The 109,274-nt window shown below is 49.2% G+C and overlaps 2 protein-coding genes across 3 annotated transcripts; one reads left to right on the forward strand and one right to left on the reverse strand.

Annotated features, from left to right (window-relative positions):
- Nucleotides 1-2,467: 2,467 nt before the first annotated feature.
- Nucleotides 2,468-63,000, forward strand: PDE6B (phosphodiesterase 6B). 2 transcript variants are annotated; one of them, XM_077137099.1, is made up of 22 exons: nucleotides 2,468-2,929; nucleotides 7,465-7,617; nucleotides 7,886-7,975; nucleotides 46,267-46,407; nucleotides 46,514-46,588; nucleotides 47,654-47,718; nucleotides 48,777-48,843; nucleotides 49,057-49,104; nucleotides 50,101-50,250; nucleotides 50,571-50,714; nucleotides 51,525-51,590; nucleotides 53,157-53,303; nucleotides 55,576-55,683; nucleotides 55,905-56,014; nucleotides 56,165-56,252; nucleotides 56,835-56,935; nucleotides 57,043-57,150; nucleotides 58,232-58,295; nucleotides 58,609-58,683; nucleotides 59,914-59,997; nucleotides 62,018-62,185; nucleotides 62,950-63,000. In XM_077137099.1, the coding sequence occupies exons 1-22, from the start codon at nucleotides 2,468-2,470 to the stop codon at nucleotides 62,998-63,000; spliced, it is 2,565 nt and encodes an 854-aa protein (XP_076993214.1). The 2 variants fall into 2 exon arrangements, with proteins under 2 accessions (XP_076993214.1, XP_076993216.1); XM_077137101.1 differs by having other exon boundaries at nucleotides 62,018-62,171; nucleotides 62,939-63,000.
- Nucleotides 63,001-65,618: 2,618 nt separating this feature from the next.
- On the reverse strand, nucleotides 65,619-67,239 carry ATP5ME (ATP synthase membrane subunit e). Its single transcript, XM_077137102.1, has 4 exons — nucleotides 67,132-67,239; nucleotides 66,909-66,963; nucleotides 66,214-66,312; nucleotides 65,619-65,711 (listed from the first exon to the last, which is right to left on the reverse strand). Exons 1-4 carry the CDS (start codon nucleotides 67,165-67,167, stop codon nucleotides 65,686-65,688), a joined length of 216 nt encoding a protein of 71 aa, XP_076993217.1. The 5' UTR covers nucleotides 67,168-67,239; the 3' UTR covers nucleotides 65,619-65,685.
- Nucleotides 67,240-109,274: the final 42,035 nt, after the last annotated feature.

Genomic DNA, 109,274 nt, shown 5'->3' on the forward strand with positions numbered 1-109,274 from the left:
TCTGGAAGCCATTTGGGGACTGAATGCAAAGCAACGTGACCTGCAGCTCTGTCCCCAAATCCACACAACTGTCCCCGCACCTGCACCTCCGCACCCCCGCCTCCCTCAGTCCCAAGTCAGAACTCCCTATTTTTAGGAAAAGGGGGTGATCTCAGAGCAGAGCCCTGAAAGGGACGTTGCTGCAGTAACGAAGCAGAGGCAGGGACAGCACAGCACAGGAGCTCGTGCCCTGCGCCAGCCAGCTGGGCCCATTGTGGGCAGCGGCAGCTGCTCTCCTCAGATCAGCGCCAGGCCTCGTCAGCCACGTGGACATCCCTGGAACACAGACTTGTGCTGACAAAACTTTTCTAAGTCACAAGAGGCTCACCCTGGCCCTGCACTCGGTGCACGTGCACTCTCTCACCCTCATGCACCTCAAGCACACTCACATGCACTCTTGCACACACGTACAAATGCATATTTGCACAATGTGCACAGTTTCACATGTGCATGTATGCTCACATGTGCACACTGCATGCATACATACACATGTATACATGATGCAGTCTTGCATGAGCCACACAGATGCATGTGCACACTCCTGTTACTGGAATATGCATACACACACACTTACATACATGCACACACACACAGACACATTTGCACACATACCTCAGTGCATGCACGTGCAAACATTCGTATGCATGCACACAAATTTTTACTGGTTTAATTTTTAAAGAACCAGGCACAACCTCTGTATCCTGGTTAAAACATAATGACAATAATTTTCTTGGTTGTTTTTATTTAATAAATTCTTTTGGTTTCTTGTACCATGAAGACACTGGGATAACAAGATGTAAAGACATCGCTAGGTCATTTCCCTCCATGGAGGTCCCTAGTTTTCGGTTCCTGGTGTTTGACAAGAAAGGTACCCAGAAGTCTTTCCACTCTCACCTCCTAGGACAGGGGCTATCTGCCTTGCTCCTGGGTGGGTTTTCAGAGGCAGTGCCCAGGGTGGCAGATGGGCACTGGGTCTCTGGTACAGGCATGCCCCAGTCCTCTGGGCAGGCATACACCGTGGACATAACTGCTACCCCTACCTTCCAGCAGAATGTGAGCTTGCACACTTGCACACACCCGCATGCACACACATGACACACACATGCATGCACACACACAAATGAACACATGCATGCACACACATGTTGGTGCAGCCTTGCACACACACATCAGTGCACATGTGCATGCGTGCTCACACATATCTGTACACTCCTTTTTGGGTTAAGTGCAAAAGTCCCACTGGCAGGAGTTGGATAGACTAAGGTTGAGTCCTTCAGTTTTAATTTAACACTTTTTGTCTCCTGTGACTCACAAAGAAACTGGCACTCTTACGGCCCCGAGGCCAGATGGGCTGTCGGCTGGGGACACAGGCCAGGGCACTGCTGCCAGGACGCTGCTAACCCGGTCAGCATCTCACTCAGCATCGCCTGTAGAACACGAAAAGTCCGCAGCACCATTGTGGATTTAATGCGAGAAGAGAGACGACGTCATAAATGAAGATGCTTGGTGGGGGGAATCAGCGTCTCTGCGTTTAAGGAAATCCTGCCTGCCTGCGAGCTGGCACAGTGGGAATGGAGGGCACGGAGTGGATGCAGGCAAGGGCACAAACCCCCTTCCAGCCGCCCCGGGGTCTGTGCACACTGTGGGCTTTCTGCCTGGAGGCCGGTGGACCCTGGGGCAGTGAGGGGCAGTTGGCCCTGGCTGCTTCACCAGGTCCTTGATCACGAGACTGCAGCTGCCTCCGTGCAGGGCGTCCTGAGCAAGCTGGGGCAGGCTCTCCCCGTGGCCAGGAGGAAAGGACCTCGGAGCAGAGCACTCTGCGATTTGCTGAATCTCCTCCCTCGAGCATCGGCGGCAAATCGCAGCGCTCTGCTCAGGCAGCTCCCACCGCCTGCCGGCACCTCGGCGTCTTCCCAGCCCCAGTCCCCAGGCGTCCCCCACGAGCCCAAGGAGGGGGGCTGAAGCGGTGGCAGGCACGGCCTGGAGTCTCCCGTTTGCAGCCAAGACAAGTGACCCAGAGCCTTCCCAGACGGAGGGAGCGCGGGCGGAGGGGAGGGAGGCGGGGCGCGGTCCTGACGGCGAGCAAGGTCGCGCGCCCTCCGTCCTTCCCAGCCAGGGCCAAGAAGCGTCACGCGGCCGGGGTCAGTGCGCGATCTGGGTCATTCGAAGTCGGGTGCCCCCTCCAGCTACCCCGACATTGTGAGTGGCCAGAGCCCCGGAGCCCGGAGACCCACTCCAGCGGGCCCGGGGGTGTCAGTGCGTAAGGGAGAGGGAGGGAGCGCCGGGGTAGCTGGTCAGCGCCCGCCCCGCAGGCGCCGGGTAATCGCGGCTAAGAAAGCCCTTGCTGAGGACAGCGTCTTCTCCCGCTCGGACGCAGCTCCACGTGCTCCGGGGACGGCGGCCTTTGCGGGACAGCAGCAGAGACAGCATGAGCCTCAGCGAGGAACGTGTGCAGCACTTCCTCGACGAGAACCCCGGCTTCGCTGACCAGTACTTTGGGAAGGAGCTGTGTCCCGAGCTCGCGGAGGCGGCGGGCGGGGGCCAGGCGGGCGGCACCAGCTTCCGGGAGCTGTGCCAGCTGGAGGAGAGCGCGGCGCTCTTCGAGCTGGTGCAGGACATGCAGGAGCACATCAGCATGGAGTGTGTAGTGTTCAAGACGCTGCGGCGCCTGTGCGCCCTGCTGCACGCCGACCGCTGCAGCCTCTTCATGGGCCGGCAGCGCAACGGGGCCGCCGAGCTGGCCACGCGGCTGTTCAGCGTGCAGCCGGACAGCACGCTGGAGGACTGCCTGGTGCCGCCGGACTCCGAGATCGTCTTCCCACTGGACATCGGCGTCGTCGGGCAGGTGGCGCAAACCAAGAAGATGGTGAACGTCGAGGACGTTGCCGAGGTGAGTGCCAGGACATGGGGGCAGCAGCCCTTGGCCAGTGTGACCTGCGACTCAAGGAGGGCCCTGGACATGCGTATGGTTTCTCTAGCTGGTCACAGGTGCTCAGAGGCCACGTGGGCTCAGCCAGTCCACAGCCGCCCTCTTCACCAGACTTGGCTGCCCCTGGTGCCCCACTTGGCGAGGCCTCCACACCTGTGCCCCACCACATGGAGCCCCCATACCTTTGCCTCATCTGATGGACCCCCCCCACAGTGCCCTAGTGCTCCCACACCTGTTCCTCACCTGATGGGACCGACACACCTGTGCCCCACCAGACAGAGCCCCCACACCTGTGCCTCTTCTGATGGACCCCCCCCCCACACACCTGTGCCTCACCTGATGGGACCGACACACCTGTGCCCCACCAGACAGAGCCCCCACACCTGTGCCTCTTCTGATGGACCCCCACACACACACCTGTGCCTCACCTGATGGGACCCCCCCACACACCTGTGCCCCACCAGACAGAGCCCCCACACCTGTGCCTCTTCTGATGGACCCCCACATACACACCTGTGCCTCACCTGATGGGACCCCCACACACACCTGTGCCCCACCAGACAGAGCCACCACACCTGTGACTCAACTGAAGGGGAGGGCCACACCTATACCCTGGTGCTCCCACACCTGTACCCCACCTGCTCATACCCAGCCACTCACCTGCCCTTCCCAGGTGGACGTGGAAGTCCCCACCTTAGGACCATTTTCACTTTTGATAGAAATGAGGTTGCTGGGGAAGAACCTGCCGCCCACATCGCCCACCCCTGCTGAGGTCCCAGCTAGCCACCCAATTATCACACACACATCTTTGCTCGCGCTGAAGTCCAGCAGCTAATTAGTGTGATGAGGCCCAAGGCCAGCGCCCATGCAGGGACCTGGCCGGAACTGGCAGGAAGGAAGCCCTGCCCCACGGTGACCTGAGGAGGTGGCCTGGGCAGTCCCCGATCAGCTCCTTGACCAAAACTCCCTGAAGTCAAGGGATGTGGGGAGAAGGGGCCAGAGCAGGTGTCAGAGGAAGGGGCAGTCGTGGGTTCAGGAGAGGTGGGGGGAGGCAAAGGCAGCCAAGAGTGTCTGGGGGGATCACACAGACATGGTGAGGGGTCTGTGCCTGCGCCGAGGGGACGCCGTGGTCAGCAGAAGGCCGCTGGGGGCTGGGTGATGGGCAGAGGCCACTGAGGAAGGGCCCAGGGGCTGGTTCAGGGCAGGTAGGAAGGACGGAGAGAACTGTGTGGGTTCAGGGAGGTCAAGGAGCCGACGGGTGGTAAGAGGAGGGAGGCATGGGTACGGGGTACTGGCCGGTAGGTGACGGCCACCAGATGCAGGACAGGGTGTGGTGGCCGGGACTGGGGGGCAGCGTGATGTTGGATCAGGCCATGTTGGACTTCAGGAGCCTGTTGGACATTGGGGATGGAAGCAGCAGCCCAGGAGACTCTGAGATAGGCTGGGGGAGTGGGCCAGGTCCTGGGAGGGCTGGGAGAAGAGGCTTCTCGTGCTGGCAGGTGAACCAGACTCCCCCCCACCGGCGGTGCTCCCCATGGGGCCGACTGCCCTCCTTCCTGGAGACACTCTGGCCATGAGCATCCTGTTCCCGGCAGCAGTGCAATCCTCTTACACTTCACTGCTGAAAGCAGCAGTGGCCCCAATGACCTCAAAATAATCTCCAGGATTAGCCTTGCCCTCACTTCCCCGGTTCCATCCACTGCTGAGACCTTTCTAAGGCTCTGGCAGGGCCCACGGCCTGGAGCTGCAGCGAGGCCCTTGCAGGGGCCCCAGGGGGCAGGCAGAGCCAGGGGCCATGGGGAAGAGGTCGACAGTGTCACCGCTGTGGCTGCAGCCAAGCCAGGAGGCGCAGGGCTGCAAGGAGTGGGCAGGACCCGGGGGTTCTAGCTTGAAAGAGCTGCCGGAATGTGATATACCAGAAACAGGACGGCTTTTCAAAAGGGGAACTTAGTAAGTTGCTAGTTTACAGTTCTAAAGCTGGGAAAATGTCCAAATTAAGGCAAGATTATAGAAATGTCCAATCTAAGGCATCCAGGGAAAGATACCTTGGTTCAAGAAGGCCGATGAAGTTCCGAGTTTCATTCTCAGCTGAGAGGGCACATGGCGAACATCTGCACACTTTCTCTCCAGGCTTCTTGTTTCATGAAGCTCCCCCAGGGCCATTTTCCTTCTTTATCTCCAAGGTCTCTGGCTGTGTGAGCTCTGGTGGCTTTGAAGCTTTTTCCAAAATGGTTCACTCTTAAAGAGTTCCAGTAAGCAACCCCACCTTGAGTGGGTGGAGACACATCTCCATGGAAATCCCCTAATCAAATGTTACCACAATTGGGCGGGTCACATCTCCATGGGTTGTCAAAGAGCTCCCATCAGTAATACTGAATAAGGATAAAAGAACTTGGCTTTTCTGGGATCCATAATATCTTCAAACCAGCACACTGAGGCAGGAGGCATGAGAGCAGCAGGGCACACGACTCTCCAGAGGGGTTTGTCTGCCAAGAGAAATGGGACAGAAGCAGGGAGCACATGAGGGGGTTATTTATTTATTTATTTTTACACTGGCAGGCACCGGGAAACAAACCCAGATCTCCAGCATGGCAGGCAAGAACTCTGCTTGCTGAGCCACCATGGCCCATCACACAAGGGTTTTAAACCAAGATCTTGGGCATTTAGAAACGCAGGGGAGAGGGGCGGGTGTGGGCACAGGAGCCCTGCAGTCTGCCGTCTCCTCCATGAGTGGGGGCTGCAAGGCTGGCGGAGGCCAGGCCGGGTGACAGGCCCAAGGTCGGTGAGCGGCCAAGAGGAGCAAGGTGGGTTGTCAGCCAGCAGCAGGTCTGGGGGCCACCTGTCTCCAGAAATGCTTGGCTTCCCAGTGGAGGTGCCATGAGGAATCCCACCATGAGAATCCAGGGGAAGGGGCATGAGAGGCAGACAGAGAAGGGCTGAAGTGGTCAAAAGGGATGGAGGCAGGAATGGGGGAGAAGCTGGAATAGCCAGATGGGGAGGAAGGTGGGGAGGGGACCTGGGACAGCCAGGTGGGGAGGGAGGGAGGTGGGGGGACCTGGGACAGCCAAGTGGAAAGGGAGGGAGGTGGGGAGGGGACTTAGGACAGCCAGGTGGGGAGGGAGGTGGGGAGGGGACTTGCAACAGCCAAGTGAGGAGGGAGGGAGGTGGGGAGGGGGCCTGGGACAGCCAGGTGGGGAGGGAGGTGGGGAGGGGACTTGGGACAGTCAGGTGGGGAGGGAGGGAGGTGGGGGGACCTGGGACAGCCAAGTGGAAAGGGAGGGAGGTGGGGAGGGGACCTGGGACAACCAGGGGGGGAGGGAGGGAGGTGGGGGGACCTGGGACAGCCAAGTGGAAAGGGAGGGAGGTGGGGAGGGGACCTGGGACAACCAGGTGGGGAGGGAGGGAGGTGGGGGGACCTGGGACAGCCAAGTGGAAAGGGAGGGAGGTGGGGAGGGGACCTGGGACAACCAGGTGGGGAGGGAGGGAGGTGGGGGGACCTGGGACAGCCAAGTGGAAAGGGAGGGAGGTGGGGAGGGGACCTGGGACAGCCAGGCCTTGGGCATGATGCCTGGCTTGGGACAGGTGGTGGGTGTGCAGCACTGCTGAGGGGGTTCTTGGGTGCCCCCAAGCTTTGCCTGCCCACCCTGCCCCCACCTCCACCGTCTGCGGGTGCCACGTGGGAGGGTGGGGGCAGGGGACTCCCCAGGTGCCCATTAAGAAGACATCAGAACTGTCCCAAGGCGCAAAGCTGCCTGCACCCCAGGAGCACGTGGGCAGTGGCCAACAGCACCCCTGAGCTGTGGTGAGCTGCAGCTGCCTGACAGGAGGCCCACAGGGGGCGGCCATGGCACGTGGCCTGGCGGGGAGGGCATGGGGCCGCCTCAGCTGCTGAAGGACTGCGGCCCACACCATCCATCTGGGTCACTGAGCTGGTCATTTCCACCCCAGAAGGGGTGAGTGTCCCCTGTGGGCTTCCTCTACACTCAGCACCCACACCTGTGAGCTGAGCTCAAGCCCCGTAGCAGAACGGAGGTGCCCCAAGAAGCATGTCAGGGTGGGGGGTCAGTGAACAAGCTGGCAGCAGAGGTGGGGGGCACCCTGAGCTGGGGCACTCATCCTGGCTAACGCACCCCACAAATGAGTCCCACTCAGGCCCACGCTGGGCTTTCCCTTGGCTGTGGTCAGCTTTGGGAAGTGACCTAAAGCTGGGGAGAGGAGTGCTGCCACCAGCATGGCTGGTGGCAGGAGGGGAGGAGGGCATTGGGGGGGACAGGGGCAGATTCAGCCCCCGGTGGGGGTGAGGGGAGCAGGCAGGGTGGGAGCCTGCAGGGCTGGGCCATCCTCAGGCCCTAGGACTTGGGGGTCAGGAGTCGCGGGCTTGGGGGTCACCGGCTTCAGGAGGGGTACTGGGGAGGGTGGGCTGCAATTCGGGCTGCCCAGCAGGGGCTGGGCCCCCGCGGCCGCCCGCGCCTCACACAGCGCACCCCCTCCCCCAGTGCCCCCACTTCAGCTCCTTTGCGGACGAGCTGACCGGGTTCCGGACCAGGAACATCCTAGCGGTGCCCGTGGTGGTGGGCACGGACGTGGTGGCCGTGATCATGGCTCTGAACAAGCTCCACGGCCCGCACTTCACGCGCCAAGACGAGGAGGTGAGTACAGGAGCCCACGAGCCCTCCGCGCCAAGCTGTGCTCTCTGTCCGCGTGCCCACTCGCGCATGTGTCTGAGCGTGCACATCTCGCCTTGGCGCTGTGGGCTCACCTGGGCCTTCTCCCTGACTGTCTTGGCATGCGAGTCGTCACCCGTGTGTGCAAGCCCCGCGCCTGCTTGTGTTCAGCCGCGTTTTCTGGCGGGTCTCTGCACACACCCCATTGGAAATCTGGAAAATTTTAATCTTACTTTTAAAATTCCTGTTTCAGGTTTTCTTGAAGTACCTAAATTTTGCAACCTTAAACCTGAAGATTTATCACCTGAGCTACCTCCACAACTGTGAGACACGTCGAGGCCAGGTACCTGCGGGAGCTGCCCAGCTACCTGCTCCCCACCCCCCGCCCCCAGCCAGCCTTTCTACCCTGGCTGCCCTGCCCCGGCCCTCCGTCCCCCTCCCCCCTCCCTGCCCCCCAGCTCCCTCCTTTCCCCCTCCCCCCTCCCTGCCCCCCAGCTCCCTCCTTTTCCCCCTCCCCCCTCCCTGCCCCCCAGCTCCCAGCTTTCCTCACTCCCCGTCCTTCCTGCCCCCCGAGCCGGCCCGTACCGTGTCCAGATCCCAGCCCAGTGGCTCTGTGCGGACAGGGGTTCCCCAGCGCGGGCGGCTCCCGGGCCGGGGTCTGGCGGGGTGTGCGGTGAGCGAGCCGAGGCTGCGCGTGCAGAGCGGCGGGGCTGCCGCCGTGGGACCCGGGCCCCCTCCCCAGCCGCGCCCCCCACCTCTCTCGGGACCCCGCGGGGAGAAGTCGCGGATGGGGAGGGGGCTGACGGGCAGCCGCGCCGGGGCGGGGCGTGGGCAGGGCGGGGTGGCCGGCCGGGGCCTGGCGGAGACCCCAGGCGGCCCTGAGGCGCTCCTGGCAGCCGCCCAGGGCTGGCCCCGTGGACGGACGACCAGGGAAGGACGCCGGGGAGCAGGGGGAGGCCCGCGCGGGGACAGGGCCGCGGGGGAGCGGGCGGTGGGCAACCAGGGCAGGACTGCAGAGTGCGGAGCTGGGCGTGGCGCGGGGTGCAGGGCCACGTCAGGGCCTGGGGGCGGCTGAAGGCCAGGGAGGTGGGAGTGACCGACGCCCTTCAACCGCGCGCAGGGCGGGCCCGAGTCCCTTGAGAGGCAGGTTCGCGAGCGCGGCCAGGGAAGGTTGGTGGGGCAAGAGGCGTCCCTAGGACAAAACGTGGGCCCGCCACGGGCAGGCACGTCCAGTGTCCCCCGTCACAGGGCACTAGGGGCACGCTAACAAACTACACCCTAGGAACACACCAAAAGCCCCACACAACTAGACACACTCAACACACACCAAATGCACAGCAGAGACACACACCACACACACTAGAGATACACACCATGCACACCACACACAGTACACTCACACACCACTCACAGACACACCACACACAGTACACACACCACACAGTACACACACACCACACAGTCACACATCACACAGTACACACACCACACAGTCACACATCACACAGTACACACCACACAGTACACTCACACACCACTCACAGACACACACCACTCAGTACACACACCACACAGTACACACACACCACACAGTACACACACCACACAGTACACACATCACACAGTACACACTCACACCACACAGTCACACACCACACAGTCACACATCACACAGTCACACACCACACAGTACACACACACCACACAGTACACACCACACAGTACACACACACCACACAGTACACACTCACACCACACAGTACACACACCACACAGTACACACACCACACAGTACACACCACACAGTACACACACACCACGCAGTCACGCACCACACAGTACACACACACCACACAGTACACACATCACACAGTACACACACCACACAGTACACACATCACACAGTACACACTCACACCACACAGTCACACACCACACAGTCACACATCACACAGTCACACACCACACAGTACACGCATCACACAGTACACACCACACAGTACACACACACCACACAGTACACACTCACACCACACAGTACACACACCACACAGTACACACACCACACAGTACACACCACACAGTACACACACACCACGCAGTCACGCACCACACAGTACACACACACCACACAGTACACACATCACACAGTACACACATCACACAGTACACACTCACACCACACAGTACACACACCACACAGTACACACACCACACAGTACACGCATCACACAGTACACACACCACACAGTACACACATACACAGTACACACACCACACAGTACACACACACCACGCAGTCACGCACCACACAGTACACACACCACACAGTACACACACACACAGTACACACACCACACAGTACACACACACACAGTACACACATCACACAGTACACACACCACACAGTACACACATACACCACACAGTCACACATCACACAGTACACACACCACACAGTACACACACCACACAGTACACACATACACAGTACACACACCACACAGTACACACACACCACGCAGTCACGCACCACACAGTACACACACCACACAGTACACACACACACAGTACACACACCACACAGTACACACACACACAGTACACACACCACACAGTCACACACCACACAGTCACACACCACACAGTCACACACACCACACAGTCACACACACCACACAGTCACACACCACACAGTACACACACACCACACAGTCACACACCACACAGTACACACATCACACAGTACACACACCACACAGTACACACACCACACAGTACACACATACACAGTACACACACCACACAGTCACACACCACACAGTCACACACCACACAGTACACACACCACACAGTACACACACCACACAGTACACACACCACACAGTACACACATCACACAGTACACACACCACACAGTACACACATCACACAGTACACACACCACACAGTCACACACCACACAGTACACACACACCACACAGTCACACACCACACAGTACACACATCACACAGTACACACACCACACAGTACACACACCACACAGTACACACATACACAGTACACACACCACACAGTCACACACCACACAGTACACACACACCACACAGTCACACACCACACAGTACACACACCACACAGTACACACACCACACAGTCACACACCACACAGTCACACACACCACACAGTACACACACCACACAGTCACACATCACACAGTACACACACCACACAGTACACACCACACACAGTACACACCACACAGTACACACATCACACAGTACACACACCACACAGTACACACATACACCACACAGTACACACATACACCACACAGTCACACACCACACAGTCACACACCACACAGTCACACACACCACACAGTCACACACACCACACAGTACACACACCACACAGTACACACACCACACAGTCACACACCACACAGTACACACACACCACACAGTCACACACCACACAGTACACACATCACACAGTACACACACCACACAGTACACACACCACACAGTACACACACACCACACAGTCACACATCACACAGTACACGCATCACACAGTACACGCTCACACCACACAGTCACACACACCACACAGTCACACACCACACAGTCACACACACCACACAGTCACACACCACACAGTCACACACACCACACAGTCACACACACCACACAGTCCACACACCACACAGTACACACACCACACAGTCACACACCACACAGTCACACACACCACACAGTCACACACACCACACAGTACACACACCACACAGTACACACACCACACAGTCACACACCACACAGTACACACACACCACACAGTCACACACCACACAGTACACACATCACACAGTACACACACCACACAGTACACACACCACACAGTACACACACACCACACAGTCACACATCACACAGTACACGCTCACACCACACAGTCACACACCACACAGTCACACACCACACAGTCACACACACCACACAGTCACACATCACACAGTCACACACACCACACAGTCACACACCACACAGTCACACACACCACACAGTCACACACACCACACAGTATACACACACCACACAGTCACACACCACACAGTACACACACACCACACAGTCACACACCACACAGTCACACATCACACAGTCACACATCACACAGTACACACACACCACACAGTACACACATCACACAGTACACACATCACACAGTACACACTCACACCACACAGTACACACACCACACAGTCACACACCACACAGTACACACATCACACAGTACACGCTCACACCACACAGTCACACACCACACAGTACACACACCACACAGTACACACACACCACACAGTACACACACCACACAGTACACACATCACACAGTACACACACCACACAGTACACACATCACACAGTACACACACACCACACAGTACACGCATCACACAGTACACACCACACAGTACACGCATCACACAGTACACGCACCACACAGTCACACACCACACAGTCACACACACCACACAGTCACACACACCACACAGTACACACACCACACAGTACACACACCACACAGTCACACACCACACAGTACACACACACCACACAGTCACACACCACACAGTACACACATCACACAGTACACACACCACACAGTACACACACCACACAGTACACACACACCACACAGTCACACATCACACAGTACACGCATCACACAGTACACGCTCACACCACACAGTCACACACCACACAGTACACACACCACACAGTCACACACCACACAGTCACACACACCACACAGTCACACACACCACACAGTACACACACCACACAGTACACACACCACACAGTCACACACCACACAGTCACACACACCACACAGTCACACACACCACACAGTACACACACCACACAGTACACACACCACACAGTCACACACCACACAGTACACACACACCACACAGTCACACACCACACAGTACACACACCACACAGTACACACACCACACAGTACACACACCACACAGTACACACACACCACACAGTCACACATCACACAGTACACGCATCACACAGTACACGCTCACACCACACAGTCACACACCACACAGTACACACACCACACAGTCACACACCACACAGTCACACACACCACACAGTCACACATCACACAGTCACACACACCACACAGTCACACACCACACAGTCACACACATCACACAGTCACACACACCACACAGTCACACACCACACAGTACACACACACCACACAGTCACACACCACACAGTACACACACACCACACAGTCACACACCACACAGTCACACATCACACAGTCACACATCACACAGTACACACACACCACACAGTACACACATCACACAGTACACACATCACACAGTACACACTCACACCACACAGTACACACACCACACAGTACACACACCACACAGTACACGCATCACACAGTACACACACCACACAGTACACACATCACACAGTACACGCTCACACCACACAGTCACACACCACACAGTACACACACCACACAGTACACACACACCACGCAGTCACGCACCACACAGTACACACACCACACAGTACACACACACACAGTACACACATCACACAGTACACACACCACACAGTACACACATACACAGTACACACACCACACAGTACACACACACCACGCAGTCACGCACCACACAGTACACACACCACACAGTACACACACCACACAGTACACACACACACAGTACACACACACCACACAGTCACACATCACACAGTACACACACCACACAGTCACACATCACACAGTCACACACACCACACAGTCACACATCACACAGTCACACACACCACACAGTCACACACCACACAGTACACACACACCACACAGTCACACACCACACAGTACACACACACCACACAGTCACACACCACACAGTCACACATCACACAGTCACACATCACACAGTACACACACACCACACAGTACACACATCACACAGTACACACATCACACAGTACACACTCACACCACACAGTACACACACCACACAGTCACACACCACACAGTACACGCATCACACAGTACACGCTCACACCACACAGTACACACACCACACAGTCACACACCACACAGTACACACACCACACACACATCACACAGTCACACACACCACACAGTCACACATCACACAGTCACACACACCACACAGTCACACACCACACAGTACACACACACCACACAGTCACACACCACACAGTACACACACACCACACAGTCACACACCACACAGTCACACATCACACAGTCACACATCACACAGTACACACACACCACACAGTACACACATCACACAGTACACACTCACACCACACAGTACACACACCACACAGTCACACACCACACAGTACACGCATCACACAGTACACGCTCACACCACACAGTACACACATCACACAGTACACACACACCACACAGTACACACATCACACAGTACACGCTCACACCACACAGTCACACACCACACAGTACACACACCACACAGTACACACACACCACACAGTACACACACCACACAGTACACACATCACACAGTACACACTCACACCACACAGTACACACACCACACAGTACACACACACCACACAGTCACACACCACACAGTACACACATCACACAGTACACACTCACACCACACAGTACACACATCACACAGTACACGCTCACACCACACAGTCACATACCACACAGTACACACACCACACAGTACACACACACCACACAGTACACACACCACACAGTACACACATCACACAGTACACACTCACACCACACAGTACACACACCACACAGTACACACACACCACACAGTCACACACCACACAGTACACACACCACACAGTCACACACCACACAGTACACGCTCACACCACACAGTCACACACCACACAGTACACACACCACACAGTCACACACCACACAGTACACACACACCACACAGTCACACATCACACAGTACACACATCACACAGTACACACACACCACACAGTACACACACACCACACAGTACACGCTCACACCACACAGTCACACACACACACACGCCACATGCCACACTCCCTCTCGGGTGTGTCCTTAGCTCACCCTCCCCGGGGACACGGCTCTGTCCTGCCTCTCCCAGCCCCACCTGCCCTCGGACTCCTCACTTGTCACTCTGGGCTGCACCTGTTTATAACCAGACCCCAGGAGATGTCGCCAGGTGGGTGCCGCTGTCCCCTCACCCCATGTCGCAGCTGGGACAGCTCTGTCCCCCACCACAAGCTCTGCCCTCCTTGCTGGACCTTGCAGACCCCTAGGAGTCCAGGGCCCCTCCGGCCTCGGGTCTGAGGCACGGCCGCCCCTCCAGGCTCCCCACCACTCAGGCCCCGCCTGCCCCGCCCTGCACAGGTCCAGCTGTCCTGTCTGCCAGTTTCCTGAGCCTGTCTTCTGCCTGTGAGAACTTGCTATCGACTGCTTCTAGCACAATTTTTCTTTTTTCTTTTATTTATTTATTTGTAATTTAGAGAATTTGTAGCTTTACAGAAAAATCGCAAAACACAGCATCCTGTTGCTGACATTTAGAATTAGCGTGTACCTTTGATACGATTGTTGAGAGAATATTAAAGCGGTGCTGTTAACTCTACTCCATAGTTTACATTAGCTGTGTTTTCTCCACATCCCGCTCTATTATGAACACCTTGTATTAGTGGGGTGCGTTTGTTACAGTTCGTGAAAGAACATTCTCGTACTTGCCTGTCATTTAATGTGTTGTACAGTCCTGTTTCATCTTTTTACTTTTATTCTAGTAACATTTATATGATCTAAAACTTCCCCTTCTAACCACACTCACATACAAAGTTCAGTGCTGTGAATTGCACTCGCAGTGCTGTGCTGCCATCACCACCACCCAGTGCCACGACTCTACAATCTACCCGAACAGAAATTCTGGACAAATTAAACCCTAGCTCCTGTTCCCTACCCCTACCCCATTGCCTGGTAATCAGTATTTTAGAATCTCACTCTGTGATTTGCTTGTTCTAGCTATTTCAAATCACTGATATCATACAATATTTGCCCTTTTGTGTTTGGCTTACTTCACTCAATGCAATGTCTTCAAGCTTCTTTCATGTTGTCACTTGTAAGAGGACTTCATTCCTTTCTCAGGTCAGATAATATTCCATGGTGTGTGTATATGTCACAACTTGTCATTCACCAGTGGGCAGACACTTGGGTTGCTTCCATCTTTTGGCAGCTGTGAACAATCCTGCTTTGGTCAGTACTGTGCAAATATCTGTTTGAGTCCCTGCTTTCAATTTTGGGGGATATATACAAGGTGAGGGATTTCCGCATCGCATAGTAATTCTATACTTAGTGCTCTGAGGAACCGCCAAACTGTTTTCCACAGCATCTGTGCCGTCCCGCATTCCCACCAGCAGTGAATGGCTGTGCCTGTTTCTTCACATCCTCTCCGACACTTGAATTTTACTTTGTTTTTGTTTTTTGTTTTTAATAATAGCCTTTCTAGTGGGTGTGGGACAGTATTATGTTGTGGCTTGGGTTTGCATTTCCCTGATGACAAGTGATATTGAGCATCTTTTCACGTGATTTTTAACAATTTATATATCCTCTTCAAAAAAAATGTCATTCAAGTTTTTTGCCCATTTTTTATATTAGATTGTTTATCTTTTTGTTGTTGAGTTGTAGGATTTCTTTATATATTCTGGATATTAAACCCTTTTCAAATTTTCTCCCATTTAGTAGGTTGTCTTTTTACTTTTGTAATAAAGTCCTCTGATGCGCAAAAGTTTTTAATTTTGAGGAAGAATCAATTATTTTTCTTTTGTAGTTTCTGCTTTGGGTGTAGAGTCTAGGAAAACCTTGCCTAAACACAAGATGCTGAAGATGCGGGTGTCTGTGTGACACCTGAGACTCAGAGCTAGAGTTCTGCAGCTGTGAAAGTCAACAGTACCCCAAACAGCGACTGTTTTTTTAAAAAGCTGACGAAGAGATCAGATTTCAATTAGAGAAATGAATGAAGCTGATCTGGTTAAGACTAAGGCAAATCAGACTAAAGGGTAAAGGATGAAATTGACTGTATTTTAAAACTTCAACTTCTGTGTGACACCAGAGATGTGCCCAAATGTTAATTTGGCACAAGATTTGTATTTTCTGTAGCACGCAATCTAATTTAACTTTTATGGTCAGCTCAGTTGAACACCATAAGTACACGGATCCTTGAATAGAGAGTGAGAACTTGTTGGTTGTACAGGTTAGTGTGATGCTCTGACACATCCCAGAGTAATCTGGGCAGAAAGAAAAATATTTGCAAAGTCCCCTGAGGTACTGGGAGAAAATGTGAAAATACTAAACTCCCCAACCTGGGGAAGACCTGATATTCTTACTAGCAGTGCAGACAACCAAATTAATAGACTGAGCCCTCGATCATGGGGCTTGTCCTTATGAAACTTATTCCTGCAAAGGATAGGCTGAGATTACTGATAATTAGGCCTAAGAGGCAGCCCCGGAGAACCTCTTTTGTTGCTCAGATGTGCTTCTCTCTCTCAGCCAATTCAACAGGTGAGCTTACTGCCCTCTGCCTTACGTGGGACCTGACTCTTAGGATGACCCTTGGCCCTGGCATCATGAGATTGAGAAAACCTTCCTGACTAAATGGGGAAGAGAGAAATGAGACAAAATAAAGTCTCAGTGGCTGAGAGATTTCAAACAGAGTCAAGAGGTTATCCTGGAGATTATTCTTGCTCATTATATAGATATCCCCTTTTTAGTTTATGGTGTATTGGCATAACTGGAGGGAAGCAGCTGAAACTGTTGAGCTGTGTTCCAGTAGCTTTGATTCTTGAAGATAATTGTATAACTATACAGCTTTTATGGTGTGACTGTGTGATTGTGAAAATCTTGCAACTGACACTCCTTTATCCAGGGTATGGACAGAAGAGTAAGAAAATAAAGACAAAAAGTAAATAAATAATAGGGTGGCTAGAGGGTATAGGAAGTTTTGGATGTTCTTTTTTTACTTTTATTTGTAGTCTTATTATTTTTTGGAGTAATGAAATGTTCAAAAATCGATTGTGATGATGAATTCATGACTATATGATGACACCATAAATCACTGTGTACTTTGGATGATTATATAGTATGTAAATATAGCTCCATAAAATTGTATTTTTTAAAAGAAGATACTGAAGATGCTTCCTTATGTTTTCTTCTGGATGATTTATAGTCCTGGTAAGAGCTTAGGTCTTTGATCTATTCTGAGTTAATTTGTGTGTGTGGTGTGAGGCAGGGCCCTCCTTCATCCTGGTGCGTGTGGCTATCCAGGTCTCCCAGCACCATCTGTTGAAGAGACTATTCTTTCCCATTTCAGTGGACTTAGCAGCCTTGTCAAACTCAACTGGCTGTAGATGCCAGGGTCTATTTCTGAACTCTCAATTTGATTCCATTGGTCTATTTATCTATTCTTTTGCTAGTGCCATGCTGCTTTGACCACTGTAGCTTTGCAATAAGCTTTACAGTCAAGAAGCATGAGTCCTCCAAGTCAGTTCTCTTTCACGTGTTTTTAACTATTCACGGCCCCTTACCCTTCCACATAAGTTTGATAATTAGCTTTTCCATTTCTGCAAAGTAGGCTGTTGAATTTTTATTGAGATTGCATTGAATCTGTAAATCATTTGAGGTAAAATTGATAACTTAGTGATATTTAGAGTTCCAATCCATGAGCATGGACTGTTCTTCCCATTTATTTAGGTTGTCTTTGATTTCTTTTAGCAATGTTTTGTAGCTTTCTATGTACAAGTCCTTTGTATCCTTGATAAATTTGTACCTCAATCTTTGATTCTTTTAGTTGTTATTGTAAATGGATTTTTTTCTTGAGTTCCTCCTCAGATTGTTTATTACTAGCATTTGAAACACTATTGATTTTTACACATCGATCTTTTACCTTGTTGAATTTTTTAGTTACCTCTAGTAGCTTTGTTGTAGATTTTTAGGAACTTTCTGTATGTAGAATCATGTCATGTGCAAATAGTGACAGTTTTACATCTGCCTTTCCAATTTGGGTAACTTTTATTTGTTTTTCTTGCCTAACTGTTCTGGGCACAACGTCCACTACAATGTTGGATAAAGCAGTGATGACGGGGTCCTTTATGGCTACAGATCTTAGAGGGAAAGCTTTCAGTCCTTCACCATTCAATCTGATGTTAGCGGTGGCTTTTTCATGTATACTCTTTATCATGTTGAGGAAGTTTCCTTCTGTTCTAGTTTGCTAGCTGCTGGAATGTGGGAACAGAATGGAACAGCTTTTAAAAGGGAGAATTTATTAAGTAGCAATTTACAATTCCAAGGCCATGAGAATGTACAAATTAAAGCAAGTCTAAAAAAATGTCCAAATAAAGGCACCAACAAGATGTTACCTTCACTCGAGAAAGGCTGATGAAGTTCAGAGTTTACCTCTTAACTGGAAGGGCATATGGCAAAAATGGCAATGTCTGTTAGCTTTCTCTCCAGACTTCTTGTTTCATGAAGGTCCCCTGGAGACGTTTTCCTTCTTCATCTCCAAAGGTCTCTGGCTGCGTGGATTCTCGTGGTTCTCCTGGCTCTGCTGCTCTCATCATTCTGAAGCTTTCTCCAAAATGCTTCCTCTTTTAAAGGATTCCAGTAAACTAATCAAGACCCAGCTGGAAGGGGTAGAGTCACAGCTCCCTCTAATCCAAGGTTAATACCCACAATCGAGTGAGTCACATCTCCGTGGAGATAATCTAATCAAGTTTCCACCCTACAACACTGATTAGAGATTAAAAGAGACGGCTGCTTCTGCAAGATGGATCAGGGTTAAAACAGGGCTTCTCTAGGGTATATAATTCTTTCAAATCAGCACACTATCTAGCTTTATTTTTCTAAGGGTTTTTACAATAAATAATGCTGAATTTTGTCAAGTATCTTTTCTACATCAACTGAGATGATCATGTGGTTTTTCCCCCTCATTTTGTTCATATTATGCATTACAATAATTTATTTTCTTATGTTGAACCATCCTTACATACCTGGGATAAAACCCGCTTGATCATGGTGCATAATTATTTTAATGTGCCACTGAAATTGATTTGTTAATATTTTGTTCAGGATTTTTGCATCTATATTCATAAGAGAAATTGCTTTGTAATTTTTTTTCTTTATCAGGCTTTGGTATAAAGTTGATGTTGGCCTCCTAGAATGAGTTAAGGAATCTTATCATCTCTTCAATTGTTTTGGAAGAGTTTGAGCAGGATTGGTATTACTTCTGTGATGCCATCTGGTCCTGGGCTTTTCCTTGTTGGGAGATTTTTGATGACTGATTTGATCTCTTATAATTGGTCTGATAAGAGATGTTGTTTTTTCTAGCGTCAGCGTAGGCTGTTTTTGTGTTTCTAGGAATTTGTCCATTTTACCTAGGTTGTCTAATGTCTAGGCATGTAGTTGTTCACAGTATCCTCTTACATCCCTTTTTATTTCTGTGGAGTACATTAATGTCCCCCCCCCCAAGTTATGATTTTATTTATTTGTTTCTTCTCTCTTTTTTCCTTTGTCAGTCCAACTCAGGGTTTGTCAAGTTTATTGATCTATTCAAAGAACGAAATTTTGGTTAATACTTAATTGTTTTTTTTCTTAATTTCATTTATTTCTGCTCTAATCTTTGTTATTTCTTTCCTTCTATTTGCTCTGGGTTTAGTTTGCTGTTCTTTGTCTCGTTCCTCCAGATGTGCAGTTAGGTCTTTAAGTTTAGCTCTTTCTTCCTCTTCTTCTTCTTTTTTTGTGTGCTGTATGGCAGGGTCACATTTCACTCTTTTTCCATGTGAGTATCCCGTTATTGCAACACCATTTTGTTGAAGTTTTTGCTTGTTTGTTTTTTGTTTGTTTGCTTGCTTGTTTGTTTTTTGGGGAAGCGTATGGGCCGGGGATCGAACGCAGGTCTCCCACATGGCAGGCGAGAATTCTACCACTGAACTATCTTTGTACCCCCTGTTTCTTCTTTTTTAATGTAAGCATTTATGGCTATAAATTTTTCTCTCAGCACTACCTTCACCGCATATCATAAGTTTTGATATGTTGTGTTCTCATTTTCATTCATCTCAAGTTATTTACTGATTCTCCTTAAAATTTCTTTTTTGACCCACTGATTGTTTAAGAGTGTTAGTTTCCATGTACTTGTGGATTTTCCAGATTTCTGCCTGTTATTGATTCCCAGATTCATCCCGTTATGGTCAGAGGAGATTCTTTCTGTAATTTCAGTCCTTTAAAGGCGGGCAACGGTGGCTCAGCAGGCAGAGTTCTTGCCTGCCATGCCAGAGACCTGGGTTTGATTCCTGGTGCCTGCCCATGCAAAAAATAAATTAATTAATAAAATATATTGAGACTGGTTTTGTGACCCAAAGTATGGTCGATCCTGGAGAAAGATCTATGGGCACTTGAGAAGAATGTATGTCCTGCTGTTTGGGCATGAAATGTTCAGTATACATCTGTTATGTCTAGCTCATTTATTATATTACTCCGGTTCTCTGTTTCCTTATTGATCTTCTGTCTCAATATTCTGTCTATTGAGGAGAATGGTGAAGTCTCCAATTATCATTGTGGAAATGTCTTCCAGGTGGTTTTTTTGTTTTTGTTTTTTTTACTTTTTTAAGAAAATTTATTTTTTATTATCAAACCAAAACAACATATAACATGAACATTCTTAACGTGCAAACATTCCATTCATGGTGTGCAATCTGTGGCTCACAATATCAGCACATAGTTGTATATTCATCACCATGATCATTTTTTAGAAGATTTGCATCACTCCAGAAAAGGAAATAAAAAGAAAAATTCATACACATTATATGCCTTACTCCTCCCTCTGTTTGACCACTAGTATTTCTATCTACTCAATATATTTTAAACTTTGTTCCCCCTATTATTTTTCTATACACCTTACTACTGCCTTTCATTGTTCACTAGTATTTCAATCTACTCTATTTATTTTAACATTTGTTCCCCCTATTATTTATTTATTTTAAATTTGTATTTGTTTACTCATTGGTCAATATCATAGATAAAAGGAGCATCAGACACAAGGTTTTCACAGTCACATAGTCACATTGCAAAAGCTTTATCATTATACAATCATCTTCAAGAAACATGGCAACTGGAACACAGCTCTACAGTTTCAGGCACTTCTCTCTAGCCTCTGTAAAATACCTTAGATTAAAAAAGGAATATCTGTATAATGTATAAAAATAACCTCCAGGATAACCTCTAAACTCTGTTTGGAATCTGTCATTGACACTTTATTTTGTCTCATTTCTCTCTTCCCCCTTTTGGTTGAGAAGATTTTCTCAATACCTTGATGCTGAGTCCCAGCTCATTCTAGGATTTCTGTCCCACATTGCCTGGGAGGTTTATACCCCTGGGAGTCATGTCCTACATAGAGAGGGGGAGGACAGTGAGTTTGCTTACCATGTTGGCTGACAGAGAGAGGCCACATCTGAGCAACAAAAGAGGCTCTCTGGGAGTGACTCTAAGGTCTAAGTTTAAGTAGGCTTAGCCTATCCTTTGTGGGGATAAGTTTCATATGAACAAACCCCAAGATTAAGGGCTCAGCCTGTTCATTTGGTGTCCTCACTGCTTGCAAGAATGTCAAGAATTCTGCCAATGGGGAAGTTGAATTTTCACCCTTTCTTGCCGTTCCCCCAAAGGGATTTTGCAAATACTTTTTTATTTACCATTCAAATCAATCGTGTATCTTTCCTTCTGGCTTCATTTGTGCCCCAGCCCTCCTCCCTCTGTCATTCCTACATTCATTGAGTGTACTACCATTATTGTGCTGCAATTAAGTAGTATCTTGGTATCCATTTCTGAATTTTTACAATCAGTACTGTTGCACAATGTGTATCCCTTCAGCTCCAATTACCCATTATCTTACCCTGTTTCTAACTCCTGCTGGTCTCTGTTACCAATGACATATTCCAAGTTTATTCTCGAATGTCGGTTCACATCAGTGGGACCATACAGTATTTGTCCTTTAGTTTTTGGCTAGACTCACTCAGCATAATGTTCTCTAGGTCCATCCATGTTATTATATGCTTCATAAGTTTATTCTGTCTTAAAGCTGCATAATATTCCATCGTATGTATATACCACAGTTTGTTTAGACACTCGTCTGTTGATGGACATTTTGGCTGTTTCCATCTCTTTGCAATTGTAAATAACGCTGCTATAAACATTGGTGTGCAAATGTCTGTTTGTGTCTTTGCCCTTAAGTTCTTTGAGTAGATACCCAGCAATGGTATTGCTGGGTTGTATGGCAATTCTATATTCAGCTTTTTGAGGAACTGCCAAACTGCCTTCCACAGTGGTTGCACCATTTGACATTCCCACCAACAGTGGATAAGTGTGCCTCTTTCACCGCATCCTCTCCAGCACTTGTCATTTTCTGTTTTGTTGATAATGGCCATTCTGGTGGGTGTGAGATGATATCTCATTGCGGTTTTGATTTGCATTTCTCTAATGGCCAGGGACATTGAGCATCTCTTCATGTGCCTCTTGGCCATCCGTATTTCTTCTTCTGGTGGGTGTCTGTTCAAGTCTTTTTCCCATTTTGTAATTGGGTTGGCTGTCTTTTTGTTGTTGAGTTGAACAATCTCTTTATAAATTCTGGATACTAGACCTTTATCTGATATGTCGTTTCCAAATATTGTCTCCCATTGTGTAGGCTGTCTGTCTACTTTCTTGATGAAGTTCTTTGATGCACAAAAGTGTTTAATTTTGAGGAGTTCCCATTTATTTATTTATTTCTTCAGTGTTCTTGCTTTAGGTGTAAGATGTATAAAACCGCTTCCAATTATAAATTTATAAGAAATTTCCCTACATTTTTCTCTTATTGTTTTATGGTCTTAGACCTGATGTTTAGATCTTTGATTGATTTTGAGTTAACTTTTGTATAGGGTGTGAGATACGGGTCCTCTTTCATTCGTTTGCATATGGATATCCAGTTCTCTAGGCACCATTTATTGAAGAGACTGTTCTGTCCCAGGTGAGTTGGCTTGACTGCCTTATCAAAGATCAAATGTCCATAGATGAGAGGGTCTATATCTGAGCACTCTATTCGATTCCATTGGTCGATATATCTATCTTTATGCCAATACCATGCTGTTTTGACCACTGTGGCTTCATAATATGCCTTAAAATCCGGCAGCGTGAGACCTCCAGCTTCGTTTTTTTTCCTCAAGATACTTTTAGCAATTCGGGGCACCCTGCCCTTCCAGATAAATTTGCTTATTGGTTTTTCTATTTCTGAAAAATAAGTTGTTGGGATTTTGATTGGTATTGCATTGAATCTGTAAATCAATTTAGGTAGAATTGACATCTTAACTATATTTAGTCTTCCAATCCATGAACACGGTATGCCCTTCCATCTATTTAGGTCTTCTGTGATTTCTTTTAACAGTTTTTTGTAGTTTTCTTTGTATAGGTTTTTTGTCTCTTTAGTTAAATTTATTCCTAGGTATTTTATTCTTTTAGTTGCAATTGTAAATGGGATTCATTTCTTGATTTCCCCCTCAGCTTGTTCATTACTAGTGTATAGAAATGCTACAGATTTTTGAATGTTGATCTTGTAACCTGCCACTTTGCTGTACTCATTTATTAGCTCTAGTAGTTTTGTTGTGGATTTTTCCGGGTTTTCGACGTATAGTATCATATCGTCTGCAAACAGTGATAGTTTTACTTCTTCCTTTCCAATTTTGATGCCTTGTATTTCTTTTTCTTGTCTAATTGCTCTGGCTAGAACCTCCAACACAATGTTGAATAATAGTGGTGATAATGGACATCTTTGTCTTGTTCCTGATCTTAGGGGAAAAGTTTTCAATTTTTCCCTATTGAGGATGATATTAGCTGTGGGTTTTTCATATATTCCCTCTATCATTTTAAGGAAGTTCCCTTGTATTCCTATCTTCTGAAGTGTTTTAAACAGGAAAGGATGTTGAATCTTGTCAAATGCCTTCTCTGCATCAATTGAGATGATCATGTGATTTTTCTGCTTTGATTTGTTGATATGGTGTATTACATTAATTGATTTTCTTATGTTGAACCATCCTTGCATACCTGGGATGAATCCTACTTGGTCATGATGTATAATTCTTTTAATGTGTTGTTGGATTTGATTTGCTAGAATTTTGTTGAGGATTTTTGCATCTATATTCATTAGAGAGATTGGTCTGTAGTTTTCTTTTTTTGTAATATCTTTGCCTGGTTTTGGTATGAGGGTGATGTTGGCTTCATAGAATGAGTTAGGTAGCTTTCCCTCCACTTCGATTTTTTGGAAGAGTTTGAGGAGAGTTGGTACTAATTCTTTCTGAAATGTTTGATAGAATTCACATGTGAAGCCGTCTGGTCCTGGACTTTTCTTTTTAGGGAGCTTTTGAATGACTGATTCAATTTCTTTACTTGTGATTGGTTTGTTGAGGTCATCTATTTCTTCTTGAGCCAAAGTTGGTTGTTCATGTCTTTCCAGGAACCCGTCCATTTCATCTAAATTGTTGTATTTATTAGCATAAAGTTGTTCATAGTATCCTGTTATTACCTCCTTTATTTCTGTGAGGCCAGTGGTTATGTCTCCTCTTCCATTTCTGATCTTATTTATTTGCATCCTCTCTCTTCTTCTTTTTGTCAATCTTGCTAAGGGCCCATCAATCTTATTGATTTTCTCATAGAACCAACTTCTGGTCTTATTGATTTTCTCTATTGTTTTCATGTTTTCAATTTCATTTATTTCTGCTCTAATCTTTGTTATTTCTTTCCTTTTGCTTGCTTTGGGATTAGTTTGCTGTTCTTTCTCCAGTTCTTCCAAGTGTACAGTTAATTCCTGAATTTTTGCCTTTTCTTCTTTTCTGATATAGGCATTTATTGCAATAAATTTCCCTCTTAGCACTGCCTTTGCTGCATCCCATAGGTTTTGATATGTTGTGTTTTCATTTTCATTCGCCTTGAGGTATTTACTAATTTCTCTTGCAATTTCTTCTTTGACCCACTCGTTGTTTAAGAGTGTGTTGTTGAGCCTCCACGTATTTGTGAATTTTCTGGCACTCCGTCTATTATTGATTTCCAACTTCATTCCTTTATGGTCCGAGAAAGTGTTGTGTATTATTTCAATCTTTTTAAATTTGTTAAGACTTGCTTTGTGACCCAGCATATGGTCTATCTTTGAGAATGATCCATGAGCACTTGAGAAAAATGTATCCTGCTGTTGTGGGATGTAATGTCCTATAAATGTCTGTTAAGTCTAGCTCATTTATAGTAATATTCAGATTCTCTATTTCTTTATTGATCCTCTGTCTAGATGTTCTGTTCATTGATGAGAGTGGTGAATTGAAGTCTCCAACTATTATGGTATATGAGTCTATTTCCCTTTTCAGTGTTTGCAGTGTATTCCTCCCGTATTTTGGGGCATTCTGATTCAGTGCATAAATATTTATGATTGTTATGTCTTCTTGTTTAATTGTTCCTTTTATTAGTAGATAGTGTCCTTCATTGTCTCTTTTAACTGTTTTACATTTGAAGTCTAATTTGTTGGATATTAGTATAGCTACTCCTGCTCTTTTCTGGTTGTTATTTGCATGAAATATCTTTTCCCAACCTTTCACTTTCAACCTATGTTTATCTTTGGGTCTAAGATGTGTTTCCTGTAGACAGCATATAGAAGGACCCTGTTTTTTAATCCATTCTGCCAATCTATGTCTTTTGATTGGGGAATTCAGTCCATTAACATTTAGTGTTATTACTGTTTGGATAATATTTTCCTCTACCATTTTGGCTTTTGTATTATATATATCATATCTGATTTTCTTTCTTTCTACACTCTTCTCCATACCTGTCTCTTCTGTCTTTTCGTATCTGACTCTAGTGCTCCCTTTAGTATTTCTTGCAGAGCTGGTCTCTTGGTCACAAATTCTCTCAGTGACTTTTTGTCTGAGAATGTTTTAATTTCTCCCTCATTTTTGAAGGACAATTTTGCTGGATATAGAAGTCTTGGTTGGCAGTTTTTCTCTTTTAGTAATTTAAATATATCATCCCACTGTCTTCTAGCTTCCGTGGTTTCTGCTGAGAAATCTACACATAGTCTTATTGGGTTTCCCTTGTATGTGATGGATTGCTTCTCTCTCGCTTCTTTCAAGATCCTCTCTTTCTCTTTGACCTCTGACATTCTAACTAGTAAGTGTCTTGGAGAACGCCTATTTGGGTCTATTCTCTTTGGGGTGTGCTGCACTTCTTGGATCTGTAATTTTAGGTCTTTCATAAGAGTTGGGAAATTTTCAGTGATAATTTCTTCCATTAGTTTTTCTCCCCCTTTTCCTTTCTCTTCTCCTTCTGGGACACCCACAACACATATATTTGTGCGCTTCATATTGTCATTCAGTTCCCTGATCCCCTGTTCAAATTTTTCCATTCTTTTCCCTATAGTTTCTTTTTCTTTTTGGAATTCAGATGTTCCATCCTCCAATTCACTAATTCTAGCTTCTGTCTCTTTAAATCTACCATTGTATGTATCCATTGTTTTTTCCAGCTTTTCTACTTTGTCCTTCACTCCCATAAGTTCTGTGATTTGTTTTTTCAGTTTTTCTATTTCTTCTTTTTGTTCAGCCCATGTCTTCTTCATGTCCTCCCTCAATTTATCGATTTGGTTTTTGAAGAGGTTTTCCATTTCTGTTCGTATATTCAGCATTAGTTGTCTCAGCTCCTGTATCTCATTTGAACTATTGGTTTGTTCCTTTGACTGGGCCATATTTTCAATTTTCTGAGCATGATCCGTTATCTTCTGCTGGCGTCTGGGCATTTAATCAGATTTCCCTGGGTGTGAGACTCAGCAGGTTGAAAGATTTTTCTGTGAAATCTCTGGGCTCTGTTTTTCTTATCCTGCCCAGTAGGTGGCGCTCATGGTGCTCATCTGTCTGCGGGTCCCACCAGTAAAAGATGCTGTGGCTCTTTTAACTTTGGAAAACTCTCGCTGTAGGAGGGGGGGTCGCCAGCCGAAGCAGCTTGGGGGAGTGCCAATCTGAATCTCCCAGCCGGCCCGGGGATCCGCGCATGGGGAGGGTCGCCGGCCTCCACGGCTTGGGGGAGCGCCTGTCCAAATTTCCCAGCCGGCCCGGGGCACCAAGCGTGGCGGGGCAGCACCAGCCACCGTGACTTGGGGGAGTGCCTATCCACCGTTCCCAGCCGAACCGGGAAGCCACGTGTTTGGAAGGGACCCCAGTCGCTGTTCTCTGCAGCTTGGGGATCTCCAATCCAATTCTCCCAGCTGGTCCAGGGGGCCGTGCGTGGGGGGGGGGGGGTGCCAGCCGCCGCAGCTTGAGGGGACCGCCTGTCCAATTCTCCCAGCCGGCCCGGGAAGGAGGGAGGGAGGGACTCCGGCCACCTGCCGCCCCGGCCCAGGGAAGCCTGCGTCCCTTGGCGATCTCACCGGAGCAGGTTCTCCCAGCCAGTCAGCCGTTCCAGAATGGGGTACGCTGTCTTCTTGGTCTCTGTCGTGGCTCCAGGAGCTGTTCTGTATCGTTTCTACTTCTCTAGTAGCTGTTCTGGAGGAGGAACTAAGATCCGCGCGTCTTACTAAGCCGCCATCTTCTCTGGAAGTCCTCTTTTTACTTTCTTGACAAAGTTCTTTGATGCACAAAACTGTTTAATTTTGAGGAGTTCCCATTTATCTATTTCTGTCTTCAATTCTTGTTCTTTGGGTGTAAGATCTAGGAAACTGCCTCCTATTATGTTTTATAAGATATTTCCCTACATTTTCTTCTAAAAGTTTTATGGTCTTAGATCTGATGCTTAGGTCTTTGATCCATTTTGAGTTAGTTTTTGTATAGGGTGTGAGATATGGATCCTCTTTCATTCTTTTTTGCATATGGCTATCCAGTTCTCTAGGCACCATTTATTGAAGAGACTGTTCTGTCCCAGGTGAGTTGGCTTGACTGCCTTATCAAAGATCAATTATCCATAGATGAGAGGGTCAATATTTGAACACTCTATTCTATTCCATTGGTCAGTATATCTATCTTTATGCCAGTACCATGCTGCTTTGACCACTGTAGCTTCGTGGTACACCTTAAATCAGGTAGTGTGAGACTTTCTACTTCATTTTTCTTTCTCAGCATATTTTTAGCTATTCGGGGCACCCTGCCCTTCCAGATAAAATTGATTATTGTTTTTTCTGTTTCTGAAAAGTAAGTTTTTGGGATTCTAGTTGGTATTGCATTGAATCGATAAATCAATTTAGGTAGACTTGACATCTTAACTATATTTAGTCTTCCAATCCATGAACACAGTATGCCCTTCCATCTATTTAGGTCTTCTGTGATTTCTTTTAACAGTTTTTTGTAGTTTTCTTTGTATAGGTCTTTTGTATCCTTAGTTAAATTTATTCCTAAATATTTTATTCTTTTGGTTGCAATTGTAAATGGAATTTTTTTCTTGATTGCTCATTACTAGTGTATAGAAACACTACAGACTTTTGAGCGTTGATCTTGTAACCTGTCAGGTTGTGATACTCACTTATTAGCTCTAGTAGTTTTGCTAATTCTAGTAGTTTTGTGGATTTTTGGGGGGTTTTGACATATAGTATCATATCATCTGCAAACAGTGAGAGTTTTACTTCTTCCTTTCCAATTTGGATGCCTTGTATTTCTTTTTCTTGTCTAATTGCTCTGGCTAGGACCTCCAACACATGTTGAATAACAGTGTGGATAGTGGGCATCTTTGTCTTGTTCCTGATCTTAGAGGGAAAGTTTTCAGTTTTTCCCCATTGAGGATGATGCTAGCTGAGGGTTTTTCATATGCTCCCTTTATGAGGAAGTTCCCTTCTATTCCTATCCTTTCAATTGTTTTCAATAAGAAAGGATGTTGAATTTTGTCAAATGTCTTTTCTGCATCAATCAAAATGATCATGTGATTTTTCTGCTTTGATTTATTGATATGGTATATTACAGTAATTGATTTTCTTATGTTGAAACATCTTTGCATACCTGGGATAAATCCTACTTGGTCGTGGTGTATAATTCTTCTAATGTGAAGCTGGATTCAATTTGCAAGAATTTTGTTGAAGATTTTTGCATCTATATTCATTAGAGAGATTGGTCTGTAGTTTTCTTTTCTTGTAGTATCTTTGTCTGGCTTTGGTATGAGGGGGATATTGGCTTCATAGGATGATTAAGTAGCTTTTCCACCTCATCAATATTTGTGAGGAGTTTGAGTGGGATTGGTACAAATTATTTCTTGAATGTTTGGTAGAATTCACATGTGAAGCCATCTGGTCCTGGACTTTTCTTTTTTGGGAGCTTCTTAATGACTAATTCAATGTCTTTACTTGTGATTGGTTTGTTGAGGTCGTCTATTTCTTCTCAAGTCAATGTTGGTTGTTCATGCCTTTCTAGGAAGTTGCCATTTCATCTACATTGTCTCGTTTATTAGCATACAGTTGTTCATAGTATCATCTCATGACCTCCTTTATTTTTGCGGGGTCAGTGGTTATGTCTCCCCTTCCATTTCTGATTTTACTTATTTACATCCTTTCCTTCTTTTTGTCAACGTTGCTAAGGGTCCATCAATTTTATTGATTTTCTCATAGAACCAACTTCTGGTTTTGTTGATTTTCTCTATTGTTTTCATGTTCTCAATTTCATTTATTTCTGCTCTGATCTTCGTTATTTCTTTCCTTTTGCTTGCTTTGGGGTTAGTTTGCTGTTCTTTCTCTAGTTCTTCCAAATGGACAATTAATTCCTTGATTTTTGCTCTTTCTTCTTTTTTGATATAGGCTTTTTGGGCAATAAATTTCTTCCTTGGCAATGTCTTTGCTGCATCCCGTAAATTTTGATATGTTGTGTTTTCATTTTCATTTTCCTCGAGATATTTACTGATTTCTCCTGTAATTTCTTCCTTGAGCCACTGGTTGTTTAAGAGTGTATAGTTGACCGTCCATATATTTGTGAATTTTCTGGCCCTCTACCAGTTATTGATTTCCAACTTCATTCCTTTATGATCTGAGAAAGTGTTTTGTATGGTTTCAATCTTTTTAAATTTATTGAGACTTGTTTTGTAACACAGCATGTGGTCTATCTTTGAGAATGATCCATGAGCACTTGAGAAAAAGATGTATCCTGCTGTTGTGGGTTGCAACAACAGGGTTGCAATGTTCTATAAATGTCTGTTAAGTCTAGTTCATTTATTGTATTATTCAAATTCTCTGGTTTTTTAATTGATCCTCTGTCCTGATGTTCTGTCCATTGATGGGAGTGGGGAATTGAAGACTCCAACTATTATGGTAGATGTGTCTATTTCTCTTTTCAGTGTTTGCCTCATGTATTTTGGATCATTCTGGCTCAGTGCATAAATATCTATGATTGTTATGTCTTCTGGTTAAATTGTTCCTTTTATTAATACATAATGTCCTTCTCTGACTCTTTTAATTATTTTAATTTGAAGTCTAATTTATTGGATATTAGTATAGCTATCCCTTCTCTTTTCTGATTGTTGTTTGCATGAAAATATCTTTTCCCAACCTTTCACTTTCAAACTATGTTTATCCTTGGGTCTAAAATGTGTCTCCTATAGACAGCGTATAGATGGGTCCTGTTTTTTAATCCATTCTGCCAATCTATGTTTTTTGATTGGAAAATTTAAAAATCCATTAACGTTTAGTGTTATTTACTGTAAGGGCAGTACTTTGTTCTACCATTTTGCCTTTTGGATTTTATATGTCATATCTAATTTTCTTCTTTTTACCTTTACTCATAGTCTTTGCTGATAGTCTGTCTCTAGTGCTCCCTTTAGTATTTCTTGCAGAGTCGGTCTCTTGGTCACAAATTCTCTCAGTGATTTTTTTGTCTAAAAATGTTTCAATTTCCCCCTCATTTTTGAAGGACAATTTTGCTGGATCTAGAATTATTGGTTGGCAGTTTTTTTCTTTCAGTCTCTTAAATATATCATACTGCTGTCTTATTGCCTCCATGGTTTCTGCTGAGAAATCTACACATAGTCTTATTGTGATTGTATGTGATGGATTGCTTTTCTCTTGCTGCTTTCAAGATTCTCTCTTTCTCTTTGACATTTGACATTTTGAAAGTGTCTTGGAGTATGTCTATTTGGATCTATTCTGTTTGGGGTACGCTGCACTTCTTGGATCTGTTATTTTAAGTCTTTCATAAGAGTTGCAAAATTTTCGGTGATAATTTCTTCCATCAGTTTTTCTCTTCCTTTTCCCTTCTCTTCTCCTTCTGGGACACACACAACACATATATTTGTGTGTTTCATGTTGTCATTCAGTTCCCTGAGTCCCTGCTCATATTTTTCCATTCTTTACCTTATATTTTCTTTCGCTTGTTGGGTTTCCGTGTCCCATCCTCCAGTTCACTAATCTGTCTTCTGTCTCTTGAAATCGAGCATTGTATTGTTTTTTTCACCTCTTCTGCTGCATCTTTCATTCCCATAAGTACTGTGATTTGTTTTTTCAGATTTTTGATTTCTTCTTTTTGTTCACCCTTTGCCTTCTTTATAATCTCCCTCAACTTAATGATTTGATTATTGATGAGATTTTCCACATCTGTTCAAACATCCTGAATTAATTGTTTCAACTCCTGTATGTCATTTGAATTGTTGATTTGTTCCTTTGACTGGGCCATATCTTCAATTTTCCAAGTATGATTCATTGTTTTTTGCTGGCATCTAGACATTTAATTTCCTTAGTTAGTTTATCTGGAAATTGTTTTCACTTCTTTACCTAGAATTTTCTTGCTAGATAACTTTGTTGTCTATCTGTTCTTTGACATTCAGTTCAGCTTATTCTAGACCTCTAGATTAGGTTTTGTTTAACAGAGATGAATTTTTCAGTTCTTGCTTCTTGCCCTGTCTGGATGGTGCCTTTTCCCCCTCCTTAGGAGGGTCTACTTTGGTATCATGGACTCCAGTCAGATTTTCCCAGACCAGACTGGCCTCCTCTCAGGAGGAAAGAGTCATCTGTGTCAGGTTTCCCTGAAGGTGAGACCCAGCAGGTTGATAGAATTTCCTATGAAGTCTCTAGACTCTGTGTTTTTCCTGTCCTGCCCAGTATGTGGTGCTTGTCTGCCTGTGGGTCCCACCAGCATAAGGTGATGTGGTACCTTTAACTTTAGCAGACTCTCCCTGCTGGGGGCATTGTGGAGACAGAGGAGAGTTTGTAGGCTGGCTTTAATTGCTTCAGTTTTCCAGTCCCTGGAGTCTGAATTCCTTGAGTGAGGGATTCCACCTGAGCTGAGCCCCACCCCACTCCTGGGAAAGGCACAACCTGCAGGGAATTACCTCCTTTCACCTGACCAGCTTCTTTGCCTCTCAGACAAGGTTAATTCCACCTTTACCTGGGGCAGTTGGAGCCTGAGAAGCCCTGGAGTTGTATCTAAAGAGCAGTCAAGCTGTAGAAACACAGACAAAAATAAATAAGAAAAAGTAGTCTTTTTAAAAGTTCCTTGGGTTTGCCAATCAAGAGCTTAAGTTGGTATATTGCTCTGTGTATCTCCAGGTTCTATGTGCGTCCTCTTTTCCTTCAGGGCCCAGAAGCATTTTCTGCTGTCCATTAAAAAAACACCTGTTTGTTTTTTTTCTTTCTCCATCAGCCCTGCCCCCTCTGCACCAGGACAAAACCCAGCCGCCTCAGCTTTTATTCCAGGTTCAGCTGAGCTGGGGGTCTCGTTTTAGTAGTCAGAATTTGTTAATTCCACAATTGGAGCTTGGTTGCGCTAAGCCCCTGCTGCTAGTAAAGTCCCTTGCCTTTCCCCTCTGGGAAGCAGCCTGTTGGGGAGGGGTGCCAGACTCTGGGCTTGGGGGACTCAGGGTTCTGGGGGCTCACAGTGGTCCAGCTTGTCCAGACTGGGGTCCTCTGTGTGTCCGGTCACTGATGTGGCCCCAGCAGTTATTCTGTCCTGTTCCTGGCTATTTACTAGCTGCTCTGGAGAACAAACTAAAGCCCACACCTCACTAAGCCACCATCTTGGACCTTCCTTTCTTAACTTTTGAAAAGGGGAATTTATTAAGTTGCAAGTTCATAGTTCTAAGGCCATGAAAATGTCCAAACTAAGGCATCCAGGAAAAGATACCTTGATTCAAGAAAGGCCGATAGGTCCAGAACCCCTCAGTCAGCTGGGAAGGCACATGGCGATGTTTGTTAACTTTCTTTCCTGGCTTCTCATTCCATAAGGTTTCCCTGGAGGTGTTTTACTCCTGATCTCCAAAGGTCTCCCGCTGTGTGGGCTCTGGTGGCTCTAAAGCTTTTTCCACAATGGTTCCCTCTTAAAAGTCTCCAGTAGGCAACCCCACCTTGAATGGGTGGAGACACATCTACATGGAAACCATCTAATCAAAGGTTACACCCACAAATTAGTGGGTCACATCTACATTCTCCCTTCACTTTTGCCAGTGTTTACCTCATGTATTTTGGAGCATCTGGTTAGGTGCATAAATGTTTACGATTCTTATTTCTTCTTAGTGCATTGACCTTTTTACTAATACATGGTGTCCTTCTTTGTCTCTTGTAACGGTTTTGCATTTAAAGTCTATTTTTTCCAATATTAGTATAGTTACCTCAGCTCTTTTTTGCTACTATTTGCAGGGTATATCTTTTTCCATCCTTTCACTTTCAACCTATTTGTGTCTTTGGGTCTAAGGTGAGTCTCTTGTAAACAACATATAGTTGGATCATGCTGTTTTCTTTTAATTCAATTCTGCCAACCTACATATTGTTTTTGTTTTTGTTTTTAACATGGTCAGGCACCGGGAAGTGAGCCTGGGTCCTCGGGCATGGCAGGCAAGCACTCTTACCTGCTGAGCCACCGTGGCCCACCCCAACCTACATCTTTTTATTAAGGAGTCTAATTCATTAGCATTCAGAGTTATTACTGTAAATGGAGTACTTACTTCCGCCATTTTGTCCTTTGGTTTTTATGCGTCATATCTTTTTGTCCCTCTTTTCCTTTAATGCAACCTCCTTTTCTGTACAGTTGCTCTCTTTTTGATGCATTTCTCAGATCATTTTTAATTTTTCTTTGTGTATGTTTTTTAAATATGTTCTTTGTGATTACTCTGGGATTTATATTACACAACTTACATCTATAACCTACTGATTTGAAAAGATATCATATTAACATCAATCACATACGCGTTTCCTGCTTCCATATCTCTCTGTTTCTCCTCTTTATGTTTTTTTTTTAATTCTCATGCTGCCCCCTTAGTGTTTTGTGTGTCCACCATCAGGAAATATGATTTTTTCCTGTTCAATTGTATTCAGACTCTTACAGGAGTTAAAAGGTAGAGCTGTGTAGTGAGGAAACAGGACTCTTGGCTTCACTGATGACCTTCATTTTGCCGCCATCTCATCCCCTCATTGCCTTTTCCTTTCAACCCGCAGAGCTCACCTCAGGGTTTATTGTACAGCAAGTCTTTCATTGATAAACTCTCTCAGTTTCTGCTTATCTGTGAAAACTTAAATTCTCTCTCATTTTTGAAGGGCGGTTTTGCTGGATAAGGAATTTTTGGATCTCAGTTTTTCTCTTTCAGTGCCTCAGATATATCTTACCACGGCCTTCTCGCCTCTGCGGTTTCTGACGAGAAATCAGCACTTGGTCTTGCTGAGCTTCCCTTGGATGCAACGAGCTGCTTTTCTCTTGCTTTCAGAATTCTCTGTCTTTGGCGTTTGGCATTCCGACTTGCATGTGTCTCGGAGTCGTTCTATTATGGTTTGTTCTGTTTGGAGGCTGTTCTTCTTGAACTTGTGTATTTATGTCTTCCATAAGAGTTGGGAAAATTTCAGCCATTATTTCCTCAAATATTTCCCCCTTTCCCCTCCTGTCTCCCTCTGGGGCACCCCTGGCATGCGTCTCTTCGTGGTCCGTGCTGTCACTCAAATCCCCGAGACACTGCTCGGTTTTTTCTATTATTTTCTTTATCTGTTCTTCTGCCCATATGATTTCAGATGTCTTGCTTCTAGGTAGCCAGTTCCATCTTCTGTCTGTTTAGATCTGCTGTTGTGTGTCTCTAGTGTATTTTTAATCCCCTTTATTGCACCTTTCATCCCCATAATTTCTGCCATGTTTCTTTTTATACTTTCAAATTCTACTTTATGATCATGCATTGTCTTAATATCCTTTAGCTCTTTACTCATTTTTCCTTCATCTCCTTGAATTGATTTAGATTTGTTTGAACTTCTTTGATTAGTTGTTCCTAATTCTATCTCCTATGAACTTTTAATTTGTTTCCTTGACTGAGTCATGTCTTCCTGTTTCTTAGTGTGGCTTGTAACTTTTTGCTAATTCTGGGCATCTGATTATCATGATGAGTTAACTCTAAAAGTCAGTTTCCTCCTCTTGTCTGGGGTTTTATTTATTGTTGGTTTTGTGTCAGGCTCTTCTTTGAAGCTTGATCCAACTTATTCTAGACATTTAGAGCAGTTTGTGTTCAACCATTCAGATTTTCTCAGGCCTTCATCTGATTTGTGGTACAATTTTTAAGATTGCAAATTCTCCTCCAGGAGAAGCTTCCTTTTCTCTATCCTTTCCCCAGGAATCTTCACCTGTTCTCTTTGCTTTTGTGCAAAATTTTATTCCCAGCTCCAACGATTTGTTTAAATTCTCCCCCATATACAGCATCCCCTTTTCCTAATACTTTTCAGTCCTGGGACTGTCTGTCTCACAGCAATCCAGTTTAACCCTTTTTTTCTGTGAGGCTTTCCTGCCTCCTTTCCTCCCTTGTTAGGGCACCGCCCCAGGGAGTCGTGGGGCCACTCTGGGAGGGCGGGCCACTTGGGAAAATCCATGGCGCCGGTTGTCCAGCCGGCAGAAATGGGATGAGCAAGCACAGCTCTGGCCCACAGCTCCACACAGTCTCTCTCGCTTTCTCTTTTTCCCCAGAGCCCTTTGTACTCAGCAGACTTACTGGCTGGGGGTGCCCTGGGTCTCTGGGGCTGGGGTCTCTGTGCCTGGACGGAGGGCTTCCCACTCACTGCCGTGGAGCTCTGAGGCCGGTGGCCGCTGCACTAAGCAGCTCTGGACTGGGTGGGACGAGGGGTGTGGGCCACGGACCCTGGACCGAAATTTCCTGCCTGCTTTGGTAGCTTATTTTTCTTTTCTCCGATTCTGTGTTTGTGACGTCCTTCTCCAATCTCTATCGTCCTCCAAGGTTCTAAGCAAACGGGATTTGTCCTTTTATTAGCTGTTGGGGAACAAAGACTGCTCCAGGGGATGTCTCCCATCACCATGCTGATGACGTCCTTTAGTATACTTTTTTAAATTTAGTTTTTTATTTTTTGCATGGGCAGGCTCTGGGAATCGAACCTGGGTCTCCAGCACAGCAAGCGATAATTCTGCCACTGAGCCACCGTGACCTGCCCTTAGCAAACTTTTAATCTCTTTTCTTGTGTTTTGCATCTGCAAAATTTCTGTTTGGCTCTTTATTAAAATCCCTAAACTGCCTTTTGCTGATGAATCATCTCTTGCTTCCCGATCTCCGTACCCCGGTCTCCCTTTATCTCAGCGAACATGTTAGGAGGGTTGAGTGTGACTGCTTGTTACTGTCTGTACTTCCTCTGGTTTGTTACTTTGATGGGAAACCACTTGTATCTCCTGTATGGCTTAGGATCATTTGTTGAAATCTGGGAATCAGATTCTCCCTGTACCTAAGGCTGCAGTGTAGACAGGCCGGGTGCAGTGCTAAGACCCCTCTTCAGTGCTTGTCCTGTCCGTATTGACCTCCTAGCATGGCGTGTGGTTTCCTTTCTCCTCCTGGGTCCTGCCCTGAGACGTGCTGACTTCCTGCCTCCCAGCAATCTGGGGCTCTGCCCCTGCAGGGACTTGCTCGCCCTGCCTCTGCTCCTGGGAGTCTGGCCTATGCTTTTTGTCTGCATTTTGGGTTTCCCTCCCTGGCAGCTTTGGTCAGCTCAGGTCCCCCTGCCCTGGGCCCCTCTCCCGGTGTGGTGCCCTGGCACCGCCGCCCCTGCTGACTTTGGGGTTAGGGGCCACGGGTTCCAGGTCCATCTTCCCTGGGCCGGGTAGGGCTGGGACTGACCCTGCAGTGCTGTCTGGGGGCTCCGGCCCGGGACTGGCCGTGCTGGGCTGCTGGCTGCCGGACCTCCAGCGCTGGCCAGTACCTTCGCCCAATCGCTCCTCTCATTTTTAGGTGGTTTTTGTTTTTGTTTTTTTCCCAGTTCAGCGTTTGTGGTGTCGTGCCCTAGACTAAATCCTCTCCCGCCGTGCTGAGAAGGCAGCGTGTGCCCTTTGGGGAGCCGTTTCCCAGGGCCGCGTTCCGCAAGGCATCGGCCTCAGGTGGGGGATCCGGTCCTCGGGAGATGGGCTGCGGGACACCAGACAGATGGGCGATGGGCAGTGATATGCCAGTGCGTGACTGGGCATGACTGGGCGACGGCCTGGGCTTGGGGTGGGCATGACTGGTTGTGGATGTGGATGTGGGGCTGGGCGTGGGTTGTGGAGAAAGAGGGAGAGACAGAGGCAAGCAGGCAGCGCTTGCGCACCGGGGCGAGAAGAGGTTGGGGAGCCCTGCCCGGTCTCCCTGAACCTCCCAGACCAAGCCCTAGTGTTGGGTCGAGTCCAGTACCAGTGGCTGATGAGTGGAAGGTCCAGGGGGTGGGGGTTGTGGCTTTTCTGTTTTCCTTTTTCTTTTCTACAGTGATGCAAGTATTCTAAGAACGGTCATGGTGATGAATACACAACTATGTGATGATAGTATGAGCCAGTGATTGCACACCATGTATGGACTGTTCGTATGTGAAGCTTTGTGAATAAAACTATTTTCTAAAAAAAAGGAAAAGCCAAAATAAAAGTATTTCCTGAAACTAATCATGAAAACATTTGGGCCAGCCCAGCTGAGGAACATACTCTAGTTGGCCTGACTTTTCAAAACTGTCCGTAATGTGAGCAAAAGGCTGAAGAACAGTTCCAGGTTGAAGGAGTCTAAGATGCGACCTCTGAACGCATCGCCTGTACTGGATTCTAGGTAGAAAATTGTTTTTCACGAATGGGATTGTGGGGACAACAGAAGAAATGTTTGTATGCACCACAGAGGCCTGCATCAATGTTATGTTTCCTGAATTTTATCATAATACTGGGGCTGTGTAATTCAGTGTCATTGTTTTTATAAGAAGCATGCTAAATTGTGTGCAATTTACTCTGTACTTCATCAAAAATAATAATAAAATTATTATAAGAATATAAAAAAATAATTGGCGTGCATACAGTTCACCCATTTAAAATGCACACGCCACGGTCTTGGACACACCCACCACAGCCACCTTCAGAACGTTTCAGTGCCCCCCGCCCCAAGTCCCAAGCCCACTGGCAGGACTTCCTGCAGCCCTGGGAAAATACATTCTATTTTCTGTCTTTTTAGATTTGCCTATTCTGGACATATGAATTTTCCATGTAACTTTTTAAAAATAGGCCTTTTTCCTGGTGCCTGCCCATGCAAAAAAAAAAAAAAAAAGACTTTTATTTTCAGAACAGTTTAGATTTACAGAAGAATTGAGAAGATAGTGTAGAGATTTCTCATATACTCCCCCAACCCTAACCCTACATGCAATTTCCCGTTATTAACATTTACATGAGTACATTTGCTACAATTAATGATCTAATATTGATACATTATTATATATTTTTAACTTTTTTATTGTATAATATAACATATATACAAAGCAATGAAAGAAGAAAGCAATACTTTCCAAAGCACTCTTTAACAAGAAGTTACAGATCTCAGAGTTTGTCATGGGCTACCATACGATCCTCTCATATTTTCCCTTCTAGCTGCTCCAGAATCTAGGAAGCTAGAAGAAATTAGTATTTTTTATCATCACAATCGACTTTTTTTTCTTTTTTTTTGTGAAAACTAATATATATACAAAAAAGCAATAAGTTTCAAAACACAGCGTAACAATTAGTTGTAGAACAGATTTCAGAGTTTGGTATGGTTAAAATTCCACAATTTTAGGTTTTTACTTCTAGCTGCTCTAGGATACTGGAGACTAAAAGAGTTATCAATTTAATGATTCAGCATTCATATTCGTATGCTACTTCCTCTGTATAACTCCACCATCACCTTTGATCTTTCTCCCACTCTTTAGGGGTTTTGAGCAATGCCCATTCTAACTTTTTCATGTTGGAAGGAACTGTGGATAATATGGGGTAGGGAGACGGAACTAGCTGATGTTCTGGAGAGGCTAGGCCCTCTAGGTTTTAGGACTTAAGTGGTACAGGGACCCATCTGGAGGTCACAGGTGTTTGGAAAATTACTCTAGTGTATAAAACCTTTGTAGAATCTTATATATTGCCCTAAGCATTCTTTTTTTTTCCTCCTTCTACATACATAATCAGTAATTCACAATATCATCACATAGTTGCATATTCATCATCATGATCATTTCCCAGAACATTTGCATCAATTCAGAAAAAGAGATAAAAAGATAACAGAAAAAGAAATAAAATGAAAACAGAGAAAAAAAATTATACATACCATACCCCTCCCCCCTCCCCCCACCAACCACAGCATTTCAAACTAAATTTATTTTAACATTTGTTCCCCCTATTATCCATCTCTACTCCATATGTTCCACTCGTCTGTTGACAAGGTAGATAAAAGGAGCATCAAACACAAGGTTTTCACAATCACACAGTCACACTGTGAAAGCTACACCACTATACAATCAACAAGAAACACAGCCACCGGAACACGACTCCACATTTTCAGGCAGTTCCCTCCCGCCTCTCCGTTACATCTTGACTAACAAGGTGATATCTACTTAATGCGAAGGAATAACCTCCAGGATAACCTCTCGACTCTGGAATCTCTCAACCACTGACACTTTATTTTGTCTCATTTCACTCTTTCCCCTTTCGGTCGAGAAGGTTTTCTCAATCCCCTGATGCTGAGTCTCAGCTCATTCTAGGATTTTTGTCCCACGTTGCCAAGAAGGTCCACACCCTTGGTTGGGCGTTCTTTAGGATTGGCTGGAATGGTTTTGGATGGGGTTTGGCAAGTTATGATAGGTGGCAATGTCCATCTGAAGCTTGCCTAAGAATGACCCCCCGAGTAGCCTCTCGACTCTATCTGAACTCTCTCAGCACTGATACCTTATTTGTTACACTTCTTTTACTCCTTTTGGTCAGGATGGAATTGTTGATCCCATGGTGCCAGGGCTGGACTCTTCCTTGAGAGTCACCTCCCACGCCGCCAGGGAGACTTTCATGCCTGGATGTCATGTCCCATATAGGGGGGAGGGCAATGATTTCATTTTTAGAGTTGAGCTTAGAGAGAGAGAAGCCACAAAAAGGTTGTCCAGAAGTCACTCTTAGGCAAACCTATAGGTAAGCTAAGCATCCGTGCTACCTACATAAGCTTCACAAGAGTAAGCCTCAAGATCAAGGGCTTGGCCTATTGATTTGGGTGTCCCTAATGTTTGACACAGTATCAGCAGATTCCCTGATCATAAAGTTTAATAGTCCCATATTTTTTCTCCCATCCCTCAAGGGACTTTGCCAATACTTTTCAATTATCTGCTTACTGTATTCTAGGATGTATCCAGGCATTACATTAAACTACACAGGATTAAAATCCTCATTCTTATCCTGGCTCTCTGTGTTTCATTTGTTCAAATTAACTATATAGACAGGTTGAGTTAGATTATGTGCTACCGAAAATTTAGGTTCTGGACAAAATAAAACTTTCTTCCTTTGGTCTCAAAAAGTAGGTGCGATTCTAAAATACAGGCAATGTCTTCCTCACCCCTGTGTTCTGAATTACCTTAATCCCGACCTGATCGCCTTCATTCTTATCTCTAAGTACCAGGTTATAGATATATAAAACGGCCTTTCCAAGTCCAGAAATAATAATTACCACTCCAGACTAAATGTGTCTGCCGTAAGAGCTTACAGTCTAGGCCCCTGTTTTCTTATAAGCATTTTCTAGAGGAGACCGTACAATGAGTGTTCTTTTGTTTCTGGCTTATTTTGCCTCTCCAGGTGTTCCATCGGTTCATTCACGTTGTTGGATGCCTCATGACTTCGTTCTTTTTTTGTAGCAGCACAATATTCGATCATATGTATACATCATCGTTCACCAATCTACTTCTCAGTCAGTGAGTCCTTCAGCCACGTGCATTCATCAGGCATCATGTGCAGTATCCAAAGTCCACAGTTCACCAATACTCTGTTTTAGATAATTTCATTGTTTCCAAGAGAAAGATAACCAATAAACACACCCTCACCAAATAGAAAAACCAAACCTCCTTTTAACACTTGTCCCTCCCCCTATTATTTACCTCTGTTGTTGCTGTGGTGGTGCTGATATTTTCCCGTTAAACACACCCCATAGCATGCAATAGCAGTTTTCCCCTGTACCCTGGACTTAAACACTCTTTGTACATGAGTCATATCTTTGAAGTAGTTCTTGCAGGAACTTATTTATATTTCTAGTGTTAATCAGTGGGACATGTAGGTTTTTTCAACCCCTTTTAATCACGTTCACCTTCAAGATGGTAATGTTACTTATAGACACACGAGAGAACTGCCTTCGCTCCTATCTCTTCCCTTACATTGGAGTTCAACCCCATTAGTTAATGGTTCACCCATCTCCAGCTTCTATGTATCTCTAAGTCTCCTATATTCTGTATTATAAACCTCTGATTTTACCTTTACTATGGGCATAAAACTGTATCTATCCTTTTGTGTCTGGCTAACTTCACTCAGCATTATGTCCTCAAGGCTCATCCATCTTGTCATGTGCTTCAGGATGTCATTTTATCTTACTGCTGCATAATAGTCCATCGTATGTATATACCACATTTTGTTGATCCACTCATCTGTTGAGGGGCATTTGGATTGTTTCTGTCTTCTGGTGATTGTGAATAAAGTTGCCATGAACATCAGTGTGCAAATATCTGTTTATGTCACTGCTTTTAGCTATTCTGGATATATACCAAGTAGCGCTATCACTGGGTGAGAGGGCAACTCAATATTTAGTTTTCTGAGGAACCGCCAGTCTACCATAGTGGCTGCACCATTATACATCTCCACCAGCAGTGCATAAGTGTCCCAGTTTCTCCACATCGTCTCCAACATTTATAGTTTCCTGTTTGTTTAATATCAGCCATTCTTATAGGTGTGAGGTGATATCTCATTGTAGTCTTGATCTGTAATTCCCTGATAGCCAATGAAAATGAGCATCTCTTCGTGTGCTTTTGAGCCATCTGTATTTGCTCTTCAGAAAAATGCTTATTCATATCTTTAGCTCATTTTATAATTGGGTTGTTTGTTCTTTTGTTGTTGAGTTGTATGATTTATTTGTATATACGGGATATCAAGCCTTTGTCTGATGTGTGATTTCCAAATTTTTCTCCCATTGAGTTGGCTGCCTCTTCACCTTTTTGACAAAGTCTTTTGAGGTACAGAAGCATTTGATTTTGAGGAGTTTCCATTTATCTGTTTTTTTCTTTTGTTGCTTGTGCTATGGGTGTAAAGTTTAGGAAGCTACCTCCTATTACAAAGTCTTGAAGATGTTTCCCTACATTTTCTTCTAGATGCTTTATGGTGCTAGTTCTTTTATTTAGGTGTTTGATCCACTTTGAGTTAATTTTTGTATGAGGTGTAAGGTAAGGGTCCTCTTTCCTTCTTCAGGCTATTGGTATCCAATTCTCCCATGCCTTTTTTGTTGAAAAGACTATTTTATCCCAGTTCAGTGGATTTGGGGACCTTGCCAAAAATCAGTTGACCATAGATTTGGTGGTCTGTTTCTGCACTCTCGAGTCAGTTCCACTGGTCAATGTTTCTATCCTTGTGCCAGTGCCATGATGTTTTGACCATCATGGCAGCTTTTTAAGAAGTTTTAAAGTCAGGAAGTGTTAATCCCTCACTTTGTTCTGTGCACAAGTCCTTTACATCCCTAGTTAAGTTCATCCCTAGGTACTTGATTTTTTTTTTTTAACATGGGCAAGTGCTGGGAATCGAACCAGGTCTCTGGCATGGCAGGGAAGAATTCTACCACTGAGCCACTGTCGCACCCCCTGCTTGATTTTTTTAGTTGCTGTTTTGAATGGAATTTTTTACTTAACTGACGCCTCAGTTAGGTTATTGCTTATGTGTAGAAATGACACTGATTTGTTTGTTTCTTTTTTCTTTGTTTAAGAAAGCAAACAATACACTTAGAACCACCAACAATGGATATCTTAGTTAACTTAACCATAGGCATACTAAATAAAGTATCCATATAATCATTGAGAAATATTGCTGAGTTTTGCACATTAACTTTATATCCTGCCATCTTGCCGAATTTGTTTATTAGCTCGAGTAACTTTGTTATAGATTCTCAGGATTTTCCAAGTACAGGATCATGTCATCTGCAAATAATGAGAGTTTTACTTCTTCTTTTCCTATTTAGATGCCCTTAGTTCTTGGTCCTGCCTGATTGCTCTAGCTAGAACTTCTAGCACAACGTTGAATAATAGGGTGACTGTGGGCATCCTTGTCTCATTTCCGACCTTAGGGGGAAAGCTTTCAGTCTCGCTCCATTGAGTAAGATGCTGGCTGTTGGTTTTTCATATATGCCCTTTATGATATTGAGGAAGTTACATTTGATTTCTATCTTTTGAAGTGTTTTTATAAGAAAAGGATGTTGAATTTTGTCGAATGCTTTTTCAGCATCCATCAAGATGCTCATGTGATTTTTTCCTTTTGATTTGTTAATGTGCTGTATTACATTAATCGATTTTCCCTTGTTGAACCAACTTTGCGTTCCTGGTATGAACCCAATTTGGTCATGGTGTGTAATTCTTTTTATGTGTTGCTGGATTCGATTTGCTAGTATTTTGTTGAGAATTTCTACATCTCTGTTCATTAAAGATATTGGCCTGTAGTTTTCCTTTCTTGTAGCATCTTTTCCTGGTTTGGGTATAAAGTGATGTTAGCGTTGTGAAATGAGTTAGGTAGTTGTTCTAGTTTGCTGTCTCCGGGACGATGGCAGGGCTGGGAATGGAGAAGAATCTGAAAGCCAAGGCCATGTGCACTCGCTGGGGTTGGTGATGGGTGCAGCGCAGACCAGAGCCCTGCCAGGAAGCCCAAGGCGCATGAGGGAGAAACCACGGTCTGCGGTTGAGTCTAGCACTGAGACAATTCCCCCAGTGCATGGGGAGCATGGGAAATGAGTAGCCTCCTGGTGAGGGCCCCATAGGGGGGGTTTTAGGGTCAACCAGGCTTGTGACAGCAAGAGGGGGTGGCAGAGAGCCCCGAGAGGGGTACCGGCAACCAGGAACCAAGCAAGAAAGAATCTCAATGGAGGAAGGGGCCTCGGTGCCCAGGCACTACTCAGTTAAAGCCAGAGGATCACAAAGGCATGAGGGGACAGAGGCCACGTGAGAGAGGGTGGGGGGTGCTTGCGTTTGGGCAGGGACCAAGGAAGCAGAGAGACAGGGTTCCAGCCTGTGTGGGTGGAGCTGATGGGAGGGTGTAGCCTGGCTGGAGCACGTCAGCAAATCGCCACTCTCAGAGTGCCTTTGGTAAGACCACACAGGCCAGGCACCCCAACCAGCAAATCCACAGCTGCAGGCCGCAGCGTCTCACAGGCTGCTGATATGGGCGGTCGGTTGAGGGGCCCACTGGTCAGACTGCACTTAAGCACAGGACAGTTGATTTAGACTTCATTCATTTGTTCATTGATTTGCTCAGTCCCCTGAAAGCACTCGGCAGGAGCAGAAGGCACGTGGCATATGCCCAGTGGCCCTCTGGTCCCTTACGTTCGCAGGCCCCTGTGGGTCAGGGAACAGGCAGATGTGTGTGTGTGTATGAAACCTCGGGTGTGTAGCTCTGCCCAAGTCACTGCAGGGGAGGTGGGGTCAGCAACGTCCCCTCCAGGGCATCTATGGCAAGGTAAGCGTGTGGACCCCTCAGGCGCTGCAGTCAGGCATGTGCGCAGGTACCAGTGTGACAACTTCCCCCAGGTGCTGCTGTGGTATTCAGGTGTGTGTGCATGAGGTGTGTGAGTGGGGTGCGTGCATGTGTGCATGGGGTGTGTGTGTGTGCGCGTGCCTGTGTTGTGTGCACAAGATGTGTGCATAGGGTGTGTGTGTGGGTGTGAGTGTGTGTGCGTGGGGTGTGTGCGAATGGTGTGTACATGTGTGCATGGAGTGTGTGCATAGGGTGTGAGTGTGGGGTGTGTGGACAGGGTGTGTGCATGGTGTGTGGATGCGTGGGGTGTGTGAATGGGGTGCGTGTGTGGGGTATGTGCAGGATGTGTGCATGGGGTGTGTGCATGTGGTGTGCTGGGGTATGTGTGTGGGGTGTGTGCATGGGGTGTGTGCACTGGATGCGTGGGGGGTATGTGTAGCGGGGTGTGTGCATGGGGTTTGCGCACGTGTGCATGGGGTGCATGTGTGGGATATGTGTGCAAGGTGCGTGCGTGGGGTGTATGCATGAGTTGGGTGTGTGCGTGGGGTGTGTGTGTGGCCACAAGGGCCCTGCCTCCCCCCAGGTGCTGCTGTGGTCAGCCAACAAGGTGTTCGAGGAGCTGACCGACATTGAGAGGCAGTTCCACAAAGCCTTCTACACAGTGCGTGCCTATCTGAATTGCGACCGGTACTCGGTGGGCCTCCTGGACATGACCAAGGAGAAGGTGAGGTTTCTTGGGAAGACGGGCAGAGACTGTGTCTCCCCCTGCCCCAGCGAGCCCAGCCCTGGGGCCAGTACTGACCACCCTGCCCCTGGCCTTCTCTGCCTAGGAGTTCTTTGATGTGTGGCCGGTGCTGATGGGGGAGGCTCAGCCGTACTCAGGTCCACGCACGCCTGATGGCCGGGTGAGTCCTGGGGTGGGACCCGAAGGGATGGCCAGCCCAGGGCTCAGGCTTTCAGGCTTCAGCTGAAGAGGTGTCTGTTCCTTCCCAACCTCAGCTGGGGAGGGGTGGGCTGGGAGAATGGTGTCAGGAGGCAGGTATAATGGCCAAAGCCAGGACAGCTGTGTCCACCCCGGTGGGCAGCCCCTGGGTGCTTGTCTGCATAGCCCCTGACTCTGGCCCAGCCCTGCTCCTGGAACAGGGCAGCCAGGCTGGTCCCTGGGGCCCCTGCCACCCTCATCCTCAAATCATTGCAATATCTTCCCCAAGTAGGACCACGCGCATGTGAGTGTGTGCATCTGTGTGCGAATGTGTGCAAGTGAGTGCATATATACACCAGTGTGTGTGATTGTGTGCACATCTGGACATGCCCAAAGAGGCAGAACCTGCTGGCTCCGGTACAGATGTGAGTGGAAGTTGGGCAGTGCTTGTGGGCATGCCCTGGCTGTGAGTGTGCAGAAGTGTGCGTGCTCCAGGGTGGGGCTAGGTGGGCTGCGGCATGAAGTAGCACCCAGCTGGTGTGTGGGGTTGAATGGGACTGACGGTGGGAAGACAGATTGATGTGAGTGTGTGCATCGTGTGCATGAGCTCCAGTGGCAGTCTGCACACGTGTGTACAGAAATATGTACGTGTATGATGTGTACATATGTGTGTATGTACCTGTATGTGGAACAGGAGTGCATGGCGGGCATGTCTGTTGGTGTGTGTGTGTATAAGTGGCATATGGTAGGCGGCCTGTGGGATGTGTGTGCGTGCAAACTGCATGTGCCTGGTGCACATGTGGTGTATGTGCACATACATTTGTATATGTAAATACCTCTGTGAGCGTGCATGTGCATGTGAGTTTCACCTGTGTGTGTGTACGCGAAGGAGTGTATTGGGAGATGGCCTGTGAGTGGCTGTGTGTAATAGTGTGTGTGTGTGTCTGGGGGTGGGGGGCACCCAGACATCTTTTCACACCACTAGGGGAAGGGCCCCTTGGGGACAGAGCCCGGGAGCCCCTGCTGACGGGTGTGGGTCGTTTCTCAGGAAATCCTCTTCTACAAAGTCATCGACTACATCCTCCACGGCAAGGAAGAAATCAAAGTCATTCCGTAAGTCCTGGGGATCAGGGGGAGTGTCCCACGCCCTTGGCCCAGGCTCAGCCTCTGGGGAGTCCAGCTCTGGGACTTCCCAGCAGCGGGTCGTAGGGCTGCCATGGGATGGGTGGGGAAGGGGAGGTGACCTGCTGTTCTGTTGGGGATGGGGGAGGTGGAGGGAAGAAGCAAGCTGACCACTGAGGTGGTCACCCAGGAGGAAGTCTGGATGGATGTTTGGTGGCCATCTGGGAAGATGTTGGGATGGACTCTGGGTAGCCACCTGGACCTCTGGGGCGAGTTTCTTGGGTGGCATCTGGGTGGACATTTGGGGTGGATTCTGGGGTTGGACTTATGGGGTGGTGTCCAGAGGGATTCGGTGAGCCTCCAAGCCAGGGACAGGCTGCCCTCTCTGCAGCTGACCTGGGGCCTCATATTGGCTTGGCTAGCCTGGCCCAGGCAGGTGGAGATGCCCGGGGCTGTCAGGAGGGGAGAATGGACGTTGGCTCTCCCATGGGGCTTGGAGAGGTGGGGAGGTCCAGTTTAGAGGGCAGCACAGCTGGGTGGAGGTCAGTGCAGAACTCCAGCCTAGAGGTACTGTTGGATGGGGTTCAGCCATCCCCCACCTCACACCACATGGCCATGCAACCCCGTGACCCCATAAGCCTGTCAGGATCTCCATTACAGGCCTCAAGGTCAGGGCCCGGCCCACAGGGGAGGTGCCCGGTGCTGAGCCCGAGAAGGTAGAATGGAGCCTGTGGCCCTCAGGATGAGGCAGAGGCCCCTGCAGAGAAAGGGGCCCCAGCATGGGCAGAGAATGGAAGGAGGAACGAGCCAGTGCACCGCACCCCAAATCTCGTCTTTTGGTTCCTCTCATCCTTCTAGAATCCTCACCAACTTCCCACAGCCCAACAGCTTTTTCTGGACTTGTCCTCACAATTCATAGTTCCTGCTCCAACCTAGAGCTGAGATGGGGACAGCAGTTAACACACACACCACAGCGTCAAAAATCTATGGATTCTCATCTAGCAACGCAGTGTCTGGTCCACCTGACCATCTGTTTCTCTCTCCCCTAGCACACCCCCAGCTGACCACTGGGCCCTGGCCAGCGGCCTTCCAACCTATGTGGCAGAAAGCGGTTTTGTGAGTCCGGTACCAGGCCCTTCCCTGGTGCCATGGTGCCTGCATCCCAGTCCTTCCTTTACATCCCGGCACTTCCTGTCAGCACTCTCAGCTGCTCTGCTTTGCTCAGCTAGAAGCTCACCCCTTCCAAGCGGGCTGGGTTAGATAGTCCTTTTTAGAATCATGTTGTCCATGTGGCTGCTTCAGGTAAAACTGGTTTTTGATCCTTTCCAGATCTGCAACATTATGAATGCCCCTGCTGATGAAATGTTTAAATTTCAGGTATCTGTGTATTCTTTGGTGAATATTATATTTTACTTAGAAAAGATGTTTGGGTTTAGAAGCAATGGACCAAATTAGTTTATGCTATTTAAGAAACAACCTCAAAATCTCTGTTCTGTCAACACGCATATGCTTTGTACTCACAGGTCTGCAAGTCTGCTTGGGCTCAGCTGACCTCGGCTGATCTCGGCTGATCGGGCTGATCTCAGCTGATTTGGGTTAGCACAGCTGATCTTTGCCGGGCTCTGCTGGGCTCGGCTGATCTTGGCTCAGACTCAGCTGGGATTGACTGATGTTGGCTGATCCCCACTGATCTTAGCTTATGTTCCTGGGCTTAGCTGGACTTGGCTGATCATGGCTGGGCTCAGCTGGGCTTGGCTGGGCCAGGCTGAGCTTGGCTGATCTTGCTGGCTCAGCTGAGCTTGGCTGATACAGGCTGATCTTGCTGGGCTTTGCTGGGCTAGTCTGGACCCCACAGGTTTCAAGTCTTCTCCATGTGACTTCACCTTAGGTGGGATGCATAACCATGTGACCAGTGCAAGCTCTTTTCTGGGGAGGAAAAGTGTCGAGTGGGATGTGGAAATGCTCCCTTCTTCTAAGCACCTCCTCTAGGAACTGGACCACCATCCATTTTCAGTAGCTAGGTCCAGCATCCATGAGGTGGGACCGAGACTGGATATATAACTTGCAGGACCTAGTGCAAAATGAAAACGTGAGGTGCTTTGTTCAGTTAGAACTGCACCAGTAAAGCATTCAACCAGTGTGAAACCCTTCTCAAAGTCGAGCCCTATGTGACTGTGCAGCTCCCAGCTGTATGAACATCCCAGCATGGGTGTAAAGTTCAACAGGAAGGAGGGAATGAAAGAATCAGAAACAATAATCCAATCACTGTAGTTTGAGGACAGAGTGAACGGGGCTGACATCCCTGGGAAGCAGCCCTGGACAGGGACAGGCCCTGAGCGTGGGGCTGCCTCTGAACACCTCCCTGCCCTCCAGGAGGGCCCCCTTGATGACTCAGGATGGATCATCAAGAATGTCCTCTCCATGCCCATCGTCAACAAAAAGGAGGAGATTGTAGGGGTTGCAACGTTTTACAACAGGAAAGATGGGAAGCCTTTTGATGAGCACGATGAAGTCCTCATGGAGGTAAAGACCTGTGGCTTTGGAGCGGACCCCTGTGTGATGGCAGGGAACACAGGCTGGACAAAGTTCCTCCCCACTGCTCGCTTTAGGTCCCCTGCCCCCGCATCAGATGTCCTTCAGAAAGGATGAAGACAAAGGAGAGTCCACGAGGCCTGATCCTGGGAACCAGGGAATCTTAGGGGGCATGCTGGGGACCCCCCATGAGTAGCACTGGCTGCATCTGAGGGACACCCGTGGGAGCCCTGTTCTGAGCCAGCACATCTCCTGGCACACAGTTGGTTTCTTGTGAGGGTGCTGGGCAGTGACCCTGCTCTGTCCCCCAGTCCCTGACGCAGTTCCTGGGCTGGTCAGTGCTGAACACTGACACCTACGACAGAATGAACAAGCTGGAGAACCGCAAGGACATCGCCCAGGACATGGTGCTGTACCACGTGCAGTGCGATAAGGATGAGATCCAGGCCATCTTGGTACCGCGCCTGCCTCTCCTGGCCCCACCCTGGCCTGGGGGGAGGCAGGGCCCAGGGTTGGGGCTGGATGGCCGGGATCATTCCCAGGGTCCACAACACTGGATAACCCCATGTGAGTGTTTTGTCTGTGCCTCAGTTTCCACATCTGTGAAATGGGGGTAAGAATAGTGTTTGCTGGGAAGGTTGAGTGAGGATCTGTTACCTTGTGAAGGGAGGCAGGGACTCACAGGAGAGTTTAGCCACCACCCGCTGGGCTCTTGCTTGTCTCTGAACTTAGAGGTCCAGCCGGGCCGTCCCAAGGGATTGTTGTCCTGTTGTGTCCCGGGTGTTTTCGCCCACCTCCCCTGGTGGGGTCAGAGCTGCTACCCTCCAGATGACTTTGCCAAGGGAGCCCCTTCCAGGAGACAGCGGAAGCAGCGGAGAAGCAGCCCCCATGCGAGGTGCTGTGAATGCCACCGCTGATTCCAAGCAGAGCTGCAGCAGCCTCCATAGAGGGCCCCGGGGACAAGAGTGGGGGACAGAGGGGACTCACCAGGGGTGATGGAGCCCAGAGGGGGTGGCAGGGGTCCATGGGGGTCACGTGCAAGTCCTTCGCGTGGTGACAGTACAGGGCAGAGTGGAAGCTGCCGTGCAGGGGTGGATGCTAAAACCCAGCAGGGATGGATGCTAAAACCCAGCCCTGCAAAGATGTGTCGGCCCAGTGGCCGCTGCTGAGGTGGTCCCGCTGGCCGTGGATTGCAGACCCCTGCCGGGCTGCAGGGCCGCAGAGCCTTCCTCGGCCTCGCCACACACCCGCTATTCTCCCGCCAGCCGACGAGAGCGCGCCTCGGCAAGGAGCCTGTGGACTGCGCAGAGGATGAGCTGGGGAGGCTGTTGGTGAGGACCCAGGGGGCACCTTCCCGGGAGCCTGGCGGTGCTGCGCGGTGCCCACCCCGGCCGCCATGTGTGCATGTGTGCTCCCGCGTGGGGCTGGGCCTGCTGGCACATGCAATCTTCCTGACCCGGGTCTGGAGTTTTGGCACATTGTGTGTCTCCGAGTGTGTGCATCCCGACAGTTCACACAAGAGCGGCTGTGTCTGAGCGTCTGCGTTTCAAAAACCATCCAGTACTTTGGTCCCTGTGCGCGTGTGAGTGACTAAGTGTCTGTCTCTGCTCGCCTGGCTGTAGAAGCTACAGAGGCTCACAGCACCCAGTGAATGCGTGCAACACGCAGTCCCACGGGAAACTGTAATCTTGTCCATCTGTCTAACCTGGCCAGGACCCCGTGTGCCCGCAAGCCTCAGTGAGCGGGGCTTTCCCAGAGCAGCAAACGCGTCTGCACACTCAGAAAGTTCACGAGCCTCTCTTTGACCCAAAGTTTCTGTATGTCCAGGCTGAGTGAGTCAGAATGGAGTGTGCCAGCACATACATGTGCATGAAAACACATACAAGTGTGTGACAGTGTGCACTGGGAGTGCACACATGCCCTTCTGTCAATTTTTGCTCCATGTGTGTTTGTGCACCCATGTCTGTGTACAATGTGTGCATCTACGTCCATGCAGGTGTCTGTGACCGTGTCTGTGTCCATGTGTTCCTGTGTCCGTGTGTCCCTGTGTCCATGTCTATGTCTGTGTTTCCCTGTGTCCATGTGCTTGTGTCTGTGTGTGTCTGTGTCCATGTTTCCCTGTGTTCATGTGTGCCTATGTCCGTGTGTCCCTGTGTCCGTGCCTGTACCTTTGTACACACCTTTGATCCATTTGTGTGGCATCTCTCCGCATGTGTTCTGAGTCCATCTGTGTTTCTTTTATTGTTGTGTGTCCGTGTCTGAGGTTCTTTACGTACATGGCTTTGTGTTTGTGCGTGCTCTATGTGTCTGCACAGATGGAAAAGTGCCTGTTCCTGGGTCACTGGGTGGGAAGGGGGAGGAGGAATTGGGCTGAGCAGCAGCTGGTGGAAAAGTCCCAGTTGGAGGCCAGAGGGTCTGGAGGTGCAGGTGTCACCTGGGTGCAGGTGAACACCTGTGTGTTCACAGGAACACACAGACACAGGCACACATGGACACAGGGACACATGGACACAGGGACACGGACACATGGACACAGAGACACAAAGACACAGGCACACACGGACACAGGCACATGGACACAGGGACACATGGACACAGGCACACAGACACATGGACACAGAGACACAAAGACACAGGCACACACGGACACAGGGACAAATGGACACAGGCACACGGACACAGGGACACAGAGACACAAAGACACAGGCACACACGGACACAGGGACACATGGACACAGGCACATGGACACAGGGACACATGGACACAGGGACACACGGACACAGGGACACATGGACACACATGAGACCTGGAGCCCAACTGAGGGTTCTGGAAGGAGATGAGAAACAAGCAGAGGCTCCAGGACCTGCCTGCCTCACCCCACAATACACCCCCACAGAAAGAAGAGCTGCCAGGGCCCTCCAAGTTCGACATCTATGAGTTCCACTTCTCAGACCTGGAGTGCACAGAGCTGGAGCTGGTCAAATGCGGCATCCAGATGTACTACGAGCTGGGCGTCGTCCGCAAGTTCCAGATCCCGCAGGAGGTTTGTGGGGCTCCAGGTCCCAGCGGAAGGGGTGATGGAGGCGTCCCACAGGAGAGGGCAGAGGGCAGAGGGCAGGAGAGGGCAGAGGGCAGAGTGCTTGGGGAGGGAAGGGCTTACACCTTTGGTCCATAGCACGAGGCCAAAGTGACAGAGCAGAGGGCACAAGAAGGACAGAACCAGCTAGAGAGGACAAAAGGGCAGAGCATGGGACCCTGGACACCTGAGAGAGAGGAGACACTGCCATGGACAGCTGTGGCCAGGGGTTCTAAGGTGGTGACAGGGCCCAGGTTGTAGTTTTGTGGTGATCACACTGCCCCGGTGGAAAAGGGGGCGTGGGGGTGCAGAGGCAGGCAGGGGCCGAGGGGCAGGTGGGTGGATGGATGGGCGGATAAGTAGATGGGTGGGTGAATGTGTGGGTAAATGAGTGGGTAGACGATGGATGGATGGGTAGATGGGTGGGTAGATGGGTGGGTGGGTGGACGATGGCTAGATAGGTAGATGGGTGGGTGGGTGAATGGGTGGGTGGGTGGATGGGTGGGTGGGTGGATGGATGGGTGGATGGGTGGGTGGGCAAATGGGTGGGTGGACGATGGATGGATGGGTGGGTGGGTGGATGGGTGGGTGGATGGGTGGGTGGGTGGATGGGTGGGTAGATGGGTGGGTGGATGGATGGATGGGTGGATGGATGGGTGGGTGGATGGGTGGGTGAATGAATGGTGGATAGGTAGATGGATGGGTGGGTGGACGATGGATGGATGGGTGGGTGGGTGAATGGGTGGGTGGATGGATGGGTGGGTGGATGGGTGGGTGAATGAATGGTGGATAGGTAGATGGATGGGTGGGTGGACGATGGATGGATGGGTGGGTGGGTGAATGGGTGGGTGGGTGGATGGGTGGGTGGGTAGGTGGATAAATGGATGGGTGGGTAGATGGGTGGGTGGATGGATGGGTGAATTAATGGTGGATAGGTAGATGGGTGGGTGGGTGAATGGGTGGGTGGGTGGATGGGTGGATGATGGATAGATGGGTAGATGAGTGGGTGGATGGGTGGGTGGGTGAATGAATGGTGGATAGGTAGATGGATGGGTGGGTGGACGATGGATGGGTGGGTGGGTGAATGGGTGGGTGGGTGGATGGATGGGTGGATGGGTAGATGAGTGGGTGGGTGGATGGGTGGGTGGGTGGATGGGTGAATGAATGGTGGATAGGTAGATGGGTGGGTGGACGATGGATGGATGGGTGGGCGGACGATGGATGGATGGGTGGGTGGATGGATGAACGAACAGATCATGGATGGAGAAATGGATGGATGGGTGAGTGAGTGGATGAAAAGTTTGATAAATATAAGTTCTAGGCAACTTGATCATTAGATGCATCACTGGGCAATAATAGGAGGTTTGTGCTGGGGTGGACGAGAAATAGAACTGACCCATCATAAGCAGAAAACACAGTGTCCTCTGGGGTTTGAACATAGCAGAGCCCCTCAGAGAGTGCCACAGGAAGGCGATTCTCCGTGGCCACTAACCACTGAACCCAGAGTCCGGAAGTCCCCACATGGCTCTGCTCCCTCCCTGTTGCTTTCTGTCTCCCCTCCTGCCGCATCTCCACTCCCCAAGGCACAGGGAGTCTGCTTTTCCAGGGCCCAAGTGAGGATATCATCTTTTCTCATGCTCCCCTGAGAAAAGGTACAGCAGGCTGGCAGTTTCAAAATAAATTTTATTAAATACCAGGGGAAGTTCAAGAGAAAATTATCAAAATTAACAAAATAAAAAAATTCCAAATAGGTATTAGGCCCCAAAAATCATAATGGAAGTCTTAGAGGCTCTCCTTGACCCACATGCCTTTGCCCAGAGGTCAGGGCTGTCCAGACCCAGGCCTCCAGACCATAGCCGCCACCTCGCTTCCCCAGCACCTGGCACCAGCTGGCCCACAACCCTGGCCCCATGAAATGGCATCTAAAACTGACCGTTCTTCCTTAAAATATCCCGGAGGCCCCGAGTCCCCTTCCCAACCTAGAGCTGGGCCGTAGGCTGGAGGCTCCGGAACCCTAACCAGCAAGGGAAAGTTCTCAGCCCAGTCAGGCTTTCCTGTGGCGTCTTCCTCCATCCACGGCAGCTGCCACTAGCGCCGCCCCCGGGAGGCTGGGCTGGGTGCACAGGACGCCCGCCGGGCAGCTCAGACGGCGGGTCGTGTGGGTGACAAGGGCAGTGTTCCTTCTGGGGGTGCCTGCGGCGGGGGAGGCAGGAGCCTTGGGCTTCTCTCCCGGCCACAGGTGCTGGTGCGGTTCCTTTATTCGGTGAGCAAAGGGTACCGCAGGATCACCTACCACAACTGGCGCCACGGCTTCAACGTGGCCCAGACCATGTTCACGCTGCTCATGGTGAGTGGCCCCCATGGCGCGCATTCCCACGCGGGCACCCCCGACTGACCTGGGCTGGGAAAACCCTCGTGAGCTGGAGGTGGGGCGCGGCTGTGCACACACACACACACACACACACACACACACACACACACAGGTGCACGCGCGCACACCGACTGGGCCGGGTGGGCCTGGCGGCTGAGAGGGCACAGGGCTGGGGTGAGGACGGCCTGTCCCCGCAGACCGGTAAGCTGAAACGCTACTACACGGACCTGGAGGCCTTCGCCATGGTAACGGCCGGGCTGTGCCACGACATCGACCACCGCGGCACTAACAACCTGTACCAGATGAAGTAGGCGCCCGCTGCCCTGCTCTCAGGGCTGACATTCACCACGCGCGGGACCCACCCGGCGCCCTCCTCGCGGGCCTGGGGGTGGGGCCGGGGGCGCAGCTGGAGGGGCCCCCGCAGCCGGGTGGGGCTGTAATACGATCCGTGTCTCAGGTCCCAGAACCCCCTGGCCAAGCTCCACGGCTCGTCCATCCTGGAGCGGCACCACCTGGAGTTCGGGAAGCTCCTGCTCTCTCAGGAGGTCGGTGCCGCTGGCCGAAGGGCAGCTCAGCGCTGGCCGCAGGGGCGGAGACGCAGGGTGGGGGCCCACGTGGCCCTCTGGGGGTGTCTGTGGGACCGACCACGGGCCTTGTCCAAGGGGGGCACACGATGGGCATGCGCTTGGAAACTGGTCGGGTGGAAACAGGTCAGAAGAGGCAGGCGGCTGCGGCGAAAGGGGCGGGCGCTGGCGAGGAGGTGCCGGTCAGCGGGGCGGCTGCAGGGGGCGGTGACAGGGAGCCCGCAGGGCCCGGACGCCTCGCCTGGCGCAGCCGCTCTCTGCTGGAGGCCCTGGCCATGGCCTGGGCATCGCGGCGAGGCTGGCATGGAGGCCAGCAGAGGGGCTGGGCAGGCCTGGCAGATGGAGAAGCAAAGGGCCGGGGGCAGCACACAGGTGCAGGGAGGGCGGGCCCTGGTTCAGAACACCCTGAGCTGAAGCTTGGGGGGCGGGAGGGGAAGGGGGCTCCTGGCTCAGCTGCCGTGGAGCCCAGCCCAGCTGGGGCGTCAGGGGCCTGTGCGCACGTGGGGCTCCCGCAACCTGGACACAAGCAGCCTCGACCTGCAGGCCCTCAACATCTACCAGAGCCTGAGCCGGCGCCAGCACGAGCACGTGCTCCACCTCATGGACGTGGCCATCATCGCCACCGACCTGGCGCTCTACTTCAAGTGGGTCCCGGTGCCTGCGCGGGGTGGGTGCGGGCACGGGGGCGGGGCGGAGGCCCGGACAGCCCAAGCTGCCGCCACCCTCCGGGCGTGCATCTCTTCGGGTTCAGGAAGAGGACGATGTTCCAGAAGATTGTGGACGAGTCCAAGAGCTACGCAGACCAGCAGAGCTGGGTGGAGCACCTGTCGCTGGACACCACCCGGAAGGAGATCGTCATGTGAGCGCCTGGCCATGCCCTGCACCCACACTGCCTGTGCAAATCCTGTACCCACGCCGCCTGTGCAGACCCTGCACATCCTCCCTGGGCCTTTGACACACACAGCCCCTGGGCTCCCCAGTGCTCCCGGACACAGATAGGCCTTCCCTGGGTGCCTCCAAACAAATGCTCCCTTCGTAGTGGGCCCTTCCTTTGGGAGGACGCAGCGCAGGGCCTGGCGTCTGTTGGGCCCTTCCCTTCACTTGTGACTGAAGAGAGACTTTGCCGCACACTCCTGAGCCTCCATTTCTTTATCTGCAAAATGGAGACTCACAGCTGTCCTGCCTTCTGCAGTTAGAAGGGTTCCATTAACCTCTTGACTAGCCCGTCAGAAGGATGAGGTGGCGCAGCCGGGGAGGCTCAGTGCTGCAAGGGGCAGAGGGGCGTGTTTGGGTTTCCCAGTTGCCAGGGCAGATGCCATGTGGTGGACTGACTTCCATAGCAGGGACTCCCTGGGACACCATTTAAGGTTGGGAAGAGTCCAAATCAAGGTGACGCCAGGCAATACCTTCGTCCCAGCCAGCCGCATCCTACGCCCTGCCACAGGCCTTGGTCTCTGGCTTTTCTGTCCCCCTGTGGCCTCTCCTGGCCTCTCCCTTCTCTTCGGGTTCCCACTGACTTTCAGCCTCTGGCTGCTCCCTCTCCCTCTGGACCTCATTCCACCTGTAAAGTACTCCCCGCACAGGACTCAGGGCGAGCGTGACTGAGGTGGGCCACACTCAGCTGAGGTAACCTCGTCAGAAGCTGCTGCTTACAGGGGGTTCACACGACAGGATGGACTGGGTTTAGGAACATGTTTTTCTGGGGTGCAGAGCTCCAAACCACCACAGAGGGGAAGGCAGAGAGTAGCATGGGCAGTGGAAACAAGGTGGGTGAAAGAGCTGGACGATGAGATGATGGAGAGAAGCTGCTGGAGGTTGGTGGTGGGCAGCTGCAGGCAGTAACACTGTCCATTACTAAAGGACATTGGAGTTTGGACTTGAGACACCCCCCAACACCCTCCTGGCTTTGCAGAGGCATAACAAGCCCCATCTGCCCATAGGGCCATGATGATGACAGCATGTGACCTTTCTGCCATCACCAAGCCCTGGGAAATCCAGAGCAAGGTCAGGACTCACGTGGGGCCCGTGCTTAGACCCACGTCTTCCCAGGGCCTCGTGGGGTTCAGACTGCATTCGTGGGGAGGGGCTGACATGGGGAGGTTCCAGTTCCAACTGGAAAACAGCATTTGCAAGTAGCATGAAGACTACTGCTTTCTATGGGCCAGTCCAGGGGACAACAGGGGGATGTGTCCAGTTTGGCCCTGGAGAGTGGGGGGCCCAGAGGGTCTGGGGTACAGGAGAAGAAGGCAGGGCCTGGAGCCACACGGGGAGGTGGCCAGTTGCGGATGAGCTGCACAGCCATCTCTGTGCCCTCCAGGTGGCTCTTCTCGTGGCGGCTGAGTTCTGGGAGCAGGGCGACTTGGAACGGACAGTGCTGGACCAGCAGCCCATCGTGAGTCTCGCTTCCAGGACGCTCTGCCCCTGAAAGGGACTAGGCATTGTTTGGTCGTTGGGAGGCCCTGGCCTGGGCTCGGCAGCAGAGAAGGAGCCACTGGGCGCTCTGTGGTCCTGGTTCCTAATCTGACTTTGTGGATTAGGTAGCTCATGATCTGGGAACTACGGGGCTCGGGTATAGGTGTGGCAATCTGAAGAGGCAGAATATTGAAACTGGCAGCACCAGGCAGTTAGCTCAGCACAGTGCAGCCCCTGTGGAGCCAGAGCAAGACGGACAGCAGCCCATAAACCGCAGCCGAGTCGTGAGCTCAGTCTGGAAGACTGGAAGCCAGGCTGGCTGGCTTTGCCCAAGGCAAGCAGGACCCAAGCTGCATGCCAGGGGGACAGAATCCAAGCCGGCCCCAGAGTGAGCAGGCGGCAAGAGTGCAGGAGTCTGCAGGGAGGGGCAAGTTTTCAGGTTGGCCTCTGGGGTCAGGAGCGTGCTGCCAGCACTGTGGGTAACACAGGTGGTCAAGGAGGGCTCCGGTGCAGGGAAAGGATGGAAAAGAGGCCCTCATGGGTGGGCTTCAGTCACTGGTGACGAGCTGTCGGGGTGTGGGCCCGAGATGGATTTTGGCAGGAAAGGGCCCTTGGCCAATTAGTGGAGGCAGTATGTCTTGGACCTCTCTGGCTTGGTTTTAAGACCTGCATGGCTCCCCTTGCCTGGCAAAGCTCGGGGAACTGCTGGTGGCTACAAGAAGGAACGCTTGGAGGGCAGCTCAGCGGGTCCAAAGTCTGTGAGCAGCTCCAAGGGGTGCCTCTGGGGTTTGCCCCGGAGGGTGTGGGCCCAGGTAGGTGCTTGGGCAAGGGCGCTGTTTGCCCATGGCCTGGGCCAGCACCGTGGACAGCGCCCGGGCTGGGGCAGGGCTCCTGCCCGTGGCGGCTGCAGCAGGCCCGCAGTTCCGCGTGCTCCCTCCTCTGGGCGACAGTGAGCGCCACAGACATGGCAAGGCTGCAGGGCAGTGCGGAGGCCGAGCCAGGCCTTGGCTGCCCACGTGTCTTAATGAGGTGGCCCTCCAGGTCCCTCAGGCCCGAGACACGCCTGAAAGGGAGAGGCACGATGTGCCCGTTTGTGTCTCGGAGAACACACTCTTCGGAGCAGCTGGCAGTGGCCGGCCCTGGGGCAGACCCCAGCAAGGTGGGCGTTCTGGTCCCTTGGCCACTGGCTGAGACTCGCTTCTCCCGCCAGCCCATGATGGACAGGGAGAAGGCGGCCGAGCTCCCCAAGCTGCAGGTTGGCTTCATCGACTTCGTGTGCACGTTCGTGTACAAGGTGAGCAGACAGGGTGCTCCGTGCTGAGGGGGGCGGACCCACCCCCGAGACATGGGGTAGGTGGGAAACCCAGATGGAGGCATGTGCGGGCTCCACCAGGACCGAGGGCCAGCTGCGAGAGCCAAGGAGGCAGAGGCAGCGAGGGTGACCACACTCCCCCAGGACCCCCACCTGGCCCAGAGACTCACTGTGGCCCCCACCCTCCCGAGGGCCGGCACATGCACTGAAGACAAACTCGGAAACCCCTCCCACCTCCTGCCAGCACCCCCTCCCTCCAGCTCCTCAGAAGCCCCGAGTGCACCCCCACTCTGGCCTTCCCCCTGCCTCGCTCCACCAGCCCAACTCCTGCCCACCCGAGGCATGACCTCCGATGCCCCTTTCCAGTGCCCCCACTCCCAGCAGCCTGCACACTCTGTTTCGGGGACACTGACTGCAATTCACTCATGAGTTTGTTCACTGTCTGCACATCTCTTGAGGATGAGGACTGTCTGCTCACCACACCTCTGGGGCTGGTGCAGGGTAGCAGCATTTGTGAAGTAACTAATGAGCAACAACAGGAGATTAAAGTGGCCCAGTTTTTCTGCATATTTGCCATGGGCTGGGCATGTGCTGAGTCCTAGCGCAAAACCATCTGGTCTGCACAGGGCACACGGGGCAGGTGCTGGTGCAGGATGGAGCTCACTAAGGCTGGCCACTCAGCAAGGACAGGGGCAGGGGGTCCACTCCAGAGCCCTCCCCGCCTCCAGAGCCCATTGCCCTGCTCCAGAGTCCCCCACCCCCACCCCACTCCCTGCTCCAGAGTCCTCCCCCCCTCCAGAGCCCACTCCCCTGCTCCAGAGCCCACTGCACTCCCCACCCTCTAGCCCCCTCCCCCGGCTCCAGCGCTCAGACCCCTGCTCTAGAGCCCATGCCCCCGACTCGACCCCCCACCCCCGCTCCAGAGCCCACCGCCCCAGGCACACCTGTCAGCTCTGTCAGAGCCTGAGCTCCAGGAGGGACTTTATTAAGCTCCAAGTGGAGCCCTCCCTGACTGCCCCAGGCACACACCTGGACCTGCACTAGTCCTACCATGGTCCGCGGCCACCTGTGCTTCCGTTGTCTGCCTCCCCACCTGTTAGTCCTCGCAGGAGACAGCCCGCCACAGCCAACCCCTCCCACGGCCTCTCCGACTCCACACCCCAGAGGAGAGACTGAGCACACGGTGGGGGCAGTGGACTCTCCCCGTCTTCCCAACGTGCTGTTTAGCAAGTAGACAAGTGCCTGCTCTGTCATACCAGGCTGGGCAGGTGTCTCCTCCAAGGCAGGTGGCACTGGGAGACACCCACAGCTCTCAGCCCTGTGCCCTGGACCATGCCCTGGGCACCTGGACATGCATTGGGCACTTAGACTGTGCCCTGGGCACCTGGACAATATCCTGGGAACCTCAATGATGTTCTAGGCACCTGGACAGTGTTCTGGACACCTGGATGATATTCTGGGCACCCGGACCGTGTTTTGGGTACCTGGACAATACCCTAAGCACCTGGGTGATGTTCTGGGCACCTGGGCCATGCTCTGAGCACCTGGACCCCACCCCTAACACCAGGGCCATGTCCCCGGGCACTTGGACGAGTTCCAGTTGCTCAGGACTGGCCTGCGGCGACTGCATGTCTGTCTATCTTGCCAGCGTGTACGTGTGTGGTCAGAGGAGCTACCGGGCATTCCCACTCGCCCTCCGCACTCTCCACCCCTCTGTGCGGCACCCTCAGTCCTGCACCAGCTCCCACCCCTCCTTCCTCCTGGCCCCAGGTTCCTCGCCCCGAAGGCTGTGTGAAGCACAGTAGCTCACACCCACGCCTCCTCTGTGTCATCAACTCAGATATGGCTGTGGGAGGGAGACTCTGCGGATGGGTGGGGGCCAAGGCGTGGGAAAGGGACCTGCCCCAGCACCTCGCGCCCAGGTAGGGCCGGTCCACGGGAGGTCGCAGCCTTCCAGAGCCCCGCAGGCGGGGTGGGCCCGACCTCTCCCCTCCCCTTGCAGGAGTTTTCCCGCTTCCACGAGGAGATCTTGCCCATGTTTGACCGGCTGCAGGGCAACAGGAGGGAGTGGAAAGCCCTGGCTGACGAGCACGAGGCAAAAGTGAAGGCCTCGGATGAGCAGAAAAAGGAGGAGGAGAAGCTGGCAGCCAAAAAAGGTGCGGGGACTGAGGCCCTGCTGCCAAGATGGCCAGTGGGCTCTCAGGTTGAAGGGCGCTAACGTAGCGGCAGAAAAGAAAATGAAAATAAATCCAAACTGGAAGCAAAGGCCGAGCAGCTCGGAGCCACGGCTGGTGCGGGGCAGGGGCGGAGGCGCTGGCCAGGGAGGCCGAGCTCTGCCGCCTAGTGCAGGGAGCACACCTGGACGGGAAGGGCTCCCCTGCTTCCGAATCAGGGAGCTTTCCTGTTCCCTAAGGAGTAACCACCTGCGTGTCATTTTCCTTGTCATGAGGAGACAAAGCCCAGGCTCCTGGTAGTTCTTTTGTCCCCACCAGGCAACTGATCCCCCCCAGAAAACCCACCTGTACTCCCCAGCAGCCGCAGTAGGCAAACGGCAGCCTAACACGAACAGTTGCCGAGCGCACACAGCTTTTTCTTCTCGTGGGTCCAGAGCGTTGCCACATTGCATCCTCAACCACGGGATGACCCAGCCAGCGGCGCCTCCTCTACCAAAACCAAGAGCCCCGGGGAGCCCCTCCCCTGTGAAGCTGGGTGGGATGCGGGTGGGAAGCAGCGGCCTCGGGTGCAGGAGGCTGCGGCACTCAGGGCCCAAGTCACAGGGGTGTGAGGACGAGGAAGGCTCAGCCCCGGCTAATCTGCTTAGGCCAGCTCTGGCCCCAGCTGCCCTCACTCCTGGCAGGGCCCAGCAAAGGGCACACCTGCCTGCACACAGCCCAGAGCCCCTCACTGCTCTGTTTCTCTGCAGAGGGCATGGAGATTTGCAACGGAGGCCCAGCGCCCAAGGCTTCGACCTGCTGCATCCTGTGAGCCCACCCTGCGGGGCCTCCCTGCCCACCCCCAGCCCCACCCCCCAGGCCCGCCGGGACCCAGGCTCTGCCTCTGACCAGCTGGAACATGAGGTTAGAAGCCAAGAAAAATGACTGAAAATTATTTTGATTCTTTTAAATTTTTCCTAAAACTTTTGTTTTTTATAAACTAAAGCCAACCACAAATACTTTAAACACGATAGCCTGAATTACACGCAACCTGTGTCTGTAACCACCTGGAGGGCCCGACAAGGCTCATGGGGAATGTCCAGGATCACACATGCACACAGGTAGTGGGTGGACAGACGGACAGTGGAGTCTCTTCTGCTTTACAGAATAACATGCCCAGAAATTTAGAATAAAGCAAAAAGAAAACATCTTTTATGTGGAAATTATGAGTCTAATGGAAGGTACGTGTTTGACTCATCACTCTAATTCGAATGACCATGCAGGAAATTATAAGAAACTCACTGTGAAAAGTGGCTCTGAAACCTCAACTGTCAGTTCAGGCAGCCCCACTGCTGACCCCTTGTAGCCTACACCAAGTTTTTGTTTTTTATTGGACTTTTCATTACCACAGCAACCATGCGCTTCCAACAACAAAAAATTTTTTTTAAACAGTATCATTTTATTGTCCTTTTTTAGTTCAGCAGTATTAGTAACGTCCCCTTTTTCATTTCTGATTGTCATTTGTATCCTCTTTATTTTTTTGTCAGTCTAGCTAAAGGTTTGTCAATTTATGGATCTTTTCAAAGAACCAGATTTTGGTTTTGTTGATTCTATTGTTTTATTTGTTCTCTATTCATTTATCTTGCTCTAATCTTTGTTTTTTCCTTCCTTCTGTTCATTATGGGTTTAGTTTATTATTCTTTTTCAAAGTCCTGAGATTAGATCTCTGATTTTATATATATATTTTTAACATAAGCATTTTGCTGCATCTCATGAGTTTTGGCATATTGTTTTCATTTTCACTTGCTTCAAGATACTTCCTAACATCCCTTGTGATTTCCTCTTTAATCCATGGTTGTACCTTGATACTTTTAAATCTGGACAGGACCATGAGTCAGGAAGCCAAAGCAAGGGCATTGCTGAACTCTCACTGGTAGGAACAGGAGGCTTTTTAAGCTGTGACAGGCCCCACATCTGCCCCCACACTGGAGGACACCATCTCACTGGGCACCTCTCTGGGCAGTGTCACCTTGAGGCAACTCACAGGCTGCTAAGGGGGCAGGGGTGGGTCCTCCAAGCCCTCTCCTGGAGCTCCCTGCAGCATGGACATGCCCTGCCCAGCCACCCCCCCACAGGGCACACAGGAAGGACCCAGGCACCAGCTCTGCCAGCCTGGGGGACTCTGGGTGTTCACCAGTGCATGAGGTGGGCACAGCAGTTGAGCCAAACGCCTGTCCACCAGGCCCCAGAGGGAGGTGGGAAATGAAGGGCATGAGGCACCGGGAGGGGAGACCGTGCTGCACACCATAGGGAGAAAGGGCACCAGGACGTCAAGACGGCATCCAAGCAGATGTGCAGGTGAGGGAGGTGAGTGCAGCCCAGGTGACATGCCTCAGGGGACAGCAAGGGCAGTGCCCAGGGCAGGAACCAGCAACCCCCTGGGAGCCAGTCAGGTCCAGGATAGCTGGAGTGGATCAAGCCGGTCTGGAGCATTCAAGCACCGAGAAGGGGTGGCCTTGCGAGCTGCTGGGACACCTCGTGCTTCAAGCACAGGTGGGGTACCTGGAGGGCACCAGCAGAGGGGAAACTGAGGTAGGACAAGGGAGGCGCTAGGCCAGCTGGAGGCTACTGCAGCAACGTGACAGCTGTGATACCATCTCACTCACACTTTTCCTCACCAAACAGGGCTTGAGCATGTCTGTGTGCTGTTTCTCATTCTCTCTGCACATCTGCAAGACAATTGTATCTCGCAGATGAAAATAACTCACAGCCTAGAGAATGAGCTCCAGGTGTGTGGCTGGGAAGGCACAGCACAGGACAGAAACTTTGGCCAGTGGCGATGGCCCCCTACCCCAAAGCCTGCCATGCTGCTGGGGAGGGACATTTGCTCAGGCACAGCAGGCCCAACCTCCAGGAACCTGCTTATGTGACAGCTGTGCAGGACAGAGCCCTGACTCGGGGAGGCCACATCCTAACTGGGCTTTGGTCTCACACCAGAGTTACTCACCTTCTGGGTTTAGGAGCATGCCTTCCACTGGTAAGGCCAGCCCCTCCGCCACCCTCCAACGCCCCTCCCCCGGGGCCCAGACACTGCTGTCCTGGGCACATGTGGCCTCTTGCACATCAAGGGTTCAGGGCTGGCCGACAGAAGCTGACCAGACTCAGAGTAGAGAAGATGAAATGGCAACCAGAACACCCCAGACCTGCCATGTTGGTTACAATGGGCAGCCTGTGGGTCTCCCCACCTGGATGCCTAGGACAAGGGGGCAGAAAACCTCTGCTTCCTGCCATGCTCTGAGCTGCATTTTCGGCCTCACCAATCATGCTGACCAGTTCCTTGCAGATCCCTACCCACACTCCCACCCACCCTCCTGGCAAGGACAGAGTAGAACTGACACCCTGGAATCCAGAAACCAGAAAAAACCAGTGACGGTTAATGAGAGTCAGCACTGCACATCACAGAAATCTTTATTCACCCATTACTGCTCCAGGAGAAACTTAGGTTCACGTGAATCTCTCATTTTAATATGCTGTCATCTTGGGCTGAAACATTAAAAAAAAAAAAATACGTATACCCATTATTATACTCACAAACACCCAAGACAACCACTTCAGATTTCAGGTTTTACATGATCTAATATCTAGTTTCAGTACAGCCAAACTATTCTCTACTTAAACTGGCATCTGGTTTTCTTTATTCTTGGACATTCTAATTTGAATCTGCTACTGCAAAGTCAGTGGGGAACGGTGTTTGCCCCTAACCTCCTCTCAGGTGGCAGGGCCATTTCACACCTATCTCCATTCACCCCCAACAGCCTTACCAAAGCCAAACTGTCACCATGCCCCTGCCCCCACCCCCACCCCAATACTCCCAATGACTGCTCCCTGCCCCTCCCAGTGAGGACAGCTGGGCACTTTCTCCACACCCAGATTAGTGCTGGAGGAATAGATAGGCAGCCCGTCTTGTCCAGCAGGTGGGCTCACCTGAAGCAGCCCCTCACTGCTTTTTATTTGAAACTCCAGACAGGGCAAAATCTGTACCTACCTTCTGCCAATTCTCTCGCAATCCGTTTCAATTCATCCTGCTTCTTTTTCTCTTCAGCTGCAATCCTCCTTTCTTCTTCTGCCCGAGGCTTTAAATAACCTGTAGGGGGTAGTGGACTTTCAATCCACTTCTTCATTGAAAATGCTGCCTAAAGGGTAAAATCCAGCCTGCCCACGCATCATCTGTACTTGTGGACACCACACTCAGGGAGTGCATCCCTGCAGGACTAGGCCTGCCCGTCATGCCTCAACTGAGCCCGACCAGGGAACAGCTATGCAGCCCATCCCTGCTGCCCCTCACACAATTCCTCAGCCCTCTTCCAACACCTACACAGCACCACAGTTTTCAACAAGAACCAGTTACTTTCCAGGAATCGAACTCTGCACTTTGGGTCCTGGCAGCCTCCGCTAACCCCAAGCCAACCCTACTTACCTGCTGTGACCGCCTCAGGAGTGACACTCGCCGGGGTTTCTACATCTGTGGCACCCCTCGGACCCCTTGCTGCAGATCTCGGGCGGAGCATGTGGCCCGCGCCCCACGCCCTGCCCCAAGCCTTACCCTCTGCCGACTTTCTTCGTCGGGGCTTAGAACGACGCTGGCTGCCCTGGCAGAGAAAGCTGAGCACCCTCCGCTTCGAAACGCCCCATGCGCGGCCCGACCCCCAGCAGCCCCCACCCGCCCCTGCGGTCACTCACTGTGGCGCTTGGCTCCATAGGCCACGCCAAGGAACAGGGCGGAGTAGCGGCCGAGCTGCGGGGAAAGAGCGGTCAGAGGGGTCGCGGGGCCAGGGAAGGCGGGGTGTCAGCGCGCGGGGGGGCGCGGGCGGGGCCGCACGGGGCGGACGGGGCTCCGTGGGGCCGGTCACGTGGGAGCCGTGCAGAACCGAAACCCGGGCCGCAGCAGGGAAGCCTGATTCACCTTGATGAGCGGAGACACCTGTACCGGCGGCACCATCTTGTCCCTGACCTTCGCACCGGAAGCACAATTCGGAGGCCGAGAAGGTGCCGCGAGGGCTTTCTGCACGTAACGCGGTTGCGCATGCGCCGTAGGCAGCGAGCGGGAAGGGCGGCGCCCCAAGCGGCGGGAGGGAGAACGGCGGCCAATGTTACCAAGTGCGCACGCGCATAGGAGCCGGGGTGGGGGTGGGGGTGGGGGCGGGACACGGGACCCACGGTCCGCTGCGCATTCGCGGTGTTCGCGCGCTGAGGGGCGCGATTTCGTGCCGGAAGGGTTGGGGCCCGGGTCTCCTCCCGCTCCGCCGCTGGGGGTGTGGGGGCTCCGGCAGCCACGCAGCCGCCCCGTGGGCGCTGCACGCCCCACCCCCCGCGCCGGTGCAGCCCGCTGCCCCCACCCACTTCTCCGGCTGCAGCCCCCGCCCTGGCATTTCGGGACCAGGTGGGATGCAGACTGAGGCGCACGCACCACGCCTCAGCGAATGGGGAAGCACAGATGGAGCGTACACGCTGCCTGCGGACGCGCAGCCCGAGCTCCTACTTTGGAGGCTGCCCCGCCCCTCCGTCCGGCTTGAGCAGTTCTCAGCCCCCAGCGGCACGGCCGCCTCCTAAGCAACCGCACCTCCTCCGGGCCCGGTGCGCACCCGCGGCCACCCCTTGAGCCCAGAGGGGCCTTGCCTGGGCGGGGCAGCTCTGGAGCCGGACTTTGGGTTGGTCTGAGCCCCTCAAGTGGCCTCCAGGCCTCTGGGCAGGGAACCCGGGGTGCGGGGTCCTGGGTGGGCTCCAGGGCAGTGTCCCTCTGGACTCACCCTTGCCCACTCTCGTGTCTGCCTTGCCTTGCTGCACCCAGGCCCTTGCCGAGCGTGTCCTGGCCGCAGGCGCGCTCCTCTAGTTCCGCGGGGAGACACTGGGTCCTCCTGGGAGGGACTCCTGGCAGAGCCCAGCCTCTCCCCACCCCCCACACACCCCCGGCCCTCAGCTGGAAAGGACCCCTCCCGAGGAAGATCTGGCTCGCAGCTTTAGATGAGTGTGGGAGGCTGAGCTCGGCCGTCCTTCCCCCTCCGGTTGCCTGATGTGAGACCCCCACGCCCCTTGCCACCCACAAGGTCACCCCCTGCCGCGCCCCAAGTTTGGACCCCCACCCAGCACTGCTCGTCTAGGATGTGGCCGCCACTGTGGGGGTGGAAGCTGTGCGCCTGGAAACTCAGGTCCCCCGAGGGGGCGATGAGAAGCTTGGTGGGGGGCTCTCCGTTGATGGGGTTCCCTGGACCTAACACTGAAGGGTCCCGGGGAAGGTCATGGAGGGAGGGAGGGGGCGGCCGGAGGCTGGAGGGGAGCCCAAGCCCGGGAATGTATCGTGCCGGGAACCAGGCCCCCCCCTTTCCTATTTGTCATCAAACCAATGTATTTCCAAGTGAATAAAAGTCTGGATGAAGTGGCCAGGGCCGGCAGCACGTGGTGCCGGGGAGGAGGGGGGCTGCCAGCAGGGCGCCGAGGCCCCCCAGGCCCCACCCTCCTCTGCCTGGGGCTCTGAACGCGGGCGACTGTTCCTGCAGAGTGGACAAAAGTCCTCCCCGCTCATGGCCCAGGAGAAGCTTTAAGTGTGCTCACCCCAGGAGCAGGAGAGAAGCTGGGGGAGGCACCCCTGTGCAGCCCCAGCCCCTGCCCCAGCCCCCTCCCTTGAACAGCTGGGCCAATGAGCTCAGGTGACAGCTGTGCTTTTCCTTCCCTGGAGTTTAAAATAAACCAGGCTCTTCAGCAGCTCCTGCCTCCAGAATCAAAAATAAGCATCACTGGGGCCACCGGTGGGGACCAGGGCTGCAGGAGGAGAAGGAAACACATGCTGGCAGCTCCTACGGGACATGGGGGTTGGCGAGGCCCCCGACACACCTGCACACTGACGAGCACACTTAGGCACATGCGCATGGCCCCGAGAAGACTGGGCCAGGTCATGGCCGCCTGCCCTCACCGGCACCTGTCGGGTCAGCTGGGCTGTGGATCCTGAGTGTCCCCTGGGCCCTGGGACTATCTTTAGTGCCCAACCCAAGCTCGGCAGCCTCGGGGTTGGAGCACTGACTGCCTCCATGGGGTCACCTGGACCCCCACGCGTCACTCTGCAGCCCCGCCCCGTGCCCACCTGCCCCTCAGGGTCCTCCAGGCGGGGCAGCCCCACCTCCTTCCCAAGAGGCCTCACCCTGACCACGCACAGGCACAGACAGAGGTGCATACACACAGGTGCACACACAACCGGACACGCGTGCACGCACACACACTGACCGGCAAATGAGCAGTTGCCTGAAGACAAACTCCCAGCTCAGAACCACGCAGGGCAGCACTGGGTGGCCATTTGTGCCCCCGTGCGTGTCCCTGCAGTCTGGGCCCTCTGTCCTTGTCCCTGCAGCCACACCACTCCCTCGCCCTATTGCCGCCTGCCTCCCGCTGCCTCCCGCCCAGTGTGGCGTGCTGTCCAGGAAGGGGTCCTGCCCCCCACTCTCCCTCCCTGCAGACCCTCCTTGACCCTGCACGGCTTCCAGAGTCCAGCAGGGCCCAGCCTTGTCCCTTCTCACCCCCTCCACGCCTGGTGCCCCCCACCCCCACCTGCACCACCTCAGACCCTGAGCCCAGCTGGCCTGAGCCTGAAGGGCTGCCCCTCAATGCCCACCTGGGTGGGCTCCACCCACGGCTCTCCTCCCCAGGGCATGTGCCAGGCCAGAAACCCACAGCTTGGGGATGGGAGGGGGCCACGGGCCTTGCAATGCCCCTGCCACAGAGCAGGGAGGCAAGGACACAAGGACACTCACATGTCCCTGGCCAACAGGGCCTCCCACTGCAGCTCTGGGCCCTGGGACTGTCTTTAGTGCCCGATCCAAGCTGCTTACTCCAGGCTCCCGCAGCCCCGGCCAGACCTTCAGCCTATGCACTTGTGCAGGTGGCCTGGAGATGCAGGGGGACAAAGGCTGCTGGGCGGGGGTGGGGAGCAAGCCAGCAGAAGCTTGCGGAGCCAGGGGAGGCTGGGGGGCTGCTGGGGTGGTAGGAGGGGCAGAGTAGGGCTGCCTGAGTCAGCAGCAGCTGTCTGGTCCCTGGAGTAGCCATGAGCCTGTCCTTGTAAGGAGTGGTGGCTGAAGTCTGAGCTGTCCTCAGGGACCAGACAGGACCTTAAGATGCTGGGGCCTGGGGACCTTGGGCCGGGGCTCAGATGCCAGCACAACAGGCAGAGCAGGCATGCTGAGTGTGCAGGCAGGCTGGCAGCGCTGTGTGAGCGAGTGTGTCCTGTGAGCAAGTGTGCACTGTGGGAAGGCCGCGCTGTGTGAGTGAGTGTGCACTGTGTGGGCAGCAGTGCTGCATGTGAATGAATGTGCACTGTGTGTGGGCAGGAAGCAGTGCATGTGTGAGTGGGTGTGTACTATATGTGGATAAGAAGTGCTGTGTGAGCAAGTTGCACTGTTTAGAGGTAGGAAGCGGGGCATGTGTGAGCAGGTGTGTACTGCATGTGAGTGAATGGGCACTGAATGTGTGTGTGGGCAGGATGCAGTGCATGTGTGAGTGTGCACTGTCACTGTGGGTGGGGAGGTGGCACTGTGTGTGTGTGAGTGTACACTGAATATGTAGGCAAGAAGCAGTGCATATGTGAGCAGGTGTGTACTGTATGGGCAAGAAGTACTGCATGCAAGCAAGTGTGTCTTGTATGTGGACAGGAAGCGGTGCATGTGAGTAAGTGTGCACTGTGAATGTGCAGGCAGGAAGCAGTGCGTGTGTGAGCAGGTGTGCATTGTCAATATGAGTGTGAGGGTGCAGGAAGCAGTACATGTATGAATGTGTGCTGTGAGTGTGTGGGTGGGCAGGCAGCAGTGCTTGTGAGTGTGCACTGTGAGCGTGCACGTGGGCAGACAGTAGTGCATGTGTGAGCGACTATGCACTAACAGAGTACGGGTGGGCAGGCAGCACTGTGTGTGAGCAAGTGTGCACTGTGTGTGCAGGGAGGCAGCCAGCAGTGCATGTGAGTGTGCACTGTAAGCGTGAGTGTTTGTTCCGGGGTAGGGTGGCAGACGCCCTGCGGCTGTCCTGGGGGGGGGGGGTCCTGGCCCTTGCCAAGTCCACCCCTGCCGGCCGTCCACACCGGACCCCAGCCAGCAAGACCATTGGGAGAGGAAGCCTGGGGACGGTGCTCTCTTGCTGCCCTTGGGGGCCCCTGCCCTCCCCACTCCCCACGCCAACTGCCCAGGCCTGGGATCCAGGCTTGGGCTAGGCCTGCTCCCCAGCTGCCCAGCCCCCTTGGGCTTTCGTGTGTACCAGCCGCCCTCCGAGCTGTGTCCCCCGTTCCCGTCTCAGGCCAGCAGGAAGACCAAGAAGAAGGAGGGGGGCAGCCTCCGGGCCCAGAGGGCATCGTCCAATGTCTTTTCCAACTTCGAGCAGGCCCAGATCCAGGAGTTCAAGGAGGTCAGACTCGCTGCTTGCATGGGAAGCCCCTTCACCCAGAGGCGTGTGCCCCCCAGGAGCTCCTGGAAGCGCTAACAGCAGCTATGTTGGGGTGGGCTGGGGAGGGTAGCGCTAGCGATGCCCGTCTTGGGCTTGCAGGCATCCACCCTGATGGATCAGAACCGCGACAGCTTCATCGACAAGGAGGAACTGAAGGGCACCTACGCCTCCCTGGGTAGGTGCTTCCGGGCAGACTCCCTGAGTCCATAGGGGGCAAACACACCTTTGCCCCTTGGAACCCTAAAGCAAGGATGTGACTGGGATGAGAACCTGCCTGACGTTCCTGCAGGCTGAGGGAAGATGCCCCCTGGTTGCATCAGGGCCAGCAAAGGGGACCCCCAGGTGAGATGGGGTGGCACAGCCAAGTGTGAGAGCCAGGGGTAGGGTTTGGGCCGGGGTTCCAGAGTGAGTCGATGCTCCAGTGGGACGTCTCTGCCAGGGGCTCCCAGCCAGAGTTGCCAGGGAGACAGCACCTACAGCTTGGATAGGGGTCAGCTCACTGCCCGCCCATCCCCCATCCTCTCTGCATGGTGAGGAAACCAGAAGCTCCACATTGGCCCCATGGAGCCAAGAGCCTGGTGAAGACCTGCTCATCTTTCCCCAAAGAGGTAAAACCCACCTTTCCCTCCGTAAGTGGAGCCCAGCCTGGTATGATAACCATTCACCTCAATTGATCTTCGTGGGGGCATCTTGTTCTCATCACCCTCCTCTAGGTGCTACCCTCAGAGATAGGGAAGGTGGTCTGAACCCTCCCTCAGGAAGTTCAGTCATGATCTGTCTTTCCTCTGACACCTATCCTGTCCAAGTAACCTAAACAAAGGAATTTCAGCATCTCCCTGAATTCCATAATTCGTTTCCTCCTTTCTTCCTCAAGAGTTGACCTCCAAGGGCTCAAGATTGGGTTTTGCTGCCATGTCCCCAAACCTGTTCTTCATCATAACAGATGCCTCTCTCCCCCAAGGATCTTCTATCTTGCTCACCTCCTTCACTCCCTATCTTCTCCCCTTTGTTTCCATATACCAAAACTGCTCTGGGTTGCCATGGCAAACATTTGGGGTGGGGGCAGCCCCATGGGCTCATCTGCCAGTGTGGAAGGCAGACATATTCCACTGCAAGATGACCACCACCACCACCACTGTCATCACCACCACCACCACCACCACCACCGTCATTACCATCACCATCACCACTACTGTCACCACCATCGCCACCATCACCACCACCACCACCACCACCACCGTCATTACCATCACCATCACTACCACCACCGTCATTACCATCACCATCACCACCACCACCACCGTCATTACCATCACCATCACCACTACTGTCACCACCATCGCCACCATCACCATCATCACCACCATCACCACCACCACCGTCATTACCATCAACATCACCACTACTGTCACCACCATCGCCACCATCACCACCACCACCATCACCACCATCACCACCACCGTCATCACCACCACCACCACCACCACCGTCATTACCATCACCACCACCACTACTGTCACCATCATCGCCACCATCACCATCACCACCACCACCACCACCACTGTCATTACCATCACCATCACCACCACCACCGTCATTACCATCACCATCACCACTACTGTCACCACCATCGCCACCATCACCACCACCACCACTGTCATCACCACCACCACCACCACCACCACCATTACCATCACCACCACCACTACTGTCACCACCATCACCATCACCACTACTGTCACCACCATCGCCACCATCACCACCACCACTACCACCACCACCACTGTCATTACCATCACCACCATCACCGGCATCACCACCGTCACCATTACAATCATCACCAAAAACAACAGCAACAGAAAACCAACAGCAGAGTTAGGTGGTAGGGCTGGGCCAAGGATTGACACAGAGGCCAGGGGCTTCCCGAGAAGGGGACATTCCTACCCAGGGTGACAGCCCACCCCCTGTGGCTGCCACAGGCAAAATCAGTGTCAAAGATGATGAGCTGGACGCCATGCTCAAGGAGGCCTCAGGGCCCATAAACTTCACCATGTTCCTGAACCTGTTTGGGGAGAAGCTGAACAGTGAGTATGTAGGCACCAGGTGGGCCCGGCAGGGATGGCAGCCCTCAGGGCAGTCCTCTACATGGCGTGTATGTTCACTTAGTTCCTAACACCTGGTGTTCCAGGATCTCAGGGGTCCCATCAACCCATCAGGAGATGTGGGAGCGCCGACACACCCTGGGTCCCCCTTCTCTGCACGTCCTGTCTGCCAGGCAGACGGTGGTCTCTGCCCCTCTGCCTCTCACTGAGTTTGTTCATCCGTCATACACAGAATGCTCCCTGAACTCCGGGCCCTGCCACTGGCCCACTGCAGGCCTGGCCAGCCCGGAGGCCCTCGGGATACCACCCTCTGCCCCGGCTCCTCATGCCCGGCCACCTTGTCCCCACCCGGCCCAAGGCCCTCAGCTGGCTCCCTGCACGACCCTCACGGACACAAGCTGTCCTGTGACCGGGGCTGCCTGGGAGGGCAAGTGTCTGTCCACACAGCAGCTGCTCCTCTGGCCACAGCAGGGCCCTCTCCAGGGCCGGGGCAGGCTCCCCGAATACGCAGACTGGCTGTTGCTTCACGGCCTCGCTCGGGAGGAGGCAGGGTCCAGACCCTTCCTGCAGAGCCGGGGTCCGCTGGAGAGGGGCTCGAAGGCAGCTGAAGACATGCCACCAGCGGCACCGACACTGGGCATGTGAAGCCCCTGAGCCCCCTGACCCCACCAACCGTGACCACAGAGCAACCCCGAAACCACAGGGCCCCGGAGCTCCCCCTCACCTGCTTCTCTCGCAACCCCAAAACCACAGGCTCCAGAGTGCTCCCTCACCTGCTTCTCTCGCATCTCATTTCAAAGCCGCTGCAGGCTGCGGCTGCGGGGCTTCAGCAGGGCCTCACGTCTGTCCCCCAGCCTGAACCCCACCATGCCGAGCCCCAGGGGTCCGCCTGTGGCCCTCGGTCCTGGCTCGCGCCCTGACCCTCTCTTCCACCCGCCACCCCCAAGGACCACCTGGGGAGGGCACAAGGGATGGGAGGGGTCTTTGTCCTGGATGGGTCTAGGCCTGACCCCCCCACCCCTGCTTTCTGGGGGCCCCGTCTGAGGTCCGTGGGGAGCAATGGCCACCTCCCCAGGCAAGGGCCCCATGGGTCTGGTGGGGGCCTCTGCCGTCCAGTCCAGGGGGCCTCCCCAAGCCAGCTCCACGTGGTGCACTGGGATGCACCACCCACCTGCCTGGACACACAGTCCCGGACACCCCACACCCCTCCACAGGGGAAGCGGCTGGCACAGGCTGCAGCCAGCTGCCCCTAGTCATGCTTGGGCTCAGCAGCCCTGCCAGGGCAACCAGTTCCGGGCAGCCAGGCCTCCAATGATGGGCACGCAGTGGCCGGGGGACCCTGGGTCGTGTAGCCGGGGGGGGGGGCGTGGAGTGGAAGGGGTCCCTGGGGACACAGGCAGGCAGGGCCCCGGGGGGGGGCATTCACCCCAGCAAGAAGCCCCTCTTCCATGGGGAAGGAATGTCTGCAGCCAGCTCCACACAGTGGGGGCCACCAAGGAGCCCCAAAAGGGAGCAGACGGCAGTGCCAGAGGGCCTGTCCTGTGGTTGGGGCCCCTCACTGAGGGTGGGTACGCAGCCCCGAGCCTGGGTCGAGAAGGAGCCCGCATCTGGGCTGCTTAGGGCTGGGCCGGCCCTGGGCCCTCAGGTGGCAGAGGCCAGTCTGAGAGCAGAGCCACCCCTGCCCCCAGGGCCTACCAGGGCAAAGGCACATCAGGCCACTGCGATAAAGCCAAGCTTGGTGGCTTGTGTGAAGCACCTGGCTGGTCTGTATACGGGCTGTGAGCCAGTGCCCCCAGGAAAAGGGCCCCTGGGGATGGTCCACCCAGTAAGGAAGGGGTGGCCATGCAGACTCCCCTCAGGGCCCTAGGTGCCTTTGCCCCACACCCAGTGCCTGCACCTGCTGTCGAAGGGCAGTGCTGGGGATGGAGTCCTACTGGGAGGGGGGATGGAAAATACCATGCATGGGAAATACCACAGATCCAAGAAATACCACCATCCTCTCCTGCAGTTTACCATCAACCCCACCATCCCCACGCCACCATCCCCTCCCATGGCTGCCACAGCCAGCACCTCCACCACCTCCACCTCCACCACCTCCACCTCCACCTCCACCACCTCTACCATCACCACCTCCACCACCACCACCGCCACCACCACCACCACCACCATCACCACCACCACCACCATCACCACCACCATCACCACCATCACCACCACCATCACCATTACTTCCACCTCCACCACTACCATCGCCACCACCACCATCACCACCTCCACCTCCACCACCACCATTGCCACCACCACCTCCTCCTTCACCACCGCCACTGCCACCGCCACCACCACCACCACCACCTCTACCTCCACCTCCATCACCACCATTGCCACCACCACCTCCATCTCCACCTCCACCACCACCACCACCATCACCATCACTTCCTCCTCCACCACCACCACCACCACCACCATCACCATCACTTCCACCTCCACCACCATCAGCTCCACTACCATCACTCCATCACCTCCGCCTCTACCACCACCACCACATCAACCTCCGCCACTACCACCATACCACCACCACCGCCACCACATCAACCTCTGCCACCACCACCATCACCACCACCACCACCACCATCACCTCCACCACCACCACCACCACCATCTCCACCACTACCGCCATCACCAGCTCCACCACCAACACCTCCATCACCACCACCGCCATCATCTCCACCTCCACCTCCACCAATTCTATTTCTCTTTGATAGTCAGGATCAATCACACCAACCAGCTCAGTAATTCCATTCTTTGCCTGTTGATTGAGAGACATGAGGAACCCAAAATGGCCAGATGGCAACCTTACCTTTCAGTCCAATGGAATCATGGTTGTCACCTTATGGAAGCACTTTTTCTTTTGGGTAAGACTGATAGGCCAGCAGAACTTAAGTTTGGCTGGACAGGATGCAAAAATTTCTCTAGTGGATCACTAGGAGTAATGGTAAGTGGTGTCACTCATTTCCACCCCTTCATTCCTGGACCCATCAATCCTGGTGTGCCAGTTTGAAATTATTATGCACCCCAGAAAATCCATGTTTTTAATCCTAATCCAATATTGTGGGAGCAGCTGCTTCTTTTAATCTGATTGAATAGTGCAGGTCAGAAATTTTGATCTTCATGGAGATGTGACACACCCAAATGTGGGTGTGGCCTTTTGATGAGATGGAGATGTGACTCCACCCATTCAAGGTGGGTCTTGATTAGTTTACTGGAGTCCTTTAAAAGGGGAAACACTTTGAGGAAGCCTCTGATGCAGACACTTGGAGAACAGTTGCTTCAGAACTGACAGAGATACGGATATTTGGAAATGCTTGAAATGCCAACAGAGAGAGCAGAGACATGGATAGAGCCCAGCAGAAGAGGCCGTGTATCTTCCTATGAGATGCTGAGTAAGCCAGAACCCAGAGCTGTGTCCCAGAGGAGCTAAGCGAAGGCCCACAGGTGCATAGAGAGGAAACCACTGGCATCAGAAGCTGGAAGCAATGGAACCCAGGAGCAAGGGACCAGCAGATGCCAGCCACGTGCCTTCCCAGCTGATAGAGGTGTTCTGGATGGCATCAGTCTTTCTTAAGGGAAAGGAAGCTCTTGTTGGTGCCTTAGTTTGGACATTTTCACAGCCTGAGAACTATAAACTTATAACTATTAAATTCCCTTTTTAAAAGCAGTTCTATTTCTGGTATATTGTACTCTGGCAATTAACAAACAAATACACCTGGCCATGGGAGAACAGCACCATAAAGTGGACACTGATTCAGGACATACACAGCCTCCTGGAGAGCACTGTTCAATCCCTGCAGGGCATTGCCACCAGTTGGCACCATAATTGAGTCTTCAAAAGGCCACCCCACCATCCTATCTGTCCAGCTGATCTAAGACCAGAGAATCCCACGCACATGTGCCCATTCCATTCTTCACTGGCTGTGAAGTGGGTTCCCTGATCAAAAACAATGCTGTGTGCAATACCATGACAGTGCCCCCCAACAGGGGCTGTGCACTCCTACTGCATGCGAGGCTCCCCAGGGACACGCCATCTGCCCTCACTGCACCCCGGTCATCCTCACAGCAGTCTGGGAGGGGGGCAATCATTACCCCATTTTACAGGTGAGGAAACTGGGGTGGAGTAGCTTGCCCAAGGCTCGTCCCATAGCTGCGGTTTGCACTCCATGGACCGAACCCGGACACGCAGCTGGGAGGGGCTGCCCTGAGAGCCAGCGGCGCCTGCACCCCGGTGGACCCCCGGGGGCCACCCGTCCTGCTGTCCCCACTCCGCCGGCCCCACACTCACCTGCTCTGCTCCCGACTGGCCCCTCGCAGGCCCAGCTAGACCTGGGTGCCGCCTGCCCTCACCCTCCGGCCGCAGCGCACCAGCCAGGCCTACCCAGCCGAACGCTCAGTCCTGGGGAACCGGGGACCCCAGGGCTCTGGGCCGGGAGGGCGCCAGCAAGTCCACGCGAACCCTGCACATGAACGTTCCCGGCAGCTTTTCTGTCACAACCCAAACCGGAAGGTGCCCCGGGGGCATCAGCGGGGGAGGGGGGGGCTGGTTAAGGGACCGTCCAGCCATGCCACCTTCGTTCCTCGTGGGCTCCCGCACAGCTCGGCCTCTGGAAAAAGCCAGTCCAAACAGGCTCCGCGCTCTGCCTTCCATTTAGGTAACGCTTTGAAGCGACAATTCCAGAAGTGGTCGGATTAGTGGTCGCGCAGGGCTGCGGCCGGGGCAGGAGGGTGTCTGCACCCACCACAGAGGGGCCTGGGCCGTACCTGTGGGGGAGACATGGCGGTTCTGAAACACCCGGAGGTCCCGAAACACCCGGCGGGAAGGCGCTGGCTGCTCACCTGTGTTTGGCAACATGGTAACTTCTGGAGAAAAAAGTCTCTCTGTACTCTATTACAACTGCATGTGTATTTCCAGTTATCTGTAAATTAAGAGGTTGATTTAAACAAAAAACAGAATGCTGCATAATATGGAAAGCACATTTCAAAGAAGTGCTTTAAAAAATTTTTAATTTGGGAGATTAAACCATTTTAAGTGAACAGTTCACTGACAATATTATGTGACTTTCGCCACATTCTATTTCCAGACAATTTTCATCATCCCAAACCAAAATTCATACACGGTTAGAAATAACTGCACGCTTCGTCTCTGTGAGCGTGCTAATTCTAAGTGTTTCATATGAGTGAAATCATACAGCATTGGTCCTTTTGTGTCTGACTCATCTCATTCAACGTGACCCTGTCAGGTCATCCACAGGTAGCACGCGCCAGCACTGCATTTCCTCTGCAGTGACTAGGATTCCCACGGGAGGATAAACACATTTTGTTTATCTATTCATCTGTTTGCAGACAATGAGATTGCCTCCACCTTTGCCGCTGTGAATAAAGCTGCAACGAACGTTGGTGTAAAAATATCTGTTCGAGCCCCTGCTTCCAATTCCCTGGCGTGTGCACCTGGCCGTGGAGTGGACAGGTCACAGGAATTGGGTTTATCCTCCCCAGGACGTGCTGCACCGCTTCCCACAGCAGCAGCACCACGTCATGCCACCCAGGACGCATGAGGGTCCCACCGCTTCATATCCTCATTAACACTCATTCCAGATATTTTAATACCAGACACCCTGCTGAGTACAATGGTATCTTATTGTTGTCTTAATTTACGTCTTTTATGGTTAACAATGATGAGCCAATTCTTTGTATACCTATTGGCTGTTTGTTTATATTCTTTGGAGAAATATCTATTCAAATCATCGGACCACTTTTTAATCGGGTTATCTTTTTGTTGTTGAGTTGTAGGAGTTCTTTATATATTCTAGATATTAAACCCTTATCAGAATATGCTTCCTAAATATTTTCCCCTATTCTGTAAATTGTCTTTTCACTTTCTTCATAATGCCTTTTGATAAACAAAAGTTTTCAACTTTTTCCTTTCTATTTTTCTTTTGCTGCTTGTACTTTTAGTGTAAAATCTAAAAATCCATTGCTTAATTCAAGGTCCTGAAGATATTTCCCTAAGTTTTTTGGGGGGCAGTTTTATTGAGATATATTCATACACCATACTATCCACCCAAAGTATATGTCAGTGGCTCACAGTATGATCACATAGTTGTGCATTCATCACCACAATTATAGAATATTTTCATAACTCAAAAAAAATTCCACACCCTTATGTGACCCACTGTGGTAGTTTGAAGCTGTTGTGGACCCCGGAAAAGCCATGCTTATTAATCCTCATCCAATATTTCTGGATAGGATCTTATTCATTGTTTCCATGGAGATGTGTCTCCACCCATTCAAGGTAGCGTTGCCTACTGGAGCCCTTTAAGAGGAAGCCATTTTGGAAAAAGCTTCAGAGCCAACAGAGTCCAGGCAGCCAGAGACCTTTGGAGATGAGGAAGGAAAACACCCCCAGGGAAGCCTTATGAAATGAGGAGAGAAAGCTAGCAGACATCGCCATGTGCCTTTCCAGTTGAGAAAGAAACCCTGAATATCATCGATCTTCTTGAACTGTGGTATCTTTCCCTGGATGTCTTAATTTGGACATTTTCATGGCCATAGAACTGTAAACTTGCAACTTAATAAATTCCTCTTTTTAAAAGCTGTTCTGCTTCTAGTGTATTGCATTCCAGCAGATTACGAACTAAAACAGACGTTACACATGACATCCAAATGGATCGTCATCCATTTGGCTGGTGGCTGAAGGATGCACTGACTGAGAAAGAATGGTGAACTGTGGTGTACACATATCATCAAATATTGCGCTGCTACAGAAAAGGAATGAAGTCATGAGGCATGCAACGTTGTGAAAGAAACTTCGGGACCTTATGTGATGCAAAATAAACCAGAAACAAAAGAGCAAATATTGTATGGTCTCGCTTAGAAAATACTTGTAAGAAAATTGTGGCCTAGATTATAAACTCTTATAGCAGCCCCATTTCATCTGGAGTGGTAATTGTTATTTTTAGATTTTGAGATGATGTGCTATATATGCAAAACCTGGTATTTGTCTAGAACTTTTGGTATCTGTGTGACAGCTAAGGCTCAGAGTAGTTCTACAATAATGAAGATCAGCATTTCCACATAAAACAACTGTTAAAGACATTGAAAAAAGAGATCAGCCTTCAATTAGAGATAAAGACAAAACCTATTGGGTTGAGACTAAGGTAAATCAGAATACGGGTAAAGAAGACGTAGTCTGTGTTTTAGAATTTCACCTACTCTATGAGACCAATGGAAGAGAGGGATTTTTTTCTGTCCAGAACCTAAATTTTCTGTAGCACATAATCTAAGTCAACTTGTCTTGAGAGATCATTTAAACAACCCAAACACAGGGAGCCCAGAATGGGCACGAGGGCTTGTAATTCTATATAGCTTGATGTAAGGCCTGGATACATTCCAGAGTATGTTGAGCAGATAATTTAAAAAGTATTAAAAACCCTTGGGAAGCTGGGGAGGAAGAAGGAAATATTCAATTTCCCCATTTGGAGAATTTCTGATATTTTCACAAGCAGTGGGGACAACCAAATTAATAGGCCGAGCCCTAGATCTTGGGGTTCACCCCTATGAAACTTATTCCTGCAAAGAATACTTAAAATTAGACCTAAGAGTCACTCCCAGAGAACCTTTTCTGTTGCTCAGATGTGGCCCCTTTCTCTAAACTCACTCAGCAAGTAAACTCACTGCCCTCCTTCCTATGTGGGACATGACTCCCAGGGGTGAAAAATCTCTCTGGTAATGTGGGAAAGAAATCTGGGGATGAGCCAAGACACAGCACCAAGGAATTGAGAAAGCCTTCTTTATCAAAAGGGAGAGGAGAGAAATGAGACAAAATAAAGTCTCAGTGGCTGAGAGATTTCAAACAGAGTCAAGAGGTTATCCTGGAGGTTATTCTTATGCATTATATAGATATCCGTTTTTAGTTTATGCTGTATTAGAGTGGCTGGAGGGGAGTACCTGAAACTGGTGAGCTGTGTTCCAGTAGCCTTGATTCTTGATGATTGTGTAATGATATCGCTTTGACAGTGTGATTGTGTGATTGTGAAAACCTTGTGTCTGATGCTCCTTTTATCAGGGTATGGAGAGAAGAGTAAAAAATATGCATAAAATAAATAATGGGGGGACAAAGTGTAAGATAAATTGGGTAGAAGGAAATACTAGTGGTAAATGAGAGGGAGGGGTGAGGGGTATGGTATGTATGAGTTTTTCTTTTTTCTTTTTATTTCTTTTTCTGGAGTAATGCAAATGTCCTAAGTAATGATCATGGTGATGAATATATACCTATGCGATGATATTGTGAGCCATTGGTTGTACACCATGTATGGAATGTATGTGTGAAGATTTCTCAATGAAAATATATATTTTTAAAGTATTGACAAAGTCCCTTGAGAGGCTGGAGAAAAAATATGCAACTATTAAACTTTACCATGAGGGAAATCTTTGATACTGTCTCAAATATTAGGGACTCCCAAGTCCAATAGGCCAAGCCCTTGATCTTGAAGCTTGTTCTTGTGAAGCTTGTTTGTATAGTGGAGACACTTAGCTTACCTATGGTTATGGCTAAGAGTTACTGCCAGAGGACCTCTTTTGTTGCTCAGATGTGGCCTCTCCCTCTCTAAGCCCAGCTCTATAAGTGAAATCATTACCCTCCCTTCTACATGGGACATGACATCTGGGAATGAAAGTCTCCCTGTCAAGGTGGGATATGACTCCCTGGGATGAGCCTCATCCTGCAACCATGCAATGCCTTCCTGACCAAATGGGGGAAAATAATTGAAACAAATAGGTATCAGTAGCAGAGAGTTCAAATAGAGTTGAGAGACTACTCTGGATACTACTCTTATGCATGCTTCAGATAGACATTGTTACTTATCACGGTTGGCCAAACCCCAACCAAAGCCCTTCTTCCAACCCTAAAGAACACCTAAGGCTTTGTCTGAGATTCTACAAAGGTTCCATGCACTAGGATTATTTTCCAGAAACCTTCAACTTCCAGATGGTTTCTAGGGCAGACAAGTCCTGAACCCAGAGGGACCAGTCTCTCCAGAACATCAACTAGTTCCATCCACCTATCTCATATTATTAACAGCCCTTTCCAACATGAAAAAGTTAGAATGGACATAGCCCAAATGCCCCTCAAGGTTGGGAGAAAGATCAGAAGAAAAGATGAAGTTATAACAAAGAAGATAGGACTTAACAAAAGAGTATGATTGCTGAATCATTGTATTGATAATTCTTTTAATCTCCAGTGTCTTGGAGCAGCTAAAAATAAAAACCTAAAATTGTGGAATTGTAACCTATACAAAACTCTGAAATCTGTTCTACAATTGTCTCGATGAGCTTTGTAATTTATTGCTTTTTTATATGTATGCTATTTTTCACAATAGAAAATTCAACCTAATTAACATTTCTGCAAAAATTAGCTGTCCCCTCCCCTTCCTCTACCCTCATTCTATCTCCTGGTAACTTATGCTCTAGAATCTATCTCCATGAGTTCACATATTATAATCAGCTTATATTAGTGAGATAATACAATATTTACGCTTCTGTTTCTGACATTTCACTTAACATGATGCCCTCAGGTTCATCCATATGGTCAGGTGCTTCAGGATATTCCTCCTTGCCTCTGAATAATATTCTATCATATGTATGTATCACATTTTGTTTATCCATTCATTGGTTGATGTACACTTCCATCTTTTGGCAATTGTTTCCCTATCTTTTCTGGTAAGAATTTTATAGTATCACTCTTATATTTAGGCAATTATTCATTTTGAATTAATTTTTGTGAGTAGTGAGAGATAGGTGTCCCCATTTGTTCTTTTGCATATGGACTTATGGTTGTCCCAGCACCATTTGTGGAAGAGACCATGCTTCCATTGAATGGATTTGGAACCCTTATAGAAAATCAAGTGGCCATAGATGTGTGGATTTTCATCTGGACTGTCATTTTATCCATTGGTCTATAGTGTATCATTATCTCAGTACCACACTGTTTTAATTACTGTAGAGTGGTAGTAAGTTTTGAAATCATGAAGTGTAAGTCCTACAACTTTGTTCTTCTTCAAGATTATTTTGTCTATTTGGAGTCCCTTGCAATTCCATATGAATTTGAGGATGTTTTTTATTTCTGAAAAAAATACTGCTGGAATTTCAGTAGGGATTGCATTGAATTTGTAAATCACTTCAGGCAGTATTGACATTTTAACATTAACAATATTGTCTTCCAGTCCATGAACATGAGATATCTTTCTGCTTATTTAGGTCTTCCTTAATTTCTTTCAGCAGTGTTCTTTAGTTTTCAGAGTACAAGTCTTTAGCCTCCTTGGTTAAATTTGTGTGTATGTATTGTTTTCCTTCAGAGGCCATTGAAAATGGATTTTTAAAATCCTTTTCAAATTGTTCATTAACGGTGTATAGAAATCCAAATGATTTCTATGTATTTACTTTATATCCTGCAACTTTACTGAATTCACTTACTAGCTCCTGTTGCTTTCATGTGGGTTCTTTGGAATTTTCTATACAAATAGAGATAATTTGACATCTTCTTTTCCAATTTGAATGCCTTTTTTTTCTCTTGTCTGGTTGACCTGGCTATAACTTCCAGTAAAATATTGAATAACAATAATGACAATGAGCATTCTTGTCTTGTTTCTGATCTTAGGGGGACAGCTTTCAGTATTTGAACATTGAGTATGATATTTGCTGTGGACTTTTCATTTATGAAAATTACTCAATTTATCATGTTGAGTAATTTCCCTTCTATTCCTAATTTTCTGAGTGTTTTATCATGAAAGGACGTTGAACTTTGTCAAATGTCTTTTCTGCATTAATTGAGATTATTGTATGGACTCTTGCCTTCATTCTATTAATGTGCTGTATGATCTTGATTAATTTTATGTTGAACCATCCTTGCATTCCTGGAATAAATCCCACTTGGTCATGGTTTTTAATCCTTTTAATACACTGTTGAACCTAGTTTGCCAGGATTTCAGCATCTCCATTCAAAAGGGCTATTAGTCCATAATTTTCTTTTCTTGTGCTTTTTCTGGCATTGTTGTCAGGGTAATTCAGGCCTCATATAATGAGTAAGGAAGTAATCCCTCTTCTTCTAATTTTTCAAGAACTTAAGAAGGATTGTTGTTAAATTTTTAAATATTTGGTAGAATTCAGCAGAGACACCATCAATTCCTGGACTTTTCTTTGTTGGGAGGTTTTAAATTATGGATTCAATCTCTTGTTATAGATTTATTGGGCTTGTCTATTTCTTCCTGTATAAGATTGGGTAATTTGACTTTTCTAATAATGTGTCCATTTCTTCCAGGTTTTATAATTTGTTGCCATATAACTGTTCACAGTATCCTTTAATAATCCTTTTTATTTCTGTGATGCTGGTGACAATGTTCCCTTTTTGCTTCCTGATTTTAATTATTTGTGTTCTCTCTTTTTCTTTGTCAGTCTTGTTAAATATTTGTTTATTTTATGGATCTTTTAAAAAAAACAACCAACTTTTGGGGTTCTCTCTATTGTTTTTATTTTTATTGATGTTCTAGTTTGCTAGCAGCCAGAATGCAATACCAGAAACAGAACAGCTTTTAAAAGGGGGAGTTTATTAAGTTGCAAGTTTGTAGTTCTAAGGCTGTGAGAATGTCCCAATTAAAGCAAGTCCATAAAAATATCCAAATTAAGGCACCAACAAGAGGTTACCTTCACTCAAGGAAGGCCAATGATGTCCAGGGTTTCTCTCTCAACTGGAAGGGCACATGGCAAATGTGGTGATGTCTGCTAATTTTCTCCCTCTCTCCAGGCCTCTTGCTTCATGAAGCAACCCCAGGGGTGTTTTCCTTCCTCATCTTCAAAGGTCTCCGGCTGCATGGGCACTGTCCTGGCTCTGATGCTCTGACATTCTGAAGCTTTCTCCAAAATGCTTCCTCTTTTAAAGGATTCCAGTAAACTAACCAAGACCTACCTGGAATGGGTGGACTCACATCTCCTTCTAATCAAAAGTTAATACCCAAAATTGAGTGAGTCACATATCCATGGAGATAACCTAATCAAGTTTCCAACCTATATTATTGAATAGGGATTAAAAGAAATGGTTGCTCCCACAAGATTGATTAGGATTAAAACATGGCTTTTCTAGGGTACATAATCCTTTCAAACTGGCACAATTTCATTGATCTCTGCTCTCATATTTACTATTTCCTTCCTTCTACTAAGTTTGGGTTTTAGTTTGCTCTTCTTGTTAGTTTCTTTGGTGTGAGGTTAGGATATTGATTTGTCATCTTTCTTCATTTCTAATATAGGCAAATATTACTTCTGCCACTGCTTTCTTTGCATCCCACTAGTTTTCGGTATGTTGTGTTTTTGTTTTCATTCATCTCAGGATATATCCTAATTCCCTTTGTATTGTGGTTTGGAGCCAGAAAAACATGTTCTTAAACTTAATCCATTCCTGTGGGTGTGAACCCAAGTAAGTAGGACCATTTGATGGAGTGACTTCAGTTAAGGTGTGGCCACCTCAACAAGATATTGTCTTAATCCTATTACTGGAGTCCTTTATAAACAGAATGAAATTTAGACAGATAAGAGAAAATAGCCCCAGGAAGCAAGAAAATGAAGGTGAATGGAACCTGAAAGAGAAGGGAGAGGCTCCCAAGTGCGTGGCTATGTGACAGAGGAGTTTTTTGGTCATTATTTCTTCAAATACATTTTCTGCCCATTTCTCTCTCTCATGTTCTTCCGGAACTCCAAGATGTGCATATGGATAATACACTTGGTGTTTTGCTACACCTCCCCAAGGCTCTGTTCATTGTTCTTCATTATTTTTCTTTGTGCTCCTCACACTGCATAATTTCAATGGTCTTGCCTTCATTTTTGCTCACCCTTTCTTCTCACAGTTTGAATCTGCTGTTGAATCTATCTAATGTGTTTTCCATCTCAATTATTGTACTGCACTTCCAATATATCTGTTTGATTCCTTTTTACAATTTCCAACCCTTTATTTTGTTCAGATAATGTTTCCTTATTTCTCTAGTTCTTTGTATAATTATTCCTTTAGCTTAACATATTTAAGACTGCTGATTTAAAGTCTTTGGCCAATTGTTCCAAGGTTTGAGCCTCTTCAAGGATGGTTTCTGGAAAATTCTCTTTTTCCTGAAAAATGGGCCATACTTTCCTGTTTTTTTTTTTGTGTTTCATAATTTTTTTGTTGAGCACCCAATCTTCTGAGTATTATCTTGTTATAACTCTGGAAATCTAGTGTGCTGGTTAGGTTCTAGTGTCAGCTTGGCCAAATGATTATGCCCAGTTGTCTGGTCAGACAAGCATTGGCCTGACCATTGCTGCTAGGATATTTTGTGTCTGGTTGATTAAATCATCAGTGAGTTGATTGCAACTGTGGCTGATTACACCTGTGATCAACTAAGGAGAGCCTCTCACAATGAGATGATCTCATCAATTGAAGGCTTTTAAGGAAGCAGAGAGACTCTTTCACTTCTTCTTCAGTCAGTGAGCTTCTCCTGTGGAATTCATCCAGACCCTTCAATGGAGCCTCTGGTCTCACAGCCTGCCCTACAGATTTTGGACTCTTCCATTCTGATGGTTGCATGAGATACCTTTATAAATATCATATTTACAGATCTCACCTGTTTCTTCTGTTTCTCTAGAGAACCCTGGCTAGGTACCAACACAGCTTGGTACCAGAAGTGGTTCTTGAGAAACAGAATCTTAAAAATGAGTTTTCAGAATTGGGTTTCTACTCTGACTAGACTCAGAGGCACTAATTACTCTGTTTCCAATAACAAGATAGCACTGACAGTCCATGGGGTGAGTTGGCAAAAGAGATACTCAAAATATCCATTAGATTCTGTTAATTGCATGCTTATATGAGGCAAGGCTCTGGGTGAGAATGTTTTTGACACCTTTACAGAGTTTTGTAGAATAACAATGTGCTCGTTTGAAAGGAAGTATGCCCCATAAGAAAAGCCATGTTTTAATATAAATCCCATTTCATAAAGGTGGAATAATCTCTATTCAATACTGTATGTTTGAAACTGTAATGAGATCATCTCCCTGGATGATGTGATTTAGTCAAGAATGGTTGTTAAACTGGATTAAGGGATGACATGTCTCCACCCATTTGGGTGGGTCTTGACTGGTTTATTGGAGTCCTATAAAAGAGGAAATATTTTTGGAGAATGAGAGATTCAGAGAGAGCAACACTACGAAGCAGAGTCCACCAGCCAGCGACCTTTGGAGATGAAGAAGGAATACTCCTCCCGGGGGGGCTTCATGAAACCTGAAGCCAGGAAAGAAAGCTAGCAGATGACACCATATTCGCCATGTGCCCTTCCAGCCAAGAGAGAAGCCCTGACTGTGTTTACCATGTACCTTCTCACAGGAGAGAGAAACCCTGAACTTTAATGGCCTTCTTGAACCAAGGTATCTTTCCCTGGATGCCTTAGATTGGACATTTCTATAGACTTGTTTTAATTGGGACATTTTCTCGGTCTTAGAACTGTAAACCAGCAACTTATTACATTCCCCTTGTTAAAAGCCATTCCATTTCTGGTATAGTGCATTCCAGCAGCTAGCAAATGAGAACAAAGAGGTAAAATGATGTTGACCGGTTGTTATTAGATATGCTGGATACAGTGATGAGGGAAAGGAATGAGCTAAAGGCTTTGAATTCTAAACTTTAGTGCTGTATGCATGATGTAACAGTTTCCAAGCGTGCCCTGAAAGAAAACCTTAATTCTTGTGGTTGCAGACTTGAGATCTCTGAAAACCAGATGCAGAGCCTCATTGTGCGAGTAGCAGGTTTACAATGTAAGCTAAAATCTCAACCTTGCAGGATGCCTACTGTTAAAGTAAGGGCTTTGATTGAAAAAGAATGGGATCCTGAAATTTAGGATGACGATATATGGCTTCATGATGATGGCAATGGGAAGACTGGATCATTGGAATCTGCTGAGCCTTTGCTACATAGACTTGAAATGGACTGCCCTAAGGAAAGGGCTTCTCATCTTCTTCCTGCCTTGAAGAAACAGCTTCCTTACCTCCAGTCTCCTGAAGGGAGTGACCTCCACCTAACGAGATTCACCCTTCACTGCCTGCTAACCCTATAACCACCTCCCCTGGGGAAACAGCGCTCACTCCTCTGTCTGGAGTGACAAATCCTGTTTCACCAGATGAAACTGCAATGGAATGTCATGAGGTAATTGGCTGGAAAGACACATCTCTTTATTTTCATGACCCACCCCAACCACCCCTCTTTTCTTCAAGCCTATAACTAGACTGAAGTCCCCACAGACTCTGAAAGGTGAGGTACAAAGTATGACCTATGAGGAGGTATGCTATACACCAAAAGAACTGCATAAGTTTTCCAATCTATATAGACAGAAATTGGGGGAATATATGTGGGAATGGATATTAAGGGTGTGGGATAATGGTGGAAGAAATATAAAGTTGGATCAAGCTGAATTTATTGATATGGGCCTATGAAGCAGAGATTCTGCATTCAGTGATGTAGCTTGAGTAGTTAGAAAGGGCATTAACAGTTTGTTTGGGTGGTTGGCTGAAACATGTATCAAAAGGTGGTTGACATTACCTGAGGTTGAAATGCCAGAACTGCCCTGGTGTAATGTAGATGAGGGAATCCAGAGGTTTAGAGAGATGGGACTATTAGAGCAGATTTACCATGGAAGACCTGCTCACACACCCCAGAAATGCCCAGGGGACACACCTTTCACCAGAACCTTGAGAAATAAATTTGTGAGACTAGCTCCATCATCCCTACAGAGCTCTGTAGTCACCCTTCTCTGTAGGTCAGATATTACTGTGGGAACTGCTGTTACTCAACTGGAATCCTTAAACGCAATGAGGATGACCAGATCCCGAGTTGGCAGATGCTATGTGGTGAAATTTAATCACCATAGACAAGGTGGGTGTGGCCACCATAACGGACAGCAGACTCAAAGCAGCAGTCAAAATAATCTGACTTTCAAAGATTTGTGGCATTGGATAGTAGGTGATGGAATACCTAGAAGTACAATAGATGGGCAGTCTACTAAATTTTTGTTTGCGCTGTATAAGCGGAAGAATTCTAGGTCAAGTGAACAGAAGTCTAACTTGAATTACAAAAACAGAGTCATGGCCCCTTAATCAATTCCCAGACTTGAGACAGCTTAGAGACCCAGAGCCCCTCAAATGAAGGGAGGTCTGGAAACCCTTGGGGAGGGACCCTTTTACACTGCCCCAAATTTACACTGTTAACCTTTCTCCAGACTTCCCCAAGAAAACCAACAGCCTTTTATCAGGGTAACTGTGTGCTGGGGAAAAGGAAATGATCAGATATTTGGGGGATTATTGGACACTAGCTCAAAAGTGACACTAATTCCAGGAGACCCAAAATGTCATTCTGGCCCACCAGTCAGAGTAGGGGTTTATGGACATCAGATGATCAATGGAGTTTCGCTTAGGTCCATCTCACAGTGGGTCCAATGCATTCCTGGACCTGTTCTGTGGTCATTTCCCTGGGTCCAGAATGTGTAATTGGAATCGACATCTTCAAGCAGTGTACCTGGTTGTTCGTTTTGCTTGGAAGGAGACCTGGCCAGAGATGTGTTCGTATACTGACTCATGGGCTGTTGCTAATGTTTTGGCTGGATGGTCAGGGATGTAGAAGGAGCATGATTGGAAAACTGGTGACAAAGAGGTATGTGGATAGACCTTTCTGAGTGGGCTAAAAACATGAAGATATTTGTGAATCATGTGAATGTTCACCAGAGGGTGACTTCAGCGGAGAAAAGTTTTAATAATCAAGTGGATAAGATGACCCATCCTGTGGATACAAATCATCCTCTTTCTTCAGTCACTCCTGTCATTGCCCAATGGGCTCATGAACAAAGTGGTCATGGTGGTAGCGGTGGAGGTTATGGACTTCCACTCACCAAGGCTGACCTGGCTATGGCCATTGCTGAGTGCCCGATATGCCAGCAGCAGAGACCCACACTCGGCCCCCGATATGGCGGCATTCCCAAGGTGATCAGCCTGCTACCTGGTAGCAGGTTGATTACACTGGACCATGCCCTTCATGGAAGGGGCAGCGATTTGTTCTAATTTGAAAGAACACATACGCAGGACATAGGTTTGCTTCCCTGACATAGTACTTCTGCCAAAATTACTATTCATGGGCTTACAGAATGCCTTATCCATCGTCATGGTATCCATGTAGCATTGCTTCTCATCAAGCAATCCACTTTAGAGCAAATGAAGTGCAGGAATGACACATGCTCATGAAATTCTCTGGTCTTACCATGTCCCTCAACATTCAGTTGCAGCTGGGTTGATAGAATGGTGGAATGGCCTTTTGAAGACTCAGTTACTCTGCCAACTAGGTGGCAGCATCTTGCAGGGCTGGGGCAGTGTTCCCAAGGAGGCTGTGTATGCTCTGAATCAGCATCCACCGTAAGGTACTGTTTCTCCTGTAGCCAGGATCCATGGGTCCAGGAATCAAGGGTGAAAATGGGAGTGGTACCACTCACTATCACCCTTAGTGATGCACCAAGAAAATTTTTGCATCCTTCCATGTGACCATGAGCTCTGCAGGTCTACAGATCTTAGTTCCAAAAGAAGGAGTGCTCCTACTAGGAGAAATAACAATGATTCCAATCAACTGGAAGTTAAGGCTGCCATCTGGTCACTTTGGGCTTCTCATGCCACTGAATCAACAGCACAGATGGGGATTAGTGTTCTGTCTGGGGTGACTGATCCTGACCATCAAGGGGAAATAGGATTGCAAATATACAATGGATGTAAAGAAGAGTTTTCCTGGAATACAGGCGATTCCCTCGGGCAACTCTTAGTACTACCATGCTCAGTGATTTAAGTCAATGGAAAACTGCAACAACCAAATCCAGGCAAGACTCTCAAAAGCTCAGAAACTTCAGGAATGAAGGTTTGGGTCACTCTACCTGGAAAAGACCCACGGCAGCTGGAGTGCTTGCTGAGGGTAAAGGGAACATGGAATGGGTAGTAGAAGGTAGTGGTAAATATGAACTACAGCTATGTGACCAGTTACAGAAACAAGGACTGTAATTTTATGACCATTTCCTCTGTTTTGTTACAAAAACGTTTGCATTTGTACATAAGCAAATATCTTGTTTTCCTCTTATCATGTGACATAAGTTGTATTGTTCATGTCATAGTGTTTAAGTCACAGGATATGAGGTTTAAGAGTGAATGTTACCTAAGGACTTGCACCCTATTTTGGAGAGATTTAGTGTATTTCTGGTAGTATGCAGGACAGTTGAGTATTGTTAAACGAAACATGTTTGTATTTGTGTTCTATTTGGAAATTAAGCATGTTTCAAGGTGATGTGTATGGCTGCCAAGTTGACAAGGGATAGACTGTGATAGTTAGATTCTGGTGTCAACTTGGCCAAGAGATGATGCCCAGCTGTCTGGTCAGGCGAGCACTGACCATTGCTGCAAGGACATGTGGTTGATTAAATCATCAGTCAGTTGATTAGCATCTGAGGCTGCTCATATCTGCCATCAACTAAGGCATGCCTCCCACAATGAGAGCATCCAATCTCAGAAGCCTTTAAGGAAGAAGTGAGACTTCCGCCACTTCTTCGGCCAGTCAGCCTTTCCTGTGGAGTTCACAGACCCTTCAACGGCATTGGAGCCCCCAACATCACAGCCTGCCCTGCAGATTTCAGACTCTTCCATTCCCATGGTTGCATGAGACCCCTTTATAAATCTCAAATGTACAGGTCTCTCCTGTTGGTTCTTTTCTCTTAGAGAGTACTGACTAACACAGCTAGTTATCCTATTCCTCTGGGATTGCTAAGTCTTGTTGTTGTTGAAGGCTGGAGCTATCAATTTGCAACTTTTCCAAACAATTTTTCCTCTCAAACAGGGAATGGAAAGAGAAAAGAGAAAAAAATACAGGTGTTATCTCTCCAAGTCTACTGCTTTTACTTGAATGGGATTGCAACAACGGCTATCCTCAGAGGTGCCACTCCCACTCAGCGATCTGAAGTAACTGATCCAAAGCCCTGGATTTTGGAGGATTCGGTCCTTGCAGCCCAGCCTGGCACCAGCCAAGTGAACCAGGAGCCTCAGCTGCAGTCCCTATTGCGGCCTGCCATGGGGCTGGAGGCAGAGCATGGCGGCTCTTACAGGGAAGGTGAAATTAGCCTTTCCCTCCAGCTTGTCCATGGATGCTGCATGGTGTTCCTCTAGACATCAGAGTTTCAAAATAGTTGATTTAGACAGCTCCTGCCAGCTCAATAGTTGTTTTGGTGGAAGGACCAATTCCTGGAGTTTCCTACTCCACCATGTCCCCATAGTCTGCCTCCCGAAATAATGACTTTTCTGACTCTAAAGCTGTTACATTAAACAGGTTTATTTAATCCTTGACGAGTCTCTTCATCAGAAGCGTGCACATGTTTCAGCTGGAATCCAGGTACAGCTCCGTCCTAAGCCAAGCATCCACCTACACACCTGTAGGGCATTACGTTTGGAGCTGTGGCCTCAGCATTCTCCACAGAAAAGCTACCCATTGTCTTGCTTTCAGAAGTGATCTTTGAAGCCTTGTTTAAAACAACACTCAACATACCCAATCTCCATTAAGTAATAGTAAACCTATATTCAATTTCTTTTATCTCCTTTTTTAAAAAAACAAATAGAGATCTCTATAAGCATCCCAAACTAGCATTAATTGAGGCTTTTTCAGGCAAATGTGTCTTCAGTGAACAGTATGTTGCTGTTCAGAATTATGCAGTTGAGAGCAATTGCTGTAATACTGGAGACGTTGCCAAGACTGGAGCATAGGCAACTCCTTTCCTGAGGGATCTTTAAGGGACAAGACTCACCTGCCTGTTGTTGGTGCCATCTTTGTCTGCTGGGCCTGACACCCACTCAGCATCACTCCTCCCAAAAGGAGGTCCACACTGAGAAGGCAGTAGCTGCCTCTGTCCACACCAGCTCTCCTGGTGCTGGGTTGGCAGCCCCTGGTGAGGGGCAAAGGAGGAGCTATGGCATGAACATCCGTCCTGCTTTCTGCTTCCCCACGGCAGCTCTTGCACCTCCACAAATTCTCCTGCCCTCTTGTCAAAAATCAGGTGATTGTAAATGTTAGGATTTATTTCTGGGCTCTCAATTTTATTCCATTGCTCTATACATTTATCCACATCTTGATTACTGTAGCTTTGTAGTAAGATATGAAATTTTGAAGTAAGTCCTCCAATTTTGTTCTTTTTTAAGATTGTTCCCAATAGTGTCCCTTTGAGCCATTTCTCCTGCCTTGTTCGAGTCCATGCAATGGGCTGGAGCCCACTGGCTCTTCAGCAGCTCTTTCTTACTTTATTCTTAAATTTTGGGGACATATGCACATATAATGAAAAGTTTTCTGCATCAGTCACACCCAAGCACACTGCTCATTGGGATTAACCTCATTCACAGTACTGCAGTGCCCTCACCATCTTCCATTACTGAAACTTTCCACCCCCCCAAACGGAAACCCTACACCCACTGTGCATTAACTCCACACTCTCCTGCCACCCACCCCTGGAAACCTGTACTCTAATTTCTTCTCTGTGAGCTTGCATATTCTCCGATATTTTCTTTGTAGTTATGAGGGGACTAAATAATCTTATTTGCTTTGATATCAACTTAACTTCAATAGCATGTACAAACTATCTTCCTATACCTCGCTTTTCCCCCCATGTTTAGGTAGTCCTGGCCACAAATTACATGTTTATACATAATGAATCCAAACCACAGGTTTATGATTACATTTAACCCATTTGTCTTTTAAATCCTATAGAAAGTAAAAAAACAGGTGTTACAAACCAAAAATAAAATAGCCCTGGAATTTGCATTTATGCATGTGGTCGCCATCACTGGAGATCTTTATTTCTTCATGGGGCCTTTGGCCTATTATCTGTTGTCCTTTCCTTTCAATCTTCAACACTCTCTTTAGGATATCTTGTAGGGCCAGTCTGGCAGTGATGCGCTCCCCAAACTCTTATCTAGAACTGTCTTAACCTCTCCCTCATTTTTGAAATACATTTTCACTGGATAATGAATTCCTAGATAATACAGTTTTTGTTTTCAGCACTTTAAGTATCTCATCCCATGGTCTCCGTGCCTCATGGTTTCTGATGAGGAATCAGCACTTCGTCATGTTGAGTTCCCTTGATGTGACACATTGCTTCTCTCGTGGCTCTCAGCATCTCTCTTTCTCCTTGGCATTTACCAGTTTGACTAGCACATAGCATGGTGCTGGTCTTTTTGCATTTATCCTCATAGGAGAACATCTAGCATCTCGGATATGCATATACTTATCTTTTGTTAAATGTGCGAAGTCTTCAGCCACTGTTTCTTTGAGTATTCTCTCTGCTGCTCTCTCTCTTTCTTCCCCTCCTGGGACTCCTGCTTGACAGTGTCCCACAGGTTCATCAACTCTGTTTACTTTCTTCATTCTTTCTTCTTTCTGCTCCTCAGATGCAGTGATTTCAACTGTCCTACCTTCAAGTTCTGTTTCTTGTTTCTGCCAACTCTAGTCTGCTGCTGAACCCTGCCAGGGACTTTTTAACTTTTGTTACTTTGTTATTCATCTCTATTTGGCTCCTTTGCATAGTTTCCATCTCTCTATTGATGGTCTTTTTGGGTTCAGCTATCATTTTCCTGATTTCCCTTGGTTCTTTTGTCCATGTGTATTAGTTAGGGCTCTCTAGAGAAACATAATCCACAGAAAACACTCACAAATATAAAATTCATAAAAGTGTCTCACGTGACCGTGGGAATGCAGAGTCCAAAATCTGCAGGTCAGGTTGTGAAGCCAACAATCCCGATGGAGGGTCTGGACGAACTCCACAGGACAGGCTTGCTGGCTGAAGCAGGAAGGAAGCCTGTCTCTTCTGAATCCTCCTTGAAAGGCTTCCAGTGATTAGATTAAGCATCACTCATTGCAGAAGGCACTCCCTTTCACTGATTACAAATGGTTGCAGCTGATGTGATCATGATCTAATTCTATGAAATGTCCTCATCGCAACAGACAGGCCAGCACTTGCCCAACCAGACAGGTACCACCACCTGGCCAAGTTGACACATGAACCTGACCATGACACCGTGTTATCTTCAGCTCTTTGAGCATTTTCAGGACCATTTTTCAACAATCTTTCTCTGGCCTGCCCTAGGTCTGGCCATCCTCACTGATAGCTTCTAACACTCCAGTCCACTCCTGTCCCTGGGTCATCACTTCCTGTCTCTTTGAATGTTTTGTAGCCTTTTGTTGAACCTGGATATTTTGATACTTTACTGTGCTATCAGTGGAATGTGGACTCTGGGGCATCTGTTTGGGAATCCAGTTAGTGTTATGACAGAGCTTTCCTTGAGTGCCAGGAGCTGAACGAACACAAAAAGAAGAAAGATAAGAAGAAATCCCTTTCCCAGCATTCACAGATTGACCTGTACAAGCTGCCCTGCAGGGCTCATCCACCCACGAGCATGGATAACAGCTTGCAGTCTCAGCGCACATGACCAGTGTAGGCACCTGGCCTGGCAACTCCCATTTACACAGTTCCTCCTGGCCCTGGGCAATGCATTGATGGCCAGCGATGCCTCGCCCCACCAGCCAGGACAAGTTAAGGATAGCGAGTCCCTGAGGCCACCCAAGGTGGACCAGGCACCCTGCTCCCTGGACCAGGGCCAGTGGTCAGCCCCAGGGTGTGAGCCAAGCATGGGGGCAGCCAGATCTCCACAAGACCCACCACTTTAAGAGAACTCTCCTTGACTCCATGCTCACCTGGGACTGCAGTCCTTGTACTGTTCTCTGGAGCTGTGAGAAAGATGCTTCTCTTGGTTCCACCCTGTTGTTCTCAGTGTCGTGGGGGTGGACCTTGCAGGGTCCATGCTGCTGTCTGGGATATGTACAGCATATGTTTTCTATTAGACAGAACTCTTTGCTTTTTTTGCTGAAATATTCAGTTAGTCTTGCTAACTGTTTTGCCTGTTCTGTTCCATCAGTTTCTGATGGATATGAGTTAATATCTGCCATAATTTTGTTTTCCATTTTTCTTACAATTTTTCTGGTTCAATTTTCTTGACAGATTGTTTTTATTTTTATTTCTTATGTTGTAAATGTCTTTATCTCTGTTAATGTGTTTTCTCTATTTTCTACTTTTTGTTATATGAATACAGTGACAATAGCATTTTTTGAAATAATTTATAGTGTCTTTTTCCATACCTTCATTTCATTTATTTATTTTTTTTATGTCATTTGTGTAAGGAGTGTTAATTTGGATTTTGTTTCTTTTCCAAGCTTGTCAACTCTTTTAACAGATGCAGGCAGGGAAGGAGAGAGCCTCTGACCCAAGCCTAGACTGGCACAAAATAGTTTGAAACAAACTTTAAATAAGTAATGGCCAGGATCATTGAAATGTAAAGTGAAATCAAAGGCAGGAAACTTCCATGGGAAATTTGAATTAGTTAGACTATTTGGAAAGGCTGTAACTTCTGGAGTTTCTAGTCAGTGGAGAAACAGAGGAGGGTCTGCGTTCTTGGCTTAGGAGATATTTACCCGTGGATTCTATTGTTTCATGCATCGGCCACCATTTTTCAACTGGGTGCCCATTCTTGCAAGATCATGAATAAATTGTTTTCTTCTCCACAGTCAGGTGAGCATTTATTCTCTTTCAGGTATGGCATTCTTTCGAACACAGGAGACTCTCTCTTTCTGTTTATAATGGCAGTTAATATATTGAGACAGATGTCTTCCTATGTATTGTGTTTGTTTTCCCCCCTCCTCTTCTGCTTTCTGTTGGATTGACAGCATTCTCTACACCCCCCTCTTTTCTCCATGCTCGATTATATGCATAGATTTTCTCTCTGTTCTTTCAGGATTTGGCATTAAAATTTTAACATATACAATTAACTGTACATTCTTCCAACAAAGTCCAAAGTTACCCTGTATCTTTAGGCTCTTTGTACATGGCTTGGGGGTCTTAGTGTATCCCCAGTCACGGAATCCATGCCCCACTATTTCGGTCATTGTTGACAGTTTAGCTCTGTGTTACGTTAGCTATTGTTATTATTTCACAGTCAATAGTTAAATTACAAGTCAGCCTCATCCGTGGGGAACATGGTATCTGTGGATGGTTTAAGAGTCTCTGGGTTTCCTGTCTTGCTTGCTTGGTAGCTGCTGGGATTACCAATTTCCTGCCCTTTTGCAGCTCCACCAGGTGTCCAAGTGACGTTTACTTTCATGTTTGCTTCTCAGCCTGCATCACTTAGTCTCTTGAGTTGAACCGTCTCAGCTACTCTCTCATCTGCTGCCTCTGCCCCCACTTTTCCGCACTGCTCGCCTTCAGCCCCTGTGGGTTATCTGCCTTCCTTCAGCATGAGTCTCAGGGTCATCTTCCATATCAGTGGTGTTTCTCCAACCGTGTTCTGGGAAGAGTTTATTCCATTTGCTGCCTTTTTTCATGTGAACGACTCTACATTTCTATTTCAAGATTTCTACCTGGTTGGTTTAAACACTGATTCCAGTCTCATTTGCTTCATTTGTTGATGAGTGCGTTAACTTAGCATTTCTCGAGCTCCCTGGGCCAAGCTTGGCTCCAGGTGCCAGGGGTGCAACTCCAAAGGAAACGGACCAAAAATCCTGCCCGATGGACAACAGCCAATAAAGAAGACAGACACCCAGAGTCATTTAAGCCAGATGGTGATGAGTGCTACTGGAAAAGCCAAGCAGCGAGGGGATAGCGAGTGCTGGTAAGAGAAGGATTGCAATAAAAATCATTTTATAACAGAAAATTTCAAACAAAGACAAAAGGAGAGAGAATAGTGTAAAAGCTCCCCACAGCACCAGCCACCATTTTTCAGCTGGGCGCCCATTCTTACAAGATCATGAGAATTCATTTATTCTCCACAAGTGGGTGAGTGTATATTCTCCTTCAGATTGTGGAGGAGAAAAGGGGAGGGTAAATCTGCCCCACAGTGACCAGGCAACTCTGTGCACGGACCAAGGTCCAGAGCCAGAGGAGAGTTGTGCTGTAGGACCAACCATGCCAGTAGCTGACGTTGCAAAGGGCCTCTGCCATAAGAATTACGTACTGGCCTTGTCCTCTGCTTGGTCATCCCTCAGGCACCGTGGCCTGCTGGTCCAGACACCGCCTCTTGAATTTGCTGCCCATCAACACCAACCCAGCAGGTGGGTCATCAAATTGCGCAGAGTCCAAACCCCAACCGGCCTGGGAAGGATGTTGCCATCTAGATGGCAGAGAAAGGCTGGACTCACTACACCTGAGTGAAATGACCGATACCTCAGCTAGACGATACGTACCTAACAACACAGTCCAAACCCTAGGAAATAACTCCAACTTTGGACCCTTTAAAATCATGTTAAAGAGCCAATAGTTGGGAGGGTAAAAGGGATTTTTGAATTTGGGTGTTGGATTCTGTATTTTAATCTAACATAATTAACAGTGACCCTGGCCAAAGGAGTCTTACCCAAGAAGACAGGTGAGGGATCTGAGACCCAATTTAAAAATGGGAATAATTATACTAGTCCTGATGTTCCCAACTGGGGATGCAACAAGCTCCGTCAGATTGGTGGTGAATGTAACTGGAGGTTTAAAGCCCCAAACTGTACAGTTTGATGGAAGGCAAACTCCGAAAACTCACCAAGAAGGAGGTGGGACGAAAGAGTTCAGGCAGAGGCTTTATTTCAGGGAGAAGCAGAGCCGCCCGAGCAGTGCTTCAAGAGAGAGAGAAAAATGGCTGCCCAGAGGTGGTGGGGGTAGGGATTTTATGGCTTAGGGTTAGGAAGTTGGGGGGCAAGGGGTAGTCAGGTCCCTATGACTAGCTTTCAGAAACAGGGGGATAAGTTTGGAGTTGGCAGCTTTCCATTGGTAAAGTTTAAAATTTAAACACTACTTTAGGCAGGCAGGGTTATAAATGCTGGAGGGAGTTTACACAAGAATGCATTCGCCTGAGAGTGAAGGCTGAGTAATGGGACGTAATCTCGAGAGGGCAGCTGACGGAGAATGAAGGAGAGGGCGAGCTGGCATGGTATGGGCTGAGAGAGGCTTTCTGAAATATTTGCCAGAAGTAGGTTACATCCTGGAGGAAAATGCTTGCCAAGTGATAGACGCAGAGACTTAAGGAGTCAATGGCTACTGAGTAGGGAAACAAGCACTTGTGTCCAGAACCAGTACAGGGTGTCACAGCCGAGCCTCTCCTTGCCCCTCCTGGGATGACATAGGATGGGCCCCCCGGCTTCAAGTGTGGACTTGAACATGGCATTAATTCACAGACCTAGAGGCCATCAACCTTTACAAAGACAGCCTCCATCAGACTGCCACACGCCTCAATGCTACTCCATGCTGATAACGATGAAAAAGGCAGACAAAATCAATATCTCCACTCAAGGTGGGACACTCTGTTTGGGCTCAGACAGGTGCACGTCCCCGATCCAGTATATGGAATGAGGGTCGACATTACTGGAGGGAAGGCTCTGGGAAGGCTCGGGGTGCGCGCCCTCACCCAACACCAACAATGGCCTGTCCAAGTGGCTCTTCGATAGTGCCTTAGGGCACCCAGCTGGAGGTTATTCCCAATACAGAATGATCCCAGGTTGTCAGGGTGGTCAGCGCAGAAAGTTTGAAACAAAAACACAGCAACAGAGACAAGGTATGGAGATACAAATACCTGGGTGGAACGGATTAAATATACAGTCGAGACGAGACGAAAGCAACTGTTACGCTTGCACAACAGGTCGACCCGCTGCCTTTAGCATATCTTTCTGATAGGTATGGAGAAACATGAAAAGAAGTACACATGTATGGCCCTCCTCCTTCAGAACACGACTCCTGGCAAAAATTGTAGCATGTGGTCCTCTCTTTACCCTCCAGTCAGGAGTGGAAAAGTCAAGGCCACACTGGCTTCCCACCTTGGTCCAGAAAACAACCCCACCTGTCTCTCTAGATGGGAGAAGGGCTCCGGGACCTGGGGCCATGGCCCCGTGTGCCCAACGCAGGATGTGGCTGAGAAGAGCACTGGCAATTTCTCCAGGTTAGCCACACCCCAAGCAGGCCTTGTGGTATTGTGGAAAGGGCATCCTCTGACCAGTATTACCTAAGAGGTGGAAGGGACGTGCTCTGGTCCAACCGGGCATCCCATCCACCCTGGCATTTGAAAAGGAGGAAGTTCTAACCCAAGGAAAAAGAAAGAAAGGAAGTTTACTTGGTTCCTTCAATGATCAAGTTTATTTAAGTTTAGGGGTGCCATGGGGAATCCCAGATAAGTTTAAGGCTTGGAGTCAAGTAGCTGCAGGATTTGAGTCATCCTTATTCTGGTGGGTCACCATCAACAAAAATGTGCATTGTATTAATTAGCAAAGGTTTATCAATGACACCAAGGAGGCAGTTAAGGGAATAACAGAACAGCTGGAGGCTACTAGCTGAATGGCATAGGAGACTAGGATGGCCCTAGACATGACCTAGCTGAAAAGGGAGGCGTTTGTGTTGCAGTTGGGAGTAGTTGTACGTTTATCCCCAATAACACAGCCCCAGATGGAGCCATCACCAAAACTTTATAAGGCTTAACGGGCTTATCTGAAGAATGGGCGGAAAATTCAGGCACCGATAATGCCCTCACGGATGGTTAAAAAGCTGATTTGGGAAATGGGAAGGGCTGGCATGGTCCATGCTAACTTCTTTAATCATCCCAGCTGGGCACTCTCAGTACTAGGGTGCTGCATGATCCCAGGCGCCCGAGGGTTGGTTCAGAGACCACTGAGGCTGCCTTCACCAGGGAGATGCCCATCCAGCACAGGCAGGGTGATATGTGCCCCCTTCAAAAGGAAGATGCCTATGGTGAAAAGTGTGAAAAGGCTCTTATCGAGTTTAAAGAAAGACCGAAATGTGAAAACTAAAACAGGTCAGAAAGAAAGGGGGGGAGGCTTGTAAGAATAAAATCAGGTTCAACTTTCACACAGAAGGGTGCAGGAAAGGGCTGCAGGGCAGCTCAAACTGCAGGCAGGGAAGGAGAGTGCCTCTGAAGTAAACCAGAATCAGCACCAAATAGGTAGAAACAAGTTTGGTTAAGTAACGGCCAGGGTCATTGAAATGTAAAGTGTCATCAAAAGCCGGAAACTTCGGTGGGAAATTTGAATTATTTAGCCTTTCCAGAGGGGCTGTAATCTCTGGAGGACCTGTCAAGAAAGCAGGGGAGGGGCCTGTGCACCCTGCTCAGGTCTGAGGTCTCTGCGTCCTTTCGTTTGGCGCGCCGGCCACCATTTCTCACCACCTGTTCTTGCAAGGTCATGAATAAAATCTTTTCTTCTCTGCTCCTCACCAATTGGTGCCTATTGCAGTGAGACCGCTGTGCCTCCACGCCCTCCCCACATCCAGGCCCCAATGACTAAGGGAGGCCTCAGGCACCACATCGTTTCATCCACAAATATTTCTATTTCTATCTCTAAAAGACTGGAACTCAAAAAATAACCATAATGCCACTATCACACCCTAAAAAGTTAGCCATAATTCTTTAATATCACCGAATACCTAGTAAGGGTCCAGCGGCCGGACTGGGGCATGCACACTTTGCTTTGTTTGCAGTTGGTTTGACTCAGGCCATCGACCTACACTCCTCTTCCCTCCTGATTTACAGGCTCCCTCTGAATCTGCTTTTATGTCTTGCCAATTATCAGTGGGAGAAAGGGAGCTGCTTGTCCTCTGCCTTATAGTGCCTGCTTCTGTCCTACCATTTCCTGTGAGTCCACATTAGATCCAGAGCCTTATCAGCTTCTTCATTTGAGTTCCCCAGAAGCAGAGGCTGAGCTCAAGATTTGGGTCATAGTGCTTTATTTGGGACATGATCTTAGGACGCTGGGAAAGAGCGGGGAGTGAGGAAAGGGGAAGCACTCAATACCAGGTACAGTATCGGGGCTGCTGCAGGGATGGAGCATGCCATAAAACGCCTCCAACAGGTGCACACACCAGCTGCCCTCACCCTTGCTGGACATTAAGTGGCCAGACTGAGAATCCACTGGAGGTGGGATTTGCAGGGAACAGTCCATGGCAGCTGTAGAGAAGTCAACGGTGGGCATGCAGATGTGGAGTAAGGCACAGGCCTGCTGCACCCAGACCCAGGCTGGACTTTTTTTTTTTTTTTTTTTTTTTAGAAAGAGGGAGGAAGGGAAGGAAAGACAGAGAGAAGGAAGGAAGGAAGGAAGAAAGGGAAACATCTTTAAACATTTTCTTGTTTTATTGTATTTTGTTTGTTTGTTTGTTTTTTACATGGGCTGGGGCCGGGAATCGAACCGAGGTCCTCCGGCATGGCAGGCAAGCACTTTGCCCGCTGAGCCACCGCGGCCCGCCCCAGGCTGGACTTTTTGACAAGGCATCATAGGTGGTGGGTACTTCCATCAGAAGGTACTTTACAGCTGACCATTTCTCTTTCGGTGGACTTTTTGCATCATTTGCTAAATGCAGATCTCTTTTTAGAGTCATTGGTGAGAGTTACCTGTATCCATCATTTCACTAGGGGTTGTGAAATGGTGATATTTTAATTCTATAATTTCTTCTTCATTTATGGGCTGGAATGTTTCATAAAGAGAAGCTATCCCTCATCAAATCTTTGGTTATCCCGAGGCGTAGTTTGGTGTAAGGAAAGATAAGGAAAGGTTTTCTCCCATTATTTTCAAAGTAATGAGTTTGTTCCTTAACAACAACAACTTGTCTTTTTGTGGTAGCATTATGAATTCATGGTTTAAATATACTTGATGTGTTTTAATGTATGGCTTCTTCTTGATGACCAACTCTCCATTTTTGGCCAGTGGGAGCCCCTTCAGGCTGGCTCCTGGGTTCTTGGGGCACAAGCCCCGTGTGAGCGGCTTCAGGCTCATTCTGCACATCTGCGAGCACGCGCGTGTGCTTTTCCCGGCTTCTTAGTGAATCTGGTGATGACAACTGTTTTCGTGTCCTTGTCTACCAATTCTATCTCTGGTGTCATTTCTAAGCCTCTTTCATTTGATTGATACTTTCCCTCATTATGGGTTTTATATTTCCCACCTTTGCATGACTGGTAATTTTTGGTTGGATAACAGACATTGTGTGAATGTTACTTTGTTGGGCACCGAATATTGTTGTATTCCCATAAGTACGGTTGTGCTTTGTTTTTGATGACATTACATTACCTGGGAGCAGCTTAGCCCTTTCCAGGCTTTAAGGCTCTGTGAGGCTGGACCAGAACAGCCTTGTACCTTTTTTCCCTCGCTCAAGTCATGATTATGCTGCCTGAGGACCTTCGTTTTCAGTTTTCCTGCAGCTGGTAGGAGAGCAACCTATTCCCAGCTCTGTGAGCTGCCAAACAGCCCCTCGGCCTCTCTCAGGAGGCTCTTTGTTTTTTTTTAATCTGGAGAATTTACTTTTATTCTTATAGTTTCATACTAGGAAGTCAAGATTTAATTTAATGCATTGCTCACAATTGATTTATAAAAAATTTTTAATCCTTAAACCATACATCAACATCCTATGACTCCAAATTTTGTTTATTACTCTCCTTCAAGTCTGAAGAAAATGATTAATTACGTTGCGCAGACAGCCCAGTCCACTGACGTGACATTTAGTCTGAAGGCCCATGCGCGTATCAGCATTAATAACATCCAGTATCAAACTGGCCGGAAACCCAATTGTGTTCCTGGCTCAGGACAGCTACAGTAAATTTGTAAACCCACACTAAAACACAAAAATAAACTAGGGTGTGTATATCTTATTAAAAAAAGTTTCACAGTAGAGTAAAATTAACATTAAAATTTTACCAAATTTCAACCATTTTATGTTGTTTATCCAATTAACTTTCAAAATGCCTGATTGTGAATCAATTGCAAAGAACTTCAAGTAGGGATCTTTTCCTTTTTTACATTTGCTCAGCATTTCAAAATGGTTACAGAGTTAACATAACTTTTAAAATGTCAAAAGTATGCAATACATATTGCACTTTTCGGCTAGGCTGGGCTATATCTTCCATGGCAAAATACCAAAACTACTGAATAAAATACACTTTTAAATCAGTAGGTAGTTGATTAATTTCCCTGAAATTAGCAACATTATTACCAAAATCTACCCAGGATGTTGTCAGATTTGATTCCTTAAACTATCATTTTGAAGTTTAACTTAAGGAGGGAAAAACACCCTCATATATTTGACTTTTTACATCCTTTTTTGGCCCTTCAGTGACCAAAGAGAATTTTAAACAAATGACGCCTCATGTTTCCTGGCTTAATTATAATAAAAGCTATAATTTCTATTATTCAAATTAAAAAATATTATACTAATCAAAAAGCTATTCGTTTTGAAATGTCTACATCTGTCCATCCGTAAGTCCCCTTAGAATCTTTCTGAAGTTTTATAATCAAGGGCTTTTTAACCAACATATCAGAATCAATTTAAGTAAATAAAAAGGTTGTTTTGCACATTTCAGGGGCTTCTGCCCAGCTGCGGGCACTCTGCTCACGCAGATGCCCTCGCGGGCCCGGGCACGACTCAGGCGCTCTCCCCTCTCCGGGCCTCTGCCCTGCAGCCTCGCTGGCCCGGCCACCCTGATACCCAGCAACTCTGGCTCCTCAGCCAGGTCCCTTCGCCCTAAGATGCGGCAGAAAATGCCTTTTTGGGGTCGCTGCATTGGTTCCTCCTTCTCGGGGGTCACTGCTCTGCACTGCCTCACGCGCGTTGTCTGAAATAATTTCTTCCTATGTTTTCCCAGTTTTCCTGTTTCAGGCGGGAGGGTAGGTTGTGTCGGTGCACACGTGCCGGTGACTGTGGAGGTCTGTGTCCACCTGCTGTGGACACAGGCAGCTGTCCCGCCCATGTCATGGTGGGTTTGCCGTTTCGTTCTTTATTAGTGGACCCCGGAGAAGGCCTGCTGCTGCCACTGCTGCCATCTGCCCAGAAGGCACCGGCTCCCTCACACAGGCACCTCACAACTCCCGTTTACCCCACTTTCCAGGTCAGTGGCTGTATGCTGGACACTCCTTTGTCTATCTTGCAGTATCCTGAAAATACATCCTGGCGGTCACTCCGCCAGGCGGCCACTCCTGGCGGTAACAGCACATAGAAGTGCCGGTCACCCCTTTCCTGGGGTGCAGGGACCCTAGGGGTGAATGACTATCAACTCAGCGAGTTAATCCCACATGGAGGAGTGTGGGGATCGTTTCCATTTTTTTTTTTTTTGCTATGATTAATTACAGTGTAATTAATAGCCTTGCTCATATATCTTTTTGTATTTTTGCCAATTTATCCTTGGGATAAATTCCAAGTTGAGTCAAGGATAAATGCATATGTACTTTTGCTAGATACTGTCAAACTCCCTTCCATTCCAACCTGCATCTGTGAGAGTGCCTGCTCCCCGCAGTCTTTGCCAACAAACTGATTTCGCCAGCCTTGGCAACAAGGTGACACCACAGCACAGACCTGAAGGGGACAGTCACAGGCAGGGCCTGGGGTCAGCTTGGCCGAGTGATGGTCCAGTTGTCTGGTCAGGCGAGCCCTGGCCTGACCATTGCTGCGAGGATGTTTTGTGGCTAGTGGATAAACCAGAAGGCTGGTGTATTAAGTCATCAGCCAGTTGATTGCATCTGTGGCTGATCACATCAGCGTTCAACTAACGCGCGTCACCCGTCAGCTGAAAGCTTTAAGGAAGGAGAAAGGCTCTTTCGATGCCTCTTCAGCTAGCGAGACTCTCCTGTGGAGTTCATTCAAACTCTTCATTGGAGCTGCCTGCTTCACAGCCTGCCCTGCAGATTCTGGACTCTTCCATCCCCAGGTTGCATGAGACCTCTTTATAAATCTCATATTTACAGATCTCTCCTGCTGGTTCTGTTTCTCTAGAGAGCCCCAACTAACACAGGGAGAGAGGGGCAAACAGGCCTGGGAACAGCCACAGTCTGGAGGTGGGCTGGAGGTGGGCTGCAGGTGAGCTGTGGGTGGGCTGGAGGTGGGCTGAAGGTGGGCTATGGGTAAGATGGAGGTGGGCTGGAAATGGGCTGTGGGTGGGCTGCAGGTGGGCTATGGGTGGGTTGCAGGTTGGCTGCAGATTTGTTGTAGGTGGGCTGCAGGTGGGCTGCAGATGGGCTGGGGGTAAGATGGAGGTGGGCTGGAGGTGGGCTGTGGGTGGGCTGCAGGTGGGCTATGGGTGGGTTGCAGATGGGCTGCAGGTGGGCTGCAGGTGGGCTGCAGATGGGCTGGGGGTAAGATGGAGGTGGGCTGGAGGTGGGCTGTGGGTGGGGTGCAGGTGGGCTATGGGTGGGTTTGCAGATGGGTTGTAGGTGGGCTGCAGATTTGTTGGAGGTGGGCTGCAGGTGGGCTGCAGATGGGCTGTGGGTAAGCTGGATGTGGGCTGAAGGTGGGTTATGGGTGGGTTGCAGATGGGTTGCAGGTGAGCTGCAGGTGGGCTGTGGGGGGACCCTGATGGGCTCTTTTGCCCTGCACAGGTGAGCTGTACAGGTGAGCTGCATAAGCAGGGGCATGACCTGCTCTGACCTCAGACTGCGAGGCAGGCTCAAGGGCTGCTCTGTTCAAGCCGAGCTGGGAGAGTGGTGGGGGCAGCGGGGGGAGGGCAGTGGGGGGTAGTGGGAGGCTGTCAGGCTCCGGAGCCAGGGGGGTGGCAGCTCAGGGGGGCATACATGTCACCTAGGGCATATTTTTTTAAACCTTTTTTGTGAAATATGACATATATACAAAGAAAGGAAGGAAAAAATAATTTTCAAAGCACACTTCAACAAGTAGTTACACACAGATCTCAGAATTTGTCATGGGCAATCATTCCAGTATCTTAGATTTTTCTTTCTAGCTGTTCCAAAATACTGGAGGCTAGAAGGAATATTAATATAGTGATTTAGCAGCCATACTCGTTTGTTAAATCCCACGTTCTCTGTTATACCTCCTCCTTCTCCTTCAATCCTTCTCCTATTCTATAAGGGTCTTTGGGCAGTGCCTGTTCTGACTTTTTCATGTTGAGAAGGGATATCCACACTAAAGAATGAGGGGGGCCAGATAATATTAATTGATAATCCTGGAGAGGCTGGACGCTCTGAGTTTCAGGATTTATCTGACCTAGGAACTCTCTGAGACTTACAGCTTCTAGGAAGGCAAACCTAGTGCATGAAACCTGTAAGAGTCTCAGTTTGAGCCCTACGTGCTCTCAAGAGTCAACAGGAGTGACGCTGGTTGGGGTTTAGCAAACCATGGGAATTAGCAATATCTAACTGAAGCTTGCATAAGAGCAGCTTCCAGAACAGCCTCTCGACTCCATTTGATCTCTCTTGGCCACCGATGCCTTATCTCATTACACTTCTCTTTCTACTTATGGTCAGGAAGGTGTTATCTATCCATGGTGCCAGGGCCAGGCTCATCTCTGGGAGTCATGCCCCACATTGTCAAGTAGACATTCACCCCCTAGTGTCCCGTCCTGTGTAGAGAGGAGGGCAACGATTTTCCTTGCAGAGTTGGGCTTTGAGAGCGAGAAGACACTTCTGAGCAACAAAAGAGGCTTCCCAGAAGCAACTCTTAGGCGTTATAGGTAGTCTTAGCTTCTCCACTACAGAAATAAGTTCCATAAAGGCAAGTCTCAAAATCCAGGGCTTCACCTATTTTCTTGGGAGTCCCTGATGGCTCAGAGGATACCAGGGGTTTCCCAAATGGGAGAGTTTAATATTTCCTCTCTTTCTTTTTTCCTTCCGAACCTCAAGGCACTCTGCCAGCACTTTTTAATTATCAGCCCACCATGGTCTGAGATGTCTCCTAGTGTTACACTAAGCTGAACAGAATTACAAGGCCTCGTTCCTGTTCTGGGCTCCAGGAGTTGGGGCTGTTTAAATGAGCTCTCCAGACAGGTGGATTTAGATTGGATGCTACATCAGACTTATGTTCTAGACATAATAAACCTCTTGTCTCATACAGTAGGTGAAGGTCTAGAGCACATACACCATCGACTTTTACACTGTCTTTTCCATCACCTTAGACCCAGCCAGACTGGTTTTGTTTTTATCTCTAATTGAAACCTGATCTGTTTTTTGGTTACTTTAACTGTTATTGAATATAACTATGCTAACTTTGAGGGCTGCAGCACTCCATTTCCAGGTCTCAGGCATCACAGAGTTTTTCAAAGTTCTAGAGAAATAACAACTGATGTATGTATAGCTCAGCGTCTGAGAATCTAGAAATACACTTACAACTGCAGACCAAGTGTGACTGCTCTAAGGGCTCACAATCCCGGCTCCCATTTTCTTACAAGTATTTTCTGAGAGAGGCCTCAGCATATTTGTTCTTTTGTTTCTGGCGTATTTTGTACAACACATCGTCCTCAAGGTTCATTCAGTTCACTGCCTGCCTCTCGATGGCCTTCCTTTTTGTAGCTGCACCATATTTCATCATAGTATCACGTTCACCTTCTGCTTCTCAGCCATTGCACC

This window comes from Tamandua tetradactyla, chromosome 19, assembly GCF_023851605.1.
Source record: "Tamandua tetradactyla isolate mTamTet1 chromosome 19, mTamTet1.pri, whole genome shotgun sequence".
Taxonomy (NCBI): domain Eukaryota; kingdom Metazoa; phylum Chordata; class Mammalia; order Pilosa; family Myrmecophagidae; genus Tamandua; species Tamandua tetradactyla.

Excerpts from the sequence above, each read along its gene's own strand:
- PDE6B (XM_077137099.1), top strand. The coding sequence starts at position 2,468 with ATGAGCCTCAGCGAGGAACGTGTGCAGCACTTCCTCGACGAGAACCCC. Across the intron at positions 7,976-46,266 it reads GTGAGACACGTCGAGGCCAG|GTGCTGCTGTGGTCAGCCAA; the intron begins GTACCTGCGGGA and ends GCCTCCCCCCAG. Across the intron at positions 53,304-55,575 it reads AGTTCCAGATCCCGCAGGAG|GTGCTGGTGCGGTTCCTTTA; the intron begins GTTTGTGGGGCT and ends TCCCGGCCACAG.
- ATP5ME (XM_077137102.1), bottom strand. The coding sequence starts at position 67,167 with ATGGTGCCGCCGGTACAGGTGTCTCCGCTCATCAAG. Across the intron at positions 66,313-66,908 it reads CTATGGAGCCAAGCGCCACA|GTTATTTAAAGCCTCGGGCA; the intron begins GTGAGTGACCGC and ends TACCCCCTACAG. Across the intron at positions 65,712-66,213 it reads TGCGAGAGAATTGGCAGAAG|CCCAAGATGACAGCATATTA; the intron begins GTAGGTACAGAT and ends TTAATGTTTCAG.